Source organism: Acartia tonsa, chromosome 7 (assembly GCF_053477335.1).
Source record: "Acartia tonsa isolate MP-2025a chromosome 7, ASM5347733v1, whole genome shotgun sequence".
Taxonomy (NCBI): Eukaryota; Metazoa; Arthropoda; class Copepoda; order Calanoida; family Acartiidae; genus Acartia; species Acartia tonsa.
The window spans coordinates 48617451-48744515 of NC_137266.1; the positions used below are offsets into that span (position 1 = coordinate 48617451).

At 33.3% G+C, this 127065-nt stretch overlaps 1 protein-coding gene and 1 long non-coding RNA gene across 2 annotated transcripts; both read right to left on the reverse strand.

Moving 5' to 3' along the window:
- Positions 1–21640: 21640 nt before the first annotated feature.
- On the reverse strand, positions 21641–26992 carry LOC145323891 (uncharacterized). The gene is made up of 11 exons (XR_013881129.1): positions 26810–26992; positions 26353–26428; positions 25947–26022; positions 25265–25351; positions 24970–25026; positions 24763–24803; positions 24225–24366; positions 23777–23827; positions 23299–23383; positions 23047–23112; positions 21641–22225 (listed from the first exon to the last, which is right to left on the reverse strand). It is a non-coding gene; the product is annotated as an uncharacterized LOC145323891 (long non-coding RNA).
- A 3726-nt stretch (positions 26993–30718) lies between these two features.
- Positions 30719–102815, reverse strand: LOC145324362 (neural cell adhesion molecule 1-like). The gene is made up of 21 exons (XM_080166967.1): positions 102751–102815; positions 87651–87714; positions 85272–85349; positions 83231–83286; positions 81070–81144; positions 80597–80678; positions 79986–80057; positions 77170–77275; positions 69050–69129; positions 68123–68209; positions 63987–64099; positions 61450–61518; positions 58464–58519; positions 47473–47559; positions 46627–46758; positions 44594–44742; positions 39617–39688; positions 37016–37119; positions 32709–32809; positions 32178–32247; positions 30719–31145 (listed from the first exon to the last, which is right to left on the reverse strand). Exons 3-21 carry the CDS (start codon positions 85300–85302, stop codon positions 31101–31103), a joined length of 1587 nt encoding a protein of 528 aa, XP_080023093.1. The 5' UTR covers positions 85303–85349; positions 87651–87714; positions 102751–102815; the 3' UTR covers positions 30719–31100.
- Between the last annotated feature and the right edge of the window lie 24250 nt (positions 102816–127065).

The window sequence follows — 127065 nt, forward strand, 5'->3', positions numbered from 1 at the left end:
GTCTGGTGCTTAGAATAATAATAGTTATTTATAGCATCGTATTATAAACAGCTTTCCGCAGATATTATTAGATTAAATTAATTTTTGTTAACCTCTTTGGTCAGAAGGCACGGTCTAACAAAACTGGTATTAATCCTTTGTTTTTTTTTATTTTGATATTCGTGAAATATTGTCTGTAATACGATGCTATACAGGAATTTTCAGTATTGCTGAAAACCGGTTCTAATCCAGCGGATATTATTCCATTTTAAACCCATACTTGAAAAATTTTATCCAACCTTAAAGGGCAAAGAAAAGAGTAAATGAACATACACAATACATGTGTTGATAATTGCAATTTTTTTTTTTATATAATCAGAATTAGAGGTGTCTACCTCCCCGGTCCTCGTTGCTATCTAAATTCAATAATTATTCTAATTTCTTTAACAATCGATTTATAATTACTTGGATATTGCACCAGATAAAGTGATACTTCCAGCAGGATGAAATATCCCTATACACTTCCTAATCTCATGTCCTCCCCTAATACTGGAGGAAAGAACTTACCAATAAACATTAGCAACCAAAATGGACGACCAATTTTCTCCTGCCAATATATCCATAATTCTTTAACTTTTTCAGTGATTTTACTTATCCCAAACATAATATATTAGACAGATACATAAAATACTATACACATAAAAACCAAAACAATATCTCCTCAATTGCTAACTTTTCTTCTTTATCGATAATTCTCAAAAAAAAACTTTACCGCTCATTAAACACACATATCAGCTAAACAATTTGTTTTACATTATTTGTTTTAAATTAGACAAATATAATATGATATTCATTGATATGTCTTTAGAAGGTAAAAAAATAGCTTATGTGTCGATGCTTTCCCAAAAATGATCTTTGAGGACTACCCCACCTTATGTTTTAACTAAATCTAAAATTGGTATAAGGGTAGATTTTTTTCGTATGTGTAAATCCTGTGGGGCACCCTAACTCTGCAAGTCCTACATCTGCAGTACCCCAACCCTAACCCAGTACTAAATATAACCTTGTATAATCTGACCTCAAACAATGAACAAACAAATGAAAAACTAATCCCCCCCCCCCCCTCAAATCATCAATTTTTCAAAATAATTTCTGTGTTGGAATTGATTTTAGATCATAAATACCAAAAATACATAGATCTTTGAAAGAAACATATGAATTATAAGATGAACTTTGACTGAATATGATATGCCTATCTTTCTATCTCTCCTAAGATATATTAAAGCTGTATATAATGTTTATGTGGAGCAATATTGTAAAGCAGAATGCTTTATGTTCCCTGCTACTGCCCATTAAACCCTGTACAGTATACAAGGATAAAATACAAAGGGGTTGATAACTTAATATCTGCTTAAAATTAAGAAAAACCTTTTTTTCTATTATTAGCCAATTAGAAGTAGAATAGTTTATATTAGTCATCTACATATGTACCTTCCGTCGAACAGAAATATTATTTTTGTAGCATTAGCCAATTTAGAAAGTAGGATCTTTATAGTGTAGCCAATCAAAGGTAACATCTTTGTACCTCCAGTCAATCAGAGTTAGAACATTTTTAGCAATAATCAGAGGTAACTTATTGGTATCTGCAGCCAATCAGAGGTAGCATCTTTGTGTACAAAGCCAATCGAGCGTATGATTCTTGTACCTTCAGCCAATCAGAGATGGTACTTTTTTATTCAATGACCAATGAGATTTAGTCTTCTTGTATCTTTAACCAATTAGTGTTAATCTTACTTTATGCAGCCAATCAGAAGTTCCATCTTCATTATCTAAAGCCATATTTTGTATTATCAGCCAATTAGAGGTAGGTAGCATCATTGTTTATAGAGCCAATAAGAGATAAGATCTTTGCATATGCAGCCAATCAGAGATTGAGCCTTTATATCTGTAGCATCTTTGAATTCATAACCAATCAGAGTTAGCATCTTTGCGTACATAGCAAATCAGAGATTGAATCATTGTATCCATAGCCAATAAGAAGTAGCATCTTTGTGTATGTAGCAGCCAATAAGAGATAAGATCTTTGAATATGCAGCCAATTAAAGTTAGCTTCATTGTACATATATATAGCCAATCAGAGATAATATCTTTGTATAAGCATCTAATCAGAGATTGCAACTTTGTATCCATAGCCAATCAAAGACAGAGTTCTTCTTTGTTCAGCCAATCAGAAAGATAGCATCTTTTTTATTGATATAGCCAATAATAGGTGGTATCTTTGTCAATTCAACCAATAAGATATAGGAACTTTACATTTTGTGCCAATCAGAGGTGGTATCTTTGTAAATTCAACCAATAAGAGATAGGAACTTTACATTTTGTGCCAATCAGAGAGGTAGAATCTTTGTAAATACAGGTTATAAGTGATGCCATACTTTAAAATACAGCCAATTTTTCTCTCTTATTTTCTTCAGTATTGGAAAACAATTTTAAGGTATTTTTCCCCGATTATTTTCATAATGTGTATCTCAATCCCTGATGAAAGCATGCACGTACCTAGAATATTAACAGCACATATAAACACAACACTAACTCATAACGTAGCAATACACACACACAATATACCACACATAAAATGTAGACCCATACACACTCACAGGCAAACACGCACAAAAATTCCGAGATAATTTTAACCTATAAAGAAGTATTTTAAATTTTTTCCATTATGGTTTCGAAACCGATTTATATACGTTGGATAAGAACCGGTTCACAGCTATACTGAAAAATCATGTATAGTATTGTATCAAAGACTTTGTTTACAAATATATTAATGAAAATCATAAAATTAATACCAGTTTTGTTAGCCCCTAGGGGCTGAGGAAAACTGTATGTAATACAATGCGATAAATAACTTTTATAATATTGTTATAAGGGAAACAGTTTAACATATTGGTAAATGTTTACAAGCAGTGGCGTGAACAGCTATTTACCAAATCAATTAAATTATTATAATATTAAATCAATAATACAGAGAATAATATAAAAATAAAGGTATACCTATATTTATATATACTTAAGTGCTCGGCGGCTGAGCGTCAGCCGCGACTAAGCCTCAAATATAGACTCCATTAGATGCTTTGAAAATAAGTTTGAAGAAATGGATTGTCATATTTGGGTCAGATATAGACTTCTAGCGGATTTTTAAATTGTAAAAGTTTGATACAGGCGGCTGAAGCGCGGCGGCCGAACCTTGATAACTTTAGATGATTCCAGCTATGGTTATGTCGCAATATAAAACTTTATATAAAGATAAATATTAGAATCTTATTACTGAGATGCACTCCTAGGTTTTACTAGGTTCAACTTTACCATGCTATTGGAAATATTTTCTTTGCTCATATAGTTGCTTGCGAAGCTTTTCTAAATTGAATATGTCTGTCAAAATAAACTGTACAATCTACATACATCTGACTCAACCATAAACATATAAGAATTATTGTTTATCAAAGGATTACCGTAAATAAGATATTGGATTATTATATTACTACAAATCCAACATAAACTTCCAACCTTTGACTGTCTGGGCTACAACTGTGTACTTAGCAAAGTGTACACCTGTTTATGGGCCAGGACATTATATATTTGATATTAGGTTATTACCCTTAGTCTATAAATGATTCATTTAAAGTTGACACAAACTAAAATGGGCTTAATCTTACCCTAGCATGCCAAACGATCATTACTTTACCTATACTATAACAGATCTAATAATCATAGAGATCTCATAACTCAGGAGTGTTATTAGTTGTTCCTGAACAAAAAGAGGTTAAAAGATATGATAAATGCTTATATTCAAAAACAAAAAAAAGTTAAGTCATATGAATATGGCTTTAATTTCAAAGGGCCATCTAAACCTAATTGTTATAAACCTTAACATACCTAAATTAACATTTAAATGGGTATTTGGTGATATAAGTTTATTAGTTTTTTAAAAAGGAAAAGCAATTCTTCCTAAAATCTAGTTTAAATGGGAGGGGGGTGTTACACCATTCTACAAGTCATTGGTTAAAGTAAAATTAAAGAGCTACTAAGTACTGAGCATCATAATATTAAAAAAAAACTTTATCCATGTTAATATAAATCTATTAAACACACACACGTACACATTGATATAGAACAGGGTTCTTTAAGTCAATAAGTTACATTAGAATTAATGCTCTGAAAGAGCTTATTTTTTACTGTAAAAGTATTGAACAGTAATGTCTCTAGAACTGTGCCAAAGTCATTTATATTACTGTAGGTCAGCACTCCATTAGTGCAAAATTATTTGTGCAATTTTCAACTGGAAATTTTGTGCAAAGAGTATGGAATTTGATTATGGGCTAGGATGCTAAAACTAGGATTTAATTTCTAAAAATGATAATTTTAACATAGAATAATTCATTTAAAATTGTTCCCAAAGTGGTTAACTTTAATTCTAAACAATTAAAACAATTAAATAATTTAAAGGTAGCCCAAACCAAAAGACGAAGCCCAAAATACATAGATTTTGCACCACGTCGTCTTCCTGTAACGTCATAAAATGAGGGCGATGAGAGGAGAAGTGGGAAAGAAAATCCCTAAACAAGAGATGGAGAATATGACGTCACAGGAAGACGACGTGGTGCAAAAGTTATGTATTTTGGGCTTCGTCAAACCAAAACAATAAAATACTTATAAAATACAAATACAGTTAAAGAGAAAGAAAGAGAAAAAAACATAAAATAAATAAACAAGAAAACGAACAGACGTTTTTCATTATTTAACAAAACATGCTATTTATTACTTTTTAATGACCTACCAAATAGACACATCTGATCTTATATTGTTGATTTAAATTCGACACAACAATAAATAAAAAGGTATACAAGCATAGTCCAGACGAGTACATTACCCAAGTGATGGAGACCCTTTTGTCTGCTAGCAAATTGATTTCTGTTCTTCTGTAGGGAATCAGCTGTTTTCATACTTCCGTCGATATTAGCTGATTTCAAAGACCTAAATAAAACCGGGACAGTTTCCCCACCTTGTGGGGAAAGTTACATATAGGCCATGCCACCTCTATTCTTTTACTTTAATGACACAATCACTGTTTTTAAAGAATACTTATCCCAATCCATGATTTACAAGGTATGGAGTGGAGTGCATTCTTTTCTGTACCTGCGATAATTTTATAATACCTAAAGTCTTGGGATATTAAAATATCAGAATGTCCATTTAAAACATGTTGGTATTTTTACAACAATTTTTCATAAATTGCAATAATCCTATTCATCTGATTTTTGGAATATTGATTCCTAGAACAACAAAGTACAATGTTCTACGTGAAGCATCTCTATAATCAAGTTCTAAAAATGTATGGATTTACAAAGTATGGAGTGCATTCTTTTCTGTACCTGTGATAATTTTGTAATACCTAAAGTCTTGGGATATTAAAATATGTCCATTTAAACCAAGTTGTTTTTTTTGGACAACATTTTTTATAAGTTTCAATAGTCCTAGTCATTAACTTTTGGAATAATGATTCCTAGGACAACAAAGTATAAAGGTATGCGTGAAGCATCTCTGTAATCAAGTTCTAAAACAAGTAAGGAGTGCATTTGTTCTATAATGTAGTAATACAACATTAAGTCTTGGGATATTAAAATATTTTTTGTAGCACAGCTATCCTTTTTTTAAACGTCCATTCGATTGCAATTTCGCAGCTGTATGCTATTCAGATAACAGAATTTAGTTGTCAGTATTTCTTTTACCAACAAACATTCACTCCAATTAATTCTGTCTGACGGACTACAGAACTACCATTATGATTAAGATTTATGGGCATCTATTCTTAAATTATTTTCTCTGTCAGTCTTTATGTATGTTTTTGAAGGTACAATTTTACATATGCTTTAACATATGTATAGGAATAAGATATTCTTTTCGTTCTTCCCTGCTTACTTATTGATGTTGAAGAGTTAAATTTCTATAAATTATTATTTGAGATTTTTATTGATTGTCAATACATTATAACACAATGTAATATTTTTCAAGTTTAACTTTAAAAAAATTTAAAGATATTAGAAAAATTATTGTCTAATAAGTAGCTTTTAATATTCTAACGAATTTTAAATGAAAATAATTTCTAAAATATCATTTATACTTATTTATACTTTTTTTTATTTTGTAACATAAAAAAAACGAGTGATTATCATTTTTTACTGTAAAGGAGAATGAAAGCTAAATGACACAGAACACTGAACAGAATTATATGGAAAATGGAAAAAAAAACATTTGAAAAAATTCTTAAATAGTTTTTAAAATGGTTAATATCTTAAATTTTAATATTTCTAAGGTTTTAATTTCTTACTTTATGAAAAAAAAATCTTATTAAGTTTCAATTTCTTTTTTTATCTTATTTTTTTACGGAAGCATTTGTAAAGTCTGTTCTATTTCAGAAAATATACAGGGATCTAAAGGGATAAGACAATAGTCGATAAATTGATGTACATCCTTAATAATAATACACAAAAAATTACCCCTTCTGCAGATTAAAAATTAGTAGTTGAAACATTTAAACCCTTAACTTAATAAACCAACCAATCAAAATTCATTAACAGTCCCCAAAGTTGTTAAGCCAACGAATTGGAAAACGTTAGTGCAAAACTTTGGTGACTAGTGTAATAAACATCACATTGTCCCCTCTCTCTCTCTGAATCCAATGTCAATCCTGTTCTATTACAGAAAACATGTCTCTTTTTACCTGGTTTTGTATAAATCCCTGTTGATCCCCTGATTAATGTCCATCAATTTGTCTCTCCATTGTCTGTAACAATTGTCTCCAGCTAATAAAATCAAATCCGTACTTTCCTACATGGATCTAAAGGAATAAGACAATCGCTGTTAAATTTACGTACATCCCCAATGATGTTACACAAATTACCCCTTCTGTTGAAATTAATGGTTGAAACGTTAGGACAACCAACCAATCAAAATTCCAGTAACGTTATTATAACACTTTTGGGACTAGTGTATTACACAGTCTAAAAACCCCTCCCTGACTGACTTTCCTGTGTGTTGTGACTAGGAACTTTGGGTACAGATAATAATATTCCAGTATGGCTTCTAAACCGATTAATGTTTACTGGATTAGAACCGGTTACCATTTATTCTGAAAAATCATGTATAGCAACGTATTACAGAAAATTTTTACCAAATACCACAATAAAAATGATAAATTTTACCAGTTTTGTTACCCTGGTCCTTCAGAACCTCGGAACTAACAAAACTGGTTTCAATTTTATAATTTTTATCTTCATATCAGTGCAGCGGTAAGCTGGCTATAATACGATTATTAGATTCTTGATATCACATTTTATACCTCTTAATGAAATTATAATCCGTAATAAAGGTACCACAAGCTTTTGTAACTTGAAGGAATGAATGTAGAGAGGATTTGCATACTCAAAATACTTAAAAGGGTAAATATGATTTCCATGTAAAATTTGTCGTATGTATGATGAAAATAGAAAAATTCCTAAAATATATTACGTTTGCAAAGTAGGGTTAGTTCAAATAATAGCAATTTAATGAATTTTGTTTAACGTGGATATATTGACAGGGAAAAGTTGCCGTCTATTAAGCTTGCTAATTTGTCCCTCATTTATTATTCAATTCGTTCATCAAGTAGGAGGGGTGGGGTAAAGAGTACATGGTAATCTGGTCCATCAACTAAGTAACAATAAATAATCGATAAGAAATTTGTATTTTTATCTTGGTTCTTAATTTAGTTCTTAAATAGCTTAAAACTTTGCCATTCCACTTGCCCAGTCACAATGTATAATTTTGAATAAGGATAGTCTAATCGTTCAAGCGGTTAGCTCAATTTTTAGTTCCAGACAAATAAACATACTCACAATCACATACTTCTACTATTCAACAAAGAAGAAAAAATCTATAAATGTGACAACCCCAGGGGGAAGGGGATAATGGGCTGTTTATTACACTGCACTGATACCCAAAGATTTATCATAACGTTTTGTTGTTCGTAGGCTTAACAACTTTGGGGACTTTTATTAAATTATTATTGGATGTTTATTAAGTTAAGTGTCAAAAAAACAATTCAACCATTAATTGTTATCTACATAAGGGTGAATTTTGTCTTTTATTATTGTCTCATCCCTTTGGGTCCCAGGTCAACCCTATCTGAGATACAAACACAGGTAAAATGGAATCCAGAAATTCATTCCCAGAACATAAAATACTCTTTCTAGCTTTATCAAGGGTGCAAGGATAAGTAAGTAATTATATGTATAATGAAAAAAAAATTTACAATAGTTATTTATGTATCATATTATAGAATAGTTTCCGTGGACATTGAAATGGGGTATTCCTGTCCAGTTTTTTGTTTAGGAATGAATATTTCTTACCCGAGGGAATATCATTCCTAAACAAAAAACTGGACAGGAATATCATTCTCATTTAAACAAAAAACTCATCTTTATGCTAGTAAAATGTGGTTTAATTTTGGTTTTTAAATTTCATTTATTTCCCTGGTATAATTTTTCTTTCTTTTAGTAATTAATAAAAATTATAAAATCTTCCAAAATAAATTAAAAATCTTCTAAAATCATACCAGGGATATAAATGAGATACCAGGGAAATAAATGAATATTTACATCCACTATTTAAGGGGTTGTTTATATGGGAATGAATAATTATAAGATTAAAACCAGTTTTGTTAGTCCCCAAAGACTGAAGGCACAACTCAAGCTAACAAAACTTGTGGAATTCGTGGAAAATTGTAGGTATATAATATGATGTTATAAATGATTGTTCAGTATAGCTGAGAACTGGTTTTAATCCAGCGAATATCATTTTATGATTTTTATTTCATTATTAATGGAAAATTACACTTAAATTAAAGTATCAGTATGAACATCTGTGTGTCTGTAGCTATAGATCTCGCTAACTTCTGGTTTGGTTTTACTTTACAATGTTGCTTTTTAAATGTCCAGGATAGGTTAATAACTATTTTGGGAAGAGCTTGCCCCATCGAAGATAAATTTCCTCTTAAAGGATTTTTTTCCGTTTTTAAAACTATAATCTAAAGTTGAGGGTCGATTAAACGGCAAGCCTTTTGTATGTACTTTTTACTTATAATTTCAAATTTTTGACTCATTTGCATACACATACATCCCTGCTTTTTAGCTTACTACTTCAAACGACTAATAAATTCTAGTGAAATATTCAAAATATGGATTTACCGTTAAAGAATAAAATGAGATTTAAATGTGTGTATGTGTGTGTATCTATATTTAGGTTAGGTAAATAGTAATTTGATAAAAGGAATATATTTCATAGCTATACTGTGGCTTTAAGTAAAGTTGGAATATTGGTGTATTATCAGGAAAGTACTAAACTATGTCATGCTTTAGACATCAAATGTAGCCCTGGCATACTCATGTCATAATAGAAACGAAAAAAAATAATCATATTATTTCTTGGAATATTCGATCGACAAAGTTCAGTTACTTATTCACCAAAATATTTTGAATTTATCCAATAGTCTTGATGAATGTTAACATGTCATTTTAAAAAACTACACGTATAATTTCAGAAAATAACTTGGCTACTATAAAGAAAAAAATGGTAAAGACATTAATTCATTTTAGTTGTCTCGATGGATACGACATTGAAAAATAAATCAATATACTTACCCTATGATGATAGACAAAATTATCCCTATTGTAGATTGGAATAATTAGTAAAAGTGTTTAACGTTTTTAAGCCAATTAAACAGATAACATGGCAATAAAAATTTGGATAAATTCATTACCCTAATTGTTCAGGGTAAACAAGGAAAGTTAAAAAAAAAAACTTTAAAACACAATAGAACTAAAATGCATCAATGAACTAATGGGACAAGACAACGGCCGATAAAGTGTTGTACATCCTAAGTGATAATGCACAAAATTACCCCTTCTTTAGATTAAATTTAATGGTTGAACATTTAAACATTCATCTAAATGAGCCCAAAGTCCCCAAAGTTGTCAACGAATAAGAATGTTTATATGAAACTTTAAGGACTAGTGTAATAAACAGCCAATTGTCCCCTCTCTCTCTCTCTGAAGATACATACAAACGGAAAAACAAAGCAAAATCCTGGTAAGAATGAATATTATATAAATAATGTAAATATGAAAATATTATTCACACAACCATTTACACTCCACATTAAATCAATTGGAACAAACAACTATTTACAAAAATGTACTCTTTAACAGGGATCTAAGGGAATAAGACAATGGCCGATAAATTGATGTACATCCTCGATGTAAAATAGCCTAAAACCATCACAAGGCTTAAATCTAAAAATAAAATAGCCTAAACCCAGCTTAGGATCTACGCAAAAACTCAGTAAATTGGAGAACCTAATTATTGAAATCTGAAACTTCAGACAAAAATATCCTTAATACTTTATATAATAGGATGATATATAGCCATCAGTATCGAGTAAAACTTATATAAGGCTTTGTGTAAATGGAATGTATTTTCATCGTATATTACAACATAAAATCTTGAAAGGTAGGGGAGATAAATTTACATATATGCTTACAACACAACAAAATAAATAAATACATACACAAATAGATATCTTCATTTTTCTTTAAGTACATATAACTGATAGATGTTATAGTGTTAGATCTATGTTTTATTGCCATTGTTATTGTGTAGAACTTAGAAGACTTTGTGTAAATGGAATGTATTTTCATCGTATTACAACATATAAAATCTTGAAAGGTAGGGGAGATAAATTTACAGATATGCTTACAACACTACAAAATAAATAAATACATACACAAATAAAACTTTTCATTTATTTTTTGAAAAAAAATACGGATAGCTTTTACAATTTAATTTCCTATTATAGTCTATTTATATCTTAAATATTTGATATTTAAGACTTAAGGCTTTGTTTCTTTTTATGAACAAAATAGCTTATACACAGAATACAGTAAATGGACACACTTTCATTTTTTATTTGAATACAGATATGGCTCAAATATTGTACCTTGTTGTCCAAAAATCAAATGAATAGGATACTTATTTAATACAAAAAATATCAGAATGTTTTAAAATGGATATAGGGCCTATCTGGTAACGATTATAGAGTTGCTACGATTCCTTCATCGTACCTAACTGTCATAGAAATCATCGTGCAAAGTTTGAAACCAATAGGAGAATTCTAACAAGTATAAATTAACGAAAAGAGCTGATTGTTATAAATATCTTCGCTTTTAAAAGCCATTTGAAAGGTAAGGTTGTCAAGAGTACTCCCCATATAAAATAACGGAAATTGCATAGCTAGGACTCAGAGAGAGAGGTGACAATGGGCTGTTTATTACACTAGTCCCCAAAGTTTCAAAATAACATTTTCTTATTCGTTAGCTTAACAATTTTGGGGACTTTCGAGAAGTTTGTAGTTTGTACTTAAGTTGAGAGTTCATCCGTTTAACCGCTGATTTAATCTACAGAAGGGGTAATTTTATGTATCATCATTGAAGATGTTCATCAATATTTCGGCCATTGTCTTATACCTTTAGAACCTTGGGTGGTTTTCCAGAAGGCTCCCCGTGCAAAATAAAGGAAACTGCTAGTACTGGTATGACAGGGGTAAATGTAAAATATTGTGTCCTGCTATAGGAATACAAATCACGTCATAAAGCCAGAAACATCAAAACGGTTATAACATCTCTGTAGTAGGGAAGCTACTCTACAATTTGCAATCTTATGAACTAACGAACGTATGAGCAATAGCTATTGTTTCTATATATAGCACAGAAACAGATAATAAATCTAGTTTCATTATTTTAATGCAGGGAGGGAGGGGACTTTGGGCTGTTTATTATTTTAGTCCCAAACGTTTAATAGTCAGTTTATCTTACTCGTTGGCCTTACAACTTTGGGTACTTTATTGATTTTTGAATGGTTGTTTTTTAGGTTGAGTGTTTAAACCTTTTAACCAATAATGTGGATCTACAGAAAAGGTAATTTTGTGTATAATCATTGAGGATTTACTTTAATTTAATTAAATGATTTACAATATTTACAATCTTAAGAGGAATGAGAAACTGTCCCAATTTTGTATAACTTTAGCGGAACAAGTTCCAATTACGTCATATTTTTCTTTCCCGAAAAAGGGAGGGGGGGGAAGAAAATCTCTTTAAAAGAGATGGGGAAAACCCCCTTTTCTCCCATCTCTTTTTTCTTGTTTGGATATAGGATAGACTTATCTTTGTTTCTTTTATGTAAGAACAAGGATGATAATGTATAATGTTATTTCTCGTACTCATTCGAATCCGGTGGATAGGAACCGGTTCTCATATTACGAAGAAACTATGTCTAGCATCGTATTATATCCAGCTTTCTACGAATTTAAAAATGTACAATCATAAGATTAAAAACAGTTTTTTCTAACTTGTGCCTTCGGCACCTCAGTGCTAAAATACTGGTTTTAATCTTATAATTGTACATTCTATATCTGCGGAAAGCTGTTTATAATACGATGCAAGAAATAACTATTAAGATACTAGCGGCTGTGCCTAAAGTATCATATAATAGCAGAATGATGGCCAGGACTTCTCTAAAAAGTAGAACTCAATTAGTTCAGTAGTTATTGTTATTTAAGGTTTAGAGAAGAAAATAATAAAACACCAGTCAATATTGTTTTTTATTTTTTATTTTTGAACCCCTATATATGTGTTAATAAGATATTTTCTAAAACTACTTGGTAGAAACAACTATTTTTACGCATTTTTGCAAAAAAATTATTAAATACAAAACAGAGATTCCTAGCATTTAAGAAAATCCTTTTTATGGAATTGCCATTTAAAATTCCTGACCAAAACCACAAAATAGAAATAAGAATTTCTTGGAAACCAAGTTAAAATGAATTTAATTAAAAGGACAATTATGATGTTCATAAGCAGTAAAGCAATAACGAGCAAACTTCGTGTAGAATTTCTTAAGGGGAAAGGGTTTTTCGTATACCTTACCCCTAAGCGAGTACTTAAACTTGTGTGGCCATTATTTGTGGTGCCCTAAACCAAAGTCTTTTAAACTGCATTGGTCTGTAGAGGTATGCGCATTTTTACAATGTGGACTTGTACTTGTAAAGAAATTAAAATTATAATAATTTTCTTGATTTTCTATAACTAGATTTCCTATAACTATTTCAAATAATGTTGTATGGTACCTAGTTAAAGAGTAGCAACCCAATTAAAAATAAATTAAGATATAAAGAGCTGTGGTTACAGAGATTAGACTAAAACTAATTTAAACAATTTCTAACAAGTTTCCTAGACCGTGTTTAAGATATTATTGTTTTACATTATTTTAATGGATTTATTATTACTTGAATCATACTATAGATTTTATAATTCTATAATAAAGTGAACTCTGTAGCGGGCTAAAATAACGATATCCATCATCCCTTACTTTAACCCATCCCCTCCCCTCCTACTGGATAAACGGCCCGACCAATAAATGCAAGGGAAATTGCAACCTACATTGACGACAATTTTTATCATGTCATAATATCCATGTATATTCTACATCCATTATAATTTTACATATTTTGTTATACTTTGACTTTAGAAAGGAGTTTGATACAACTTTTTTAGTATTGCTTCGAAGCAGATTTATATCTGATGGATTAGAGCCGGTTCTCAGCCATACTTGAATTTCATGTATAGCAACATATTACAGACAATCTCTACGAATATTAAAATGAAAAAACCTAAAAATGCCACCAGTTTTGTAACCCGGATCTTCAGTCCATTAGGGCGAATTTTAACTGTTATCTCAAAATAAGGATGATTGCAACCATAAAATATAAGTTAAACAAACAAAACACTTTGGTCATTGGTCATTTATATTGTATGACGTCATTTTTTATAGGCACTATAAACAACTTTATATATCTTGGGTTTTGTAAATTTAAGAAGTTATTGAAAGGTGTTTCTATTTTTCCAAGTGTCGGGTTTCACACACCTTTACTATTCAGGTGTTTATACATTTACGCCATTTTCCAGAAATTTTAAATAATAAAATATTCCTCTAACTTACCGTTAAACAACAGTGAGAAAATGCATAGAGTGAGAGATTTTAATCCAATATTTTTTTGTCATTTTTATCTCAAAGGTCTTTAAATAATGAATATAGAATATACGTGGATATTATGACAGTGGAAAAATTATCGTCAATTTATGTTGCTAACATGGACATTACTTATTGCTCATTCATACAGTAGTAGGGGGGGTAGAGGATATGGTAAAAGAGGTGAAGGACAACATGGGCGTCTCTATTCAAATTTTTTATTAAGATTATTTCAAGAAATAATTTCCAGTAGTTCTTTACTATAGTTTAGTGGCTGTAAAATATTTGGTATTTTTGAAGTTTTATTTTTGATTTTCAAATACCAAGATTGAATTCCAACCATTTTTCGGGTTTATACGTATAAACAATAAATCCCTACAAAAAGATGCGTTACTACTTAATTTGTTCACATTGTCAGAGAACCTCCCCCATAGAAAAACTCAATTAAAGTCCGTAATTCGAGAGAAATTGAGTTTCCTTTTGCCACTTCAGAATGTTGTTTTATCTTTCAACATCAATACTTTTATCTGTCTATCTATGTTTCTATCTATCTATTTATTTACCAACTAACTTCTTTTTTTTTGCCACTTCAGAATGTGGTTTCATCTGTCAACATCAATACTTTTATCTGTCTATCTGGATTTCTATTCCCCTCTAGTTATATATATCTATCTTTCTATATACCAAATGACTTTGCCTTCTTTTACTTCAATACTTTCACCTTTATATCTATATTTTTTAATTCCTTTAATGTATATTATATCCATTTATCTAAATACTCAATGAGTTTTCTGAACCTTTCTTTCAGTTATTGGTATACTTTTAACTGTCTATCTGTGTTGTATTCCCCTAAAGTGTATCTTTCAAATGACTTTTCTTTTTTTGTTCATCATTAATTCAGCAATAATATATTTTTATTCTATCTACAAAAAAAATATAATTTTAAACTTAATATTTTTCTTTTATCTGTAAACATAAAAAAATCTTCTATTGATTATAATTTTTATTTTATCAACCTTTTGGATTGTCTATCTACTAAAAAAGTTTTTTTTAAATACTTATAATATTTGTTTTTCATATTCAATATCTGTTTCTCTAATAGTATCTACCTATCTATAGGTCAATTTATTTGACGCCCTAGAATTTTGTTTTATCTTTTAGTTGCGCTTATATGGGCGGCTCTGTATTCTAAGATTGAAAAAATAGAATAAAACCATCCCAAGACTATGTGAATCTTCCATAATTTTGAGAACTCAATCAGTTCAGAAGTTCTCAAATACTTTATACGATACAAATCAATATTTTATATTTCTTTCTTTTAGTATAAAAATATTAAAAGTTTTATTCAAATAATTTTATGTTATAGAAAGGTATCTATTATGATATTTCTAAAAGAGTAAATATTACAAATGTACATGCAATTCCCATTTACATAATTGGCTTATATTTTTCATAGAGGATTATTTAAGAGTAACACATAGCAACAGTTATGGCAAATGGCTTAATCATTCATAGAGTAATATTTGAAAATATCAAATGTAAATCCTTCTAATAAAGTGACAGGATCTTGTGTAACGAAGGATCTCGATAACTGCTGAACCGATATGGTTCGTCTTTGTTGTGTAGCTTCTCATAGGTCCTAGGAAGGTTTATAACTTTTTTGGGGTAGGGTACCACCATCCTCCAAAAACTTCCCCGCCATATAATTTTTTTTGTTACTTTTTCTTTTTGAAATGAGATAAAAAAGGAGGGGGAGGGGGGGTTAAATATGCAAATATTTGTAACTTTATTAAATGTTATGTTCTTTTCTACTTACTCCAAGCTAATATTTCTATCTTCCTTCTTGTGGATTTTTCATACTGTACACATGAAGGGCGTACAGACTTAAACCATACTCTTAAACTGACATTTATATTTTGTTCTTGAAAAGAAGGTACTATATAAATAGAAATGTTTGTCTGTTCGTCTAATTGTCCAATTTTCTTAGCTACTATTTCAGATAGACATCTGAGCATTCAATTCACAACTCGCTTGATGTGTCGTTCAATAATCAATGCTCTAAGAGACATGCGATTTCACTTTTGAATATGTGATTTACTCTTCTGCTATTTAAGATAGAAGACTTGATACTACAGAATCCAGCTAACGACCCTTTCTATATAAAATAACTAGCGGCTACGCCCCTAGCCTCCAGGGGCTCTGTATTTGAAGATATAAAATGTATAGTAAATAGCTAAATACTATCACATGAGCTATGTGGAGGTTACCTGAAAAAAGGGGGACTAAATCGTTTTTTTTAGTTATTGAGACCTTAAGCTTTACATAAATAACATTTACTATTTCATAGAATGTGGTTCTCGCCCCCTACTTCCCACTGACAGAATAAATACTTGTATACATCATCAAAAGAACGATAAATCAAATATCATCCCCCCTCCTCACCCCCCGGCCTTACTCAATTCTGACTAAAATAGATATAAACTAACTTAGATATATAATATACAGATCTTTTGCCTATGACCTAGACCAATATCTACAAATGATTAATACTTATTACTTGCTAAAAAGATTAAATAAAAATTATAAACATACTTAGGTATACATTTGTGAAAACATATTAATATCATTTAATAGAAATAATGCATTTTTTTAATAATAATTACTTTTGATCGGTTGATAAGTTGAAAGCAAAATAGACAATAATTTTAAGAGAAGCGTAGCTACTATATAACTAGTGTAATTCCGTACATGTTCTTATTCGTTGGCTTTATAACTTTTGGGCCGAGTGATCAAATATTTCACCTACTGATTGTAATACACAGAAGAGAAAAGTTTATGTGTAATCATTGGAGATGTACATGAATTTATCGGCAATTTTCTTATCCCTGTAGATCGCTGCAAAAATTTAACTAACTGTTTTATCTTAATAAGTCATGTTGTTAAAATCCACTAAAAATTGTTAATAATCTATTTTGTTGTATCTATTATCTCCGTGGATTCTACTATGTGTTGTCACTTAAGGTAATAAGTATATATGTACAGGTATCCAAGTAAAACAACTGATTTTTAGTTGTAGGATATCTCATTCATTTTAAAATCTATGCCATTAATCAACTGCTGCTATGCCAGTAATTTACAGTAATTACAAAATATCAGTATCTAATCTTGCTAACCTAATGAACTGATTGAGTTCTCCATGTTGGGAAGCTTCACACGGGTCCTAGGATGGTGTCAGGCTATTTTAAGCATCTAAACTCCCCTTTGGCATACTATTTATAGTAATTAATACAGTAAATAACACAATTAAGTTTTCAATAAAAGTAGTAGGTTTAATTCGGTAGGAATAAAGTAGAACGCCTGCCATACTTGAAACTTTCAATTCAAACGATCGTATCTCATCTCTTTACATGAATACACTATTGAAAAGCTAATGCAATTTTTTTGATATTTCTTTATCTATATACTTGCTGCATCCCAGGAATCTAGAGGTTAGATGGCAGTTAAGTAACCGAAAATCCATACCGATATCTATGTGAAGCTTTCTTAAAATGGAAACTCAATCGATTGATGGGGTTAGCGAGATATTAAAGAAAAACAATAAAGAATATTGCATATTTATATAATAGGAAAACACTGCATTGAAAAAAACTTATTTTGTATATAATTTTAATATTTCATAAATTTGGATATTTTGCATGGACACTAAAAATATATAATATTTGTCTACTTATGATATGTGTTTTGTAGGTTTTGTGTGTGTATGTGGAAGTATATTGAAACAGGGATCTCAAGGGATAAGACAATTGCTGATATATTGATGTACATCCTCAATGATGCTACACAAAATTATTCCTTCTGTAAATTAAAATTAGTCGTTAAAACGTTTGGACACCCAATTATATGAACCAACCAATCAAAAGTTAGTAAAAGTCCCAAAGGTTGTTAGCCAACGAATAAAAAAACTCGTTGTTATAAAACTTTGAGGATTAATGTTTTTACACAGACTATTGTCCCCTTTCTCTCTGGTATCTGTAAGTATATTGAAGAAAACGAGATAGAAGAAAAGATGTATGTAGTTAATCATTTTTTGTTATGTATGTAATAAGTTATTTTTGTAGTAAATTAGCTTGCTTTTTTTATCTAACACATAACATGTAAAGCAATAGTATCTCGTTGTGTATTTCTAGTTAAATATTAGAAACAACTGACTAGTTCTTATAATACTACATCTTCATTGTAAATAGCAGATTCCTAAATAACCATTCAATCAATTTAAAAGGTAATATCAGACTACAAATAGTACATTTTCTATAACTTTCTAAACAAAAATATGCCCTGATTGTTCTTACACTGTGTTTCTATTGGTTCTAAAAAGGGACCAATCATCTAAACCCATTCATTTTTTGTCAGGTTGTTATTGCTGCTCTACTCCTGAACAGAATCTTACTTGTTTTACAATAGTGAATAAAAAGAAAAATTGTCTCTATTATCCTAGTAGACCCATTTATTTTTGTCAGGTTGTTTTTGCTGCTCTACTTATGAACAGAATCTTACTTGTTTTAAAATAAAATAACTCAAATATGGATTTAAGAATGTTTATTTTTTGGCACAACATGAAACTTTTACATCTGACATTATCCATTTACATTAAATTCTACCTCTTTACTACCTCCCTACCCTTTATTTTTTCAGTAAAAAAAGATAAATCCTAAAGAAATTATAAAGGGGGTAGGTTAAAAAGGATCAATCTAACATAAATGGATAATGCCAACATATTATTTAGACAGCACTTTATATACTTGGCATTTTGCACTGGCTAGCACTGGCATATTTGGCATTGAAAGCAACAATCAGGAAAACAATATTCAAGCATCCCACAAAAATATTTTAATTGGCATTTTAAAAAAAATATTTTGCAAGAAAATATATATAGAATTGGCTCTTGAAAAAAAATGATTCATTTTACTTTTCAATAATAAAAATCCTTGTTTTCTTTAAAACTTTTAATTGTATTTGTAATAATTATTTTAAATATTTTTGTGGTATACTTTTTTATATATAATATTTTATATGCATTATACAGAGATACAGCAAATTATGAATTAACATAAAATGAACTTTATTATTTCTTGTTCATCATACTAAAAAAATCCCCCATTATATCAGTGAACTATAAATGCACCTAACCCTTTCTTGGTTTTAAGATAAAAAAAAGACTTAAGAGATTACTTGAATTTATTTTTGAAATTAGTCCTTTGGGACAAAAAAACTGATGAGAGAAACCAACGATTTGGAGGTGGACGATTTTAGTAATTCTACCAAAATTTATTATTTTTATTTAGGCCTAGGAAAGTAATATTTAAAATATTTTATTTAATTTTCTTTTCTTTTTTGACTAAATTTAATATAATTAAGATATTTGATTAAATTAAATGGCTTGATATAATCAAACTATTAGCTTTTTTGGATGGATATTTTTTTTGATTAAGTAATAATTGATGAAAAATTAATGCAAAATGTTTTAAACTTAAATTTGGCCTAACGGTCCTATTTTTATGCTATTATTGACAGACAAAAATCAATATTTTTTATGGTTATTAACGAATTACTAAAGTGTGAAAAAAATGATATTATGATAATGGAAAGCATATTGAAATTACAAAGATTTTTACACATTAAATAAGATCACATTTGACATGTTTACAATAGAAAATATAATATGTATTTTCATTTTAAAAGCGTTATCGGAAAAAAATGTTTTTTTTGTAATTAGACAATGAAATAAAATTGTGTAAAGAAATAAAAAAAGTTTAGACACGGCTTACTCACACAACCCAAATATAATTTAGTCTAAATCCCCAAAAACCAGAGGTTGTTTATAGATTAAGTAAAAGTAAATCAGCAAACTTAAAAATTACGATTGTTTGATAATCGGGAATTTTAGCCAATGACGCTTTTTAAATGAAAACTTAAAAGTATTTTTAAAATATCTATAAAGCATTTATTTTCATAGAAAATTTTATTATTTAAGCTAGAGTATTTGATACACTAGTCTTTTCCTTTTTAGACATTTTTTTCATAATTTTATACAGTTTACAATCATCCATAACAAAACTTTAAACAATAACATAAAATAGATTTTAATCATATTATTCACAAACAAAATAATATTTTTGCGGTAAGATGTTTTATTAATTTGCCTAATAGATTATACGAATACTTTTTCTCGTGAAAAAAACACTTTTCCATTTTTTTATGAAACATCCTAAATTCAAATAACTTAATCTTTAGAAATAAACTTTAATATAGAGTGGTTGTGTTGTCGTTTTTTATATTAAACTAAACTAATACAGTTCAATATCTCTGGGTCATTTCAATGGTTTAATTTTATATAACCTAACAATTTGTTATGTTATTTGATCTAAAAATTTACCCAACAAAATCAATAACCTTTTTTACTTAAGGTTTTCAATAAGTGACCTGTAAGAATCAGTTTTTTAACAATAACTCGTGTAACACAAATTTTAGTGCCTAATAAAAATGACGTTATACAATACATATGACCAATGACAGGCCAGTATACATAGTAATTGGCCAAAAGTATTACATAACTTTAGGCCCTAAAAGCTGCTTCGACCTGTAGACATTTCTTTGTTTTGCATAATAAGATTGCAATTAGTAGTATAGTTCAGTTTTAAGTTTTGGCTTAAAAGTAGAAACATCATTTACTCTTTATTGCTCTGTAAAAGTTAAGAGCACATTTAAGAGAACTTTTAAGAGAACATTTATTTAGTTAGTCAGTTGATATTGAGAGTCCTAACACAGAACATTATCTGGTTTGGGTTCGAGTCTTTATTAAGACCAATACAGCTATTTACAGACATTCTACTACTTTAGCTAGTTTGCATAGGCAAATATTCTACTCCTTCAAAGTGCATAGTTAATTAATACATTGTATTAATTAGACAGTCAGTCATCCTGTTGCTTGGTGTCCTGATAATTAGACAGACAGCCATCCAGCTACTTCCGAGTTATATAGCTAATTAATACCTTTGTATTAATTAGACAGTCATCCTGCTACTTCAGAGTTATACAGCTAATTAATACCTTTGTATTAATTAGACAGACAGTCATCCTGCTACTTCAGAGTTATACAGCTAATTAATACCTTTGTATTAATTAGACAGACAGTCATCCTGCTACTTCAGAGTTATACAGCTAATTAATACCTTTGTATTAATTAGACAGACAGTCATCCTGCTACTTCAGAGTTATACAGCTAATTAATACCTTTGTATTAATTAGACAGACAGTCATCCTGCATAGTGCATAGTTAATTAATACATTTGTATTAATTAAACAGACAGTTATTCTGTTGCTTGGTGTCCTGATATACAGGCAGACATCCTGCTACTTCAGAACTTTCCAGCTTTAAATAATCAGTAGTTTTGACTTATTAACATATTTAATCAATTATAAATAAAGTATCAATACATAATCTTATTTACTCAAAAACTGCATTTAATCCAATATAATAAATACTTAAAAATCTGTTTGCATTTTGAATTGAATATTAAGTCTACTCTATCATTAACTTATGTAAGTCTGTCTATATCACATTTGGCGCAGTCTTATTGTGCTACGTGTTATTTAGACCTGCTGCTGAGTTAAGGGTGGGGGAAGTGGTGTTTAATTTGAAGTCAATCACTTTTTGAGATATTTTTTTATCTCGGATTTTTTCACAGTTTTGTTTTAATTTTTATATTTCTAACTTGATTTATATTTCAGGTTTCTGTGGAATTTCATTCTTTAACTCTTTTGATCTAAATTTCACGGCGGATCTAGTTCCAGTGCTCGGATATGGCTGATGGAGAAAAAGGAGAGCGGGGCAAAAATGAAGGCAAGCGCGGTCGGCCGCCTAAACGTCCTCGGGAGACTGACAGTCAGGATGATGATGGAACTCCTGATAATTGGGAGGAGGAAGATGCTGCGGCTGAGGATGTTGGTGCAGGTGCCAATGCGAATGTGGAGTCGGCGTTGGGCGAGGTGGAGAATGACGTTGTGCCTGAAAGCATAAAAAAATATGTTAGGGCAATGTTAAAGGAGCATACGACTGTCAAAGGTCAGGTGGATAAGTTAACGGCGGCGAATAAACGGCTGGAGAATAAGGTGAAAGAATTCAAGAATTCTGATGAGCATAAGAAGTTAGGTTATGATGTTGATTTGGCTACTATTAAGAAAAAGGTGGCGCAATTGCCAGCGGATGGAGATATTAGCGGTTTTTTGTATGAGACAAGTATGGGGGCTAGTGTATCTGCAGTCAAAGCGACGGGAGATGATTCGTTTAATACATCTTTCATTAATCGTTTGAGTGTGGAGGCTAAATTGGATTCTACAAATTTTGAGGCTAAAAGGGTGAAAAGTGCTCCTGGACATTTGAAGTTTTCGCAGATTGAGTTTTTGGGTCCTGTTGGGAATGGAAATTGGATGAATGTTCGTGAGAGTTGTCTGACCGAATATGAGAATCAATTGTTGGATATATTTCCATTAATTGAGGAAAGGGCTGAAGTGCTTAAGGCCTATAAAAAGGTGGCCGGCGGCAGTGTCAGTCAGCAGACTGTAGAGGGACAGTTTAAGGAGTTTTGTCTGGTAAGGGGTGTCAAGTGGGACAGTGATTTTGTGCGGGACGCTCCATTTTGGGAAGGAAATATTGATTTTGAGGATTATTTTTTGTCCTTGTGGAGGGTTGCTCGGTTCGCAAAATTGGAGGATCCCATGCTTTTCAAGGATGTGTTGTACAATAGGATTTTTGAGTGCAAGGGAAAGAAAATGGGGAGGCTTATTACTCCGGAGGCTAATGCCTCCCTGAGTGCTTTAGGTTATTACCTGTTGATAAGGAGGTTGGTGATACCGTTTGCAGATACAGAATCGGCTACTGAATTCTTCTACGCCCTGAAACAAAAGAGTGGTCAGAATGTGGATGTGTTCTTTAATGAGAAATTACGGTTGTTTAGACTTATGCATCCTGGTCATATTTCTAAACAATCTTGGCGTGATTTTTATAACAATGTGGCGAAGAATTTAATGTTTACAGATTTAGCTAGAGATATGGCCAACTTTGTTGAATCTATGCATTACCTGGAGGATTATAGCTCATTCTTGACTTATTTGATTCGTAGAGGTCAACATTACATCAGCTGGGCTCGTTCTGGACACATTTCACCTGAAAATGTGACGTCATGTTATTCTCAGGCTATGGAAGGGTTGAAATTGGAAGAATCTAGGGAGGTGAAATCTAGGCCTGTGATTAGTGAGGTGCATGTATCCAATTTGGCTGACAGAACCGGGACTGGCGATAATAATGCTTGGATTGAGGGAAAGGATGATATCCCTTGGGATCAAGTTGAGAATGTGATTGGGGCTTGGAATTCGAAGGCTAAGAATATGATTTGTTGGTATTGCGGGAAAGAAGGACATATAGTGGCTGATTGTTGGCAGAAGAGGGATGGTAAGCCGCCTGCCCCTGATTCTCGCATAGGTAAGACCAAGGCTAAGTTCTTTCCGGTCAATAATGAAAAGGGAGAGGGGCCTGGAGTGCCTAATAATCGGGTGATACCTGAGCAGTTTCTGAAGAAATCAGTCAATCAGAGGGGGCCGGCTGTGGATTCTGAAAAAAGCAGAGATGAAAAACAATACGAGGCTATGATTGCTGAAATGGCTAGGTTCAATTATCAATATCCTATGTAGTAGTGTGATGATTGATTCGATGTATAAACCTTATTTTATATATTGTTTCTTTGTTCACATATATTATATCTAGGTTATATTAGTGTAATTGAGTTTTTAAGCTATGTAAAATTTGAAAATTTTTGCTGTTTTGTATTCGGATAATGGCTTTCAATGTTGTGAAGAAGTTTCTGTTTTTGTTAGTCAATGTGTGGAGGTGCTAGTAACTGTTAATGGGAACAATATATTATATAATACATTTAGTACTATTGTGTATAAAATTTGGTAGGTATCTAAATAAAGTTTTAATGAATATTAAACCTTTGAGGGGTACTTACCTGTGTTGCAAGGAGTTTGGTGTCTAGTCACGAGGGGCTGGTGTTCTGCAGGCTGTGCATGACATAATATGTCGATCAGTATGATGGCGGCTGGTGGATGGCGGAGGGCTGGCTGCTGTGTTGTAGATTGATGGCTTTGTATCTGAAATTTGAAGTTAATTAATTAAATATATACATTAATTATTTATAACATGACATTGAAATTTTAATCCGACAGAACGGTGGCAGAAGTTACTAGGGCTTTAAAGGGATCGTGAAGTCTTGAAGATAAAGAAAGAAAAATGTCTATTTGCGCGGATTTAGAGTTTTTGTACCAGGAGCTGATATTACAGTGGAGGAATTAGGAATTGTTGATACAGGAAATAATTTTAATTCTTTAATATCTAGAGAAATTTTTGATAAACATGAAATTGGTTTCTGTCCTGCTAAGTTATCAGCCTATTCGGTAGATTAAAAGAAAGTTAATATTATTGGATATGTTGAGTTAAAAGTTAGATTTGTGGGAATCAAGCTGTGTTTACAGAAATATTTTATGTACCTGAGGTAACAGGCAAGTTGGTGAATCTCCGTTCTGATTTCCTGAAGAAAAATAAAATTAATATTTGTTTGAAAGTGGATAAATTTGAATTTCATGGGGAATCTGTTCCTATTAAGTCTTGTTTACAATAACAGGTAGTGGCTGAACCTACTCTGTCAGGGATAAAGGAGGAGTTAACGTAGTTGATGCGTCGATAAAACCTATTACCTTGCTTAAAAATGTGAAGATGGGGCACTGTTTTGTCATGGACAATCTGGATTCCACCTGTAAGAAAACAAAAAATGTGTTAAAGAAACCAGAAAAGTTGTCAGGACAGAAAATGCATGAGCGAGTACAGTTTATTATTCAACAATTGAAGTTAGAGGAAAATCAGATGATTAAGGAAAATCCAGAATTGAAACCGAAGATTATTAAAATTTGCAACGCGCCATCCTTGTTTTGTGCTTTGATGGACAAGGTGTTATCCATTTCACTAGGGATGTATGGTTTCTGTATCAGTTACCTGGATGATTTGATTGTGTTTTCGGTTAGTCCAGAGGAGCATGTAGAACATTTGCAGACGTTGTTTCCGGTTCTCAGACAGGGCAACCTGGAATGGAATCTGGATAAGTGTGGTTTACTGACTAGAGAATGCCACTATCTGGAGCATATTATTAGTGCCGCCAGATTGAAGATGAATCCTTCATATTTGGAACGGATTAAGGATTGGGGCAAGCCTAAGACAGGAAAGGAGTTACAGAAATTTTTGGGATTCACTAATTATTACAAACGGTTAAGTTTGTTTTAATCATAATCTGCTTAGCTTATTTTCCAGGTATATATTTACGTGTCAGCTAGTTGATGCTAAGACTGAGACAGCAGTGAAGGCTATTTTGGAGAATTTTGTACCTATCTATGGTTTATTTTGGAGAAATTTGTACCTACCTATGGTTTATTTTGGAGGATTTTGTACCTACCTATGGTTTATTTTGGAGAATTTTGTACCTACCTATGGTTTATTTTGGAGAATTTTGTACCTACCTATAATTTATTTCGGGCTTTGAGATCTGACAGAGTTACAAAAAGGGGGTAATGAAAGGATTGGGGGTGGACACCGTTTTAGTTCCTTTCAAGAATCCGAATTTGTACGCAGCTTTAAGAGTAGACAAAAATCATGAAATATTTGGAAAAAAAAAAAAAATTACCTGTGGCAACATTGGTGATTAACTGCTCCAAGAGCTCGAGGACAGGTTATTCGTTTTTTGGTCGTATTTGGAATTTCTGAAACATATGGAGGATATAATTAAGAGAATTTTAACAAATTCCAAACTATATTTGGAGGTTCAAAACAAACACAGAGTACAGAAGGAAGCATTAAGAGTGACGTGTCCAAGAAGTTACAGTCTTTCTACGGTGGGCCTTTTATTTTGGTCAAAAAGTTTTTGGATGCTTTGTATGATTTAGCGCCTTTTGGGAATCACCCCCTCCTTCAAGGGATTGAACATAAAAAAATATTATGTATCATTCAAGTCAATGTTGAATTCTGTTTTAAAGGGACTGTGTATGAAATATCTCCCTTTAAATATATGATGGCTGTTGAGTCTGTAGTACCTGTTTCTAAAGCTGGAACGAGTGTTGATGAGGTCAATTTTCCATTGGATTAGTTGTTTCCATTTGCTATCTTTGCCTGAAAAAGTGGTGACGATTAAAATGAGTGGGTCAGTAGCTAAATGAGATACAAAGAGGAGGTTAAATCTCAAGTAGGAGGTCCTGTGGTACATGTGCAGATTAATAAATATAAAAGTTTTATATATATGTTTATATAATGGAGATTCATTAAATTATTGTTTAATTATTTTAATAACAAATATGTGCTTATTAAGCTAGTAAGTTGGAAAGTTGATCTACAATAAAAGTTAAGTCCAGTTGATAGTTGGAACTGAGATTGTGAGCAATTAAATCATAATATCGAGTTATAGTGGTAAACCATCAAAATCAGGTAAACATTTTTATTTTGTCTGGTTTTGGGAAATTGTCTTTTACATTTTTATGTGATGCTGAAATGTACCTGTATTAATGACAGAGTGGAATGGCAGAACTGTGAGATTCTGATTGTTCGGTTTTTGGGCTGGTTCACAACAGATCACAAGAAGATAGGTGTCATTTCAGTAATTTTTGGGCTGTAGAAATTGCAAATATCACCTTGTTTATTATTTTTAATTTTAAATATGGCGTCTGAAGTCATGGTGGCCAAAATTGGTTGGCGATTTCTCCACATTTTTCATTAGGATTGGAGTAGGAGGAAAAATTGACATTTTCAGATTTTTTCGATGGATTTGTATTATTTTATTCCTGAATAAAATAATAAATATTCCTGATGTGTTTTTGTGGGTTACATCAGCCAAGCTGAAATTTGTCCTGGATGCATAAAGTGGAGGAGAATAGTGTTTTATTGTTGCAGCTGACTTCTATATATCATCAAGTGGAAAGGATTGGTTTGTACATTTATTATGGTTGACTGATAGCTGGCAGCATTTTGTCATGGTGGTGATTGGCGCGGCTGGAGTGTGAAATTTTCTTGATATTTTTCGATTTGTACCTTGGCATCCCTGACATAAAATTGATATGATGATTCGTATAATGTAATCTGTTTTAAATGTCGTCTTAAATATAAAAAATATTGAAATTGTAATTATCAGGAAAGATGGATGAAAGAGAGAGACATCGGCTGGTTTCTGGTCGGTTGCAAGAGGAACACGAGAGGTCTTTAGAGAGGTTGGAGGATGGTAGGACCAACAGGCGGCGGGTGGTGTACAGAAAGGATGATAAGGCTGGTCCCAGTAGGGCTGGTCCCAGTAGAAGACAGCATAAGGATGGGCGGCAGGTGGTGTACAGAATGGATGATAGGGCTGGTCCCAGTAGAAGACAGCATAAGGATGGGCGGCCCAGGTATGAATTTAATGATGAGTTTCTGAAGTTTCTGAAGAATAATGATGATATTGGCAAGGACGGTTTGGAAGTGAATCTTGATGCATGGGACAGGTGGCCGAGCGGTCAAAGTGGTCTGGAGGAGGGCGAAGGAGGGTCAGGAAGAGGTGTGGCCAAGCGTCCTGCTGTTGGGTTAGATAATTTGGGTTCTAAAAATAAAAATTTGAGAGTAGAGGTGACATGTATTTTAAAGGTGGAAGCAGTAGTTCAACAGGTGGAAAATGCTTTGACAAGTCATGGGGCCAGTGTGAAGGGGGTTAATTTAGACATGTCACAGAAAGAGGCAGAAGTTCAGAGACATTTGACAAATATATTCAGCGAGATCAGGCGCAAAATAAGTAAAGATCTACCTGCTGTACCTTGGCAGCTGCAACAGGCTGGGAGTACTAGTGGGGCGGTGGCTGCCAGTGAGGTGATGGTGGTTCAGGGAGACGTTCCAGATATTGGTGCTGAGTTGGAGGTTCAGGCTTCAGTGCCTGCTGAAGAGGGTTCTGTAGCTGCTGCTGTAGATAATGCGGTAATGGCTGCTGATGTAGATTCAGATTAGTGAAGCCTTGATGGCGTCAGGAGGGGGAAAATGTAGTATAGTTCAGTTTTAAGTTTTGGCTTAAAAGTAGAAACATCATTTACTCTTTATTGCTCTGTAAAAGTTAAGAGCACATTTAAGAGAACTTTTAAGAGAACATTTATTTAGTTAGTCAGTTGATATTGAGAGTCCTAACACAGAACATTATCTGGTTTGGGTTCGAGTCTTTATTAAGACCAATACAGCTATTTACAGACATTCTACTACTTTAGCTAGTTTGCATAGGCAAATATTCTACTCCTTCAAAGTGCATAGTTAATTAATACATTGTATTAATTAGACAGTCAGTCATCCTGTTGCTTGGTGTCCTGATAATTAGACAGACAGCCATCCAGCTACTTCCGAGTTATATAGCTAATTAATACCTTTGTATTAATTAGACAGTCATCCTGCTACTTCAGAGTTATACAGCTAATTAATACCTTTGTATTAATTAGACAGACAGTCATCCTGCTACTTCAGAGTTATACAGCTAATTAATACCTTTGTATTAATTAGACAGACAGTCATCCTGCTACTTCAGAGTTATACAGCTAATTAATACCTTTGTATTAATTAGACAGACAGTCATCCTGCTACTTCAGAGTTATACAGCTAATTAATACCTTTGTATTAATTAGACAGACAGTCATCCTGCATAGTGCATAGTTAATTAATACATTTGTATTAATTAAACAGACAGTTATTCTGTTGCTTGGTGTCCTGATATACAGGCAGACATCCTGCTACTTCAGAACTTTCCAGCTTTAAATAATCAGTAGTTTTGACTTATTAACATATTTAATCAATTATAAATAAAGTATCAATACATAATCTTATTTACTCAAAAACTGCATTTAATCCAATATAATAAATACTTAAAAATCTGTTTGCATTTTGAATTGAATATTAAGTCTACTCTATCATTAACTTATGTAAGTCTGTCTATATCACACTATATTCTAGGCTTAAAACATGGGTCTGGATGCGACTTTTTAAAGAAAACTTTAAATTAAAATTTTACCAAAAACTGGAGAAAGAAGGAAGGATGCAAAATTGTCAAATTCAGTTATGAAGTAGGCATAGGAGTCTAAATATTGCAGCAAAACTTTTTCAGATCAAGAAGGGGATATAGCTTAAAACCATCAATGAACATATTTGAACCTTCCCTAAAAGGACAAAAAATAGTGTTTATTGAGATATTTTGCTTCTAGGGACTCTTTTGCTAAACGGGGTAAGATAGTGGTGAAGAAAATAGCCTAAAACCACCCCAAAGCTTAAATCAGTTCTATAGTTATCTAAATCCTAAGCTTCTGCCCAAATAAAACCTACTACTTTATTGCAATAATAAAAATAATGATAAAAACTTGACCTCTTTATTGAAAATTGCGCTAATAAATTTGCAATAATATTTGCACACTCGCGGCAAAGTTTATTATATGCAGAGAAGATATTAATTAAGAAAAAGGAATTTATTAAAACAGTGTTCTGTTCACAATTTTAAACTTTTTCTTTGCACAGCTATAGCAGAACGCCAAGGATCTAAAGGGATAAGAAAATGGACGATAAATTGATGTACATCCCAATTGAGAATACACAAAATTACCCCCTCTGTAAGTTACAATCAGTGGTTGAAATTTTTGATACACTCAACTTAATGAACCAACCAATCAAAATTAAATAAAGTCCCCAAGGTACTTAAGCAAACGAATAAGAAAACGTTATAATGAGTTTTTGGGGACAAGTGTAATAAACAGCCCATAGTCGCTTCCCTCCCTATATTTACATCTACAGATAGCTTTATCCTAATTAACACTACTAGAAAACTATATCAAAACTATATACTACCATTGAAACGAACCAAGAAATATCAATTATTTTGAATAGTTTCGAATATAACGTAAGCTTTTAATCACCAAAATGACCAACGGAACTGATAAAAATTTTGATTGATCAAATGATATTGCACTATTTTAAAGTTACCAAAATATAACAACATTTGATAAATATTAACATACTAACAGAAGTACAACCATCCAGATTAATTTAATTGTAAACTGTAAAAAATGTTTCTTTTTATATAACGTGCACTTTTTGCAAGTGGTTTTAGTTTAACCATTTATAACCTAATTTAGTGAACTAAGTTGGTATAAAAATTGTAACATAAATAATAACAGAACAGCGGTTATTAGAATACTAAATAATAAATTTCATATACTGAATTGTTTTTTCTACAGTATACAATTTTATAACATATCCTCAAAAGTGCATTATTTAATGCTAAATGATTGATCAAATAAATAATTGTTAATTAATCAACAAAAAAATGAAGATAATTTATTAAATTGAAAGCACTTTACTGCAATTAGTTAATACAATTAAATTAATTAAATTTATATCCTAATTTGAGATAGAAGTATTCCTTTAAAAAATAATTGAGAAAAAGTTTTAATTCCCATAATCATAATGGATCATAAAATTAACCCTCCCTCCCCCATATTGTAAAAAAATTCCCATAAATTAAGGTCCTGCAGAGTTAGTGAAAAATTTTTTAAATATAAGAGGTATTTGAACGATGAAATAAAATAATTATCTTTTATTAAAGAAACCTTATTTCTCTTTTGAGCAACAATTATTAAAAATTAAATGCTATTTTTTAATTGTCAAACAACATATACGATATCAATACATACACAATAAGAATACAATTTTTATATTTATTCTGAATATTTTTGTCTTTTATTGACAGTTACTTTATAGTTTTTAAGAACATTAATTAAATAGATAATAAGAAATAGTTTTTATTCTAAAATCTTGTGACATTTAAATCTTCCTCTTTCTCTTTGTAAATCTGAAAAAAAATAATTATCAATAAGCTACAATAAAAACTAGTGGCGGCGCCACTAGCATCCAAGAGCTCTACCCGCAAGGGTAGAAAAGACCTAAAATCAACCCAAGACTTGATAGTTTTAAATCATCTCGGGTCCTCGCAAAGCATCCATAAAATGGAGAACTCAATCGGTACTGTGTTCATACCATAATAATACCAAATAAGACTTTTCATTTACAACTTGTTTATTTTTATTTAAACATATTTTAATCATAAGACGTATTCGTCCTTGTTGTTCATTTTTGCGCATTTTCAGTTCATTAAACCTTATTGAAAAATTTCTAAACATTTTTCATATGATTAAGCATATTTAGTGAAGAATTTGTAAAGTTTTCAAGAAACCAACCAACTATGAACAAAGTTAATAATAAATATAATAACTACATAAAGGGTGTTTTAAAAAAATAATTGCTCAAAATTTTCAATATAAACACTGCAATTTTGGTTCAAAATTTGGTTTATGTTAGCCAAATAATTCATCCTCAAACAACTAAAAATAGAGAGAGTCGTCATGGCTTAATGTTTGATGGGTCTGTCTTTTTTATTCCAAATTGGCAAAGAAAGGTCTTTACATGACCAATCAAAAAATCTAAACATTTTGGGTTCTATCAAGTACTTGACATGATTTAAATTGTGAGCGATTATTTTTTTTTTACGCCCTTTTTTGTATAAGGTCAAAGCCCTAATCTTTATATGCATAAAAGAGGAATAGTGTTGTTAAACGCTATTGTAATGTCAAACTGCTCATAATTAGTTCTTCAATTATAGCGAGGCTACTATTAAAGTTTTTTATCACGGTCATGATAATATCGAACTTTTTAATGAATTTATTCTTATCAAAAATAAATCTATACACCAACAAATATGACACAACACTCAATTTGAAGTTGCCTTGCTTGAAGTCTAAATAACTTGGCTTATCCTAAACAGCCTAATATACATTCTAAGTGGGCGTGGTTAAACTAACAAGTGGGTGTTCCCTGTATTATATACCTGGTAAAGTGGAGAAGTATCCTTTGGGGGCGTGTCAGCAAATTCTGGGGGGACAGGAGGTGGGTCCATTCTGAAATATAATCACAATTACATTAGTTCTTAAGAAGATTTTATTTTTACTTATTAGTTGACTTTTAATTATACAAAACTAATATTTTTTTGTACTTCACAGGTCTTCTGCAAACATGATTCAATGATTAAGTATATTTTTAGGGTGACATTGAATAGAAGTAACTCAAGTGCCTAATGAAAATGACGTCACACAAAACAAAAGACCAACACTAGGACAGTATACATTGTAATTGACCAATGGTTAAATGTATTCTGGCCTATCATAGGTCATTTTTATTGTATTACGTCATTCTTTATTGGGCACTATAACTGCTTCTATTTAATATTCAAATAATTGGTATCTATGCCAAATGCTGGTATTATCCTACAGGTTTAGACCCTTAGGTTTGCCGAAAAAAGGTTTTTTTATGTTAAATTTCTAGACCTGAATAGGTCAAAGTTTCCCCAGACAAACTTTACCTGAGCAGAGCATTCTTTCCCTCTGCGGTCAAATCTTCTGCGGACGAATCTTCCCTGGTCAAAACTCTCTGCTCATAAACTACGGGTAACTCAGGTAGCTCCTATAAGAAAATTGTAGATTATAATTAGTATGAAAACTTAACTTAATGAACTAACCAATCAAAATTCAGTATAAGACCCAAAGTTGTTGAGCCAAAGATTAAGAAAAAGTTTTAACAAAACTTGGGGACTAATGTAATAAACAGCCCATCCCCCCCTTGTCCTGTATTGCTTACTGTATGTATTTATATTTTATTAAATTTTGAGTTGTATATAACCTACTTTTAGAAAATACTTTTGATTCCTTTAAGTTTGTTAATGTTTTCTTTACCTATCAATGTTTTTTTTCATGAAGCTATGCGGGTGAAATATATAATGTATGAAAATTGGGCTAATCGCTTTGTTATTGATTATAATGCTCAAAAATAGAGCAAATTAAATTGTAATGCTGAGAAAATTTAGTAAAATATATTAGGAAAAAATCTTGAAAGTTTAGATTAAACGTTCCCTTGTGTATTTGTTTCAAAATTTTGCAACTATGACGTTTCATTGTTAAATTACATATTAAAGTTTTAAAGAACAAAGTTAAATATTTTTTTTTAGATATCCAGCATAATGATTTTTAAGCATAATTTTGAAGTTTAGAAGGTTAATTATTGATACTTTAATGTAAATAAAAAGAGCTGTTAGATTTAAATATCAGTTAAACAATAGGATTCCTTTTTTTAAAAAAATATTTAATATTTTCAACCTTATGTTCAACTTATATTTTAATTTTAACTAATATGAAGCTTGTTGTTTTCTAAAGAATATTTTCAAAAATGGCTATCTATTATTTTTTAGAATTGAGCTACACCTATATTATGATTTTGTTTTTACTACATAAGTATACTAAAGAAAAGGAATAACTTATTTTCTTTTGAGAAAAACTTTATAAATTTTAAATCTGAATACTATTATTTTTTTATTTAGTATTTAAGAGTAGTAAAGAAAAGTGTAAAAGAGTGTAATACATTTGCTAATTCCATTTTACAGTTATGTGGAATATTTAATCATTGGTAGCAGTAAGTTTAATCTTATCAACTTTTAACTTTACAAAATACCCTTTACCAATCAATGTAAAAGTAACAGGATATCTATCCGTCTATATTTACCAAAGGATATCGCTAACCGATAAACCGATATGATTCTTCTATATTATGTAGCTTCTAATAGGCCCAGTAAAGGTGTATAACTATTTGGTTCCAAGAGGAATCGCCACAGAAAAAAAAGACCCCAACACACAACAAAACAAGGATGATAACATCCATAAAAGCGAAGCACTGAAACGGTAGGACAAACGGACATTAATACTTGTATAGTGTACGGAATAATCAGAATATAAAAGTATAAGAGTCAAAGCAAAATTGTAAGTAAATTTGATAAAAAACTTCTTAATACAGGATAATGTTTATAGACATACTAACATTTTTAGGACTTAGTTATAGAGTTGCTTCGCTTATGATACTGTACTTTGTTGTCCCAGGAATCAATGTACCAAAAAATTTAGATCAAACGGATAATTAAATCACATAAAAATTTTTTGCTAAAAAAGTAGAAAAATTAACATGTTTAAAATGGACGTACGGACATTTTGGTAATGATTATAGAGTTTCTAAATTGTACATAACTACTACAGGAATCACCATGCAAAGTTTGAAATCGATAGGACAATTCAAACATGCCCAAATTAACGAAAAAAAGCTATCTATCTCGGACAGACGGACGGACCGACCCCAATTATAGAAAAGCTTCGCTTTTAAAAATAAAATATGAATACTTTTCTTTTAGTATTGAAAGTGGGGTGGGTGTCACAATATTTCTAGATGCATATAAGCAAAAGTGCGGTCTTGCCTATTCTAAAAATAACTTAAACCGATTTCCAACCCACTTTTCAATAGAGAGCCATAAAACATCAATTTGTAACACATTGTGCCACTCTTTTACCAGGCTTAGGTGTCAACACATCACCACAAAATAAACTGCTATGCGTCTCTTTCTTGTAGGAATAAATGTATAAGTATAGATGTATAACCCAGACAACTACCTGGTTCTAATGGTTGGGACCTTTTTCGTCTTCTAGCACATTACTCTCTGGTCTTTTGTAGCGACTTGGCTGTGTTAATTATTCCGATGCTATTGGCTGATATTCAAAGACAAAATTAAAAGTCGAAAAAAGGTCCCCACACAATGAACATAGGGTTATTTAACCCCTGCCCCTTTTATTTTTTATTTTAATCTTGTATTATTAAGTTTAAGTTCAAAACTTTGAGATACATACGAAACGAATGTAAGAAAACGTTAAGGCACGATCGATTGTATGTACAGCATGACCCTCAAAAAAGTATTTTTAAGCATCTGCAGCCCTTATTTCTCAATGAATTATAAAAAATGCTTATGTCCTTGTTCTCCATAGTATTCCACATAAGTAGATATAAAAATATTTTTTTTACCTCCATTAACACCGGAGATTTTTAGAGCTAAAGTTTTGAAAAAGTGACTGAGAAAAAGAATTTTTTTTGTTTCTCTTATTTTTTGGATGGTTATATTATGTTTTTCTGGCAACTGAATAATGATACACAAAGAAAAACAAGTTAACTAATTATTTCTTTTTTATTCCACCAAAAAATATAAATTTTTAATGGCAAAAAATACTACTGAATGAATTGATTATTTGCAAATTTTAGGTTATTTATTAACCCTTATTTGAGAAAAGGATTAATTATGACAGTTGCTCCGCCTACTTTTCTGACATCTCAATAATTTAATAGGGGGTTAATTAAGCTTTTTAGACAAAAAAATCATTATGTTTTAATTTTATTTTCTTTATAACTTTTTTGTTATTAAAGTTAGGATTGTGAAACAAAAACAATTTTCCTGCTTTATTCATAAAGATTTATTTGGTTTTTTAATCTTAAACAATTTTGCCTAATAAGTAAGTTTTTCAAAATATCATTAAACTAAAAAGACTCAAAAAATATGTGTAAAAAAATGCTTTTTACTCAAAAACTAAATTTTTTATTTCATTTTTGTATAAAGTTTCTGCTAGTAACAAAAATAAAAGGATTTCTACCTTAATTTTGCTAAAAAAGTCGTTTCATGTTAAAAGTTACTTTTTCCTCAGTCACTTTTTCAAAACTTTAGCTCTAAAAATCTCCGGTGTTAATGGAGGTAAAAAAAATATTTTTATATCTACTTATGTGGAATACTATGGAGAACAAGGACTTATGCACTTTTTTATAATTCATTGAGAAATAAGGGCTGCAGATGCTTAAAAATACTTTTTTGAGGGTCATGCTGTATGATAAAAGAAGAAAAGCATACCGGACAAAGTAATGAAATATAAATCATTAATGCACCCAATTTTGCCTTTTAGTAGAATTAAATGAAGACGAAATTTTGTCTAAACTAAAAATTTTCGTTCTTGCTTTAAAAATAAAAAATTTCCCTTTTTAAGGGAACACCAATATATGGCTTTTATAGATATGTACATTGTTTTACAATCCTTAAAGCTAAATAAATTTTATATTGTAAATACAAACGAATAAAATAGTAAAGCTATTTCAGTAGTAAAGCTACTTTTAATTGTAAATGTCCGTCTGTACGTGTACATAAAAATCTTTAATATGAAAAAATTATTACAAATTTTACTAAATTTTACGAAATAATTTATTCTTTAAAAGGTCTTCTATTTTAATGTTTTTTTTTGCTTCGTAATCCAATCAAATAAGTGGTTGATATTTTTGTATTAAACATTACATGCTATTGTGAAGTCAAACTGACATAAAGTAATTTAAATATTTAAACAGAGCTTAATATTGCAGACGATCGGATAAATGGACGACAGACATATAAAATAAAGATATATGGTACTTTTTATGATCAAGAAAAAGAGTATCATTTACAAAAATTTCATTTAAAATTGTCTCAAAATTTCTTAGATTTACAATGCTTAATACAAACATGCTATTGTATGCACATTTAGACTTTAATATGATAAGTAGAGTGACTAAGAGTGATTAAAGCAATTCTAATAAAAACCAACGACAAGTTCTTGATCTATTTAAAAATATTCTCAATTTCATATTAAAAAAATGCAACTTTTTTGTACAAACTTTGTATCTCTTTAAAATTGAATATCTGCCCAAAAATACACCTATTATTTTAAGTATACGCCTGGTATAGCACCTAAAAATTCCTTTACTATCTGCAATAAAAAGTTAATTTACCTGACTGGCTTGCATTCCATATTTTGATTTACTTCTGTGCATGTGAGTGTGTTCTTTCTTGGGCAGGGTGCAGTACATAGAGTTTATATACTCTTTGTTCTCAACTAAACAGTACAACATAGTATATTGAATATGTTACTATTCTTGGGCAATGTACAATACATGGAGTTTATGTACTTTTTGTTCTCAACTAAAAGTACAACATAGTATATTGAATATGTTACTATTCTTGGGCAAGGTGCAGTACATAGAGTTTATGTACTTTTTGTTTTCAACTAAAAATACACAAGAGTGTATTATTAAATATGTTACTGTTTTTTGGCAGGATGCAGTACATGGAGTTTATGTACTCTAAGTTCTCAAATAAAAGTACAAAATAGTATATTGGAAATGTTACTATGTATTTGAAGGGTTAGAAAATGGCAGATAGATAGACTAAACACTTCAGTCTAAAAATAAAATAAAATAATACAATCTCTGTACCTATATAAATATTTTTAAAAATAAAGAAACTCATCGATTCAGTAATAGATAATCAGCGGTTTTATGTTGTTCTACAGTGTGTTTTTTTTATGAGAACTTTTTTGAAAGCAATTTTACCCCACTTATAGTTATCAGAATTTAATGATTAATGGCTTATTTTCTTTGTTTTTTAAGGCAATTAATAGAACAACAAAAACATATTTCAGTTTTTATTTAAAAAGTACAGTAAAATCTAAATTTCAAAACTAAGGTGTCAACATATAAAAATGGTTTTAGCGCATTTTTCTTTAAAAAATGGATTTTCTGTAGTCAACTTTGGGGGGCCAGTACTCCCTCCCTGGTTGAGATATGACCTTCAAACTTTGATATGTTCTAGTACATGTCCCTAATAGTATCTGTATACATTTTTATTTCTATATCTCAACTTTGAAGTGTTAAGCAGCCATTCTTGCAAAAGGTTTGTTATTTGAGCATAAGAAAAATGCGCTAAAACCATTTTTAGATGTTGACACCTAAGTTTTGAATTTTAGATTCTACTGTACTTTTAAAAAAAAAACTGAAATATCTTTTTGTTGTTCTATTAATTGCCTTAAAAAACAAAGAAAATAAGCCATTAATCATTAAATTCTGATAACTATAAGTGGGGTAAAATTGCTTTCAAAAAAGTTCTCATAAAAAAAACACACTGTATTTTATAAAGATGCCATTTTAAATGCAATATCTTTTAAACAATATAAAATACTTTAAGTAATTTTTTTGTAACTTAAGATCCCTATAACAGTAAGTTATGCTTCTTTATAGGGAAACTTATCATATTTTGAGTACAGTATTTCATAAAAATAATAATGAAAATCATTTATACACAAAAAAGTCAATAAAAACTTCTCTATTAAAAGAAATCAAAGGATGAAAATACAAATTCAGGATTTAAAATACAATGTTTTAAAAGTAATGGCTTGTTTTGTTCATAAATATCAAAGACACTCATTTCAATCCTACCCAAGGGACTGAAACTTAAAAAATTGGGTCTAATTCTTAAAACTTTTTTATTGGAGTATAATCAATTTTACTTTAACGATAGATTTTCGAAAAAGTACTGAAACTATAAGGTTATTATGCTTAAGATGAAAAAGGAACTTGAACCAATTTGGCACTACCTCAGAGAATAAAGCTACTAGTCTTGCGGTGGTTTTAAGCTATTCTCTGGGACACACTCAACCCCCCCCTCCCCCTCCCCCCAAAAAAACATAAGAAGCTAGGGGTGAGAGAAGTAAAATAAAAAATCAAATTCTAAAAAAGTAAAATTTCAAAAATATTTTGTCTAACAATAGTTTTAGAATCGAACTATTTGTTTTACTATTTGAATTCCCTTGTTTGAAGAAAGAGAGTATTATATGGCATTCCTATTTCTAATCTCAGCGGATTAAACAATTAACTTACAACACTGCGTATAATACCAGTAGCTTCTCCCATAGCAACCACATTATTTTTCTAAAGGCCATAACTGTATTATTGCAGTCATATTTCTCAAATCTATCCTTTTTTATGGATATTAAGGGATAAGACATTAGAAAATAAATTCTAATATATCCCAAATGATGAATAACAAAACTTCCCCTACCCTAGTTTATAACAATTGTTTAAAAGAAAGGGCACTAGTAGTTTTCAACCAATCAATTAAAATTCATTAAAAGTATCTAAAGTTTTTAAGCCTAAAAATAAGATAACATGGTTAATTTTATTTTTGCTTTTTTCCATGTATATATATCTTATATTTATCTTGCCATCTTTATAATATGTCTTTAATCAATCTATTAACTATTCATGATTATATCTACCTTTCCATCTATCATTCAGGCTATCTATCTATCCATCTATTATCAAGGCCATCTATCTACCTAATAATCTATCTTCTATGCTATCTATCTACCAATCAATATATCTTCCATGCTATCTATCTACCTATCCATCTATTTTCCAGGCTATCTATCTATCCATCTATGTTCCAGGCTATCTATCTACACCTATCAATGCATATTCCAGGCTATCTATTTACATATAAATGTATCTTAAAGGCTAACTATCTGCCTATCTATCCATGCTATCTATCTATGCTACCTTTATATTGTGTATATGAGGAATAGGAACTATTGTAAGAGTTTCTTCGAATAAACTTCTGATTGTTACGATCTGAAACATATATAATATATATGCATTTCAATATGAAATCTTAAGTTCCTATACTTTTAATATTCTTATACTTATAACAGCTATATTAAAAGCGAAGCTTTTCTATAATTAGGGTCGGTCCGTCCGTACGTCCGTCCGTCCGAGATAGATAGCTTTTATTCGTTAATTTAGGCATGTTAGAATTGTCATATCGATTTCAAACTTTGCATAGTGATTCCTGTAGTAGTTAGGTACGATTTAGCAAGCGTAGCAACTCTATAATCATTACCAGAATGTCCGTACAAGAACAATATCATAAGAGAATCAACTCCATAATCAAGTCCTTAAAATTTAAGAATGTCTATAATCATTATCCTGTATCAAGCAGTTTTTCAACAAATTTACTTACAATTTTGTTTCGACTCTTATACTTTTATATTCTGATTATTCAGTTCAGACACTATACAAGTGTTAATGTCCGTTTGTCCAACCGTTTCAGTGCTTCGCTTTTATGGATGTTGCAATCCTTGTTTACATAAAATCTTTTAAACATTTCCCACGTGTTCTTAAAATTTCTTTCAAATCCACAGTTTTTTTTGGTAAAATATGTCGTTCGAGTGTATAATAGTTTCAATCTACAGAAGGGGTAATTTTGTGTATCATCACTGAGCGTATACATCAATTTATCGGCCATTGTCTTATTCCTTTAGATCCCTACATAATACCAAAGTCAACACAATACCTAACTAGGGTGTGTAAGTCGCTAAACAAATCCAGTAAACGGGGTTTAAAATATATTAAAATTTGGATTAGCTTGTTTTTGATAAAACCATTCTTGATTTTACATAGTGCATTTATATGTTTATAAATGAATTTGAAACAAATGTTGATATTAGCATTAAGCTGTCTACAGTTATGATAAGTTTATTGTTTATTTGTATTTCTTTACATATACATATCAACATGATGCATTGAAATCAGGGAGGGAGAGGAAATTGGAGGCTAAATATCACTGGTACTCAAAGTTTTTATTTAATTGGCTAAAAATTGTTGGGTAATTTTCTTCAATTTTGATTAATTGGTTGGATTTTTCAATGTCAAAACTTAATTAATGAAAGATCATTTTTAGATGGTTTTAAGCTATTATTGTGCCCCGACTTCTTATCACTTTTAATCCTAGGGGCACAGCTACTATCCTTATACTAAAGTAACAGGATGTCTGTGTGTCTGTCTGTGTGTCTGTCTGTGTGTACCGAAGGATCTCGCTAACCGCTGAACCGATCGGGTTCTCCTTAACAGGGTAGATTCTCATATGTCCCAGGAAGGTTTATAACTATTTTGGGGGAGGGTACCACCACCCTCCCTAGAGAAAATAAATTTTTTAAAAATTTCCCAATTTTAGAAAGAGAGTTCAACGAAAAACAAACATCAAACGTAAAATATTTTTTAACTTATTCTTTTAAAATCTAAAATAAGAAATTGAATTATTAAATTCGACTCTCTCCTCCTCAAGTGCCCCTAGAGGCCTCTAGGGGCGTAGCCGCTAGTTAACATATATAGCAACAATCATATTTAAAAACAAACAAATGAATTGCATTGTTAGTTTGTAGCGAAGCTTTTATGCACTTAGGGATTAGGAAGGTTCTCAAAAATAAAAATATTTTCAATGTATTAATTGTTTAGTTTTTAAGAAGGTGTTCTAGTCATCTTGAAAACTCCACCTTTAACAAAACCAACGCTTTATATTACCTACAAAAATTCATGAGAGGGCCTATAATAGCAAAATTAAATAATTGACTATTTCTCGGACTTATGTATCATAACCTTGCATTAATCTTAAACACGTAAGCTAAAAACAACTAGAATTTGTTTCATTTTTGAGGGGGTAGGGTTATTTGTTCTCTGATTTAGGTTAAAGTTTTGGCTATTTTTATTCTGTCAAATATTTATATTTTTGTGTGAACCCCTAACAAATCCATATGCTTAACAAAGCACTAGGCTAGTCTCGTTTATATTCAAGATGTATTCTTTATATTTTCAATATCCTTTACTTAACAAAATTGTAAACATCCATTATTAAAGTTTTAAAAGTTAAAACTGTATGATGGCAATAATATTAGAGTAGTTATTCTGGAGGGAAGATGACTTTTGAGTGGAGCAAAAAGTTGTATAGCTCCATTATCTTATCCGTTGGCTCCAATTGATTTTTATTATTTGGTACGAGCATTCTCCAAATTTTCAACAAATAACTTTAATTTTACTGTTGGGTTAGTTTTGTTCATCGTCACTGGGGATATATATCAATTTCATTGCCTTATCCCTTAAGATCCCATTTAAGATTTCTTTATTGATATCATAAGATGAAATAGATACATTTTCTTAACATATTTGCATTTTATGAAATGATTTCATCTTGAAAATGTTTAATGAAGCAAACAAAAATATCTCAAACATTTATCATATAGATTGTCAGGGATAAAAGCGCACAAAATATCAAAAATTGATATAAAAATTTTAAAAATATTTTCCTAGCTTTAAATAGGCATATTTTCAGACAAAGAAATTTTATTTCTTCGTTACTTTTCTGCATGATTTGATTGGTCTGTAATCATTCCCAGAAATTCCGTTTGTTCATTTAAAACATGCTGTTTTTTTACAACTATTTAATTATCCTATTCATCTAATTTATGGATTAATTATTAACTATAGGACAGCAAGGCATAATATTATAAGCTATGAATCTCTATAATCAAATTCTAAAAAAATAACTATGTCCTTTTACTGTATCCTGTATTTACGCAATTTTCCAAAACATTTATATTTTTTTAGTTTAGACTTAGAAATTAATGTTCTGCTTATTAAGCTCTGACTCTACAAGTTTTATTCGTTTGTTCTTCCTTCTGATTTTAGAGCTTGGCTTTTACAGATATTGTCACCCTTTCTCATAAAAACAAATAATCTTCAAGTGCTTTTCCCTTCACATATGAACACTACTCTTTAATATCAAATATATTTTAATGCAAAATAGAAAATCTTATGTTACCTTATAACAGCTAAAAAAATTTGTATGGTAAAATTTAAAAAAACAAATCGATATATTACTACTAGAGCAAAACACTAGAGGGGAAAAGGGTTATATAAATGTATATTTCCATCCCAATGATAATGTGCCGACTCTCAATTGGTCTTTTGAAAATCATATTTGTGTCGGGATTATTAACACAGCAGAAAACAATTTGCTAGCAGACGAAAAAGATGATTGGAAAAGGGAGGGAGGTAGTTATCTGTATACTCATTTTACTACAGGTCTCTTATATTACTTAAATTAAATAATGTTAAGTCTTGCATTTTGTGTTTCCTATCATTTAATGTTATAGACGTTAATAATATTTTAACCAATAAACATACTACTATAAACCAATCTAGAAATACGGAATCGTATGAACATATTTAATATTTAATCCTTAAAATATTAAATATGTTTTATACAAAATAAGTTTAAACACTGAGAATTGTCTTATTTGTACAACATTTCCTAAATAAATGTAATTCTTTTAGAATAAGATGTTTACTTATTTCTTCTCAAACCTATTTTTTGATGTTATTAATCTAGGAAGGTCACCCAATGAGGAGGGTACAAGAATCCAGACAAAGCCCAAATTGTTTTAAAATTGTGTTAAAATTTATCCATGTGACGTAATAAAAATGAGAGATTATCCATCTCTATTTTAGGGGTTTTCTTTCCCACTTCTCCTCTCATCTCCCTCATTTTATTACGTCACTTAGATCATTTTTGACACAATTTTAACACAATTTGGGCTGTCAGAATCCACCATCCACTTTGAAGAAACTTATAATTGGTTTTGTTTTGAAATAAAAAACAAACAATTTTTTAGTATATGAAAGGGGAAATTCAAAAATGGCCAAATACCTGTCTCGGTGACATGAGAAAAATGGATTTTTTTTACTTGGATCTTTGATTATCATGTACTCTAATAAAGTGAAACTTGAAGCGGCTATAATAACGATCGACCCCCCCCCCCCCCCCCCACTTATTTACCCTACCCTCTTCTTCACTCCTACAAAATGACCAATAAATGACAACCTACATTGACGACAATATTCTAACTCCATTCATGAGACTCCTCTTAGTAAAGAAAAAACTATATACACTTTAGCGAGATATTTTAGTAGAAACAGACACTCTTTTTATGACATTTGTTGGTAAATAATATGTGGGAAAATCTTAAAATATTGTTGTCAGAATAAAGACTTAAAATGTCAAATATTTTAAGAGACTATAACATATAAGTTTCTTATATAAATTTAGTTTTATTAAATAAAATATGTTTCTTAAAATGCAAAATCTTTTCAAATATTGCATAATAAAATTCTTACTATTAATGACATAACCTTTATCCTACAAAATTTCTACCTTTACAACGTAAATTATTTATATTATCATCTTAATACCAATAAAATATAAGTTTTTAGTTCTTACAACTTTAAGACAAAGATTTTTATTTTTTTTAAATTGTAACAAAAATTATAAAAATCTATATTTGCTTTAACGTATTCTTACAATAAGAAACATGAGAAAATAACATTAAAAACCTCCTCCAAATAACTGCATTGTCCTAAAACCATAGCCAAAGCTTAAAAATGACATCATTTAAAATTCGATATATATATATATCAACTCAATACGTTCATTTTAGGGCAAGATATTGACCATCATAAGAGAAAATTTATTTACATCATACAGCATTTCTTGTCGTTTATTTTAAATCCAACTTACGACAACGTTGCCCTTGAATCATTTTTTTTATCTGGCTATCTGGCTAACTATATGTATTGTATATATTTTTTCTATCTATCTAAATTCTATCTATTTATCTATCAGAGTATTTATTTATCTGTTGCTACCTTTCTCTGGAATGATATCAGGATTGCTGTGTGACATTATGGGGGAGCAAACGTCGTCTTTGATTGTGACTGAGCTGCTTGTGGTTTGAGTCCCCCCGTTCTCAGAGTCCTTTCCGTCCACTGAGAGCTTCGGCTTATACTTGTTTACTCTAAAAATAGATAAATAGAGTATTAGGTTGTTTATCTGTCTGCATTTTTATCTGTTAAGATCTCGTAAACGATAAGACCAGGGATAAGACCAATCGGTCCACAGTTTTCTGTTGTTTCAGGAAAGGTGATAGTCTTATAAGCGGGCATGGAGGTTGGCAACAATCCCCAAACCCCATCGAGGAGAATTACTCAACATCAAAATAAATATTTTTTATTCAAATATAAAACCATCCATTAGATAGAGAAAAAAATAAATATTTTTTATACAAATATAAAACCATCCATTAGATAGAGAAAAACCTATATTGATCTAGCACAATCTGAACAATAAGTTATATAAGTAACTAGTTAAATAATTAGATTATGAGTACATTTTTAGATAGATAAATTTCTTGTCCATATAAACATGAATTTATGTGATTTCAGATTAGGTAGCTAACTATTAGCCAGATAGTAAAGTTGATTTTCTTTCATTTTTTGAAGTGACAAATTTAAAGTACATAGATTTTTTTTAAATATGTATTTACTGAATTATTTTAATTAAGTATACTGGAAATTGTTTGGATTATTGTATTCTATTTTTAGCTTTTAAGTTATACTTGAAACAAAATAAAAATATTTTAAATATTTCATTACTCTGAGTGAGCGTTAATATCAGGGAAAAGTCAATGGAATAGATATTTATTTACTACATTAGCTGAATAAATTTATGCTTATGCAGGTATGTAAATGTAGAAATGCAGGTTTTAGACTATTTTTCTGTGAGGGGTTGGAAATTTAAAAAAAAATTAACCCTTGACATAAATTTAATCCTCTAAAGGAGACGCAAATAGTCCTTGAAAACTTTATGTGATATATATTATATATATACTTACCGCCCCCCCCCCCCCCATAAAAAAATGAAAGGTAGAATCTAAAAATCCAACTTTTTTAGTGAGTTAAACTGCGACTATAAACCAGGGACGAGGGGGACAATGTACTGTAAATTATTATGGTATTCATAATAGAATGAGCAGCCTCGCTTATTCGCTGGCTTAAAACTTTTAGTACTTTTATTGAAGCATGGTAGGGTTGTTTATTATAACAGTGGCTAGTACAGAAGGGGTAATTTTGTTAACCATTAATGTTAATACATCAATTTATCAACCATTGTCTTATCCCTCATGATCACTGCATTGAACGGAAGTACCCAATATTTTACCTTGGATTAGATGAACAAGTTCAAAAATGTCATTTACTCTTGCAAAACCAATCATGCGAAAAATTGGCGATTGAAATTTTTAGATTTTAGTATCCATTAGAAACTACCAATTTTAATAGACATTTCTCTAAGAAAAATATGTTCATAGACTGCATAGCAATAAAAAGCTAATCAAGGTTATGAAGTAAGAACAATTAACTGCAATACCTTAAAATAAAGTACTAAAAATATTTTCATACTCCTAAATAAAAATGTGGACTATTAAAGTGGAGTCGAATTTAAATTATAGAACAACTAAACAAGTCGGTCAGTAAATCTGTAATTAACTTACAACAATCGAGAATTTATTGCATGAACACCTTTGTACACACAGTGTCATTTAGATTTAATTTTGATACATCTATAAAGGTAATATAATACTTGATAATTAATGACAAGAAACTTACATATTTGTACAAACAAATCCAAAGCTTTTTTATTCTGCCCTTAAATCATTTAAAGCTAACAATCCATACTGTAGTTATCAAGATATGTTGTTTCTTATCTATTAACAAGTACTATATTAAACAGAAACTTGCCAATCAAGCTGTCAAACTTTCTATTAACAAATAAGACATATAATTTTTATTCGATAGGTATCTTATCTATCTCTCAAGATATCTAATTCTATCTACAACCATACCTGGCGCAGATATTAGAAATCCTGACAAGAGCTCCCGCCAGAATAAGAACCAGAACAAGGACAGATAGTATGCCAAGGAAGACCCAAACCAAAGAAGTTATTTTTACAGGAATTGGTCCTTCTTCTATCTCACTAAAAATGAAATGAGAATAAATACATATATTAACAGAATTATTTGATCATGGAAAGAAAACGAGGTAGAGGGTTTCGTGGTATTTTCACAGTAGCCTTTGATAGGTTATTTAAGGTTAGGTAAAATTTGATGATTACCCTGCAGTGTTGGAGCCCTCCGCAGGGGCTAAAAAAGAAGAAAAGCTACTGTGAAAATACGACAAAACATGCTTTCCTTGTCTTTCCTTGGTCCAAATTATTGATGAAAAAATCTTATTCCTCTATCTTAAATGGTAGCTAAGAAAGAAATTTATAATCCATTGACGGACGGATATACAAACACAAAGAAATAAATTGTAGCTTTGTTACTTTTTAAATTAAATAAAAATGGTATCCAGTCTATAAGCAATTTCAAAAAACATTCTTTAGAAAATTTTAGCAGTGAAATAACAGTTTTATGAAAGTTATATTTTAGGCGTTTTTAATAGGTATAAGGTATAACCAATAAGTGAAATAAATCTAAAATAAAATTTGGGGGGCAAATTGAGAGGTCGTCAATTTTACGATGTGTTGCCCCCCAACGACAGCTGAAAAACACGTATAGGTTTCGTGAGTTTTTCTCGAATTAATTTCGTTATTGGTATAAGCTGGTTTTATACTTTCTTTATGTTTTAAAAAGCCAAAAAAGGAAGCATAATAATTTTCTTAATATAAAGCAACGGCTGAGTAACTTACTTGATGCGTTTCTGACTGTCTAATCTGAGGGTTGATGCTTTCATCAATATTTTATCACTATCTCCATTGTCATTAATTCCATAAATCCTGAAAAAAAGATAATGATTATACTTTTAGCATAAAAATACAATCTAGGGCAACATGAAACATTGTCTTCCTTTGATGCAAATGTTTGACGGTATACCAAATCTTTAAAAGTGACTTTGGTATAGCGTTAAAGTTACTTGCAATGTTATACAGTATTTCAGCATACTCAAAAAAATTTTACACACGTAAAATAGATAGAAGAAAAACCATATTTAGACTATTAGAAAGCTTCCAGTATGTTTTACAGTCTAATGTCCCATCCCTCCCTGAGTAAATGCTCATTTATGTCAAACGCTTTGTTGTATTCAAACTGCTGATAATTAACCACTTTGACCAGGAAGGGAGGGTAAAAGAGCTGTTTATTACATAAGTCTTATTTGTAGTTGTAATCTACAGAAGGAGTAATTTTGATTATGTTCATAAGTGATCCCTGGTTCTAACAGAACTTTAACAATTAGACATTGTTGGCTATTAAAAGAAACATGTTGTATTGTAGCTACGCTTGTAAATGATACAAAGTGATAATATGTGTATATTTTAGCAGAAGCAAAATAAATGTCTTTCTTATGGAGATACCGGTATTATCCTCTTAGAAATTTTTTTTTCAATATTGAAAATTTGAGTACCCCCCCCCCCCCCCCCCCAACAGCGAACTATGAACTCTGGCCGCAGCGCTCGGCTCCCTAGCCTGCCTAGCCGCAGCGCTCGGCCCCCTTGCCTGCATAGCCGCAGCGCTCGGCTCCCTAGCCTAAAACCTAACCTAACCTAAAATAGTTGTTCGTCAGTAGTCGGGGGGGGGGGGGGGGGTAACGCCGAGATACCAATATTGTGACATAGTATAGGAAATAACTTTCCATATATATACCAGGGACATGATTAAGTGTTATAACGTATAATAAATGTATTAAGTATAGATGTATAACCCAGACAACTATCTGGATCCAGTGTTGGGGACCTTCTTAGCCTGCTAGCAAATTGCATTCTGCTCTTTTGTAGCGACTTGTATGTGTAATTATTTACGACTCAATTTGTTGATATTCAAAGACCTAATTGAAAGTCGGCACAGGGTCCACGGTTTAGGAAAAAAAAATATTAAAGCCCTAAAGAGGGGCTATTGTTTTACTCTAACAAGTGTACAATCATTTTTAAAAAGGTTGTAGATTTCATCCATGACCAAGACCAAGACAGCGTATATCCAAATGAAAAGATAAAAGATTAAAACCAGTTTTGTTAGACCCGGGCTAAAAAAAATGTATCAATTTTAAGGTTTTTATTTTAATATTCGTGAAAAATTGCCTGTAATATGATGATATACATGATTTTTCAGTAGGGATGAGGAACAGTTTTAATCCAGAACGGATATATATCGGTTTCGCAGCAATTCTGTTAAAGTTTTTATTAACTGCTATTACGGAGTGCGTTGTCTATGAAGCCCTATCCAAAGAACCTTAAGTGCTTAGTTGCTAGTTGTAAAAAGACACTGCATGATTATTGATTATGATTTATTTAAAACTACATTTCTTTAAAGACATGTCAAAAAATGGCTAATGTTTAAACAACTCTAATACTAGATTTATAAGTGATACCTTTAATCGATAAAATGCTAAGGTTAAATTAACACTGATAAAAACGAGAATTTTTTTCATGATATAAAAAAATTGAAAGTTGAGCTAGTAAACTTAAATTTCTGTAATATAAATATATACAAATAGCAAGGACAATAACAAGACGTAGTGTGGTATTCGGCAACCGTGAGCCATGTCTATGGCAACCCTGACCTGGGTTCAGAGAAGGGCCGAGGGCCCTCCCCCGAGTCCTGTGGAAGGGGTCTGCCGACCCCCTCCCTATGCCTAAAATTAATGATAGATTCTGACAGCCTTATTATGGTTAAGCTGTATTGTTAATTCCCCCCACCCTTTCCAGGGATGGGGGATCATTATTGCCCAAACTGATTATTGTATATGTATTATATTGATTCTGTTTTATGATTACTTATTCCAATCTGTGTATTTATTGTTTGTTGTATATAACTTTAGTAAACCTTAGACCCTGAATAAAGGAACAACTGAATAGACTCTGTTTACTATTTAGTGATTGCTAGAGAAGCGTAGCTTCTCTATAATATATGTGTCCACGTCTGTTCGCACTGCCGTAGTCATTTGAACTCTGGTGTCTGCCATTTAACCTAGGCGGATACCAAAACTTTTGGTGACAGCTGTGTGAGATTACAGCAAACCACAAGTGTAGAGCAGACGCGCAGCTGAGGCTAAGGTACTCCCAGCAGTGAAACTGGCAAAACTGACACAAGCAACCTGAATTACCCACCCTGGATAGCAAGGTCTAACTCTGTATCCGGCAGTTGTGGAAGCGAAACCTAGCGAAAGACCACTAAGTGTGGCGGAACCCGAGCTGCGGAGAGTAGCGAAATCGGACGAGAGACTGCGGAGAGCAGCGAAACTTGACGGAGAACTGCGAGAAGCGCCGACATCTAACGGAGGATTGAGCGCTCAAGGGTTGAAACAGGCCTGCGGACGGGCTGAAACAGGCCAAATAAGTGCAAACGGCTGAAAATAGGCCAACATTTACTGCAAGAGATAGCAGGATCCGAACCAGCGGCGCTGCAGGAAGGGACATTCCCTGCCACCACCAGCCGGATTCGGATACACGGCGCTGCAGGACGGGACATTCCCTGCCGCCGACAGGCTGAAACAAGCCAAATAGCTGCGAGCTGTGAGCGAAAATACGAGTGTAGTGTACCAAGCAGAAGAAAAACTACGTTAACTCCTGCGAGGCTACAGCGCAGCCACCCATCTAGAAAAACAGATATTATATCAAATTTTAGGGATTACCACCCTAGTGTGAAAGCTGAACAATAGATTTATGGGCAAGGCTTGGTAAACAAATTTGTTGTGTATTGTGATAAAGCTAAAAATAGAACAGGCTTGGTAAACAAATTTGTTGTGTATTGTGATAAAGCCAAAAATAGAACCTAGATGTAATATAACAATGCACTGATAAACAATCTGACCCCAAGCCTTCAGCACGACAAATACACCCCTTATCCCAACGGAAGGGGAGGGGCCCACCATAAATTGAAGCCAATACAATTGAGGTGACATAACAATAAGCTCAGGATTAAGGAAAAGGCACAATTACCTCACCACCCAGTTACTTCAAACCTGCAGCACCCCCCCCTCCCCATAGGGGGGAACGGACGGTTTTACCCCGTCCCCTCACGCGCTCCCCCTCCTACCCACACTTGAATAAGTCCGTCCACGGTGCGGAGATAGCGACCGGGAGAACAGAGCGCCATTTACAGGTCGCGCAGCAGAGCTTGGGACGCAACAAAAATTCAACGGACGAATAAGATAAAGAGGACCAATGAGAGAGCAGATTGAGGGATAGGTGCGCGTTTTACCTGTGTGCGCAAATCTGACGGCGCATAGGCGCGTTGCAAGGAAAGGAGATTTCACGCACACACACACACACACAGGAGCGGAGCTACTCCATAGCATCCAACAGAGATATTTTTAGAAAAAAAAGACTTGCAAGCTCCTCCCTCCTATCTATAGTGTGATAAGGAAAACCAAATCAGTTCCTGACAGCAGTTCAGACCCTCAACAACTATCTACACCTACCAGCCTACTTTACAACTTAGAAGCTAGTGACAAGTACTCTAGTGTACACCTATTTTAGATCTTTGTAGTTAAACTACCAACCTAGTGATAAACAGTGTTGGCTGCTAGGCTAGAAAGCCCTAAGTGTAAACCACTTATAGTATTGACTTAAAACTTAGTGTCCCGCCGCTGAACCTTTGACCCGATGGAGCAGCCACAAGCGCAAGGAGGCGACCAGCTCCAAGGATGGCTCCAGGACGATCCCCAGCCGGCTCCAGCCGAGTACCGCAAGCTGATGCTGAGTAACCTGCCGGAGTACCGAGGACCGCCCAAGCAATCCTGGAATTCCCACATCCGGAGATTAGAAATGTCATGGGCGGCTTACCGTGTGCCCCCCCCATGACACACTGAATCACCGCAACGCCCTTTTACTATCCCTGGCGGGGCAAGCGGCGGAGATGGCCTCTCATCTGTTTGTGAGGCAGGCCAAGCCTTGACATACGAACAAGTCAAGGCCGAGTGTGAAATGTTATTTCGTCCAGCCTATGAGTCTCAGACCCTGAAGCAAGCCTTCAGAGACTACAGGCAGCACTCGACAGAACCTATACAAGCATACATATCCACAAAGTGTGCGTTGTATAGGGAGGCCTATAGCCACGAGGACCTTGAATTATTGATAGACGAATTAAATCGTGGCATTCGTAACGCTAATGTGAAACGTGAAATGATGGGTCATGAGATCGCCTCGGTACCTGAGTACACGAGGCGAGCCATGTTTACCGTGACCATGATCACCAAGCAGCTGAAGGAGGGTGTGTGCCTAGTGGATGCCACCGACGGGCTAACAGGATCGGCCAGCGTCCAGTTGCCCCAATATGATGAGTCGGAGCCAATGGAGATTGGCGCCTTGGCTCCGGGTCTCCACCAGATGGGGAAGGTTGCCCCAGATGACAAGATTCCAGGCCGCTGCTATCGCTGCCATGGGAAGGGCCACCGAGTCAGAGATTGTCCTACGCCTATGGAGGTCAGCCTAGAAGAGAGACGCACCCAGCCACGTTGTGACCGTCCTGCCAAATGTGAACGTTGCCATTACGCAGGCCATACGGCAGCCGAGTGCAAGGCTGACTGGGACCAGGTAGCCGGCCAGAGACGCATCGCTGACAAGGGCGCTCCCTCAGGAAAGCCCAGCAGAGTAGCCAACATGGAAGGGAGCGCGCCCCCAGCACCACTCCAGCAAGCAGCTGCCCCCAGTACAGCGGGCCGAGCCGAAGGAATGCCGCAGTTTGGAACCATCCCAGCTAGGATCAACGTGCTGGGAGGAGCGGCTGAACCCAATCGGGTTGGCCTGGGCTTCAGTCTCAACCACTTGGGACCGGAGTTCGTGCAGCCAACCAACATTGCAGAGCCAGAAGTCCTGAGGCCTCAACCCTTCAGCCTCAACATGATGGGGCCTGCCAGACCGAGTCTACCCAGCAAGAGTGGAGGGGCGCTACCCAGCGCCACCGAGACAGTGTACGGGGAGGCCCTGGCGGCCGCTGAGCGAGAGAGGCAAGAGGCGCTAGCCAGCGCATCGGAGTCGATGTATGGGGCGCCACCCGGCGCCGCCACGTGGGAAGGACGAGAGGTGCGCCCCCGCACCCCCAAGCTGATGTCTGGGGCGGCAACCGCCGCCGCCACCTGCGATGACTGGGGGGTGCTATCCAGCGCCCCCACACTGGTGCCTGGGGCAACAACCATCGCCGCCACCGAGATACCTGGATCCTGGAACGAGCCAGCAGCCCCAGAGGGAGGGGTGACATCCGTCACCCCCAGTCAGCCCGCGCCACCAGCCAGCAGGGAGGGTCCAACTATCCATCATCCAGCGCCACCAGCCAGCAGGGAGAGCCCAGCCATACACCATCCAGCGCCCCCTGCCAGCAGAGGGAGCCCAGCTGTCCACCATTCTCAACTGAGCCAGGATAAGTTAAATTTGACGAATGTATTGTATCCAAAGTATTGTAACCCTCCAGCCTTGCCTGTGCCTCCCGCACCAGAGGCTGGGGAGATTGAGATTTGGGATTATAAGGACTTGCCTGTGCCAAATGCACCTGAGTTCCTAGGGCAGGGGAGGGATGTAATACAGGGCGAGCCTGGGCCACACGCACTCCAGCCCCATGCCACTGGGCATGCCATGGACAAGGGAAGGGACTTCTTGGGGCTAGGGGAGCCGACACCCAGGCAGGCGCCAGTCGCCTGTCAGTCTGTCATTGGGGAGGGTATCGGGACGCCCCGGGCGTCCAAAGATAACGCTCAATGGAAATTTATATCTAGCCAGGAGCAGCCCAGCAGTGTCCAGCCCCAAGAAGCAGTTGTGGCCTGAGCCGAGGATCCCCAGATGCGTGCGCGAGGTCGATGGCTGTCTGGTAGATTCTCACACTGGTGGATGGTCCTGTGGGGCCTACTGCTCGCAGCTGTGTGGCCTACAACTAGCTATGTCTTGGTAGGGTGGGACTGTGCCAACCCCACCCATGTCACCGCCTACAACAAGGAGCAGATGTGTAGCAAGGAGCCGCTACACCAGGAAGTGCCCTTGGGCCATGAGATACATGTCCTGCAGCAAGTCAAGATTAGGGAGACCACGGGATATAGCTGTCAACTCGCAGTGTCCCAGTGGACATTTAGGTGTGGAGTCTGGGGCCACCTCAAGGTGACCTCGGTCCCCACCCTCATGCGGCCAACCAAGATTGATCCAGAGATGTGCCGAGACCTGGCCAGGAACCGAGTCTACACTCTGCCAGGCAAGACCCAGCCATTGACGTTTCAGCTGAACCACCCCCTGTTCTTTACCCTCGACATGGTGGGCGCCTTGGTCAACAGCCCCGAGGGGGTGGGTTGTGAAGGGGAGGACGTCCACTTCGAAGGCCAGCTGTACCGCAATGAATTAGTGCTCCAGGAGCGACGGCTGCTGGTCAAGGAAGAGACCTACGTAGTCGAGAATGGACGGGTGGAGTCCCAGTCTGACCACCTGACTCTAGAGTGTCCCCACTCCGAGCTGTCCTGCATCACTGGAGAGGCCACCTACGTGTGGGACCACCTGGGGAGAGATTGCCCCTTGAGGCTGATCCGCAGCCTCCAGCCCAGCCTGGTGATGGATGCGTTTCTGGTTGACCATCAAGCCCAATTCTTCATCAACATGACTACCCCCACCTCAATAGTGAACTGCGACTTTGAGGCCCATGCCACCAATCACCCAGCATTGTTCGTGGCAGCCGACCCGGCTGCGGCAGCGCTGCCCAGAGTATCCGCCAGGGACGTGGATGTCCCCCTGCAGGCCCAGATACATGCAGGTTACATCGGATTTACCCTGGAAACTCGAATGAGAAGCGCCGCAGCAGAAGAAGTAGCGGCCAATTGCTGGAAGCTCCAGCAGCTAGACCCGGCCCATCCGTTGCGCGTCCAGGGGAGCACGTTCTCTGTGTTGAGGGGAGATGTATTGCTCCAGCTTACCTGCCAACGTAATAAGTATGTGGTCAGGGAGAGCAATGAATGTTGGGACAAGGTGCCGGTGGAGCCCACAGGATTTGTAGATGCCGTGACAAAGGTGTATAGCGTCCACGCCACCAAAATTCCCTGCTCCTCCACCTACCCCCTAACTGTACACGCTGAGGAAGGATGGATAGAGCTAACCCCCGCACCTAAGAAGAGGCCGCCCCCGCTGGATACACCCAAGCAGCTGCTGACCGAGCCCTTGGGTGACTTCAGCTCGGGAGGATTGTATTCGCAGGCCGAGCTGAATGACTGGCAGCAGCTGCTAGCTTTCCCAGCGTATAAGGTCGCCATGCTGACCCGCCTGTCGTATGGCTCATGCGTCCAGCAAGGTAGCTGTTCAGCCACCAGAGACCATGGGATCGTGTCCTACGATATTGACCGACTGGCGGAAGAAGGAGAAGCCGCCCTGGATGTCTGGGCCGGGTTCAGACAGGCTATTCACGAGTGGGGAGATGGCGCAGCCATACTGTGTCTGCTGTTGTTGATCCTCAAGCTGCTGGGAGACTTAACCATCATTTCCCTGGCAGCCGCACAAGGAGGTGTACGGGCCGCCATGAACGCGATGTCACAAGTATTCCTGTACCACCCAACCTTGTATCGCAAGGCCTTGGCCAGAGCCAGGCTCACCCATGCCAAGTCCCGGGACTTTTCAGTAGACTGGGATGCCATTCCTATCGGCCGGGAAGCAGCCGAGGAAATGGTATCCATGCAATCAGCCGATAGTGGAAATGACCGCCCAGGCAGGCCTGGGCCACACTCTGGAAAGCCCCGCGGCCCCTCGGGAGGCCAGGCTGTCGCCCAGACGGTCAACCTGGTAGCCAGTGCCCCAGCCGCTGCCAACAACAACCAGAATGCCCCGTTACTGACCGGTCCCGCAGCGGCTGTGCCCCACGCCAACCTGACACCTGCTGGCGCCGAGCTACGTGTCCAACAAAAGCCAGCCTCTACCTTCTATCCCACGTTGGGGGCCCATCAGCCCTGAAAATTACCACTAGGATTCCATTGAATCATTATCGCTTGTATATAAATTAGCCCTAAGGAGCGGGCCGAAGGCCTCAACCACTGTCGGAAGTCTGGCAGGGAAACCCCCTCCCAGCCTTCCGAGGGGAGAGTTGTGGTATTCGGCAACCGTGAGCCATGTCTATGGCAACCCTGACCTGGGTTCGGAGAAGGGCCGAGGGCCCTCCCCTGAGTCCTGGGGAAGGGGTCTGCCGACCCCCTCCCTATGCCTAAAATTAATGATAGATTCTGACAGCCTTATTATGGTTAAGCTGTATTGTTAATTCCCCCCACCCTTTCCAGGGATGGGGGATCATTATTGCCCAAACTGATTATTGTATATGTATTATATTGATTCTGTTTTATGATTACTTATTCCAATCTGTGTATTTATTGTTTGTTGTATATAACTTTAGTAAACCTTAGACCCTGAATAAAGGAACAACTGAATAGACTCTGTTTATTATTTAGTGATTGCTAGAGAAGCGTAGCTTCTCTATAATATATGTGTCCACGTCTGTTCGCACTGCCGTAGTCATTTGAACTCTGGTGTCTGCCATTTAACCTAGGCGGATACCACAGTAGCAGTAACAAGCTCAGTACATTTTAGTTGAAAAAAACTCTGATTATTTTGCAGTTTATAATGTAAAATATAAGCAAATCATTTTTATTGTAGCACCCTATAATTACACAAACTAAGTCTCAATTGAAGCCAATTTAAGTAATTTTAAATACACAAAAATACTTTAACAGACTGACATATATTTAGAACTATTCAGTTACTGAGTCGCTGCGCTCAAAATACATATTGGTAGAAAATATGAGAATATTTGTAAACTTTGAAAAATTTGTTTTTATCGATAAACTCAATGTTTGACGTGTTCACAGAAAACTAATATTTTTTTCTTAGATTTTTGCTAAATTTGTTATCTATAAACCAAAGTACCTTGATGTATGTCCGTCCGTCCGTCTGTCTCAAGTTTAAGATCTCTTTAACCACTGAACTGATCGGATTCTACTCTTCATGGAATACATCTACTGGTCCTGTGGTGGTTTTAAGCTATTTTCATAGGGTGTGGGACATTTCCCCCCAAACCATCCAATCACAGTATGTAAATGTTGATCAAAATACTGTTAATGCTCATTTGGACGATTTTTCAGATTTTCCTACGTTTATAGGGAAACAATGATGATTCGTTCATTATATACAAACATTTTGAATTTTAATATTTTGTTATTTTCAAAAAACACCCGCCAATATTCGTAAGCCCAGCAATGTATAGCCAGCGGCTATGAATAGTTTGTCGTATAGAATAACAACGTTGTGAAGCTACCAACTTTTTCTTATACTTATGGCTGCGCCCCTAAGACATCAAACAAGAAAGAGAAACTTTTATCCTATAGATTTGTTTTTTTTTGCATTAAAAAAATATAAGTATAGAAATATAAATTTTATTTGTTATCACTCAAAATAAAAGATGTAGAGTCAAGTTCTTAAGTGAGAAATTTGATTTTAAATTCGCTTATCCTTTATTTTTTCATTTCAAAAACTTCTTTTGCTACATTATGTTGATAAAACTATGATATAAATAAAAAAAATAGTATTGTCTAGTCTTATTATTTTTTTAAAAAATGAAGTTTTCATATTTGCATACCGTCAGCCATGTTTTCTATTTTCCCCATGGGATGCGAATTTGCTTATCATTGATTTATGTATTTTCTTCAACAATCTCAACCAACATTTTTTTTGGCGGGTAAATAAGATATCGTGGACCGCGAAATAGTTTCTATAAAAAAAATAGTTTTCCTGTAACTTTTATGCCTTTAAAGAGGTGATTACCCTCCCAAACGAATTTGGGGGTGCCGTAGGCACCCCCAAAATATTTTTCATTTTACCCATCCCATTTAAAATTTACCCCAACCATTTAGGAGGGGGTATTTACTCCCCCCCCCCAGACAATTTAAGGGGGGAAATACCCCCCCCCAAAAAATAAAAAATCTCTAACAAAAAAAAAAATGGCGCGCTTCGAGCGCATTTTTACTACTAAATATTAATACATTATAAACATAAACATATTTAATCAAATTACCCCCCCAAAAATTTTACCCCGGGGGTTAATTTTTTGGGGGGTAAACAAAATTTACCCCTGCCAACAGATTTCACGGGGGGTAATTACCCCTCCCTAAAAGAAAATTACCCCCCCCCCTTAAAAAATGTACCCCCCCCCCCCCAATAAAAAAGCTTGGACGCCACTGACTAATACCATGGGTATTTGGAAGAAAAATAGAGATTTGGCTTCCCTAAGTTATCCTGGGTTATTGGACCTGGATGTTAAAGTGTCATAGACAGAAGCATCGTCCTTATGAGGTATTTGATAGGTAGGTAACTCATAAAATACATTTAACTTGTTAATAAAATTCTTGAACTGTTAGTTTTTAAAAAAATAACTAAAACAAAACAAATTTTTTTTTATTCTGTCAAACATTCTAGAATCTAGAATCCATGTCACTGTTTTAAAAGTAAACAAGAAATACAAAAATGACACAGAATAAATTTTGAATATTTTCTTTGCTTCAAAACTTTTTATTTATATTTTTATAAAAAAAAATCCTACAACATAAGAGAAAAAATACGTACAGAAAAAAATCTTAAAAATGAGAAAAAGGTATATAAAAGAATACAAACAATAATTTTGATACTTGATATGTTTAGTCAGATTATTATGCACCATAAAGTGATTCTACCCGAACCAAAAGTACCTGAGTGTATAGCTAGTTCCAGGCGTCAGACTTTTCAGTAAAAACACTGGTGACTCCTAAATAATAAATGTGTCATGCATTAAAATTATTTTAAAAAAAAAGATAGATATGTATTTCAACATATACAAGTATACAAAAAATAATATTATTATACATATTTACATAATTATGCATGGTTTTGTCTTTTCATAATCTGGGTTGCAAAAGCTTAAAATACCAATATCATGACTAGTACTTGATCCAATGTCAACCGTCCGTTTATGAAATTATGAAAGAGGTAAACAAGGTATAAACAAACTCATTACAAAAGTTAGTTTCGTTAAAAAGGAATTTTTTTTACAAATTAACACGTGAATAACATTTTTTAACCCATGGACAAATTCTTAACTGACCATCCAAGGGTAAGATTACTTTTATATAAGTTTTAGGCAATCCAATTTTAAAAAGTCAACCAATATTCTGAACCAAAGTGATAAAACAGTACATTATTAGATTAGCTTAGACATAGATTATGTTTTGTTACTTTACAATACAAAATAAAAGCATCTATACGTTAAAATCAGGAATATAGGAAATATTATTTTCTCGTAATCATTCGAATCCGGTGAATAAAAATAGGTTCTCATCAATACGAAAAAACTATGTCTAGCATCGTATTATATCCAGCTTTATACGAATATAAAAATGTACAATTATAATATTAAAACCAGTTTTTTAGCCAGTGCCTTCGGCACCTCGGGACTAAAAAAACTAGTTTTAATCTTATAATTGTACATTCTATATCTGCGGAAAGCCGTTTATAATACGATGCGAGAAATAACTATTACAAGCGTTAGACATCAATCTGTAGATACCCTACCTTTAGAAAAACAATTTGAAATACTGTATAGACGCTTGGATACAAAGGTATTAGACAATGAACGATAAATTGATAAGCATCTTCAATGATGATGCACAAAATTACCCTTTTTGTAAATTGCAATCAGTTATTAAACTTAATCAACCAACTAATAAAAATTCAAGAAAAGTTGGTAAGGCAACTAATTAGAAAACGTTAAAATAAAACTTTGGGGACTAGTGTAATAAACAGCTCTATGTCCCCTAACTCTCTGGTATATACGTTTTTTCTTTTTTCAAATGACCCTAACCCTATATCTGTGAGAATAAAGTTAGTTTGTAGGTTGATTAAGATGAATAGTATTAAATATATACGATTAACAAAAGTGGGACAAACTTAGATTATAATGCACTAACCAGTAGGAACACACATACCGACTGATGGGCCACCCAGACCTTTTCTTAAGACACAGAACCAATAAGGATCTCCTTTACAGGAGAGCTTCTCATTGATCTTGGGACGGTTTATAATTAAAGTACAGTTCTTTTTTCTTTCTTGATATAACCGAAAGAAGCACCAAATCCCCTTTTAACCTAAAAGAACCAAGGTGACACAGAGAGAGAGAGAGCGAGAGAGAGAGGGGGGGGGGGACAATGGGTTGTTTCTTACACTAGTCCCCAAATTTTTATTATATTATTTTCTTATTTGTTGGCTTAACAACTTTGAGGACTTTTGATTGGTTGGTTCATTAGTTGAGTGTTCAAATGTTTCAATTAATAATTTTAATCTAGATAAGGGGTAACTTTTCGTTTTATGACTGGGGATGTTCAAAAATTTATTGGCCATTGTCTTATCCCTTTAGATCCCTGATGGTGACATCGTTTATAAGTAGCTTAAGAATGTTCAATGTTCTAAAGACGGTATTGTAAAATATATACACAGTTGAAGGTAGAGGGGTGGTAGGTCCACTTTCGATGAAAACGGGATTTGCCCAGTAACTTAACGTATGCAGTTGCACCATAAATACCCTCAATATGTATGTAGGTATCGTAGGCTTCTCTATAGTTAGAGCATGTATGTACGCCTGTCCGTATGAAGCTGATTCTTGGAGCTTGACATTGATGTTACCCAGATTCAAACAATGCTTGTAAACTTTAGAGACTTATTTATTGTTTTTAGTTTTTATTTTCTAAATAACTAAAGTTTACAATGCATAAAAGTCTACTATTCATCATTTTTAAGAAGCTTTTTATAATGCCTTTAACATAATGAATTTTACAGGTTCTATAAAAAGCTTCAACTTTTGCTAGTTTTTGTTTTACTACTAATGGACATATTTGTATATTATGTATAGAAACTATATAATAGTTGAAGTGCATTGAAATAACAAATTATGTAATAGTCAAGTAAATTTTGTAATATCAAACATACTTCAGATCTTAAATAATTAGGTTTCGTGATAATATGATTTTGTTTATTTTCTTTATTTTCATCTTAGTATACTAATAATTTTTTTACCGTTCAAGGTTTTTTTTCTCAAAAAAATCCTCTTTGCAATTAAAATTGTTTATCTTAAAAAAATACACCCGCTTCCCAATTTGATATAATTCATACTAAAATAAAGCCAAAACTTTCTCCCTAATATATGCTATAATTAGCTTTCGATATTTAATATTAATACGATAAGCTAACTTTTAGCTTTTCCCTTTTTTTGTATCTATTTATAGCTCAAACGAGGTTATAATAACTAATTTTATGTGAAGAAATATATTTTCTTTTTAAGCATGATGAATTTAAGATTTTATTTGCTTATTAAAAAAGAAAATAGAATTGTATAACCAATAACATAATAATTACATCATTACGAAATGGAAATAATGGAGTTTATAACCACTAGTGACTGCCAATCAGCCAATCAATTCCATTTGAAATTGCCGAAAATTAAATATCTTTATGGTGTAGAGTTTGTTTATGTAACTGAAGGGAAGTGGGTAAGAAAAGGGGGGAGAAATAAAGGAAATTTCCCTGATAACCAAAAAGCACATTGTAAAGTGGTATTTTGTATGTAAGACAACGTAAACTTTACTGACCGACATAAAGAGATGACTTGTAGAGTATCTTGCAACTAAAAAAAGTTGGTATCTTTACCTGGTTAATAATTAATGAATTTGGCCGGTTTTCTACCTCGTTCTTTAACAACTCATCACTTGCCAATATCTAGGTAGATAGATTAGATAGATAGATAGATAGATAGATAGATAGATAGATAGATAGATATATAGATAGATAGATAGATAGATAGATAGATAGATAGATAGATAGATAGATAGATTGAGGGATATATATGTAGATAGATTAAATACTATAGTTATAAATATAGTTATTAATAAATATTCTTAATGGATATCAAATGCTATTCTAAGTTCAAACTGTTTTAAACTTGATTTAAACAATTTGGAAAATTTCTTATGGTCGAATTACTTCAGTTTATCATAAATTTAAAGATTTTTTCGGTGATAATAATTGTTATCATAAAAGTTGACTTTAAAGGTATTTGGTATACATGAGCTACACTATAACACAAATAAATTAAAATCAAAATAAAAGGAAATGAAAAGGAAAAGAAAACATTTAGACAATAAATTTGAATATAAGTTTGAATAAGTTTGGTTACCCATAAGGTTTTGCGGTAACACCAAAATGTGGTTTTAATCGGTTATTTTTCAATACAGCAGAATAATTGGTTTTAGCAGAAACATAAATTGTGAAAAATTAAGCAGCTCATAGTGCCTATAAAAAATGACGTCACACTGGTCTAAAATTTGTCAATTAAAATATATACTGGCCTGCCATTGGTAATTTACTCTTTACATTGGCCTTTGAATTGTATGACGTAAAGAGCTTTTCAAACGTTAATTTTATAGTAGTTATAACAATTAGAAATCATCAGATTATTTAATTTTTATTCGCTATTTAAAAATCACTACTTCTAACTCAAGTGTAAAAACTCCTTTTTAATCCGACGATTAAATGATTAAATTATGTATATTCTGGAAACTTTAATTACACATTCTAACAATACCAAACTGTTCATTTTAAACTTTTGCCACGCAGGAAAAAAAAACTTAATTAACTTTTTGTTTATTTTAAGATGAAGTAACTTTTATTTTTTTATTCTTTTCCGTCTATTTGTGTGTGTTTGTACCGAAGGATCTCGCCAACCACTGAACCTATATGGTTCTTATTAGCAAGGTAGATTCTCATAGGTCCTTGAAAGATTTATAGCTATTTTGGGGGAGGATACCACTACCCTTCCAAGAAAAATCGAAAAAAACTAACATAACTAACACTATAATTACAATGAGTGGTTGAAACGTTTTTACGCTCAACTAAACAAGCCAACCAACTAAAATTCAATAAAAGTCTCCAAAGTTATTTTTCCAATGAATAAAACTTTTGGGACTAGTGTAATAAACAGTCCAATGTCCCCTCCCTCCCTGAGCTGTACAGCGAAAAAAAAAGATCCATAAATATGTTGCAATTAATCCTTTAATGTTCATTAACTGCACATAAACAGTAATAACATCGTGTTAATCACTTTACAGTAAATAACAAGGATAGGATAACTGCAAAAAAAAACATTTCTGTAAGTCAAAGCTTAAAGAAAATGTGTTTTTTTTTCAATTAAAATAATAAAAATATATTATATGTAAATCCAAGAGATATTTTATCTGAGAAAAAACGTTTACTTTAGGTAAAATTATCATTTGATTTTCTTAATAAAAGTCTTGGACGAATTGTTTCGATAATTGTGTATCTCTTTTATTCTAGAAAATAAACATAGCCTTATTCATTACTTACACAGCCCTAGTAATTAGAGTTTTCCTTATCAGCACGTTAGGTAAAATTATATCTTATTGTATAAAATGATGTCCTATTATATAAAGTAGTAAGCTTTTTTAGTTTGAAGCAAAGAATCTCACTTTTGATAGTTGCCGGGATGGTTTTAGATTATTTTTTTTTTTAAAGTCTGGGTATGGTTTTAGGCTTTTTTTCTGCCCTTCAATATCCTTTCGAATACAAAGCCTCTAGATGCTAGGTTCACAGCTGCTAGTATGTATATTATATGTATTTACATAACTTACACTAGTGGCTACGCCCCTAAAGTTTTTTGGTTGCACTTTAAAGAAGGGGTAGAGGTGAATATAAATATTTGAAAATTAAAAAAGTAAATTAATATTTGGCAGAAGGCTGGAAATATTCCTCCTCCTCCCTATTAAAAATAATAAAAAAGACTTGTAAGAAACTGCAAATAAGATCTAAAAATTAGATCCATTAATTAGCGATATAATTTGGTATAGACAAACAAACATCGTACTACTATAGTACATGGGAAAGGTAGCTAACCAGAACTAACCAAACGTAACTTATGCAATATGTATTAAAAAAATTATAAGCCAAGTAAAAACTTTTAAATATTATTGAAAATATACTGGTCTCTTTTAGTAAACTTTATGAAGTTAATTATGTAATGATGTTTTCAAAATGAGACCTTTAAAAAGTTTGAAAATTAAATTGAGGACTTTCAGTGTACCTATTTTTGTATTACCTAAGTCAACAAGATCCAATTATATTGTTAAAACCTTCCAAATGAGTTTTTAAAAATCCACGAATCTAATGCTAACCTGAAGAGCAAAGCGCTGCGCAGCCCCATTATCCCTGCCTGGCTCACAGAATATCATCAGGCTTGTGCTTGTCTTGTTAGATACAGAACAATTCGTCACCGGTTCTGGCTTCCCTGAAAATTTAAAATTAAATTAAAAATCTGTGTATATAGAGTGTTTTTTTATAGTTTAAAATCGGTTTATTTAATAGTTATAATTTTAGTCATACTAAAGACGTTATTAATGTTAACTTTTTTGTTGTGTCATCAAAATTGAATGTAAAGGGTCTAAAGACTATGCCGTAATACAGGAGTAACATGTTTAATAGTTAAATACTAATCGCTTCCCCCCTAACCTCTGGAGAGCTGTGTATTCAGAAACCTTGCCTAACAAATCCACCTTAAGGTAACTTCTCTGAAAAGATCAATGGAACAGGAAAGTCGTCCTAAACTCTTTAATTTATTTATATTTCAGATTAAAGGAAAAATTTTGGATTTTACAATAGTATAAATTTTCATAGTTTAGCTGTAATTAATTGGTAGATAGCTTTTTTAGATCATATGATCATTTTTTTTAGTGTGTTTTATACTTTTTATTTACCACAGTGTAACATAAATTGTGTGTGTGTGTGTGTGTGTGTGTTTATTATGTGGGTACTTCATACTTTCTAATAACTCTCATAAAAAGAAAAACTTGAAATAATTTAGCTGTAAATAATCAGTAGCATTTTTAGATCAAATAATCTTTTTTTTTATTAGTGTTGTTTATACTTTTTATTTACCAAACTGTAGCATAAACTGTGTGTGTGTGTGAATGTTTATTATGTGGGTACTTCATACTTTCTAATAAACTCTCATAAAAAGAAAACGCTTGAGAGAGATATACTTCAGGAATATAGAAATAGTTTACAAGAATTTTTTGGGGTGATCTTCTTATAACTTAATATCATAATCTAATTCAAAATACGATGAAATATGGCTTCATTTGAAGCGAAAAATCTCTTAATGGCTCGACGGTGGATTTTAAAGATGGTTGTTTCTAGCCAAATTTTATAAGGGTGTTTAGAGTTGTTATTAGGCTACTTTGTCTTTTAAAACGTTTCTAGGGTTGATTCCGTTCGGGAGGTTGCAGCCTCCCTTAAAAATGCTATAAACCTTCTTACTTTAAAAAAAAGAAGCATATTGGTTTAGCTATTAGCAATATCCTTAAATACAAACAGAAAGACATCCTGTAAATTTCATACAAGGATTGAAAGATGTTTATATTATTATCTAAATTCAATTTTATTCAAGAGCAAGTCTTTTAATTTCACAATTTAACATTCCCTAAAACTGTGAAAATTTTGAAAAAGAAAAGTAAGGTGAGGGGGGGGGAGATAAGATATGGAGATAAAAATATGAGATGGAGCAAGAGAAAAAGAGAAAGATGAGAGAGAAAGAGATATTGTGATAAAAAGTTATTTTGACAGCTGAGATATATAAGCATGGACACGGACATGCATATGAAATAAAAATAAGAAACAAAACCTAAATTCAATAAATTAGAATTCCCTAAATCGTTTTAGTATGAAATGAAACTTGAGCCAGAAGACATTTTTATTTCTGTACCTTAACTTTTAGTTCGTTCATAATATCAAATACCATAACTTAAAAAATCTTTTAACTACTTATTTCAATGTTTGATCATTTATATCCCCTGCGGGTGCTCTAAACCTTCTTACCCTAACCTAACCTATTTATCTTGTTTTTAAGTATTACCAATACATTGTTTCAATAGTTCATTTGTGGTCTATATGTAAAGGTTATTATAGTATCGTATTAAAGACAGCTTTCCATGGATATTGAAATAAAAGGTTATAAGATTAAAACCAATTTTGTTACCCAATAATCGGGCTAACAAAACTGTTATTGATTTCATGATTTTCTTTTTTATATTTGTGGAAAAGTGTCAGTAATACGGAGCTATACATGATTTCTTTGTATGGCTGAGAACCGGCTTAATCCACCGGATATTGATCGGTTTCGAAGTCACATTGGAAAAAGGCTAACCGCCGAAGTTTTGTCTGTTCTTCTAATTAATTTCCATAAAATGTCTTTCTGTTTGAGACTAAAAATGGTGTGTGTGAGTGTGTGTAAGTGGAGCCTCTTGATTTTTTAATCAAGATGAAAGTGTTTTGTCACTTCTTTATTTTCATTCTACAAAATAATGTGTAAATTGTTTAGGGTTTGTCATAACAAATTATTAAGAAAATGAAAGAAATGGCGCTTGCTCACAAAGAATCCCCCCCCCCCCACCCTAGTTGAAAAAAATTTAAAATAAAGGGTTGGGGCGGGTAGTATTTCGTTTTTGTATTACTTGGGTCAGGTAAGGTTATATTGGGGATTTATTATCCCCGCAGGGTTAGAGCACCATAGAATTAGGCTCCCTGCAGGGGTTAGACAAAGGTAAAAACTATCCCCTCTCTATTTAAGATGTTTGTTGGGGAGGGTACAACTTTAAAATACTTTAAACTTAATGCATTTGGCATAGTGGTTAAATCAATGCATTTTAAAGCAGACACAAAAAATAGGTTTTTAAACTTTATAAAAATAACTTTTATAAATGCATGTATTTTAAACAAATGTGTATATGTTGATGTGGGTAGGCGACATAAAGGTTTTAGAATAATATCATAGCTAAAATTTATAGCTTCAAAAAATCTATAATTAGATAAAAAGGACTCTATTTTTTAACATACTTCGTCATTTTTTACTTTACAAAGTACTAAGTTTTTATCCATATTAACTTAAGTTGATATAATAATATAAAGGGAGGGACGCTATCTAGCTAATTATCTATATTTGTCTATGTTATAAGTTATGAGACCTATGAATTTGACTATGTTGAAGTATAAAACCATACAAAATAACAGTACAGAGGTGGATTCTTAAAAAACTTTTGTGCCACTAAAATCAGTTTGCCTTACTGATTTTAGTGGGGCAAACTGATTTTAGTGGGGCAAAAGTTTTTTTAAGAACTAACCTCAGATATTTTTAAAAATCTTCTAAGGCTTATTCAATGGTTTATTATACTAAAGTAAACTTTTACCTAAGAAAAATTAAAAAAATTATATCTTTCTTTCAAGCATAAAAGAACCAAAAACAAAAATGACCTTTATATTATATTTTTGTACTACAACAAGGTTAAATCCCCCTTGGTATACACATATGCATTTCTTAGCTTTGATGAGTATGCATTTTGTTTGGTAATTTTGTTTACTTTAGCTTAAATTTCTCATAGGTTAGCAAACCCTGCAGGCTACTTACACAATCATTATTTTTATAGAAAATAAATATGAAATTTCAGCCTTTACCAACAACGAAATTAATTTGAAAAAAATCACAAAATCGTTGGGGCGCAACACATAGAGAATTGACGACCTCTACATCTGCCACCAGAATATTGTTTTAGATTTATTTCGCTTGTTAATTGGTTATTCCTTATTCCTGATGATATATGAGTAGCCAATATTTTTTTTCATAGTTATTCTTATATTAGTTGTAAGGAAACTGTGGAAAAAGGAGCCATTTAAAGTTTTCTGGCGACCTCAAGGATCAAGAACTGTAGGATCATACCTGGAACCTGGATTTGTCTTGACATTCTTTGACTTTATTTAATACTACTTTCATAGGTTATTTTATTTCTTTATATTTCTCAATGAAAATAGAAAAACGTTCGTTAGATACATTTGTATTGCCCTCAAAATTATCAAACTATTTAATTTTAAAAATTAAACATAATATATTGAATGCGCGTCTTTTGAACACAATAAATATTTGAGATCAGAAAGAGAATTAATATAGTAGTTTTACGTCAATAGGATAAGTATAAAGTAAGATATGTGAATGCTAATTATAAATTCTATCCAAATATTAATAATAAATTTAATATTTTAATTAGATTAAAATAGTTTTGTTTTATCTTACAAATATTTCGCTTTTCAGATTAAACAATATTTTGTTAAAGGATATTTTATTAATAGGAGCCAAAATTCTAAAACCTACCATATTAACTTCAAAGATGTTAGATTAATTATAAATTCTTAATTATGATTTAGAATATTTTTCCATGAAAATTGGAAGATTTTTTTTAACAAAAGAATGTAAATAAAAGCCAACCTGTAGGAAGTATATTGAAAAGACATGGTTGTTTTTGTTCTCCAATTCTGTTTCTACCCCAACAGGACAACTGGCCGTAATCATGATCTAAAATATAAACTTATTATAGAGTAGCTACGTTAATTATAAGACGATTAGGTCCTAATATAAAGATATATAAAAATATATTTAGGCTTTCTTACAAACGCTTAAAACTACCTTTCCCTTTTTCACCCCACAAGGATACACTTTACACCACAATAAGAAAACCCTTTGCAAGCCATTACATCCTTACCTTTCTCACTCAATAAAAAAAGTTGACTCAAGCAGCTAGCTTTAAAATGTATCTTGATAATTTTTTGATGTTAAATTGGGTTAAGTCAGTGTTAATTGAGTCCTACATGCATAGTTGCCAGCAGGAATAGGTTTTTAAAATCAAAATAAACAGTACAAACAGTATGAACAGTACACATTTTATAGATTATTTTTGCATCATTTCCCTGGGCAAAATATAAAATTTGGCTCTGGTTATGAAATATTTCTATTCTATTGCACCCTCATAAAGCCATACAATATTTAATAATTGTCTTTATGGTATTTTAAACATCCTAGATGAAATATATACCTACTACCTACACTTCATTGTCTTTTATTTGCATTTTATACCAGGGAGAAGGGAAGCACATTCTTGTATTTAATTTAAGATTTGATGATTTATTTTACAATTTAAATATTGAAGATACCCCATCTGTAGATTTAAATTAGTGGGTGAAACGTTTGAACACTCAACTTAATAAACCCATCAACCAAAATTCACTTTAGTGTCCAATGTTGTTAAGCTAACAAACAAGAAAACGTTATTATAGAACTTTGGGGACTTGTGTAATAAATAGCCCATTGTCCCCTCTCTCTGTGTACAATTCACAAGGTCAGATAAAGGATTATTACCTGAAATAGGAGTGAAGCTAATCTGCCCATGGATGTCTGTGTGGAGAGGACGGACTGACCGACTGTTGTTAAATTCCCACCTGAAACAAATTATAAAATGAAATATAGGTTTCTTTAAACAATACAATCCGTCTCAAGAATTATATTCTTATTCAGAACACGAAATATTCTTCAAGTGTTATATCCTTGTCCGTAAACAACCACACAGGGATCTAAAGGGATAAGACAATGGTCCATAAATTAATGTGCATCCCCAATGATGATAAACAAAAAGACTCCTTCTGTAATACAATTAATGGTTGAAACTTTTAAACATTCAGCTTAATGTACGAACAAATCAGAATTCACTAAAACTTAACGTTATTTTCGGACTAGTGTAATTAACAGCCTAATGTACCATCTCTCTCTGACAGTTACATCACCTCCGTAATTATATTGTATAATAGGTTGTCCCAAAAAGAAATTTTTTTGCACTATAACTTTGTTGATGTTATTTTGTTAACATATTTATATTCCATACAATTGGAAGATACAAGGTTATAGTACCTATATATGTCTGATTGTAACCAATCTCCAAAATAGGTAAGCCTCACGTTGAAGTCTCTAGAAATAATAAACTTATTGATATACATTCCTCTGCTAATGTCGACTTTAGATGTTAAATTGTATGTCAGAACATCACTTCCAAAAATAGCATGGAATGTAAGTTGTAACTGTGGGTAAGAAATAAAACAATGGCTAATAAATTGATGTACATCCCCAATGATGAAACACATAATTACCCCTTCTGTAGATTACAATTTATGGTTGAAACGTTTGGACACCTTATTATTCAGCCAAAAAAATTCAGCATAGTCCCCAAAGCTTTTGAGCCAACGAATAAGAAAAAGTTTGGGACCAGTGTAATAAGCAACCCAATGTCCCCTGCCTCCCTGAACAGTGGGTGTGCTTTGTAAATGTCCCGAAGCCTATTGCTGCACCTTTTTCTGTTGTAAAGAATCACAAACTCAATGCATTGACTTTCCAATTTGGTAGATCCTGGCGTTGTTACAACCAGCAAAGATGCAACATTGTTTTTTAAAGAACTAGCGGCCACGCCCCTAGAGGTCTTTAGAAGCACTTGATTGGGGGGGGGGGAGACATACTACCGCAATTTACGATTTTGGTTTTAAAAGAAAAGGTAATAAAACGTTAGGGGGTTCATTTTTTTATGGAAGATACATATTGGGAGTGTTAAAATATGTATAAAACTACAAGGACCTACGAGAATCTTCACTATAAAGGAGAACCATATCGGTTAAACAGATAGCAAGAACCTTTGGCAAAAACAGACATATATCCAGTTTGACCAACAAACGTTGAGTATCAAAATAACAGGAATTCTCGTTAATTAATGAATAATTAAAATATAGTTTAGTCTTTGTTCTAAAAGCTTCGCAGAACGTAAATGATTGCAATTTTAATGAAGAATAAGACCTTATACATTATTACTGTATTACAGTATATTGTTCTGTTTCTATTAAAGTTTTGTTGTTCTTGTTCCCTTACTTTGATCAAACATTGACTATTACCAATCTTTACCATAATCTTCAATGACAGACAAAAATCCTCCAACCTTTGACAAAAATACACCAAACTAAACTAATGCTGGTGGTTGCTTGAAAAGTATCAATTTAGAAAGATGAAAAACTCTTCGGGAGTTGATAACAAGATTTATTTTCTTCTTTCACTCGCCCTCCACAGTTTTTTTTCTTCTTAAACAAGAATGATCACATGCTAAGGTTTTATTGTGTACTTAAATTTATATCAGAAATAAAATATTAGGAGATAAACCGTATAGTTCTCACTTAAGAAAGCTTGACACAGGTTCCAAAGTGGTTTTAATTCTAAAATTTAAGCCTTTTAATGGTCTTTTCTGCCACTCTACCAATTTAAATAGAGATAGATACCCTAGCAGTTAGGGACTCTGCTGTTATCTGGAGTATAATAATGTCTATCTGTTTGTCCGTCTAAAGCTTAAGATCTCGGTAACCACTGAACCGGCAAGGTTGTGCTTCTAAGGGAATATATCCACTGGCATATGGTACTTTAAAGCTGTTTATGGGCTAAGCTACAAGTAATCTATAAAGAAGCTCCGCGCTTTGAAAGTAAAAGGATTACATATATGACAGAGATAGAAAAACATATCGTTCCTAAAATAATATTTTATCAAAACTGTTCATGGATAAGGTTTATTGCAGCTACTCTGAAACTATATCATGTGTGTACATTATAAGAGTGGCGTCCACAAAGATTATCTAGGTGATGGGACTCTTGACTATAAGAAAAAAATGGTCTTTCAAATATTTAACGTCAGAGATGATTTGTTTTCTTCTACGTCCCTTAGTACCGCACCCCTTTAATCTTAGTTATTTCTTTATTGCAGTTAACTGCTTTTTCCATGATAAACGTGTATTACAGTTTATGGTTTTTTTAACTAAAATGTTTTTTTTAAGTTGTTTATTAAGAATTTAAAAGAAACTATAAAAAAAATATTTCATTTTTTAGAATTCATGATTTGAAACTAAAAACTTCTTAAGCAGACATCTTAAATATTTTGAAATATATTGTTGGTAATTTTAAGTCAGGGTGTCTAAAGGGATAAGACAATGGCCAATATATTAATGCACATTCTCAAAGATGATACACAAAACTATCCCTTCTGTAGATTACAATTAGTGGTTGGACACTAAACTTAATAAACCAACCAATGAAAATCCATTGTGAAAGTCCCCAAAATTGGTAATCCAACGAATATGAAAACTTTGGTACCAGTGTGATAAATAGTCCACTGTCCCCTCTCTCTCTTGTCCCCTCTGAGCACCCAAATTAAAATATGTAAATGGTTGTCTCTGATTGACTAAACTAATTTACACACAAAGCCATATATACATACACACATACATAATACATATTGTATTCTTTAGGCATAAATATCTTTACTTAAAAATAACAGGATGTCCGCTATACTGATATGGTTCTCCTATACAGGGTAGCGTCTCATAGGTCCTGGAAAGGTTTATAACTATTCTAGGGTAGGATATCTCAGATCTTCCAAAATAAATCGCCTCTATAGAAAATGTTAAACGAAGTGTTGAATCCCCTTTCACTTCCTTAAGTACCCCTAGAGGCCTCTAGGGGCCTAGAAGCTAGTTGTATTTGTAGTATCAGGATGTGTATCGTAAAATGCACAGGCCGATTACTCTTAATTTTAAGGCGAGTTTTGTATTATTTACATATATTAAGCATTTTGAAAAAGAATTTCAGCCAAAAATAAATTAAGATATTTCCAGGGTAAAAGGACAATTGACGTAAAATCGATCTTCCTTTCAGATTAAAAAAAAAAGAGGGTCTTTTTAAAGTTTTTCATTGAAGAGTCGGGGAGTGCTATAGAAAAGGATTTTCCCCGTAAGCTTTCTACCTTAAGATATAACTGGGTAAGTTAATAAATCTTCCATTGGCTCATCACTGTATCCCTGACATATTCCCATTTCGTCTTTTCTTATTCATATTCGTGAAAGATAATCTAATAATATAGAAATGTGTTACTCGGGGAAAAAAGGAAAAGTAAAGTTGATCAAAATGTTGTTCTACATATTATTTGATAAACTGCCTAATACATCTATATATCTATAATACAAAGTAGAATGATGTCTGTCAGTCCGTCTGTCAGTCTGTCTGTCTGTCAGTCTGTCTGTCTGTCCGTCCGTCTGTCAGTCTGTCAGTCTGTCAGTCTGTCAGTCTGTCAGTCTGTCAGTCTGTCAGTCTGTCTGTCTGTCCGTCCGTCCCTTAAGATCTCGGTAACCAATGATTCTACTCTTCATGGTATATACCTACTGGTCCTGTGGTGGTTTTAAGATATTTTCTTGGGGGATGGGCCACCCCCAACCCATCCAAAAACAAAAATCCCCCCCCCCATTTTTTTTGGTTTATGGGGAAGTTGGTTCACATAAACTACGGGCAGCACCAGTAGTACTTGATTTTATTTTTTTTAATTACCTATTGGGGCAAAGGCCCTAGAGGCTAGGGGCGAAGCCGCTAGTTTGTAAAAAAAACGCCTTCAGTAAGCGTGATTTACTCAGGTTTTATTAACGATAGGCGTCTATATTTCATCGAAGAATTTTCTAAACTAAGCATCCTGTATTTAAGTATTTTTGGACAAAGAGAGAAGGGACAATGGGCTGTTTATTACACTAGTCACCAAAGATTTATGATAACGTTTTCTCATTCGTTGGCTTAACAACTTAGTTTATTTTGATTGGTTGCTTCATAAAGTTGATTGTTCGAAGGTTTCAACCACTAATTTTCATCTACAGAAGGGATAATTTTGTGTATCAACATTGGAGATGTACATCAATATATCGAATCCTTACAAATTCCTTTAGATTACTGACTTTTGGGATATTTTTTTACTGTTAATTGATTATACTTATACTTTTAAATTAAAGTCTAGTGTAATTAAAAGCATTTTTACTGTATATTTGTTTACTTCATTTCTAAGCTTCGCTTTTGTGGATTTTATCATCCTTGTTTTGTCCTAGCAGCAAATTGTCGATTCCTTTATCCATGGCCAATCCTATTATATGTGTGTTATATGTTATATCTTTGTAAGATACAATGCCTATAATATTTTTATAGATTAGTATATAACTTCTTTGTACTATATATATTGTAAATAATAAGTATTGTTAATAATAGCATTCTTCTTAGATAAAGTAGTAAGGTATTTTGCAAAAATTCTTCATTGATTGAGTTTTGATTTTTAGGAAAGCTTACACAATGATTCTGGATTTTAGGCTATTTTCTGACCTTAAATGAATACCATTTCGAGTACACAGGCACTAGATACTAGGGGTTTAACCACTAATATTTTCTAAAAGTAGCTAAAAACTTGAATAAAAGCTGCACTATAAATAGCTGGTATATCTGTTAGTACGGATATTTATTTATCTATTACTAAATGTAAGTTAAGACAAATTACTTTCCAAATAAACAAGTGTTTATAAACGTAGTATTTAGTAACAATGAAGAAAATAAATAATGAAACAGTTAATAATTATAGCTATTTTATTTACGCTGGTTGACGGCCAGACTGTCGTTAAGAGGGTCCTACACGCTCAATTTATAAAGTATCTGCGCTACTAATAAGATTAAACTACTTTCCACAACAAAGATTTAAATAAATGTTAAAGAACAAACATTAATGTAATAGAATTTGTATTAAGGCAATAAAAATCACACTGTGGTTGGTGGCAACGAAAGTTAAAGTTAGGTAATTCTTTGGCAGAAAGTACTTCTTTAAGGATATAGTATAATCATATAACTTAACCCAAAAATATATTATGACTTTGATGAAATATATAATTTTTTGGTTTGTAATATTGTCAAATGTTAACAAGTAAAGTATTCTATACTTAAAGGGGGTAAAGAGGTGATTACCCTCCCATAAACAAACTTTAGGAAATGTATTAGATTTTACCTAATATCCCAAATTGAGGGGGATTTTTACCCTCCCCCCTCCCCTTAAAACCTTTGAAAGTAATATTCCTCCTTTTAAATATTGTAAAGACAAAAGTAGCTAGAATTGTCGTTAATTAAACCATTTTATTAAATCAGATTTTGGTTAACAGCGTATGCTCCACTTGAAACTTTCTCCTTCGAAAAGACCAGAGTGAAAAGCAGATGATTAAAAGGTTTTATGTGCTGAATAAAGAAAGTTAGATGCAATTTTATTGTATCTTCCTATGAGAAGGGGATACAGCACAATAGGAAAAAATTATCTGATTCGAATTATTCAAGCAATAATTTTTTTATCATTGATATAATAGGAACAAAATGTGTTTCTGTCTGTCTGTGTGTAGTGTAGAATCTTGTTAACCACTGAACCGATATGGTTCTCCTCTGCAGTGAAACTGACTGGTGAAAGAGCAAGGTTTATCATTTTTAACCTACCATAACCCTGTAATCGCCCGCCCCCACCCTAAAAAAGATGTTTTGTATTTCATCTGAAAAAAAACTAAAAGAAAGTGGAGAATCTTCTTTTATTTTTGACAGGCAGATAAGTCAGAATATTTATTTTAAACCCCAAAACTTTCATATTTCAGGGAGAGGGAGGGGGACAATCGGCTATTAATAACACTAGTCCCCAAAGTTTTAAAATAACGTTTTCTTATTCGTTGGCTTAACAACGTTGGGGACTTTAGTGAATTTCGATTGGTTGATTATTTAAGTTGAGTGTCCAAAAGTTTTATCCACTAATTGTAATCTACAGAAGGGGTATTTTAGTGTATCATCATTGAGGATGAACATTAATTTATCAGCCATTGTCTTATCCTTAGATCCCTGCTAATATTTGCATAAAACACACACACACACACACAAACACTTAAAAGTGCAGTTTATTCACTTAAAATATTTTTTGTTTGAATGTTTGAACAATGCTCTGTGAATACTAAGTAGCTTGCTGGTGGGGTATTATATAGAAAAAAATATGCGATTAAAACACATTTACTTTACTCTTATACTAGCAACGACACACCTAGAGGCCTCTAGGGTCACATACAATTTTTTAATCTATGTTAAGACCAGCTGTTTAGGTAAACAATATTTTTATTGGATTTATCGCGCGCGATTTCTAAAAGTAGGGAAGTGGTACCCTCCCCCCAAAAAGCCAGAAACCTTTCCAGGCCCTGAGAAGCTAAACTGTAAAGGAGAGTCATATCGGTACAGACAGACAAGTACACAGAGATTGTTTTACTTTATTATAAGTATTTATATAGCGACTGCCACCCTAGCAACTAGTATCTCCCCCCCCCCCTTATTTTATACTTATTTAGGAGGGGGAGACTAGGCACTTTTAGGGAAACTACCAACTAATGAAAGTAAAGTATATATGTATAATTATACATACTACATAAGTGTTTTTATATTGGGTTAAATTAAAGATTTTTAACTATGAATGATATACTTTACTAATTAGTAAACTTCTAGTGTATCCACATAATAAGGGCTCTATATGCATAGAGTAGGATGCATAAAGTGTCTATATATTTAAAAATATCATACTTAACAACATTTAATGCCTGTGTTGCTTTATACTTTTCAAGGTTCACTTTTGTTTGTTAACAATTTTTATGTTTTATAAAGGATGCGAATGTTCACAAGGATACCAACATCCAAAAAAGCAATCAAATTGTAGAACAAAATAAGAGTACCACTTAATAAACAAAACATTAATTTAAAAGTATAAACATTAATAAATTGATTATAATGATGCTTTGCTTAAAATTACTAAATTGTAATTATAGGAGTTATCATCCAAAGTTTGAAATTGATAGTACAATTGAAGCATGCCTACATTAACAAGATTAACTTACAAACAAAATAGGATTTAAGACATTATATATTTTTTCAAGCATTAATTGCTCACTTCATATTGCAATGTAAACCTCTAATGATTCCATAAGGAAAAAGGATAAGAGGATGAATACTCACCCCTTTTTCATAGTAAAATACTACTTCCCCATCCCTAAATTTAGAAGCAGACGAAAATCAAAAGCCGCCCAGGGCTTTTTGTAAGTCAATCATAAATAATAATGTGAATAAAAAGAAAAGCGATATTTAGCAAACAGCCGTGGGCGGTCAGAATCAGCTGAATGTTCATTATGAAAAAAATTTCCCCCTTTTTAGAAATAGAAGGATTCATCTTTCATGAACAAATTTTTTTAAATAAAAATAAAATTCTATGTAATTTTTAATTAAAACATTAAAACGAAAATATCTAATCTATTATTCTTGCCCTAAATATGGAAATAGTAAAAAGTAAAAAAATATTTTTTTTTAATAATTTTTAATCCTCCCATTTAAAAAGTAGTGGAATAGCAATAAATTTTAGCGCGGAAACAGCGCTGAGTAGGCCTCTAGGCCCACTGCCTATTTTCGTCTTCTAGTTGCTTCGATTCCTCTCTTTTATTTTTTTCTCTATGAATGATTCGATATAATAAAACTTTTAATATAAATGAATTATTTAGAAATATGTGTTATAAAACTGAAAACAATTATTAGATCCTGAATATGTTTACCTGAAAGTTGTAGGGTTAGGTACGCCTTGACAGGGGCAGAATAGTTGTACTCTCTCTCCCTTGCTCACTTGGACATTCTTGGTGCTGTTGTAACATCGAGGCACATCTAAATAGATTTATAGATCATTGGCGTTTTAGCAGATTTTGCCTCTATTTTTGGAAGATTTTTTAAAAATTTTTAAAATTGACCAAACGCTATATTATTTACTAAGTAACTACGTTAGGTTAATATTTTAGCGTCCAATAAATATTATTCTATTATATAAAGTAGTTAGTTTTTTCTGTTACTTGTTCATTAAGTTCCGGTTAATCGCTGAACCGTTTGAGTTCTTAATTTAAGAAAATGGTTTAGGCAATTTTAACTTCAGATTAAACCCGTTAAATGCTAGGGGGCGCATTGAATAGTGTTGATTAAAGGATAGGTAAAACTAAATAATATTCCATCAAACGCTATTCTAAGTTCAACCTGCAATTAAATATCAGCATTTATATTTTCTAAGATAGATATAAATTTAGATAGTTTTAAAACGTTTATAAATATCAAATAGCTAGTAAAAATTACAAAAAGTCAGAGAAGTAGAGATGTAGAAAGATTTGGCTTTTAATCAATTTGTTTTGTCGAAATATACTTACTACATTTTTCTGTTTTGTTTATGAGTTATCCTTTAATATTTATGGACACTAGGTTCTTATTTTGATTTGATTGATTATCTAATATTACGAAATAGTAAAATGTAATAGATAAATAGACATTGAATAGATCAAATTATTTATGAATTCAAGTATATAAAAATTACTTATAATTAGTCAAGGAAAACTAAAAAGTATTACATTAATTTAAATGAAAAGTGTTGAAGGGTGAGTGAAAGAAAATCTATAATGCAATGAAACAATTATTGGATACAAAAAGTCTACATTTCTCACTATGAGTGTCCATACCACCCCAAAATTATAATGAAAATAGTAGCAAAGCTACTTTAAAAGATAAAGTCCAAAAACTTTTTCCTGGATTTCTAATGATTATGCTCAATGTCGAAAATTATATATCAGCCGTTAAAGTTTTGCATATCCCCAATGATGATACACAAAAGAACCCCTGAAGTACATTATAATCAGTAGTTGATACGTTTGGACACTTAACTTATTGAACCAACCAATCAAAATTCAGTAAAAGTTGTAAAGCTAACAAATAAGAAAACGTTATTATAAAACTTTGGGGACTAATGTAATAAACAACCCAATGTCAACTCCCTTCCTCCTTGGCTAGAAACAGTTTTATTAAATACTTCATTGTCGTGGACAAGTTATTACATCAAAAAGCTTTGTTTATGTCCATCAGATATGTTTTTATATGTATATGAATCCTATATTTTTTGCAACATTTTCTGAACAGAAACATATAAAGAAACTTTTTCACTTTTGTTCTGATTTCTTCGGTCTAATATTTCCTTTTATTTTGGAAAAAAAGTTCTTTTCTTAGTTTTTTTTTCTCTTCAGGGGTTTAGTGTAAAGCATAACATTATTTTGGATTTAAAATCAGCAGGACTCTAGGTATCATGTACTTCTGGTTAAAGGTATACCTGTCGACCTTTTGAAAGCTTTATTTGAGTGTTAATGTGTGCTTGAAGCAAAAAGGACATAAATAATGTGTTATTTCTTAAATGTCTATCGAAAAGGAGATACAGAAAGTTTCATGTGTGACGTCATAAAAATATGTCTGAAAAGGAAGGGCAATAGGAGAAGTGGGGAACCCCAAAAAAAATAGATAAATTTATACGTATTTTTATGACATTACACATGAAACTTTCCGTAGCTCCAATCGAAAAGTCATAAAATTTTGTAACTGAGTCTTTTAGACAATTAAAATGAGTTTTAAAAACCTTGCGGGGGGGGGGGGCTAAAAGCCCTGCACACAAGACAAAATATAAGATACATTTTTCAAAGTGCAATTTAACACTTAACACTTTAACTGTGACACATTCTTTTATGTAGAATTACAGACAACCAACCCTCTTCTAGTTCTAACAATGGCATATACCTTTCTCCCTGTAAATTTATCAGTAAAAAGAATAAAAGTGTGGAGAAATTATCAGAAATATTTCTTATACAATCGTCAAGGCTTTCAATAGAAAATATTACAAAGATAAAGTTATTTTTGATATCAAGATATATATTTAAAGAATTATATTCTTACGATTTGTCAATACAAGCACGCATGTATTGACAAATGTCGTGGGTTGTCTGCAAAAAACAAAAGAAAAAAAAACTGCTGTGCTACTTAAGATAGCTTCTATAAGAAAAAGCGGTAAGAATACAAACATAAATACCAAATTATGTATAATTGGTAACGTATAGGCTTGCTGTTTAAAAGGTATCGTGTTAGAGCCTAAACCATACCGTGTCATACTAGAGACGTTATAAATGGTACCTAATGCTGCTATGTCAGGTGCGTGACAACAATATTAAGTTTAGTGGGAATGCTATGGTCCATAAATATTAAATAGGCACCAACTCATCACCATGCGAAGTTAGAAAAAAAGTGTATAGTGTCCCATAAAAAAATATGTCAGTATACAATTTACCATTGGTCAATTACAATGTATACTGGCCTATCATTGGTCATTTGTATTGCTTGACGTCATTTTTTATTCGACACTATCCGCTGTCTAAGACAAAGGTAGTGCAGTCAAATCGTTGGTTGTCTATCGGGCGAATGGACGCATTGCACTGCAATTATAACCCCTCAAACCCTAAAATTTTGACTATCATAATAGTTTTCTTTAGGTATCAAATGTCTGTTTCAGAAAAAAACTTACATAGGACAGAGAGCTGTAGGGGATTGCTTGTTCCAGATCCTTCAGTGTTACTGGCATGGCAGGTATACACACCTAAACACAATTAGTATCATATCTAGAGGGCTGAAAATTTTTTGCATGTTCCCTGTTTGATAATGATTTTCCTATAAGTGATTCAAAGTAAATTTTCGCTTCCTTCACCCTTTTATTAAATAACCTTTGTAAAAATTTCAATAGGCTGACATTTTCTTATTTTTGAAGCTAGAAAAACAAAAAATTTTCAGAAAATGTTTATCTTTATGTAAATTTTATATAAGAAATCTCAAAACATTGAATTTCAGCGGCCGTAGATTTACTAGCCAGATGCAAGCCGCCGCAGTCAGCTGTCGTTGGAAACGAACGTTAAGGGTTAAGGAAGGCATTAACTACAGACTGACGTACAGATCTTAACTACAGAGTTGGTAAAATAATAAAAAGTATGTTATCAAATCAAAATTCTTATTAAACTAAACTGTTCTAAAATCCCTAATTATTCAAAGAAGTTGCTTTGTTTCTTTGACATTATTTATGATACAGACGGAGAAGACAGAAATTTTAGACATAATCATATCTGATGTTTAAATAATTGAAACCTTGATGTTCAGATGAAATGCTTCTGATAAGAAGATCCGTATTACTTTTCACATATGTTTCATCATTAAATATCTCTTTTCCCTGAAAAAAAAACATATTTTTTAAACTTCATTTTATATTGTTATTAATGATTATAATATATCTATTTTAGTTCTTAAAATATTAACCCTTTTAGAAAATATAACCATAACATTCATAGTTTCAAAAGAAAGCTCTTTTTTTACCGTAGAAGAAGTTTACCATTTTTGAGCATAATTAATTAACGACAAAAAACAGGCTTTATAAGATAGATTGTTTAAACACAATAAGATTGGTCTTAAGTTAAAACCCAGGTTTCAAACAAAAATAAGATTAAAGTTGAATGTACAAGAAGATGAAAATTTCACATTTATATATAACATCAACGGTTTATGGATGGATAGATAAATGATATACTTCTAGATAGACAGCATGAGAATATATAGATACTTACATCATGTGTCCATGTAATGGAAGCGATTGGAGGGTTTGCTGATATTGAACAACTTAGATAAACCTCATCACCCTCCTGAAAATAAACCACATTAGATCAGATAGAGAGTAGACAGTGGTCTGTTTATTACACTAGTCCCCAAAGTTTTACAATAACGTTTTCTTATTCGTTGGCTTAACAACTTTGGAGACTTTTACTGATTTTTGATTGTTTTGTTTATTAAGTTGAGTGTTCAAACGTTTTAACAATTTTGATCCATAGAAGGTGTATTTTTGTATGTCATCATTTGAGACATACATCGGCCATTGTCTTATCCCTTTAGATCCCTGATGTTATATATAGGTATATCTATATATTAGGATAGGTAACAAAAAGTACACCTATGTCGTGGATAGGTATATGATATATATCTACTTTGCAGAAAGGTACATTTAAGTTTAAAATGTATTGAGTTTTTATATTAATTTTTGTATTTGCAGACAATTTCAATTTAATCCTCAAATAAATGTAATTATGGCTGTGTGTAACGAATGATCTCACTAACCTTTGAACATATATGGTTCTCCTTTATAGTGAAGCTTTTCATAAGTCTTTAAGAGAGGTTTTTACTTATGTTCGGGCAGGGTACCGCCATCCTCGCTACATATTTCCTGTACTGCCTGATTGTTAATAATTCGTTACAGCCTCGCTTATGATTAACATAGTTGTTCTTGGTTTATATATTTATATTGTTGCCAAAAAATGAAAAACATAAAAAAATGAATGTTTTTACAAAAAAAATATTTAGGTCATTTTTCATGAATAAAACAAGGATGACAAAATACCACATAACAGCAATTCATCAATTTTTATTAAATAATAAAGAACCGTCTTAGAGTTAGAGATAATATAAAAGTCCAAGGGAATCAACCCAAAAAAAAAAAAATTTCAAAAAAAACTAAGAACATAACAATTACGACAGATAGCAGGGTATGCGGGGCTGTTTATTCTCTGGTCCCCACAGTTTTATAGTTCAACAAATTTGGAGACTATATCGAATTTTATATGGTTGGTTCAATGAGTTCAGTGTTCAAACGTTTCAACCACTAATTGTAATATATAGAAAGGGTAATTTTGTGTATCATTATTTGTGATTTACATCAACTTATCGGCCATTGTCTCATCCCTTTAAAACTCTGACAGATGGATGTATTGACCGACATACAATAATAAAATAAAGAAGCTCTGCTCCTTTAAAAGTAAATCCAATCTGTTTTCAATATAAACAAAGTATTATCTACTTTTCACAAGATTATTATATTATTATCATGTGTACTCTTCTTATTTTAGAATTTAAGCAGTGCAGCTACTTTATAACATACTAGCGGCTACGCCCCTAGAGGCCTCTAGGGCCACTTGAGGAGGAGAGAGTCGAATTTAATAACCCAATTACTTATTTTAGATTTTAAAAGAAAAAGTAAAAAAAAAAATTTGGGGGGGGGGGGATTGGATGCCCCCCCACCATTTTTAATTTTAGTTAAAAAATATTTTTTTTTTGCTATGAGAAGCTACCTTGTTAAGGAGAGCTCGATCGGTTCAGCGGTTAGCGAGATCCTTCGGTACAGACACACAGACAAACATCCTGTTACTTTAGTATAAGGATGTATGTCCTTTAGTAATGCTATGGAAGAAATGTGATTTTCTTGGCTGCTATTCAAGTTAAACAGCTGACTTTTTTAGATGATGTATTTTACCAATGGTCATCTATCATGAAATTTAATTGGTCCGTCGGTCTGTCAGTCATGCTTCAAAAATAAACATTACAAAAGTACATGTTTCGTGATTTACATCTTCAACATCCTCTCTTTAAATTCCCATCCATGATGTTTTTGCGCTTAACTATTTTTAAATGTTAACATTTTTTAAACATAATTTTTTTTTATGTGTTAAAATGTATAAATGAAAAATTAAAAGATTTAAACCAGTTTTGTTAGACCCAAAGTTCCGAAGTCCCGTGTAACAGAACTGTTATTAATTTTAAGATTTTTATTTTAATATTCGGGGGAAATTGTGAGAAATACAATGTTTTACGTGAATTTTGAGTATATCTGAAAACCAGTTGTAATCTAGCGGATATTATTTGGTTTCAAAGCCATACTGGAAAATATTTTGATTATTTTACCTGAACATTATCCTTGTCAGATTTGGTGCCAAAGCTTAGCCACACTTGTGGTTTATCTAAATAGAGAGATAGATAAATAATAAGATAGATAGATAGATAGATAGAAAAATAGAAAAATAGATAGATATGTAGATAGATAAATAGATAGATAGGAAGATACATAGGTAGATAGATAAATAGATAGATAGGTAGATAGATTTGGTGCCAAAGCTTAGCTACACTTGCGGTTTATGTAAATAGAGGGATAGATAGATAAGTAGATAGGCAGATAGATAAATAGATAGACAAGTAGATAGATAAGTAGATAGGTAGATAGATAAATAGATAGATAGGTAGATATATTTGGTGCCAAAGCTTAGCCACACTTGCGGTTTATCTAAATAGAGAGATAGATAAATAACTAGATAGAGAACTAGATAGATAAAAAGATAGATTGGTTTATCTGAATAGAGGGATAGATAGATAACTAGATAGGAAGATACATAGGTAGATAGATAAATAGATTGATAGGTAGATAGATTGGGTGCCAAAGCTTAGCCACACTTGCAGTTTATCTAAAATGAGGGATAGATATATAAATACTTAGATATGTTTACAAAAAGATAGATAATTAAATAGATATAAAAGAGTTAAATAGCTAGATAAATATAGAAAAAAATTAATAGTAAGAAATTTAGATCCTAAATAGGTTGTTAAATAAAAAACATAGATAGATTGTAAAAAAATAAAATATATATAGCTAGTTAGATAATTAGATAGAATTATAAACATAAAAATAGATTGATAAATAGATTTGATAGTTAATTTGACCAAAAAAAAATCAAATGCTTAGCTCATGTCAAAGTGTCATTACAACACACAAAAATATTAAATTAAATGACGGTAGGTAAAAACAAACATAAAGAATAATTATTCCATGAGATAGGAACCAGAATTTAATTTCTATAAAGAAGTAATAAGATGTTTATCTTTCTGTTTATTCTCTCCATCGCTCGAATTTTCCTAAATGTCGCTAGTTTGGTATACTGTGAGGTGGATAATATAACGGATAAACATGTGTATAATTTATAGGTAGCTTCGCCACTGAAGAAAAAAGTTTGATAATATTTGAAGTTTGAAGAGTTACCAATATTGATATTATATCTTCAAAGAAGAACCACATTTTTCAAATATAAGAAAATAGAAGGACATTTATTCTGAAGAAATTATTAGATAGACCCCTTTTGGTCCTTCCCGTTTAGATTTGCATGTCTAATATTTCACTTTCTTAGGTTCAAAATAATTCAAATCTTTAGCAATCTTTTAATGTATTTTTCATTAGATTTTACACACATGAAAACTAGAAATTAAGTTACAAAATTATAAAAAAATATATATCCCTTTAACTTTGGTTCCATATAATTACTAATAAAAAATTAACAATTGCAAAATCTGATTTACGACTCTACTATGGATTACAATGAGCGTAGTTTTTTCGTGTAAAATAATATCCTAAAATTATGTTGTAAATCATAAAAAAAAGAAAACACCTTCAATTTATAAACTTCTCCTAAATTTTGATTTTAAATTTTTTTCATTTTATTTAAGACTGATTTGTGGTGATTCTGTAATTCTTTTTGAAGGAAACTATTTCTAATATAATGCCAGCAGGGCTCAGCAGCCGTGCTCCAGCTGCTTGTAATCCTCAAAGAAATATTCAATATTCATGTTATAACTTTTAAATTTAGCTGGCTGTCTAAACCTGTTTCAAACCAGACTATTCATCTTTTCGGATTTTTTGGCACTCAGGGGTTTTAACTTTGAGGCTTATGCGCGCCTGCTAAGCCCTAGTTGCTAGGAGAAGCTAGTAAAAGTGGCTGACTCAGATTATGACGTCAAAAAAATTAACCAATAAGAGGCCAATATAAATTGTACCATTAGTCAATTACAGTGTATACTGGCCTCTCATTGGTTAATTTTTTTGTAGTAATAATCTGAGTCAGCCACTTTTACTAGCTTCTTGCTATGTCGATTTGTAAAATACTTTAAATAAAATACTTACATTTGACTAGAAGTCTGATTTCTGTGGCCATTGGGGATTTCAGGGCTGGGTGTTGAGCCCGACACTCCAGAGTTTTATCTAAAATAGAATGCATAAGTAAAATTATATTTAGAAGTTTGAAAAACTTTAAGAAAATATCGTGCATGTCCAAAGTAGGCGTTTTAACAATTCATATAGAATTAGATAGAATATTCGTATGGGAAAAATTTTGCATCAATTAGGTTTTCTAGTATGGGCCTTATTTATTGGTCAGTTCGTTCATCCCTTAGAATGGTATGGGTAAAGGGGGTGGATGAGGTGTTTCGTTATTTAAGCCAGCTGCGAGTGTCACTATATCAGAGTACATGGAAATACGGGGCAATATCTAAGTTTTAGTATATTGATTATTTTAAAGGCAAATCTGTGTAAAGATATTTTGACAAAATGTGCAACATAGTACCCAAATTAAATTATAGATTCTCAACAATACTGTAAAATGTATAGCATTGTATTACAGACAAATTCCACGAATAATAAAATACAAATTATAAAATTAATAAGTAAAATAAGTTTTGTTAGCCCGGACCTTTAACAACAAAACTGGTTTTAATCTTAATTTTTTTTATTTTAATATCCTCGGAAAGCTGTCTATTTTTCACGATGCGATGGATAACTATTAAGAGAATGTAAATAACAAACAAAGCAAACCGTCACAAACAAACCATCGGACATACAGACTGAAATATAGAATTCCAAATTAATAGGAAAAAAAAACAAAAATATAAGAGATCTTTTCCTCTAGAACCTATATTGGAAATTCTTTGAAGTAAATTATTCTAAGAAAACAAATATAAAAAAATCAAATAACTCAATTATAGCGAAGCTACTGAACGGTTGGTCTAGCCATTTACGATAAATTACTGGCTAAGCATACACAAAAAAGGACAGTCTTATAGTAAGTATGTAGGAAACCCAAAAGAAATTTGTGTATTTAAACGTTTTAGGTTTTAAGATTTTTTCAATGAGCAATACAAGAATAAAGGGGGCACGAGATATATAAAACTCAGGGTGGGGACCCTTTGTATACTTTCAATTGGGTCTTTCAATAGCGTAGAAAATATGAACATAGCCAAGTCGCTACAAAGAACAGACAGCAATTTGCTAGCAGACGAAAAAGTTCCCCATTACTCGGGCCGGCTAGTTGCTGGATCAACATCTATACTTATACATTTATTAGTTGTATTACCAAACTTAGCCTAACCTTGGGCAAAAAATAGCAAAGACACATACACAGCTAAAAACTAATACCATAAAAAATACTTAGAGTCATAGACGGATATAAAGAAGAAAAAAGGTCACAAGCAAATAGAACATTATATATATTACATTAAGGCACATTTTTAAAAATAAATATTTATATATATGAGAAACTATTATTTTGAAGCCCATTTGAAATTAAATTAGAAAATTTAAAAGTATAACTTGAGGGTAAGTTAAATAAATCTTAAAAGTGCCCCGCAGGGACAGAAAAAGAGTAGGTATAGGGAAAACTGAAGTGTCTAGAAATATGTTTTTTTAAGAAAAAAAGGGGGTGGAAGTTTATGTTTCAAAGATAGTTTTGAGTAAACAAACCATATATTTATTTTCAGAATACTTGTACTTGTTTATTGTAATACCATAAAAAATGGTAAAAGGCAAGTGCAATTATGTTAAAAAGAATGGTATTTTCCAGGGAGGGAGAGGACATTTAGCTGTTTATTACACTAGTCCCCAAAGTTTTATAATAATATATAATTTTCTTATCCGTTGCCTAATGAACTTTGAGGACCATTATTGAATTGGATTGGTTGGTTCATAAAGTTGAATGTCCTAACGTTTGTTATCTACAGAAGGGGTAATTTTGTGTATCATCATTGATAATTTACATCAATTTACTGTAAAATTTCCAAAAATATTGGAAGATTAAATCATACTTCATTATCCTATCCCTGTTTTACTTGATATCACTGCAGCTGTATTTATTATCTATCCATTTGCAGCAGCATTTGCTATCTAGCTATCTGGGGGGAGGCTATTTATCTAGATTTGATATCTGCCCATTTGTTCTACTTGCAATTACTTAGTAAATAGGTTTTTCTTTCTTAGCAGATGCGTTGCATTTCTATAGGGGTTAGGGGTTAGGCAAAATGTTACTTACTAAAAATACTTAAAATCAAATTTAATGATTCAATGAGATTATCTATTAAACAAAGTAATTTTTTGGGGGGAAGGGGGGGGGGGAGACTAAACGTTCTTTAAATACTTATGAAATTTATAATAATTGCGGCTTAAAAATATTTACTTTTATTACTTCTAGCGTATTTCATTGCTTCGCTTTAGTTTTTATAGAAAATAGTTTACCTCCATCTGCGATGCTTGGACTATAGTTGACTGTGGATACAGTTTTGTTCTGCCCGGGTATATCCTAAAACAAAAATATTATAATATATATATATATCTAAAATACAAAGTAATAGAATGTTAGTCTGTTTTATTTTGCTATATCCTAAAACAAAAATATATATTTATAAAACTAGGTAATAGGATGTTAGTTTGTTTGTCTTATGTAGAAGGCTATTTAGTGATGTAAGCAACTTTTAAAAGCTTTTAATATTGGAAGACAATTTTTGCTGTAGTTATATGTATAAAATACCCCCACAACAATATGAAAATAAGATGGGTTGCTTTTGTTTGTTACTACGGGTCCATTTAGGTTAGATTAAAGTAGGTACTTGCTAGCCTTACATGGTTAGGACACCACAAAAACTACTACTTCCCCTTGTTTTAGATTTATGTTAAAAAATAAGGAGTTGAGAGGTTCGATAGGTTCTTTAATGAAAAGCACCAAAAGCAAATACACATATGAAATTTATTATTTAATGTTGTATTTGTTACACCATACTTTTTGGTTTAACATTACATATATGTTTTAATTTACTATCCTGAGCTAATATTCTATCTAAATTCAACATATTCAAGTCGTGTTTGAAAGCCATTCTTAAGGAATTAAATTACATTAGATCACAGCAGATTTAAAAACTAATATACCTTTTTATAATACTTTGATTTTAGTGTTTTAGTATGACTTTGAAACCCAGTAGTATGTTGCAAATAGAATTATATTAGAAAGTTGAATAATGTGTGTTTGTCTGTCTGTCTGTAGGGCTTAGTGATGACGTAGAAAGTTTAACTTTGAATGCTTTTTTATTTCAAATATCTCATTAGAGAAATAATTGGTTTATGTTCCGTTGAAGTATCTTTTTTGGGAAGGGTAATTTTTTTTCTATGGGCGATTTCTCTTGGGAGGGTGGTGGGTACCCTCCCCCAAAATAGTTATAAACCTTTCCGGGACCTATGAGAAGCTACCTTGTTAAGGAGAAACCGATCGGTTCAGCGGATAGCGAGATCCTTTGGTACAAACACACAAATACACAGACAAACACAAGACAAATAGACATCCTGTTACTTTAGTATAAGGATTGCATCCCATTACAAGCGGATGGTGCGCTAGGGTTCTCTAGATGATCATTTGAAATCAAAGGAGAATCCCACCCCAATGATGTAAATTATAAATTGATTTCATTAACGGTTTATGATAGATTAATAAGTCTAAATGCTATTTCGATAAATAGCTGCTTATCATGAGTTTTTTATTTTAAAGATTCGACAATAAGAAAGGATTTAATATCCCCGCCTTGGATGGACGGAGTGACGTATGGACATATCCTAGTTGTAGAGTAGCTCCGCTACTACAAACACTATATAATTAAAGAGTAGGTATATTCTGGGGTATATTAGACTAACTTATGTACTATATTAGATCAACTCAACATTCTAAAATTAAATTTTATGTTTATGCTTTCCACGGATATTAAAATTGAAAATAAATATATAAGATTAAAACCTGTTTTGCCAGACCCGATGGGCAGAAGGACCGGTCTAACAAAACTGGTATTCTTTTTAAGATTTTATGTAAATATTTATGGAAAATTGTCTGTAATACGATACTATGCATGATTTTTTAGTATTTAAGCTTAATTAATCGGTTTCCAAACCATACTACCTTAATACTTAAAAAAGAAGAACCTTCAATTAATATGGTCTTATAATCTTTGATTCTATAAAATATAAATTTAAAAATAAATGCGCAACACATTATCAGCTGTTTTGTGTCAACACTTTGTATGCGCTTACTTGACACAAATTAATTTTCTGAACATTAGAGTTTGGTAGACTTTTCAAGCTAAGAGGCGGTTTCTTTGATCTTATTGTCATTGGTATAACAGTAGAAACTGACCTGTTGTAAGACTGTAAGTATCTAGTAACAGTATTGTGAATTATGGACCAAGGAAATGGTTTGAAGGGTACTCATACCATGGTAAGAGATACTTAGCTATGCAGATTAATAAACTTTTATATCAGAGGCTAGATAGTATGATATAGTTAAATACATAAGTAGTTGGAAAGGTAGGTAGATATCAAACTAGTTTTATCGCCCCTATTCTGTAGAGGAGGGTGGGGGGGGGGGGGGTCATGATCATAGCCTAAAACCATTCCAAGACATTTATAAAGCTTCCATGAAAAGAAGAACTTTTTAGGACCATCAAGTTAGACAAAAAAAAATGCTGACTTCTTTACTTTAAGGAAAGTAAGGTTTTGGTTTTTTGTCAGTTACGAGCTCGCTAAGTAGTCTAATTTTATTCTTTATTTTTGGGGCGCCTGTTTATCTTTTATTGAAGTTTACTTATTAAATTTTATAGATTCAATAGGCGCAGCTGCTAATAAAAGGAAAAAATATGGCTATTAAGAAACACAGTTCATAAAATTTCAGACAGAGTGATGGATGCTAATCTTTCAAGAAAACAATTTGTCTGTTCTAATAAATATTAACCGTAAGGATCTTAAGGGATAAGACAACAGACAATAAATTAATGTACGTACCCATTAATAATATGTAATTCAATGAAAATTCCCAAAGGTTTATAACAAACAAATTAGAAAACATTGTTATAAATCTTTGGATACCAGTATAATTTACAGTCAAATATCCCCTCCTCCCAGATTAACCTAGATATTGAAAGAATATATATAAATCGCCCATAATTTCCATAATATGGCAAAAGTTTTTTGGAATAAATGAAATAGGAAAAGTTTTTTAAGGCCCAGGTATTCAAGATTCCAGAAATAATTTCTTTATAAAAAACTAAACATTTTATTTTGTTGATTTGTTTTTTTTTATATTTGTATTTTTGCAACGATTCTTTCAATTGATATGCTCGCTGACTAAAAACTTTTAATTTGGGACTTCAAAAGATTGGGTAGTTTATTTTAGTCTTTAACTTTTCTGCCAATCATATGTATGTGTCCTATTTTGCAATTTTATATACTGATAATGTTTACGAAGCAAAAAATTGCCGATTTTTTTTCAGATTTATTATCTCAATATAAAATTCATTTTTTTCCAATATCAAAAAGTTTGACTGCAACTATTGGCGCCCGGTAATTTGAAACAGTCAGAGAGAAAGGGGACAATTAGCTGTTTATTACACTAGTCCCCAAAGTTTTATATTAATGTTTTATTATTCGTTGGCTTGACCACTTTGGGAACTTTCGTGAATTTTGATTGGTTGATTTAATAAGTTAATTGTTCAAACGTTTCAACCACTAATTTTAATCTACAGAAGGGTAATTTTGTGTATCAAAATTGTGGATGTACATCAATTTATCAACCATTGTCTTATCCCGTTATATTCTTGGAAACAGTGCATCTACACTATAATGAAAGCTGTCTGTTTGACTGTTTGTTTATAGACTGTTCGGTTATTCGAATACAATTTCGACAATTTACTCTCTAAGAATTTAACACAGATCTTATGGGAAAAGACAATGAATGAAGGTTATGGGCAAAAAAATTATATAACTGGGATATGAAACTTAAGGCACCAGTGCAATTTACAGTCCAATGTTTTAAGGTCAAGCCACTATTATTCATTTATTGTGAAATTTTAGAATTATCATGTCTAATAAACATAAACGTAAAGTTAATATGCAAAATAAAATAACACAAATACCAAAGACCCACAGCTGTAAAGGCTATAAATTACTATATAGTGTTGTGGTCCAGGGGGGGGGGGGAGGGGAAGATTACCCCCCACCCAAATAAAAAAGCTTGGACGTCCTTGATGGTTCTTACTATTTTTTAGCATAAAGATACCTGTTTCTAATATTATATTGAAGAAACTTTCCGAATAAAGGTATATTGGAAGGTCCTATTTCTCAAGGATGAGCATTAGCTTTCTGAGAAAAAAAGATAATTTGTGTCTTTATTTTTACTTTCTATTAGAGGAAACTGCTCAATAATTAAAATTTTTGTTACATTTTTAGATTTAAACAAGGCATTTAGCTCCAATAGATGATAAAAATACTAAATGAGGCAAAATTAGAAAATTTAATATATCAAAGTTTTATAGCGAAGTCAAGTGGATAGCAATCTGTAATACAAAGTTGAATAATGTCTGTCTGTCCGTCTGTTTATTTGTTTGTCCATTAGGATCTATTATAATTGTTTTTACAACACTACAGGTACGGAATATAATATAATGACTTAACCCTTAGAATAGTTATTTATCGCATCGTATTTTAGACTAAACAGCATTCCACGGATATAAAAAAAAAGATAAAAAACCAGTTTTGTTAGACCAAAGGGGCCGTAGGGAAGTGCTAAAAAAACTGCTATTAATTTTATGATCTTTATTTTAATATTTGTTGAAAATAGTCTTTAATTCGATTCATATTTTTTTAGCACGGCTGAGAACCGGTTCTTATTCAGCGGATATCAATCGGATTTGAAGCCATACTGGAATAACAGCTCCTTTACCTTTGATAACAAAGATCAAATGTGTTTTAAACTACACCCAAACTTCAAATATAATATGTGTCTGTCCGTTTGTTCGTTCGTCCCTTAAGATCTCACTAATGAATACAGTCTATGACATGTCTATGTCCCTGTGATAACAAAGATTAAATGCGCTTTAAACTACACCTATACTGCAAATATAATATGTGTCTGTCCGTTTGTTCGTTCGTCCCTTAAGATCTCATTAATGAATACACTCTATGAATTGTCCCTGTGAAAACAAAGATTAAATGCGCTTTATACTACACCTATACTGCAAATATAATGTGTGTATGTCCGTTTGTTCGTTCGTACCTTAAGATCTCACTAATGAATACACTCTATGACATGTCTATGTCCCTGTGATAACAAAGATTAAATGCGCTTTATACTACACCTATACTGCAAATGGCATTACTAACTTTGCAGACAGACAAATTTCAGGAATAAATTGATAGAAAAATTTCTATATTTTTTCCAGTAGACATAAGAATATCTGCTGGACTAGAACCGGTTCTCTACCATACTGAAAAAACTTGCATAGTATCGTGTTACAGACATTTTTACACGAATATAAAAATAAAAATCATAAAATTAATACCAGTTTTGTTAATCTGGTCTTTTGGCCCATCGGGAAGAACTAAACTAGTAATAATCTCATAATTTTTCATTATACAAAGCTTTCCATAATACGATGCGATAGTTTTTAGAAATGTCATAACACCTTGATTTGCCTTAATGACAAAAGTACATTAAAAGGTTTGGTAATGTAAAGTATCAGCATAATTAAGGCTTAAGCACCGAAACCTCCCCTTATCTTTTCAATTAATTGCAAATAAAAGTAAGTATTTTTTGCATGCGAGGGTACCCTTTCCCAATATAACCTAACCTACCCTAACTCCAGTAGATTATAAATCACAAATAATGAAGAAAAGATTTTGAAAGATAGAAAGATAATATTTATTTTTTGCATCGTATTATAGACAGCTTTCCGTGAATATTGAAATAAAATAATATTATAGGATTAAAACTAGTTTTGTTAGTTCCTTGGGGTCGAAGGCCCAGGCTAACAAAACTGGTATTAGTTTTATTATTTTTATTTTTATTTTCGTGGAAAATTGCCTACAATTCGGTTTACCTATCCATGTATTCTTAAAAACATACATGTATGTTAGACTTTGAGAAATCAACTGGATTAGTTTACAATCTGGAAGGGGGATTTGCATTGAATGCCAAAATATGTCCGTACAATAACAAAGATGAAATACTGGTAGCTAATTATCAAACTCTATAGTATATTAAAAAAGAATGTTATTAATTGATTATTGGACTTATTTGAGCAGCTAACGAAGGTATGAAGATTCTCTTTCTTTCTCGTTTTTTTTCTATTATTTCATTTTATTTCTCATGTTTGTCCTCAAGGCTTGCTTATAACTTAATAATACTTTTTTTTATCTTATCAATTGCATTATTTTGAGCTCTAATATACTTTAGAACCAATAGAGTTTATCAGAACATTTATAGTTATTTAGTGCTATATTTTTCTTTAAAACACGATAGTATACATAAATTACAATATTTATGTCTGTGTGTATGTATGTCCAATAAGGTCTTGGTTGGTTAATTAGATCCAAATAAAGAAAAAAAGTACTATGTGCAGGGTATTTTCATCCCAAATTTATGAAAAATAGATTTTAGTGCAATGGCAAATTATGAAGCTCTTTATGTGACTATAAAAATGTCGTCATACAATACAAATGACCAATGATAGGCCAATACGCAGACTAGATTACCAATAGCAGTATACAATTTAATTGACAAATGGTATGCCAGTTTGACGTCATTTTTTACAGGCAATTTAAAAAGGTTCCAAATTATAAACCTGGTATGAACACCAATAACAAATGCATACAACAGACATTTAATTAAAGAGTCACCTTTGTTTTTAGACGTCAGCTCCGTTATCCTCATTTATTATTTTCTTAAAAGGTAAAATAAATTTCTAAGGGCGATCAGAAACCTCTGTAAAGGTGACTCATAACAATCTAGTGTTTTAATCACTCGGATAATATATTGCTTTAAATTTCTATTTATAATTGATACATAGCTTAAAAACAAGATTAAAAAAACGTCATTCTGACAATGACAGTTTTATGTAGATGTAATATTAAAATTTTAACAAGTTGATAAATCACCACTTTGATAACTCAAAATTTAATGATAGATATCTTAACCATTTTCGATATTTTTCCAATTTAATATCTTTCTATCTTTTTTTTCTCGATATTTTGTCGTATTAATTATGCATTGGATGCACTTTTCAGAGTGAGTTGGAGACATTCTAGAGACAGAATAATTCTCACATATAGTGTTTTGGCACGCAAATATTGATGAGCAAAGCTTAGCTTCATTCGCTTATAATGAATTTTTAACTACATTTAAGCAAATTTTTCTTCCCAGTGGCACAACACAAGGATCTAAATGGATAAGATAATTTCTGATAAATTTATGTATATTCCCAGTGATTATACTCAAAATTACCCCTTCTGTAGACTATAATTATTGGTTGAAACGTTTAGACACACAACTTGATCCAACCAATCAAAAATCATTAAAAGTCTCCAAATTTGATAAGCTAACGAATAAGAAAACGTTATCAAAAACAATATAATTTATATATAGGTTTTACATGAAAATCTTATTTTGCAAGGCTTAGCTTCACTTACATTTTATGTATGCATGTCTGTAATGCTCGTAAGTTTGTTTTCCTATGTGGAGAATAAAAATAATGAGTTTCAAATTTAACTTCATTTTATATCGAACTCTAGCAAAGTATATAAAAAAAAAGCTTTCCTTAATTCTAGACTATAATTTCAGCTTTCGTTTATTGGGAACTGTAATTTTAAGATTTTGTTAAATATGTTTGTATTTATATGCAAATTATTTTTTTTTCTTTGTAACTTATTTTGTCCATCCGTCTTTTTATTTTAATATGGATCATGGAAAGAAATAACGAAGTATCGCGTTTCACCGTATTTTCACACTAGCTTCTGATAGGTTAGACTAGGTTAGGTAAATTTTAATGCTTGCTCCGCAGGGTTGGAGCACAGGGCTAGAAACAGGAAAATGGCTACTGCAAAAATAAGGTGAAACCCTCTACTTAGTTTTCTTTCTATGATCCTTTTATAATATAATGACTTATCATATGAATTTCATAACTAATAATAACTGACGATATCATGGTTTTCCTTTTTGTTTGTCAGCAGTCAACATATTTTTTTTATAGATATCCAGGTGAATGTTTCCTTATTTTGTTTTAAAATATAACGATTTAATATTCTGCTAAAAAAAGAACAGTATTTAATCTAAGATATTTTAATATATAATCTAAAAACTTACTTTTAAAATTACAAAATCTCTTATGAAAGAAGTTTAATTTTTTCTCGAAGAAAATTTTAAAAAGTTAATAAAGTTCTCTCCCCCCAAGTCTTATGTTGTCTAAAAATCCATAAAATGCCAATATTCTCGCGTAGTTCTAAAAAAAAGTGTGCCAACAAATTTTCGGACTTTTTATGCAATATAAATTAATGAAACTTTTCTATCATCTGTATATAAAGTAACAGGGTGTCTTTCTGTCTATCTGTGTGTCTGTCTTTACTAAAGGATCTTACTAACCGCTGAACTGTCATGGTTCTCCTTTACAATATGGGTCCTGGTGAGGTTTATAACTATTTTCGGGGGAAATACCAACACCCTTACAGGAGAAATCACCACTAGGAAGAAAAATTAACCAACCTTAAAAATTAAAATTTGAGGGGGTTTCGACTTCCCACTCCCTCTAACTTAAGTGCCCTAGTAATCATAGAAAGTAGGAAGGTCTTTTGTCAGTAGCTTAAAATTTTAATAACTAGTGAAACGATTAGGTTCTCCATTTTAAGAAAGCTTTACAAAAGTCGCGGCTAGGTTCTAGGCTATTTTATTTTATTTTAGATTTGCGACAGTTTTAGGCAATTTCTTAAATATTCGAATAAAGAGATTATTTTTTTATATAGGCGCAACTGCTAGTGTCAACAACTAATGAAAAAAATTAAGAAGCCCTTTATTTTGTTCATTAAAATATAAAAAAAAAAAACGTCTAAACTATCCTAAATCATCAACATCCCTCTAATAAACTTATTATACATACATAAGCTTTTTATACATAAGATAAAAACTTTAAAAACTTAGCTTCAAAAACTTTTACCATTATTGTACTTAAATGATATCAAAGTTTTAACGTTTTAGCGAAGAAATATTTCTTAAATGGGCAATAAAAAAGGATCAATGGTTGGATGTTTTTTCTTTAAACAAGGATGATAATATCTTACATTAAAATATATTTTAAAGATAATTTATGTTTTCAATGGTTTGACGATGTTTGGTTTTAAGAAAGACACTTTACTGTAAACAAATGGATCTAAAGGGATACGACAATGGCCCAATGGTGACAAACAAAATTACCCATTCCGTAGATTAAAATTAGTGATTGAAAAGTTTGGACACTCAACCTAATAAACCAAACAATCATAATTTAGTAAAAGTCCCCAAAGTTGTTAAGCAAAAGATAGGAAAACATTATTATAAAACTTTGAGGACTAGTGAAATAAACAGCCTATTCTCCCCCCTCTCTCTCTCTCTGACCATAACGCTCAATAACCACAAACAGACAGACATCTGTTACTTTTATTCAATGATTCCTACGATTTGTGATCTTTGTGTGTGTGTGTATTTTTTGTGTTTATCTATGTGTGTGTGTGTGTGTGTGTGTGTGTGTGTGTGTGTGTGTGTGTGTGTGTGTGTGTGTTTTAATGTTATGATAGTATGAGAACTAGTGCATATGACTCCATACTAAAAAGTAATTACACAAAAGTTTGTCGTGTCATTTTAGTCGGACTTTCATTCAACAATTATAATCTACAGAAAACATATTTTCTTCATTTGGAATGTATCAATACATATAATTTCAGTGTCTTATCCTTTAACCCTTAACAGTCGGCCCCTAGCCGCACCTTAATCGGTAGGGGGGGGGGACGCCTAGATATACCACACTTTTCTGGGATCTTGCTGAGTCAAGTATCAACTGTTGGGAATATCAAAGGATGACTCCATGCAAAATTTGAGCCGGATCCGGCCAAAACCGGCCGTGAATTTTATGAAAAACCGGTTTTTTCCGGTTTTTAGGGGGTATCTGTAAATCGATTCAGCTGGAGCAAAACCGGTTAGAGGTACAAAAAATTTTACTTCACATGAAATTTAGCCAATGCAATTGCCTACAAAAATGTACTTCATCATCAACTTGATTGGACAACTCTTTCCCCTCCTAAATGTCCATTAAAACCTCGGAAACGGCAAAAATCGCCAAAAATCACGCCTTCGGCGGAAAATAACGGCTAAACGGTCAGCCGGAGGCGAATGAAACATAAATAAAGAAATGTTTGCCTCAAAAAGTTGTTTAACATCAAAGAGATGCTTGAAGTCTCTAAAACGACTCCTTCCCCTCCTTTAAGGGGAAAAACTGAAAAAACGTGATTTTCAAAAGTATGCCCACTTCGTGGGTGTGGGGGGCACTGAACCCGTCACCCCAGGGTCACCAAATATAAAGTCTAGGCGGCCCACAATGCTGAATTTTCACCAAGTGAAAGTCTTGTGTCATTATCTCTTATGAGAAAAAAGTTATTAATTAATTAAAATTTCAAATTGTGATTTTTTGATGGATTTCTTTGATGAAATGACAGGCCGGTCAATTTTTAGGCCATTTTTTGCGGTTTTTGGGCCGTCACGCCCAAACGGTTTGAGATAATCTCACGGGACCTTTTGCCCAACCTAAGTCTGGTTATTTGTGAGGTCTAGGAAAAAAAACAGACTTACGCAAAAGATTATAATTATAATCTTTACACAGAAAAATGGCACAAGGTGAGGGTTTGAGGGGGCAAAATGAGCCGACCAGCGATTTTTGACAGCGCGCAGCGACGTTGTGCTTAATCCAATCCGGGATTTTTTTTTCTTAGACCTTACTAATAACCAGGCTTAGGTCGGGCAAAAGGTCCCGTGAGATTATCTCAAACCGTTTGGGAGTGACGGCCCAAAAACCGCAAAAAATGGCCTAAAAATTGACCGGCCTGTCATTTCATCAAAGAAATCCATCAAAAAATCACAATTTGAAATTTTAATTAATTAATAACTTTTTTCTCATAAGAGATAATGACACAAGACTTTCACTTGGTGAAAATTCAGCATTGTGGGCCGCCTAGACTTTATATTTGGTGACCCTGGGGTGACGGGTTCAGTGCCCCCCACACCCACGAAGTGGGCATACTTTTGAAAATCACGTTTTTTCAGTTTTTCCCCTTAAAGGAGGGAAAGGAGTCGTTTTAGAGACTTCAAGCATCTCTTTGATGTTGAACAACTTTTTGAGGCAGACATTTTTTTATTTATGTTTCATTCGCCTCCGGCTGACCGTTTAGCCGTTATTTGCCGCCGAAGGCGTGATTTTTGGCGATTTTTGCCGTTTCCGAGGTTTTAATGGACATTTAGGAGGGGAAAGAGTTGTCCAATCAAGTTGATGATGAAGTACATTTTTGTAGGCAATTGCATTGGCTAAATTTCATGTGAAGTAAAATTTTTTGTACCTCTAACCGGTTTTGCTCCAGCTGAATCGATTTACAGATACCCCCTAAAAACCGGAAAAAAACGGTTTTTCATAAAATTCACGGCCGGTTTTGGCCGGATCCGGCTCAAATTTTGCATGGAGTCATCCTTTGATATTCCCAACAGTTGATACTTGACTCAGCAAGATCCCAGAAAAGTGTGGTATATCTAGGGACGCCCCCCCTTATTATCTCAGTTCCTATTAGAGGTAGAGGGCTAAAATTTTTGTGCAAGTCCCCTGTTTAATAATGAATTTCTGACCTTAAGTAAGTCGCAGTTAATTTTCGCTTCCTTCACCCTTTTATTTAACAACCTTTGTTTTTAGGTCCTTTTTTACTTAAAAATTTCAAACGGCTGTAATTTTCTTATTTTTGAAGCTAGAAGAACAATTTTTTTTACAGAAAATATTTATCTTTATGTAAATTTTACATTACAAATATCAAAATATAAATTTCAGCTGCCGCAGCTATACTTGGCAGCTGCGGCAGTCGGCGGTCAAATGGAAAACGGCTGCGGATCTTCATGAAATTTTAATACGTCAAGCTTAAGAAAAGCTTAAGTTTAAAATTTGAAGTCTCTAAGTCAAAAATTGCGGCCACAGGAGCCTTTTAAGGATTTCTGGAGACCTGGAGGATCAGGACCTGCAGGATCATATCTGGAACCTGAAATTGACTTGAACACCTGTATTTTATATGAGGATGTACTACTAGAGGATATTTTAGTATTTTGGTAAGATAAAATGCTTTGTTTAAGACAAAAAATTATTTTTGCTCTTTACCTGTATGACCCTGCCAGGTTTGCTGGCATTCTGTGCCCACCAGGATGGAGATATTCAAAAAATTCCACCTCTCAGTTATGTGTCATACCCATACTTAAAAAGTCACGCAGTTTGGGCTCTTTATCTTTCACACACAGAAAATGAGATAGAAAAAAACGGAGGAGGGGCGTACAACGCCCCCCCCCCGACCGTTAAGGGTTAATCATCACAACCACAGTTAGATTTTAGAGTAGTTTATTTTGACAAATTTAGTCATCGTGCCAATGACCAAGGCTCGACAGCCGCAAGGTTTTAAATGAGCTGAAAGTCTTAACCTAGCACAAATATGGCAATCCCTTTTTTTAAAAAAAATGCTTTCTAAGTATCAAATTTGAGGCTTAGTCGCAGCTGCCAAACACTGTCAATAACTCATGTTTTAAAAGCACCAAATATTGCGTTTATATTGTTAATGACTTGATTTTATACAAACTTTTGTTGTATGCATAATCTGACTTTTCTCAGGGACCTCTCATATTTGGGATCAAGTCCAGTTTACAGTAATTTGTTGCTGGAATAAAATTTAATCTAAAAACAAATAACGTTCAAGGCTCAAGGGAGGTACGGGACATAGGACTGTAAATTACATTGGTAACCTAAATAATAGAATTGATTATTCGTATTTGCTAGTTCAAAAAGTTTGAGTTTTGATTTGGTGTCTCTAAACTTGTATTGTTCAAACTTTACAACCAATAGTCTAAATCTACAAAAGGGATAATTTTGTTTCTCATTATTGGAGATGCACATCAAATTGTCATCCATTGTTTTAATATCTCTGCAGGCTACTTACTAAATATATTATTCATTGTTTTGATCGGCTTAATTATAGATTTCTAGCTAATTTATTTTAGTTTTGCAAATTATAACAATGTTCAAATACATTATATTTGTCGGCTTGCATAATACCTCAAAAAGATATTGTTATTTTTTTTGCAAAAACTACATTTTATCCTAAGCTGTACTAGAACCCATATCTTTATATCTTATTCTTTGCTTACATAAATTGTTTCATGTATCTTATAAGGAAAATATGTTAAATAGTCCGTAGCAACGGTCAAAAAAGGTAATTAAACCTTCAAAATATTTTTTTCTCTCCAAAATTTGGGTCGGTTCGTCCGTCTGTAACTGTTAGCTCTTTTTGTAAGATAAGTTATACTAAAATTAAGGTACGATTTTAAAAGCGTAGCAACTCTATAACCGTTAACAAGTAAAATGTTACAGAAAGGCATCGCTGTTATAAAGTTTTAAAAGTAAGCATTTCCTTAAACAGTATCCTGTAGATGAGCAGTTTTACAACATATTTACCTATAATTTGTTTATTCAGTTATGAAATTTGACTGTCCTACTGTTTCAGAGCTTAGCTTTATGTATGCTGTCATCCTTGTTTTTATTATGTTCGTCATTAAGTGTAAATTACACAAAACATTTAATCCTTTTACAATAAAAATTTGCTTCATATAAAATTCCAGGGAACTAAGGGATAAGACAATGGCCGATAAATTGATGTAAATCCCCATTGATAATGCACAAATTACCCTTTCTTTTGTACCATTATTGTCTTTAAAGTTTTGACACTCAACTGAAGAAATCAACCAATCAAAATTCAATAAAAGTCCCCAAAGTTGTTAATCCAACCAACAAGAAATTATTATCATAAAACTATTGGGACTAGTGTAATATAATAAACAGCCCAATGTCACCTCCCTCCCTGATAAAATTCCCAGTTGTAATCAACTTAATGGTAGTTTGATTATAGCAAAGCATTTAATACATATATTCAAATATCTATCCATCTATCAATCTTTTATAAACCCCCGACTGTGTAGTAACACGTAACATATACGCTCGCTGTAGGATAGATGATAGGTACGAATCTCTGACAAACACTGCGCATAACTATAGGTGATTAAAATGGTTCTACTTCTAAGATGTAAGATGCGCGACATAAAAAGTTAGAGGAGCAGGAATGTCTTGGCACCAAAAAGGCCAAACTCAAAACTATGCAGAGTTAAAACTTCCAGACGATATTTCGTGTACTAAAAGATTTAATTGTCTAAATTATCAAGATAAGCCTACAAATGGTGAATTCCTTAATCTAAAGGTTATTCAAGTTATATATATCTTTCTATAGCCAGAAATCTAAACGGATAAGCAATGGCCGTTTAATTAATCTGCATCCCCAATGTTAATATATAAAATTACCCCTTCTGCATTAGTAGTTGAAACGTATGGACTCTTAATTTAATAAACTAACCAATATATCAAAATTCATTCAATTCAATCCCCAAAGTTGTAAAGCCAACAAATAAGAAAAATGAAAATATTTTATAAAACTTTGGGGACTTGTATAATAAACTGCCCATTGTTCCCTCTCTCTATCTATCTATTTTAAGGGTAAAGTATATGAAGTACTTGTTGAAAGTTTTGCATCCGCTTCAGAGACATGGAAAAATATTTTCAAAGATTATCTTAATCCTATCTGTTATATTATTTGCTTGGTTAGTATTACCAATTCTTCATATAATTCTAGTCTGTACTGTTTTACTTTTTGATTTTGTTAGATTATCATATTCTACTATGTTTAATACTAGCGGTTACGCCCCTAGAGGCATCTAAGAGCACTTGAGGGAATGGTTATTCGATACTCCACACCACTTTCAATAATAAAACCAAAAATATTTTTAATCCTTTTCTAGGCCTTTAAGAAGCTTCGCTAAGATGGAGAACCAAGCATAAATCCTTAACAACAGAAAAAATACATTCTGTTACAATTTTATAAATATTTCCATTTTAATCTGTTTATTTCTAAATAATATTCATTATTAATAATATTCCTCCCCCTCGGACATTTACATTTTCAATAATCCAAGTCTGTACTGTTCAAATATTTTTCTCTAATATTGCTTCCTCCCTGTTTGTGTGCATCTTTGCTTGCACAAATCCTCCTAAGCTCAATTTCAGGGACAATAAAGTTTTTTTTCTCTCGACTAGTTACTTTTTAGAAACCACTAATAAAACATAGATAAAGGGGAGCTGAACTTCAGAAACAATACAATTTCACTTACCTCTTGTACCGAAGGTAGTTCTCTGCCCCTTGGATCAACCCAGACCAGAGTTGGGGAAGGTGTGGCCCCCTTTTTCAAAATAAAGGGTATAATAAATGGAATACAGTAAGAATTTTTGTAGATTGCTTTCTTGAAAACTGCACTTTTTTATAAAGTATGTTTTTTATGACTTACTTTAATAGCAATAAGAAAATGTATTGCCTTGATCGTAAAAACCTTTAATTTTAAGACATATACTCCAATTTATTAAATCCTTTCCTGAGAGATACACTGCCAGCTCTGTGTTGAATCTGCAGATACCAATCCTGGCGGTCCAGCGATTTCCAGGTGGGATGGGCCGACTGAAATAAAAATATTTATTTAGTATACTAGTAATACTTAGGTGAAGTATCTTGGCTCATAATCAGGCATAAGTACAAGGAATGAATATATTGGATGTTGATATCCAAAAAATGTCATAAAAAAGTATAGGTTTTTAATAGCAATAATTCAAAATCTTTATTCTCTAAGCCAGCTGATAAAATAAAAATTTTTTCTAAAATATTTTTTATCTATTTACTGTTCAATTTCTAAAACAAGGATGACAAGATTAATTGTAGCAAATCACAGTAACAAATCTTATAAGCCTTATAGACAGCCAGAATTTTTACCTAAATACTCTGCCATCTATTTTTATTAGCAACCGAGAAAATCAAAGAACCCCCTTTTAATCCAAAATGCAATGAAATCCGAACTATGAAAAAAAAAATTATTTTTAACCTTGAGTACAAGAAACCTTAAAAAAAGATTCCAGCCGTCTATCTTTTACACCAGCCGATAAATCACCTATACCCAATTGCTGCACGGCCAAACATACAAAAATGCAGATGATATGACTTATAGAATATCTTCGCTTCTAAAAATGATGATTTTTATATTCTTTTCAGTTCTTATCATTCAGTATAAGAAGAAGAATTTCATTACTGAAAAGCAGAGAAAAAATAATATTCAACTTTGTGATAGCAACAATACTCTATAATTCACTCCTGTCCGCTCACATGGAAAATTATCTGTATTATAGACAGATTTCGTGGAAATTAAAAAAGAATTTAAAATATTAGTCCTAGAGGGAACGAAGGCCTGGGCTATCAAAACTGTTATTAATTTAATGGTTTATTTTAATATTCGTCGAAAAATGTCTGTAATTCGATGCTCTACATGGTTTTTCAGTATGGCTGAGAACCAGTTATAATCCACCGAAATACTGAAGTAGTATTTAATACCATATAGTTCTTTAAGATTAGTTGTTTATAGAAAAATACCTGTCTTATTAAAGCATACATTTTCTAAAGACAAATACATACACATGTTGATATAAAAAACATATTATAAATTTTGATTTATGTCATCCTTGTTTTATAGGAAAGATAGATGTACTTAACGTATTTCATCAAAATTTTATCAAAAATAATATTTTCATAATAAAAAATTTAATTGAAAGTTTGCTTTTATTATTCCTAAATCTGTTCTTAAAAATACTCTTATTAAAGATCTCTTGGTTGTAAAATCTATTTTACATTTTTTTGTCTTAAACGCTTTAAGGGATTATAAATTTTGATAGATTTTAATTGAAACATTAGACAGCAACAATAAAGAGCTATCAAACGAGTTAAAAAAAAACATTAGTCTCTATCTCTTAGTGGCACAACTTTTGAGAATGTGGCTGCTTAAATTTTTATAAAAATATCTATTTGATCTGCAGCTGAAGATCGTAGAACCGTTTTAAAGTGTTTAATGTTCAGTTTTCAGCTGCAAAAAGTCAGCAAAGGCTGCAGATAACATAACATTTCGGCAAAACTATTACTGAAGAGTATTTAAATAACAAAATCAATGAGTAGGATTACACTTTAGCACTTTTGAATAAAACGAATTATTGAACAGTCTAGTTAGAACGTCTAATATCAAAATGGCAAACCCTCTCCCCACCCCAAAAGAAATTATCCTAAAGATTTATAGTTTTCTCAAATGTACTCAACTAGTAAGAGTTTACAAAAAAGCTTTTTGAAGGAGTTTTTGCATTGGTATATAAAATTCACATTAAGAACTGCTATACAAGTTTCTGTATAATTTTTTTTGGCAAAAGTAATTAGATTTCAAAGCGGAAGAAACTAAAGCAATAAATAGCAATTAAAAGAGTTAAATTTGTTCTTTAATGTTGAAATATTTGGGGTCTTAATGGTTTTATTTTTTTATCTAATAATATGTTTCATTGTTGGAATACTATTTTTGATTATAAGGAAGGGTGGTTTTAAGTCTAGAACAACAGTATAAGTAAATAGAGAAAAATAATGAACTTTACACAAATTAAATACCATTTTTTTTATTACCAATAACTGTAATTAATTTTCTAAAAATATAGACAAAAACCATCCAAACACTTAAATTTTAAAATGGGAAAACCTGAAACAACCCTGGGACCTATGTGAAGCTTCCCTAAATTAAATAACTCAATCTGTTCAGTAATTTTCGAAAACTGTATCAAAAAAAACCTTACTACTTTATATTATAGGATTTCGTGCGGTAAGGGGGTGGCAACATTCCACTTAAAACTTTAATTGGGAAGGCCTGAATTCCACTTCTTTTTCCCCCTATATAATGGTTTCACATCCCCATGGCGAATCGCTTTGCACGCTACTGATTTTATTGTAAATCTCCTTCGTAAGATTTGTCTATGCAATTAGGAAAAGTTTTAATATTATGCTTTTCTTTTACTCGAACTCGATACTCCCTAAAAACTGATTTATATGTATTACCAATATTTTATTGTGTATTTAAATATCTCTAAATGTATGGTAACAATAAATTTAGTATTAAATTATGACTCAGTGCATCTGTCACTGACACACACACATACACACACACAAACACACACACACAAACACAAACACACAAACACACACACACAAACACACTACCACACATTTACCAGAGGGTTACTTTAATGTATTACATACAATCGAATCTACTGTATAATACAGACAATAAAAGAAATAGTAGTTATTTCAACTATAATTTGACAGACTAGTTTGATTTTGTTTGTCGTTTTAAAAAGCTTTGAAATGGTTTAAATTGATCATTTCTGTATGTTTCTTTAAACTCGAATATACAATTAATGACGGTTAGAATTCAGCAAAGCGTTTAATACAAAGAGTTTTATTGTACATCCTATAATCAAAAGGATAAAAAGACCGATATTTTTATTAATACAAATCTATATTTCTCTCTTGGTTGATTATCCGCGGATAAAAAACATATCTTTTAATTGAAGACATTTATTTTCGTACCGGTTTGTTCCTTAGGGAAAATGGATGTGCTAGCCATAAAGGATAATCTTTTTAAAAAGTGAGAATAATATATTAGAGTATCAGCTAAAGTTGTTATAGTGTAGATCATTATAATTCAATTTTGTTTAGAGCAGATTTATGGAAAAACAATCACAAAAAGGGTAAAAACTTGGGCGGGGAAACAGTGTTTCTATCTTCTAGCTGTTTTTCCAGGGTGTTTATAGTGCCTTTAAGAAATACTTGCTTACCATTGGTCAATCAAAATGTATGCCGGCCAGCCATATGGTAATTTAGTATGTGTATTGTCCTATTATTGGTCAATTGTATTGTATGACGTCATTTTTTTAAAGGCACCCTAACAACTTTCTGTTTTTTTTTAAACTTTCTTTTTTAAATATTTCAAACAAGAATGGTGTTCGATAGCAAGGACATTTATATCCATAAGTGGTGAAACCAAAACACCTTACATTATTTCATATGAAAAGAACAGTAAAGCGTAAACTGTAGAACCATTCTTTACTTGGTTGGTTGTAAAAGACAGACAAACGGCCATACAATAGTTAATAGTTTTTACAATTCGCTTCTAAAAAAAATTATTATTTTAATTATTGGATTTTCTATCTTTTATTTTGTAGATTTTTCTATATAAACACTGCGTTACTATAAGAAAAGTAAGAGATTTTCTATATATCCATCCTCTAAATGTGTTAAGCTAAATGCTTGGAAAAGGTTTTAGAAATTGTATGTTTTGTTCCAAGTATTTGTTTTGATAATAATTTAGGCTATTTTTGAAGCCAACATTAGGTTTTCAGTATTGTAGCTTCTATACAGCACGGAAGCTTATTATGTGATTTTTTGGTTTATTTAAAGTTTTAAATGCCCTAGAATGTAGACACAAAGCAGAAAGATTGTTTTGTCTTATTTTCACAGCAGCTTTCTCCCATTTCTAGCTCCTGTGGGGGCTCAAACCCTGCGGGGTAATCATTAACATTTACCTAACCTAAAATAACCTATCAAAAGCTACTGTGAAAATAAGACGAAACCCACTCCTTCGTTTTCTTTCCATGATCAGAAAATTTGGCTTTCTTTAAGCATATCTTACTTTTACAGAATGCTTTTATAAAGTACAAAAACTAACATTTTTAGTATTTTTTTGCTCATAAAAATCTACTAAAAGTCTAAACTGATAATTAGGGAGGGTAATGGCTGTAGTATTTCATTTATCTTATTTGACTATTATTTAAACCCCCTTTAAGAATCATATCTTATCTTAATTCGATAATAGTTATTTATAGCATCGTATTATAAACAGCTTTACGTGGATATGAAAATGTAAACCAGTTTTTTTGCTCCGAGATGCCGAAAGCACGGGCTAAAAAACTGTTTTAATCCTATGGTTGTACATTTTAATACTCATAGAAAACTGGATAAAATATGATGCTATACATAATTTTCGAAACAGATTAAAATCCGGTGGATTAGAACCGGTTCTCAGTCAGATTGAAAAATATTTTAATATACATAGATGTCACTATATTGGAAGTTCTTATTATCTTTTAAATTCATATTTAATACAGTCTTACATATGTTATTTATAACATTTATGGTTCATTTGAATTAGATAGGACAATTCTAAAATGAGCCTAAAATGAAGTAATGAGAAGTAATTAACTTTATTTATGACTACATTCAAAATACAGGGAGAGGTATTTGTAATCGGGGAGGGAGGGGACATTGGATTGTTTATTACACTAGTCCTCAACGTCTTATAATAACGTTTTCTTATTCGTTGGATTATCAACCCTGGGGACTTTTATTGAATTTCGGTTGGTTAGTTCAGTGTCCAGTAAAAACGTTTTAACTACTAATTTTAATCTATAGAAGGGATAATTTTATACCTTGTATCAATGTATCGGCCATTGTCTTATCCCTTCAGATCCTTGATATGTAATAAATTAAAATGCTCGTATCTTTTTGGGTCTCCTGTGTAAATCAAAGGTTTTAATTTTCATGTAATTCTTATTTATAAAAGATTCATAGAAGGTTCAATCGGGTTTTGGTAAGATTTTTGTGAAATATTTTATAAACAGCAATGTATTAATTACTTTATAAAGAAAAATTCCTTATCTTTATTTTATAAACAGGTTAAGTAACATGACAGATTTAGAATTTTAATTAAATTTTTAAAATCTTCCAAAAACTTTTTAAAATCTTCCAATTGAGACCCTTGGGAAAAAAATGATCAGAGCTTCTTAATAGGTCTTCTGTGATAATTGGTTTGTTTATAACTTTTTGCCTCAATTTATCAAAAACAAAACAGAGCTTACAAAGACAAGTCCAATCTCTGTGTGCATCTGAACTCCAGAGAATCAGGGCTACATACATTCATACAGGTTTAATCTAAGCCTAAAAATCGTATCAAAGAATATGTTCATTAAGTATATTTCTATTCGGTTAGGTTAAGATATATATATATATACAAATAAGCCCCCTGCAGAGGTTAGGATTTAAAAATAACCACAAGATAGTTTAAAATAGATTAGGTTAATTGTTCACTGCGAAGTTTGTCACTCCTGCATTTGTACTCCGACCTTTGTCTTTTCTTTAGTTATTATTCTATGGGATGTAACAATTTTTCTGCAAAAGAAGCAAATTTTGAAGAAAATCCTTTATTTTCTGACAAGACTAAGTAGATCAAGGACGTACAACTTACATAGTAACACAGTACACTTACAGTCAGACATTCCAGGGAAAAGACAAAAAAAAACAAAAAAAAAATATGTTTATCCCCAATGTTAATACACAAAATTACCCCTTCTGTAGATTACAATTAGTTGTTAAGCGTTTGGACACTCAACTTGATAAAACAACCAATCAAAAGCCCCTAAAGTTGTTAAGTCAACGAATAAGAAAACGTTATTATAAGGCTTTGTGAACTAGTGTATTAAACAGCCCAATTACCCCTCCCTGCCTGGACAGTCAGGCATTTATACTTTTAGAACAACTTTGTCTAAAGCTTAAAATTTACTTATTGATATATATCTTCATTGCAAAGCATTAGGTATAACTATAAGTAAAGTTAGACCAAACCAACTATTATTACATAGGTATATGTTGTTAATCTGTTAAACGGCATTTTTATTCAAGGTGTCCTTATACAAATTTTATATAATTTTGCAGTAAAAGATATCTCAATAATTCAGAATAGCCTAAAACCAATCAAAAGGGAAATTCGAACAAAAAAGCAAAATTATAGTTTATTATCAAACTTCTTTTCTAAAAATAGTAGATATTGAGTAGCTTGCTAAAAAAATAAGAATAGAAGAGAAATGGGGATATACAGGGTTTATGCAAGAAAAAAGTAATATGTAAATATGCTTTAGGGCAGAAATAAAGTTTAAACAATTTTGAAGAAATATTGAGCAGCGTTTTAGATAGACAGGGTGCCAAAAAGGGTAATTTAAACGAGTTGATATACCTTGATTTTATGATTTATTAATTGTTTGCAAACACATCCAAAAGTTGAATTAATCACAAAAATATTCTATTGAACATAACGATATAAGGTTGTTCTACTAATTCAATTACTCCTTATAAATAAAAATGTAGATCATGGAGAAAAACGAAAAAGCGAAGGTTTTTATCGTATTTTTCAGTAGCTTTTCTCTTGTTTCTAGCCTCTCCTAACTCTACAAGGCAATCATTAACATTTACCTAACTTTAAATATCCTATCAAAAGCTACTGTGAAAATACGACGAAACCTGCTACTTTTTTTTCTTTTCATGGACGCAAAATTTTAAGGAAAATATCTATTCTTTTTTGCTAGAAGCTTGTTGGCATAGGATTAGTTTAAACTTAGTCCAATTATCTTGACACATAAAACTCATAAAACTTTCTTCAAAACAAAAATTATTTTTTGTTCAAAATCTTTCTTTGTCTTTAAGTTTGTTTCAATATTATATATTCAACATAGAAACACATGAAATTAATTATATGCTTGAATTCTTATATTACTTTTTAAAACTTTGGTATATTAATATAAAGACAGATTTTTAAAATAATATCTTCTTAAATGTCCAAAAATTTTACTTTTCTGAATTAAGTTTGAGAAGGTTGTTGAAAAAAATCAATTTTGAATATGAAGAAATCTTCAAACGCTTACTTAATTGAAAATTATATCTATTTAACATACAAATAACTTTCAAAAAGAAAAAAAAGGGAATTATTTGATTTCTCTTAAGAAGACACAAGGACATAAATATTCAAAATTGGAGAATCTTCACTTCTGAGTTTATAATAGTAAAGAAATATAACCATTTTTTTAATGCAACGAATACAAAATGTAGTAATGTAGTCTGAAGCTTAAGATCACAATAATTGCTGAACTGAATTTGTTCCCTATTTTAGGTAAGCTTCACATAGGTTCACTGATAGTTTTAGGCTTAAGTCTTGGTATGGTTTTAAGCTACATTACTGGCTCCTTTCTTCCCCTTTGAATACAGAGCCCTTAGATGCTAGGAACACAGCCGCTAGTATCCATGTATAGAGTATGTAACAATATATAAAGTTATTGAATGAAAAAGGCAAAAGATAAGTGAGGGAAACATAAGACTTGTACAGATGCCACGAATATAAAAATCTGAAATCGATATTTGAATAAGTAAGTGAGAAGAGCGGGGTGTTGCAGGCAGGGAGGGGACATTGGGCTGTTTATTTTACTAGTACCCAAGGTTTCATAAAAATATTTTCATATTCGTTTGCTTAACAACTTTGGGGACTTTTAATAAATTTTTATTTGTTGGATTATTAAGTTTAGTGTCCAAACGTTTCCACCACTAATTGTAATATACAGAAGAGGTAATTTTGTGTTTCATAATTGACGAAGTACATCAATTGGTCGGCCATCGTCTTATCCCTTTAGATCTCTGCGGGTGCCGAGTTTGGAATATTAAAAGGGAAGATTAAAATATGTTACACAAATACAGTGGCAAAAAAATTTTTACAAGGGATTTCAAACAAATTCTAGATATAAAGATTGATTATAAATGAATATCTTATAAAATAAGGATTTTTTTTGTATGTAGCTTAGGATTTTCATAACTAGCGAACCCAATCTTCTTTTTTAAGAATGCTTCACATAGGCCTCTAGATGATTTTTGGATATTTTATTTTAAGATTTAAGTAGTTAAGGTGGTTTAGGCGATTTTTTTGTTATTTCCACCCTGTTTAGGTTTTAAAGTACGCGATAGTACCCTTTTAATGTTGCCTATAAAATAGTATTAAGACTGAAATCTTATGTGTTGGTTTATTTGTCCATTGAATCTTTTTTTATAGAATGTTTCTAGTAAAATTTTATTTCTGAAATTGTTTCTCTAAAAAGTAAATTGAAAAAAATCTATTTATAAAAATACAGATACTCATCCCTGGGAAATTCTGCAGGTTACGGATGGCAACATATTCTTAGTCTTGACAGGTGTGACTTTCAAACATACAGTCAGAGAGAAAGAGAGAGAGAAAGAGAGAGAGAGGGAGAGAGAGAGGGAGACAGAGAGAGAGAGAGAATGAGAGAAAGAGAGAGATACAGAGAGAGAGAGAAAGAGACAGAGAGAGAGAGAGAGAGAGAGAGAAAGAGAGAGAGAGAGAGAGAGAGAGAGAGAGCGAGAGAGAGAGAGAGAGCGAGAGAGAGAGAGAGAGCGAGAGAGAGAGAGAGCGAGAGAGAGAGAGAGAGAGAGAGAGAGATAGAAAACAGATGGTAGAAGATGGTGATCATAATTATTTTCAGATATCTTCAAACTTGATTTACCCCCTCTCTTTTTACATTCCCTTTGAAGTGGATAATTCTGGATTATCTATTATGTGATAAGGTGTTTATACAAGTGCACCAATGTTTTTTTATATAAAATTGTAAAAAAATGACATCTGTTTGGTTTTCCTTTGCAATTAAGCCTTTTTTTAGGTACAGGGAAGGTTTTTAACTATTTTGGGAGAGCGTATCTCCACTCTCTTAATTTAAAATCCCCCCCCCCAAATTTTTTTCTGAATATTTCTTATTAAAACTCAAATTAAAAAGTAGAAGGGCTGTTGACTTATCCCCCTCCCACCTTAAGAACACCTAGAGGCTTCTTGGGGGCGTTCGTTGCCCCTAGTCTTTCTTTAAAAACAAGCTATGTCTTGCATTTTTTTCCAATTAGGTGTTTGATCATGAATTTTATATGGTAAAAATATTTTTTTATTTAATTGTTATCCTAATAAGAAAAAAGTTATGCTTGAAAATTGTTTTAATAGCTATTATTATATGTTGCATTTTTAGATAAACGTGAGAATTGTGATCAGAATTTGCGTATCATTTGCGTCATTTCTATTTTCAGATATTTATTAACCTTCATCTAGAAAACAAGAGAGAAATGTATAGGGGGAGACGGCTAAAAATATATGAGCAACCAGAAATATAGGGACGAATAGCAATCCTATTTATAAAATGTAAAATGCGATAGCTTGGTGGTATCAACACCCACCACTTAACACGTCACTGGTCTTGCATGGGTTTGTTAATTGTCGTTTTTTCTTTATAAGTAACTGTAAATTGCCAAAATTTTAAGGAAATGTTTAATTAAATAGGACCTTTTCAGTCTCTTTATGAAATTAAGCTACCTAAAAAGTGTTTTCTTACATAGTTCTTTTTTGCAAAAGTATCAAGAACTTTGCATTACTTACACGAGAAAAAAAAATATTTAAAACATTTTCACCTATCCTTATGTGCATGACAAATCCAAGTTTAATCAAACTTTTCTTTTGTCAATTTATTTATTAAATTTGTCTTTTCTATACATATACGTTCATACATGTATTTTCCAGGGAAAATACACGATTGGTTGGTTCATTTAGTTGAATGTCCAAACGTTTCAACCACTAATTGTAATCTTCAGAAGGGTTAATTTTGAGTAACATCATTTGAGATGTTAATCAATTTTTCGACCTTTGTCCTATCCCCTACATCCCCTAGTATTTCCAAAGTATGAATAGTGGTTTTAAATTTAGAAATGAGATATTGTAAAGTTTGATTACACTTAGATAAAAATTCTAAATATAGATTATAGTTGTTAAGTTTTTGAATTAGAATTTGTAAATATTCTTATACAAATGGATATAGAATATACGTGGATATTATGACAGGGGACAATCGTTGTCAATTTATGTTGCTAACATGGACATAATCTATTGTTTGTCCATCCAGTAGGAAGGGAGTGGGTGGGGTAACTGGGTTAAATGGGCGGATCGATATTTTAACTAACTATACTTTTAACTATATTAAAGTACATTTTCTGGTGTAAGATCCATGTAATACTAAATAGATACATATTTATCCTATTATATAAAGTAGTAAGTGTTTTTTGTCTGTCCCGAAGGATCTCGCTAACCGCTGAACTGATATTGTTCTCCTTTACAGTAAAGCTTATAATAGGTCCTGGGAAGGTTTTAAACTATTTTTTTTGGGGGGGGGATGGGTGTTTTCACCCCCTCCCCCCAAAATATTACTTTTTAAAATTCTTTTTTGAACTCAAATTTAAAATGGGATGAGGTTGACTTTTCTCCTTCCTACCTTAAGTGCCCCTACATGCTTCTAGGGGCGTAACCGCTAGTCTATAATACAAAGTAGAACGATGTCTGTCTGTCCGTCTGTCTGTCCCTTAAGATCTCGGTAACCACTGAACCGATCGGATTCTACTCTTCAGGGTATATACCTATTGGTCCTGTGGTGGTTTTAAGCTATTTTCTTGGGAGGTGGGACACCCCCAACCCCCGAAAAACAAAAAAATCCCCCCCCCCATTTTTTTTTTTTTTTTTGCTTAAGATTTCCTTGGTCCTTTAATGAATTTCGCCTTAATTTTTTTATCACCTCTTGGGGAAAAGCCCCTAGAGGCTAGGGGCGAAGCCGCTAGTAATAAATAAAATGCTAGAAAGATAGTTAAGACATCTATCTTTGTTAGCAGCCAAAAAAAAACATCAAGATATTCAGACAGGCAGATATTCATTATTACAGGATTCATGTTTCTAAAATAAAATTTAAAAGATATAAACTAATCTTAATAATTTACATAAAAAAAGATTCCACCATGAAACTTTGTTTGAAATTATTGTAATAGCTAAAAAGTTTTCCTGTTTCTTTAAATCCATTCTTAAATATTTATAATTCTTTAGAACTTTACAGTTAAAAATAGTTATCTTTCTTTTTACAAAAAATTATATAGGATAAAGTCAATCCAAACTTCTAACCTAAAACTAGAAGGGTAAAAATTGGACTATAGCTGAACTAATTGAATTTCTAATGCTTTTAAAATTAAATTTAATTTTCAGTATAAAAAAACCTCTTTGTGGCCGTGATTGTTTATTGAAAGAACGATTACTCTTTTGATGAAATGACCCTTGTCAGAAGGTCTTAACATAAAATGTTCCTAACCTAATTTGTAATGTCTATCATTCTTACATGGATAGGACAAAAGTTGCTTGATTTACCTTCCCTGTACTTACTGTGCGAGACAATTTTTTTGGTAGCTTATTTTTATAGATGGAAGAGGATAGTGCTGAATTTAACTTCATTCTTGTCTATGGTAAAAACAATGGTTGAAAAATAAAAAATATAAGAAATAAAATCACATCAACACAAATTTGATTTACTAATTGATACAGATATAACATACTAAAACTGACCAACAATTTTTTGGTATATTTGAGTTAAATCACATTTAATGAAGATGATAATTGTTTTTATTACCAATTATCAACATATTCTATTGGGTACCATTTGTCATTACTTATTACTGCAAGTCTCTGTTAAGCCAAAACTTTTTTGTACTTTGCTATGCAGGTCCTCTGAAATCATTTACTTTATCGTTCTTTCCTTATTTGAAGGTTTTTATTTCATTTTTTTCAACAAAAAAGATGTAGGAATATTGCACAGACAGAGAGGAAAAAATGGGCTGTTTTTTTACACTAGTCCCCACGTTTTTTTTTTCGTTGGCTTAACAACTTTGGGGACTGAATTTTGATTAATTAAGTTGATTGTTAAAAAGTTTTAACCACAAATTTTAATATGCAGAAGGGGGTAATTTTGTGTATCATTAATGGGGGATGTTCATCAATTTATCGACCATTAGACCATTAGTCCCTTTAGACTATTTTCATATTGACATTGTTTTTAAATGATAATTCTATTGCACAACAAGTAACACGAGCATGTATAAATCTAAATCCTGGTGGCCGCCAAAACTTTTGTAATGAGCTCCTCTGGAAGAAAGGAAAGTTGAACAAATTAAAAACAATTTTGGCCAAACTTTTGTTCTGAAAGAGTCAAATAGAAGATTTTTTTGTTAATGGATAAATAAACTGGGTTTTTTTTTATTCTAAAGTTGTTGAATATATGTAGCTTAAAATCTCTAAAACAACTAAATGATGAGCCTGAAACAATTTTAGGGGATAGGTTAAAAGTAGAGAACCTTACACTCTAACATATTTTATTTACTGAAAGACTACTAAATGGAAGTTAATAAAAGTGAAAATTTCACCACTTATTTTTGCCCTTTGAATTAGAAACCTAAAAATTGTAAACGCTACATCCATGAGTATTATTATTATCCTCTAAGTTAAACTGCAACACACAAAAGAAGAAGAAATAAAAGAATCCAACTTTACAGATAAAATGTCTGGTCTTAAAAATCTATACAAAAGGAAATTTCTAATATCTGGAGAGTGGAGCTCTTTATAGTGCCTAAAATTACCAAATGTCAGGACAGTATACATTATATTGACCAATGGTAGGCCAGTATGACGTCATTTTTATAGACACTATACAAAGATTCCTGGAAAGTTTATTGAATCAACCCAGCTATGATAGTATGATCAGAAAAAAGCCTTATTATATAAATGTTAAGGGGAAAATATGCATAAGGAGATTTCCATTATGGCATCATATTACAAAAAATTTTCCACAAAAAGCTGTCTAAAATATGATGCAATAGTTAAATATTTTTAGATTGTCTTGTACATTAAATAGTAAACAAACACTTTTCATTAAAGAGAAATCATTAGAGCAAAACACTAGAGGGAGAAAGGATTAAATAACTGTATCTCCCCATCGCAACCGTCTTGTGCAACCTTTCTATTAGGTCATTGAAAATCAACCAATGGTATCACTTATATTACACAACCAAGCAGTAGAAAATAATATAGAAGCAGAGAAAAGAAGTCTTTAAAAATGAAGGGAGGTAGTTATCTGTATATACATCTATACTATACATCTGTTGAGGAGTCTATGAAAAATGATAACTTTATGTCTGTGATATTACGATTTGAAAGAGTTATTTAAGCAAACGAAATTTAGCTTAAATGGATATTTAATACCGTGTAATATTTGATATATATGTCATTTAAATAAAAAAAAATGGTTCCCACGTTCGAAAAATTTTCCCACGCTTGAAATTCTTGAAAAAACCTAATTAAATAGATATTTAAACAAACCCAATATCACGTTTTTTTGCAATGGAATGAATATATATCCATATCCCGTGACCAGTGTTTGTCCTTGTAAATAGTTGCCACACATAGTTGTGAGAATTGTGATTTTATAGCCCTGCATAAAAGTGAAATTATGTGAGACCTACACCCGTATAAATGCATATTAGAGGGAACCAGAATACGTTTCATTTAAAGCTAAACATTTTGCATAATAATTTAATAGTATAAAGATATTTTTTAATCGTCTACCACGTACTTATGGGAAGGAGGGTTGATTTCGACAACCCATTTTAGATTAAAAAGAAAAAGTCTAAACTAATTTGTTTAGGAAGAGTCCACCATTCTTCCCATTTTTTTTATGGGGTAATTGCTTTTCTAGGGGCGATTTCTCATAAGATGATGGTGGTACCCTCCTCCAAATAGCTATAAACATTCGCAGGACTTATGAGAAGCTACATTGTCAAGGAGAACCATATCGGTTAAGCGGTTAACGTGAAACTTTGGTACAGACAGACATACACACAGATATAATTTTACTTTACTAAAAACTTTGTATTATAAAACTCTAGTATAGTATAGAAAGTTTCTATTTTCAAAATAATCAAGTATAAAAAATCTAAATTATAAAACCATCAGCTGTTATTAAACCCTCTAATGTATGTAGTATAATATTATGGTGAACTGAAATTAGTTTCCGAATGTGAACACATTTTCCTAGGTGTTTCCCAATTCTATCTCAATATTTGCTACTAGCTAAAAAACCTTCAAACTTCCAAAAAAAAAATCAAAATTTGAAAAATTAAAACTTTGAATGTATAATGTATAAATCGTTAATACATTCAAATTTTGATTTTTTTTTTGAAGTTTGAAGGTTTTTTTAGCTAGTAGCAAATATTGAGATAGGATTGGGAAACACCTAGGAAAATGTGTTCACATTCGGAAACTAATTTCAGTTCATCAATATGGTGTATATATGACAATGTTTTATTAAAACAATAAAATTTCATTGAGTTAGCAAATTGTACAAAATTAGTCAAGAAAATTTACTTTATTTTTCGATTTATTTTTGTAGTTCTGTATTTCATATTCTAGAGCAGTTTTATATAGTGTTTTAGTCTATCAAGGATGACCAAGAAGATATGGAAATTTCATAAGTCATAATGAAGGTTTATATGACTGCCCCCCCCCCCCCTAAAAAAAGTCTGGTGGAAGTAATTCTCCCATCCCCTGTAAGAAATGTACCCACCCCCTCAAAAAAAAGAAACAATGATGCTTTGGCGTACTTGGTATGTCTATACCTGTATTTTTTACAGATTCTACAAATCAATAGTCTATTTCATCATTGGATAATGTCTAATTCTTTTAAAAATAAGATAACACAGAGTGCAATACTTATTATTGATCGCCTAATATTATATGCAGCTTTCCGAAGATATTAAAATGACAATTATAAGATATAACTAAGTTTCGAGGTCCCAATGGAAAAATTATTAATTAGGTTAAGGGGTGAAAGTAAATTTTTTATCACCTGAATTTTAAAAAATCAGATTAAAAACAGTTTTAACAGCTGTAAAATAACATCATTTGCTTGTTTGCCATAATACCATGTATACCAATGTATAGAGGAATGTACTAGGGATCTAAAGGGATAAGACAATGACCAATAAATTGATGTACATTCCCACTGATATTGCACAAAATTAACCCTTCTGTAGAATAATTACAATTAGTGGTTAAACGTTTAGACACTCAAAAACAAATAAGAAAACGTTTTTATAAAAACTTTGAGGACAAGTGTAATAAACAGCCAAATGTCCTCTCCCTCCCTGGGAATGCACGCACCCAGAATTTCATAAATGTGGCCATACATAATGTCTTTATATATCTACAATGTGCATATATCTTTTACGAGATAGGTGTTTTTATAATTTAGAAAAAAAATATTTCTGGAATAAAAATATGAGATAAATATTTTCTTTTATATAATATATCTGTTTTACAAGCATTTATTTTAGAAGCTATGCTAATTTATTTGAACACTTTTTGAATGAAGCTGGTTTAGGACGCACTCTAACACACACACACACACGTAAACACATACACCCACACACACACACATGTGTGGCGCTTACTTTAGTGTACTATAAATATAAAATATGCTTATATACAAATTATGAGAGGACAGATACACAGAATAAATAAAGCCTAGAAGAGAAATTAAAGGCGCATCTACTCTATTAAACCCATGTTATGTTCAGTATTTCGGTACTACTCTACAATACATTCCATTTTTACATGAAATATTTTTTTCCGATTTTTAAATAAAAACTTTTTTTCTGGGCTTTGTTTCAGCGCACCTAAGCATCTACTCATGATGTCATTGTCCGTCTGTCTGTTTAACTGTTTTTTCTTAATTTTATTTTTGATAGCTTTGTTACTTGCTTATGGTGTCATACTTGCTTTAATGGAGAACCTATTTTATTGATAACCAAGAAAAAAAATAACTTTATAATCAAAGTATTTTAATTTATATCTTCTATCCTTATAATAAAGTTGTAGCAGATCGGACGTAATAGATAGCTTTTTTAAAACTATTAAAGCCCGCCTCGAGCGGTGTGGCGGCACTTCACGTTGGAATGGTAACGTTGTGGCTGAAGCGATCCAAGAGCGAAGCAACTCGTTCCCTTCGTTTGTACGTCTCCGCTAAGTTAAATAACGAATACTACACGCAAGTACCCACAGGGGATTTTATATGTTTCTGGATAATTAATTGCAGCTATGATTAGCTGCCCACAAATTGGAGTTGATACTCTACTAACAACTGTTTGTGCGGAACTAATGTATTTTTCAATAGACAAGTATAGTTTACACAAAATTAATGAATACATATTATATCAATATACATATAGGAAAATTACAGAGAGTATTGAAGTATTGAGGGGGCGTTTCTGATCATACAGGGATGGCAAGGGATACACGTAGGTCTGCGTAGGATATATCAGCAGGCCGGAGTGTATGTTGAGTTTCCCGTTTAGTCACGTTCAGTTGTGCATGGAAAATCTCCGTGATGCATTGAGGATGCCAAATCCCTGGATAACTGGAGCTCTCTTCTACAAAAGTACATAAGTTAAATATCGCCTAAAACCTACACGCGTAGATGATAGAAAGGTCAAATATACATATAAATGCGGAGCATTATATGTATATCGATTTCTTGGAAAAATATGGCCTCATATGAGATATCACAAGATTATCAAGATTTTAACAGAATATAATAAGTACAAATGTTTCATAATTAAAACTCGAGATCCGTCATTTGTGGGCTTAAAAATTCAAATAAAAGAAAAATCAATAGAGAAAAATTAACGCTTTAAAATGGTACTAATTTCATAAAAATCTGTCCACTCGTTTAGGATCACGAAAATGCCATTCTGCTTATTTTACAAGTATCTCAAGTAAGACCCACTACATTTTCTCCCCTTTTTATCTGGCGAACAGACATGCCAGATAACATAACGCTCAAATTGGCAAAGACAATAGACTGGTCGGCCAATATTACCTATTGCGATGTCATGGTATTAAGGTGGATAGCCTAGATGTTTTAGTCGCAGTGTTGTATGATGGCAAGGATGCAGGATCTAACATGATGGGCTGTATCTCTGTCATCTGGATCTTCGGGGTTGATGTCGTTGGTAATAGCGACGTTGTCTCTGCGGTTGTCGTAGGTTCTCGCCTCTCAGGTCTGGTGTCGGCCTTCTTCTTTCTCATAAGCTTCTGGTAGGAATGCTTGTTATAAAGGTAAAGGTGAGCAATTAAGGCGATGGCGGCTCCAGGTCCTACACGTAGAAATGTGAGGATAATGCATATCAGATCAGTAATAAATTTTAGCCCTAGGATGACCAGGCATGCGAATGCCATTAGGTCGCCGTATTCATGGAGCCAGCTCTTGACGCTGCTCCACAAATCAAGTTTGCGTTCCATGTCCGGCACTAGGTTCTCAAGGGTGTACAGGGGTAGGTTGTTGGTGGAAAGCTGGTTACAATTTCCATCTCCGATGCAGAGTCCGTAGGTGATCTCCTTCAGGCTTGCCTCGGTGTAGGAAGGGAAGGTGAGGGTGTGTAACCATTCAGCTCTCTCTCTTTCCGTGTAGATTCCTCCATGGCTGAAATCCGTCCAGTTAACTAGAGGGGTGTCGATGGTCATCTCCATGGGGGCCTGAGTCTTGATGATGGCGGGAGTCAGCTGAATCCAGCCTTCTTTAGACTTGACAGTTAGGGGGAAAGTGGCTGAACACGTTACCCTTGTAGAATGCAACTTATAATGTTTAGTTGCAGCATCTGCATAACCATCAGGATCCAAAGGTATATCTTGATAGCAATTGATGTCGTCTTTGATCTTCTGAGTCCTCTTGGTGCACTGGAAGGTCATCAACAGGTCTCCCTTCAAGAGTCCGTAAGTCTGCTCGTGTAGCAGCACTGGTTGGTCTGACTTTCCATGGTAATGGGTTTCGCATATGGTCTTCCGTAGTGTTACATCTAACTGGCTGAAGGTCTGGCGCATACTGTAGGCTAAATAATTTAAATGTACTGCAGCTTGAAGGTTCACATCTATCTGTCCGGGGTCGATGGTGGCGAGTCTGCTGAGGTCGCTGGTCTTGCCCAGGTAGATGCCGTCGTGGTCCGTAGTGATGACATTAAAGGGGCAATGCATTAATTTCATTGCGCCTGTAGTGTTGAGTAAAACTTGCTGCTGGTGGTCCACTAGGTAGGTGTCCATGGTGGTGAGGGGGTTGATGGTGTTGACCATTTGTAGAGTGCAGGAACTGTCGTTGATATTCCAGACGAATGTCGCGGCGCCAGTGATGCACTCCCCTTTATGATATGGACATGGTAGAGATAGATGATCCGTTTCACTCTCTACCTTGTTGTTGCTAACCAGAAAAGTTTCTTCTTTAAGGAGAATCTGGTACTCAGCTAACTTCAGGGTGTTGTAGTGGATGGTGTCGCCCATGCGGATGGTCTGCCCAATGCAGGTGATCTTGTCGTCTTCCAGCTTCAGGGATCCGGCCAGGGTTGCCGAAACGTAGGTTGGGCGGTTAAGTTTCACTTTGATAGGGTCACCGTAGCCAGAAATTTGGTATTCCTGCAATAGTGACATGCGGCGGCAATTTTCTGCAGTAATTTCTTCGTGCCTCATAGTTTGGGGTACCTGCTGTAACTTGAGGTGGCCCCAAACTCCGCACTTGAAATGGTACAAGGATACCCTCACTTCGCAGGAGTATCCGTGTACCTTCGTCAGTGTTGGCCTCTGTAGGATTGTGTAGCGCTCCTTCACTGGAACTTCTTGTGTAGGTTTCTCTGTTCTGCATATTGTTTCCTTGTTGAATTTCTTGATGGTGGAAGGGTTTGTGCAATCTACTATATCTATTGAATATGCCTTACTGGTTGGTGCTACCGAAGCCGTTAGCACCGCGATCAGTGGTAGGAAGATTATCGACATGATAAAATTCCACCTCGCGAGTCTCTAGGATCACCGCTTGACACACTCGTTGATTCTTGTTGAACTCCACTGCTTCGGTACTCAAGTTCCAGAAGACTGCTTGTATCTCGCCGGTGTAGTCGCTGTCCACTAATCCTGCCAGTAAAATTACTCCCTCCCGTTCTATGCTTGAACGGCCAAAGAGCTTCAGAAAATATCCGGGGGGTACACGGGTGTGTAACTTGAGAGGGACGCAAGTCTGTTGCCCAGGGGGAAGGATTGTGTGGGCGGGGCAGTATATGTCATGGCCCGCACTCTCTTTCGTACCCTTGTACGGCAGCTTTGCTCCGCGTTTGACGGGGATTCTGATTGTCCGCGCAAGTGTAGCCACTGCAGGCGGGTCCATATCCTCGTCTGAGCTGTCTAGCACTTCTTTGCTCTCTTCCACTTGCTGTTGCCAAAGTGTCCCACTCCTCTGCTTCTTTCCTCCGGATTTAACCCTCTCCCCTTTTTCGGGTGAGTCCGTGGACGGCTCTTCATTGTCGCTCAGAGCGCGCTTCTCTACCCGGGGTGCGGAAGGGTATGTGTACGTAGCTCGCTCGCGCTCTCTATCTCGGCGCGGTGTCTGCGGGGGCGAGCTTCTTCTCGGGCTTCTCTCTCTATCGGGGGTTCGCTTGGCATCTCTCCGTTGAGTGCCCGAACCGGACGGTTCGCAAGATTGATCTCTCTCCCTCCCTCTCTTCTCACTCTGCTCTCTGCGCGGTGTGCGCTGCATCGTTGGTGATCTGGGCGGTGGTGTCTCCGGTAGGGGAAGGTTGAGGGGGTCAATGTTGGGCGGTGGTGGTGGTGCTCCTCCCGGTCTATTGGGGGGTCCTCCCTCATCATCGCTGTCGTCCCCATTTGAGAAATCAACTCTTGGATTAGGCGGCTTCGCCTGCCTTTCTGGATTCAAGGGAATTTGCTCCCCTGCCTCATCTCCGTCTTCTTCAAATGGTTCTGGGGGAGAAGTTGGGTCTCCATCTGTCATTGCTGGGGGGTAATATGGTTTTAACCGACCAACATGTACAACCAAGTCCTCCTTTTCTCCCGCTGGTATTGTCTGAATCTTGTATAAAACGTCGGCACACTTCTCGGTAATTAAGTATGGTCCACTCCAATGTTTGGTCATCTTCTTCTTTGCTTTACCATGGTTGGGTGCCAAATAAAAAACTTTGTCGCCTACTCGAAATTCGCGACTGCCGTGATACTGCAAAGCATTTCTTCGAATGGTGCTTGCTTGACTCTTCGCCATGGCTTCATACATGGTCGTATATCTGTCCAATAAATTTCTCACGGCTGTGGGAATATCCTTGTCATCGTCAGGGTTGGGTAACCGCAAAATCAAATCCGCGGGTAGAGTAGCCTCTCTACCCTGGAAGGCAAGAAAGGGGGTCACGCCAGTGCTGCTGTGGATCCTCGTGTTGTACGCCAGGACAACTCCAGGTAAGTACTCTGGCCATAGAGTCTCCCGTCCTTGGATCACGGTTCTCAGCGTCTCTTCCATGGTCCGGTGCCACCTCTCTATAAGGTTGCTCTGGGGGTTCGCCACGGGGCCTAGCTCGTGCTTGACACCGAGCTTCTGCAAGAGTTTCTTCATGATGGTGTTGCAGAACTCTTTTCCCTGATCACTGTGGAATGCCTGTGGGCATCCAAAGGTACAAATGAACTTGTCCATAATCGTCGTGGCGACCTCGTCGGCGGTCTTCTGTCTCAAGGGGTACGCCTGAACGAAGCGTGACCATCCGTCCTGTAAGGTCAGGATAAAATTGTATCCTTCTGTAGTTGTGTCGAACTTGCCCACCACATCCATATAAACTGTCTGGAGCGGGTACCCGTTTTGAATGGGTACGTGCGCTCCTATCTTGATGTTGGCCTTGATGTTCTTCTGGACGCAGTCATGACAGACGGCGATCCTCAGGCGGATGTCTGCTTGATGTCCCACATAATAAAAATTCCTCAAAAACTTCGATATGGTGGAGTGCATGCCAAAATGCGCTCCTGTGGTAGTTCTGTGGCAGTGAGTGAACACCTCTTCTCTCAGGGACAAGGGGACCATGATTCTGCGTCGCTTCCCTGTGAAGGTGTTGATCTCCTGCTCAATGACTCCATCTTCTGCAATGTGCAGAGTGTCGAAAATCTCAGCCAACCGGTGCACGTCCCTACTCTCTCCACGCAGGGTTGCCTTGTCTGGTGCACGCCGGTCAACGCCTATCCATCTACGAACCTTTTCCAAAATAGGGTCGTCTAACTGATGCCGGTACACTCTGTCTCTGTACCGTTCTCGGCGGTCAGGAAGCTCGTCAGCGGGATCATCCACAGCTCCGACGTACTCTTCCTGCTCAGCCTCTTCCTCGGCTGTGGGGTCTGGCATGTCAGCATCGGTACGCCGGCTTAACGCGTCGGCGTTGGTATTGAGTCTCCCCGGCCGATGAACCACACGGAATTCGTAACCAGCCAGCTCCTCGGTCCACCTGGCCATCATGCCAGTGTTCTTCTTCAGTGACTTCAACTGCTTGAGAGCGCTGTTATCCGTATTAATTTGGAACGGCTTGAAGCTCAGGATTGTCCGAAACTTTCTGATGCCATAAATAACTGCGGAGGCTTCTCCTTTCCATGAGGGATATCTCTGCTCCGCGCCAGTCGTCTTACGTCCCATGGCGGCGATCAACCTTTCGGCGCCATTCTGAACCTGACTCAGGATCGCACTGATTGCTCTTCCGGAGTAGTCGGTGGTCAGTTGAAATGGGGTATCCGCTTCAAAATCGGGCACAGCGCGGATGGGGGCATTCTGGAACTTGTCCTTCAACTGCTGGAACTGCTCATCCATCCCTGGGGTCCACTCTAGCTTCGTGGCTTTCTTCTGTGCATTCATCTCACACGTCAAGTCGGCGTACTCCGGTATGAAAGTCCGGTAGTACCCGTAAAAACCAAGGACACTATTCAACTCGGCGACAGTTGAGGGTGGCGGCCAGTTCTTGATACGCTCCACATACTCTGGCACCATACCGATACCCTCGTGACTTAGCATGTGGCCAAGATACTGAATCTTCTTCTGGAACAGCTTGCTCTTCTTAGCCTTCAGCTTGATTCCAGCCTTGCGGTGGGCCTCAAAAACCTGTCGCATCTGTGGTACATGATCCGCAACTCTCAAGTTGTATGATATTACGTCATCGAGGTAGCATTGCGCTACCTCGCTCCCCAGCGGGTTCATTGCGGTGCTGATGAATCTGCTGTATACCGCTGGTGCTGTGCTGATGCCGAAGGGCATGCGGCGGAATTGCCACAAACCCGTTGGCGTGGCAAAAGCCGTCAGCTCCCTGGATGCTGGATCGATGGAGATGTTGAAGTAGGCGGCTGTGGCATCTAACGTTGAATAAACACGATGTCCTCCTGCGCGGTCCAATAGCGTCTGTATCCTCGGCAGCGGGTAGCTATCTTGCTCTAAGCAACTGTTTAACCTGCGGAAGTCCACTGCCCATCTGATCTTTCCATCCTTCTTGCGCACGGGAACAAGGGGGCTCGCCCATGGCGATGAACTCGGCTCGATCACTCCTTGGTTGAGCCAGTCGGCCATCTGTGCCTCCAGATCCTTCAACATCTTAGGGTTCAATTCCCTGTATCTCTGCCTGATGGGCTCCGTCCCTGGCTTGAGCTTCAACTTCATGGTTACCAGGTCTGTGTGCCCAGGGGCCTCTCGACTGAATATGTCTCTGTACTCATAAATAAGCTCCTTGACTTGCTTCTTGACGTCGGGGTGCTCGTTCAGTAGCTCGTTGTCCTCCATCTCCAGGTCCTCCCAAACTTCCTTGAATGTGGGGTTCTCCATCTGCTCCTTCGTCATGGGCTTGGTGGCGTCGCTCGTCTTGTTCTCGGACATTGACTGAATAACTTCATGGGGCTCTCTCAACACCAAGCTTTCGGTGTTGATCACCATACTGCTGTCCTCACAAATCTCGGCGGTGAACACACACCCGGCCGATGCAATGCACGGCGCCTCCTGCAAGTTGACGACAGGGATGCGGACTATCCCATTTTGCTGGGCTCTGTATACTCCTTCCAACACACGCACTGGACTATCATCTAAAACGGTCTCTTCTACCATGACAATCGCTTGCGGTCGGAGTTCTCGGCTAGGAAGAAAATTCACGACAGACACTGACTCTGGCGCGAGAATCCTAGTCGCTTGGACGGACAAACGGACAGGACGCGGCCGCTTACCTACTGCGACGGTTTTCAAACGAACGGCCGGCCCTTGGGAATTACGAAGCGGTCCCTTGACATTACGTGTCCAAACGTTTTTGCGCTCAAAATCTGCTTTTGCTTTGTGCTTAAAAGAAAGTTGCGCAACATATGATTCGACGGAATCCGGTTTAAGGGCTAAAAACTCACGTGAATGGTGCACATTACCATTCGCAAAATTATCTTCTGCTTTACATAAATCTTTAAAAGTGGGCGTACAAACATTTACAGCATTACTATAGCTACTTATTTCTGCATTCAGCTCCTCGAAGGCTCGTAATGAAACACTTATCTGAGGGTTGGGGGGCGAGTGCTCCCCCGGCGGTTTTCCAGACCGCTCTTCGTCTTCTGAGGTACTTGGAACCTCGTAGTCGATGGACTGCACAAGCGGGACTCTCGTCTGCTTCACGACCAACGCCGCCTGCACCGGTGATGAGTAATCTAGAACTCCACGAATCTCCTCGACCCACTTGCACCCAAGATTGATGGGGGTGCGAAGCTCAGGTATAACCAAGGCCTCTCGAATGTAGCTAGGACAGTCGTCTCCCAAGATAACGCTGATGTTGTACACACGGCCGATGACGTCCATATCGCCGCCATTCGCCGCTGTTCCCACTGATAACTCGCAAGGAACGATCGGCAACTGTAGTTTCCGGGCTAACTCCTCATTTACGGCGACTCCTTCGTGCAACTTGTTACCGGTATCGATGAGACCATAGGTCC

What these genes read in the sequence shown, in the direction of transcription:
- LOC145324362 (XM_080166967.1), bottom strand. Translation starts at nt 85,302, where the DNA reads ATGGCCACAGAAATCAGACTTCTAGTCAAAT. An exon ending in AATCAGACTTCTAGTCAAAT is followed by an intron (nt 83,287 to 85,271) that starts GTAAGTATTTTA and finishes CTCTCTATTTAG; the next exon opens with ATAAACCACAAGTGTGGCTA. An exon ending in CCATTACATGGACACATGAT is followed by an intron (nt 80,679 to 81,069) that starts GTAAGTATCTAT and finishes TTTTTTTTTCAG; the next exon opens with GGAAAAGAGATATTTAATGA.